At 47.2% G+C, this 143398-nt stretch overlaps 3 protein-coding genes across 4 annotated transcripts; 1 reads left to right on the top strand and 2 right to left on the bottom strand.

Moving 5' to 3' along the window:
- Nucleotides 1–7144: 7144 nt before the first annotated feature.
- On the bottom strand, nt 7145–7489 carry LOC308234840 (gamma-aminobutyric acid receptor-associated protein-like 1; the record flags this gene model as incomplete). Its single annotated transcript, XM_080643257.1, has 1 exon — nt 7145–7489. The coding sequence occupies one exon, from the start codon at nt 7487–7489 to the stop codon at nt 7145–7147; it is 345 nt and encodes a 114-aa protein (XP_080499383.1).
- Nucleotides 7490–31072: 23583 nt separating this feature from the next.
- On the top strand, nt 31073–57259 carry CAT (catalase). The gene is made up of 13 exons (XM_080687689.1): nt 31073–31502; nt 40118–40289; nt 41069–41179; nt 42321–42451; nt 42896–43000; nt 43798–43923; nt 46912–47103; nt 47788–47940; nt 50205–50343; nt 53390–53523; nt 54624–54731; nt 56105–56188; nt 56507–57259. The coding sequence occupies exons 1-13, from the start codon at nt 31437–31439 to the stop codon at nt 56570–56572; spliced, it is 1587 nt and encodes a 528-aa protein (XP_080543815.1). The 5' UTR covers nt 31073–31436; the 3' UTR covers nt 56573–57259.
- A 4513-nt stretch (nt 57260–61772) lies between these two features.
- On the bottom strand, nt 61773–87020 carry ELF5 (E74 like ETS transcription factor 5). 2 transcript variants are annotated; one of them, XM_080640056.1, is made up of 7 exons: nt 86817–87020; nt 80719–80843; nt 71059–71292; nt 67371–67421; nt 65047–65115; nt 63887–64082; nt 61773–63407 (listed from the first exon to the last, which is right to left on the bottom strand). In XM_080640056.1, the coding sequence occupies exons 1-7, from the start codon at nt 87002–87004 to the stop codon at nt 63311–63313; spliced, it is 960 nt and encodes a 319-aa protein (XP_080496182.1). In that variant the 5' UTR covers nt 87005–87020; the 3' UTR covers nt 61773–63310. The 2 variants fall into 2 exon arrangements, with proteins under 2 accessions (XP_080496182.1, XP_080496181.1); XM_080640055.1 differs by having other exon boundaries at nt 86906–87020.
- Between the last annotated feature and the right edge of the window lie 56378 nt (nt 87021–143398).

The raw sequence follows: 143398 nt of genomic DNA, 5'->3' as shown, positions 1-143398 counted from the left end.
GGGGCTGCTTGGCTAGAAAAACTAAGCAGCCCCGTTCGCCTGCCTCCTCAGGCTTTTATTGTAACAACAGCTTGAACTAAAGTTAACTATTAGGTACTATCATTAGGGTAAACATCCTTGAGAAGCCAATGCATCTGTAGTGTCCTTTAAGCAAGGACGTCTAAAGACTAAACATAAAGATTCCAGTAAATATCCGGGGCTCAGACTTGTTTAGAAAAGTCAAGGCAGGGTTTGCTGCCTTCGGCAAGGTCCCCCTAGAGGCCCCTGACCTTTCGGAGATTGCTCCTTACAGACTTTCTGACCAAGTCCCGTGCTTCCCCACAAACAACCATAGACCCACCACTTAAAATATACAAAGCAGGGAGTGAAAGTTTTTTGTTTATTCCCTTAATAGTTGGGCCTTCCAGGATTTTTTCTTGAGCTTGACACACATCTCTCTCTTTTTTTATTTTTACACATTTTGTCTTTCTGCACAAACTCAGACACACACACACACACACACACACACACACACACACATATTACACTCCCCCTCCCCCAAATATGGGTTTATGAATACATATGTTCTGCAAGATATCATGTGAAAATATATAGTGGACATCTTTCCAAGTTAGTAATATATTTTGCTGTATGTACAGTATATCTTGTTAAGGACTGAATAGTATTCCATTGTATGGTGTACCATGATTTCTTTGGTTAGCCTTTTATCAAAGAGCGTGTCTTTCTTCCTTTCTCCTAACTCTCTTCCTTTCTTCCTCTTTCTTCTTTCCTTCCTCTCTTCCCCCTCCCTTCTTTTTCTTTGTGTATTTCAGTATTTCTTTATCTTTCTTTCTTCCTTTGCTTTACAATGCTGTGATAAACCTTCTTGTGTATGAATCTTTTTCTATCCATGCCATTATTTCTATATAATATATTCCCAAACATAGGATTATAGCTCACAGATTATGCACTTAAATGTTTTAAAAGATATATCATCTAATGCCCCCTTCCCCTCGGCAAATGTTATACCAGTTTACAGGCTGCCTCCTCAAACCCTAGTTCCCTTCTAAGGTTCAACCGAGGTTACACTCTCCTGGCTTCTCCATGAAACCTTCCCTAGTGGTCTAGCTCAGTGGTCGGCAAACTCATTAGTCAACAGAGCTGCAAACCGTGGCTCGCGAGCCGCAGTTTGCCGACCACTGGTCTAGCCCATTGTAATGTGTACCCCCTTACCACTTAGTGCTCTTGTCTGTTTCATACCTGCTTGTTGTTAAAACAATGTACTTTGTTAGACATATCTGTGCTGTACTCAGCACGGCCAGGGGTGAACCTGAGCTGGGACGGGGGGGGGGGGGGGGGCAGTGAAGGATTAAAGGAGACAGACAAGAGAATAAAGCTGGGGCGAGGTGGGACACTGCTCTCAGATGGAGAGACAGTGCCCCAGCCTGCAAGCCGAGTCTTTATTTTATGGCCAGATTCCATGAGGCAAAGTAAGGGCGTGGCCAAGATGTTTACAATGTTCTCGCAGGTTTCGAATCTACTCAATTACATGCACCTGAACTCTATCAAGCTTTGTTTTGGCAGCACTTGCTGCACCTCCCGCAGCCTACCTCACTTAGCCAACTGGGACCACAGGTTCCGACCATAAGATCAAGCTTACAACCATAGTCTTTGGCTATAATTGTGCTGGGAGGCCTTTGCCTTCCAAGCTGGGACTTGCACATGGCTTTGCCACGAGAGGACTGTGCCCTCTCATTAGTCAGAGGCTTGAACCTGTCCAAACGCTGTAGCTGCTCTCCACACACATCTAATGAACAAACTTTATGCCCTCACCCCAAGACTCACCTTCTACTTTCTCTGCCGAAGACCTGGATTGGCCATCCCTGGTCCCACCTCTGCAGTAACCATTCCTTGTTATAGTGCAGTATAACTGTTGTTCACCTGTCTGATTTTCCCCCCCATTTCACTGTAGGCACCTTGAAGGCAGAGATTTCATTTCATTTAACTGCATGACCCCATTTCCTATTAGCGACAGGCCCATGGGAAGCATTCAAGTTTTTGTTGAGTGGATGCCTGAATGGCATTGATCATGTATGCCCAACAACGTGATTGAATTATTTCATGGGTGTATGTCTGTCTTCCCTTCAACCACATTGCCTGTTTTCTTTTAAAGACAGGACTCCTATTTTATAGCTCTTCCTCACCTTCTTCCTCTAGTCTAGAGCCTGGTGTGGTGTAAATGCAGAAAGGTACTCAATTAATATTTGTTTCATGAAATGCAGCTGCGTTACACTGAAGTAGGCAGCATTCATGCCTCAGAATCAAAAGTCTCTCTCGCCTTTTAGGGCTACACACAGTTTTGCTGGTTAAGATTGGATGGCAAAGGGTTTGTAAATTCACAATACACTACAATTTAGAATGTCTTCAAAATGAATGATTGAAGATCAAGTAGATTAGCTAGAAAGAACCAAATTGAAGATCAAGTAGATTAGCCAGATTGCAACCAAATGCATCATTTAGGCCAGCAACGGGGAAAAGTCACCCCCAACACTTAGTCCCCAATTGAAAAAGAAATAATGAAATAACCCTTCCCATCACCTTACAACCTCACGCCCCAAATTCTTTTCCAGGGAGCAGGAGAAATACAATCCCTACTCTTTATTCTTGCTTATTGTTAATGTGACATTACATAAAGTGATGACTCAGGTTGTGGCATCCTAAAGACAAGAGTAAATGCCATTGTATGGCATGAATGGGTTGACGTTACAACCTGCTTTCTGAAATTCTTCAGGAGCAATTAATATAATCATACTGATTAGGCAACTCTGTCTTTGCTGTCATTTTTTTTTAATATATTTTATTGATTTTTTACAGAGAGGAAGGAAGAGGGATAGATAGTCAGAAACATCGATGAGAGAGAAACATCGATCAGCTGCCTCCTGCACACCATCTACTGGGGATGTGCCCGCAACCAAGTTACATGCCCTTGACCGGAATCGAACCTGGGACCTTTCAGTCCGCAGGCTGATACTCTATCCACTGAGCCAAACCGGTTTTGGCTGCTGTCATTTTTTTAAAGACTATTTTTTTAGGGCAGTTTTAGGTCCACAGCAAAATTGAGAAGAAGGTACAGAGATTTCCCATATACGTCCTGTCCCCACCCGAAAAAGCCTCCCACATTCTCAACACCCCCACCAGAGTGGTACATGTGTTAGAGTAGATGACCCTGCAATGACACATCCTTATTATCCAGCGTCCATAGTTTGTTAGAGTTTACTCTTGGTGTTGTACATTTTATGGGTTTGGACAAATGTATAATGTCATGTATCTACCATTACAGTATCGGACAAAAGAGTTTCATTGCCCTAAAAGTTCTGTGTTCCATCTATGCATCCCTCTCTCCCTCCAAACCTTGGCAGCCACCGATCTTTTTACTGGTTTCATAGTTTTGCTTTATCCAGAATGTCTTATAGTTGGAATTCATCTGTCATCTAGTTGGAGTTCGCTTTCAAAGTGTTCAAGAGAGGAATAAAACTGGCCCTTTCTCAGACTTGGTCTGGAAGCCAGTGACTTAAGGGTGTCTAGTGGAACTCTTGGGGGTATAATCTTGGGGACCATGTCTCTTAGTTATCTGCAATCTGACTCCTGGTTGTCTCCACTATTTGATAAACTGGGACACCCTGGAAGCCAGAAGCTCCAGGCAAGCTGTGTTGGGATCACTGTACCCTTTTACCCACAGAGGACCTGCCACAGAGGCACTGGCTGATTATCAGTCATTGAAGGGATTCCCCACATCATTATCCTGCTTCTCATTTTCTTGAAAAAGAATATCATCTTCAGAAAGCAAGCCACTCATTATTTGATCAGCTTGGAATGGCCCAAGATCACCTACACTTTTGCAGAAGGAACTATGCCCGTGGTTTTGGCTAGCCACAGCTAAACGTGGCCCAAGAAGAACCTTGCCAAGAGAGCGCTAATATAGTTTGAGATACAAACATCAATATCAGAAAAAAAATATCTGGAAACGAACAGAAAACAGGTGGGGAGGTATTCTGCAAGTTATCCCAGGCAGCCTGTCAATCAGGCTTTAAGGAGACGTTACGTTTCAGAACCAATCATCATCCCGTATTGTACAGCGAGGGGATACCTCCAGCTGGCTGCAGGGGTACAAGCCACTGACCTTTGGCCCATGCCTCTTGGATCAAGTTTAATCTACAGCAGCTAGTACCACAGAGAGCAGCTAAGCTGGGAGACATCTGTTACGGCCATTGCCTCCCAATCTGACTGCAGGTGTAGAATTTCAAACCTTACATGATATCACATCTTGCAATTTGTGGTAAAGAAATAAGAACGAGCACAGATATTTAGCAACAAAAAATCCATTGCAATATTGCTAGTGATTGTAAAAAGACAGAGAAATGTAAATGTTTAACAATAGCTGGTTGCTAAAATAAAGACTAGAATATCCATGTCATGGAATAACATGTAGCTATTTAAAACATGTCTTATCTTGAAATATGTTCATGATATAGTCAATGAAAAAAAAAGATTATAAAACATCTATGTTTTGATTCCATTTTTGTTATAGAAATAGAAAACTTAAAATACTAAAGTGCTGCCCTTGCTGGTGGGCTCAATGGTTAGAGCATTGTCCTGCGTACTGAAGGGTCATGGGTTCGATTCCTAGTCAAGGGCACATACCTGGGTCGCAGGTTTGATCCCAGGCTCTGGTGGGGGCAGGTGTGGGAGGCAGCCAATCTATGTGTCTGTCTCACCTCTCTCTCTGCCTCTCTCTCTCTCTCTCTCTCTCTCTCTCATCTCCTCTCCCCTTCTCTCTTCCCTCTGGCTGTCCCTCCTTTCCACTCTCTCTAAAAAAAAAAAATCAGTGGAAAAATATCCTCCAGTGAGGATTAACCAAACCAAACCAAACCAAAATACTAAAGTGCTAATAGGGCTCAAGGTTGATAAAGTAGATGGGATTACAGATTGAAAGTACCTTTTTTAAAAACTTGTCTGCATTTTCTGATCTTTCTGAAATGAGTTTTATTGCTTTGTTATAATAAAACAATACGCTTTGAAAATAGAAGTACAAGGCCTGGCTCTATGTAGTATCATAGAAATAATGAATGAATCAAAGGTTATGTAATATCTAATTTTCTCCACGTGACAATCTGTGCTTTTGTGATGTGTGATGAAATGTTTTAATAGCATATTTCACATCACATTGTAATTTATCTGTTTACCTGTCTGTCTCCCCTTCAGCCCCAGCTCCTCTGGGATGGGGGTTGCTATTATTCATCTTTATATCCCTAGCACAAGGGTCAGGAACCTAGTAGGTGATGAGTAAACGTTGAATAACTGAGTGAGCACCCCCTGAAGAGTGTTGAAAAATTTCAATTTTAGGTTCAAGGCATGCTGGGCACAACTCACCACCCATCGTTCTCTAGCCCGAATGTAGTCAAAGTACTTATTGGTATGAAAACAAACTTGGACTTGAAAAAAAGCAGTGGTTCCTCAAACCTAGATAATGATCATAAATATTGGGGAATTCTACCCCAAACAACCAAATCAGAATCTCCAGCTGTAAATAACACCATGGCAAAAACCCAATCCACCAAAGGAAGTCCTGGAGGCAAAATTAAAGTAAAAGGTCAAGGACCAAGGCTGAAGGCAGATAATCCCTGTGTCGTGAATGCTACCTCAAAGATGTCATCAAATCTGTGAGTCTTTTAAATATATTTTTTATTGATTTCAGGGAGGATGAGGGGGGGAGGGAGAGAGGGGGAGAGAGAGAGAGAGAGAGAGAGAGAGAGAGAGAGAGAGAGAGAGATGGAAATATCAATGATGAGAGCGAATCATGGATCGGCTGCCTCCTGCACGCCCACAATGGGAATTGAGCCCGAAACCTAGGCATGTGCCCTGACTGGGAATCGAACCACGACCTCCTGGTTCATAGATCAACACTCAACCACTGAGTCATGCCGGCTGGGCTATTCCCTTAACTCTTTTTTTTTTTTTTTTTTTTTTAAATATATTTTATTGATTTTTTACAGAGAGGAAGGGAGAGGGATAGACAGTTAGAAACATCAATGAGAGAGAAACATCGATCAGCGGCCTTCTGCACACTCCCCACTGGGTATGTGCCTGCAACCAAGGTACATGCCCTTGACCGGAATCGAACCCGGGACCCTTGACTCTGCAGGCCAACGCTCTATCCACTGAGCCAAACCAGTTAGGGCTCCCTTAACTCTTGATTTCATATTTGGCAACTTCTAGCAAATCTTTAGAAACACATTAACGCTAACATGATAAAGGACAAAGGTGTGATGATGACATGTCACCCTTCTAGGCCACATGTATATTTAGTAGAGGCCTTCTAGAAATTATTCCCGAAGCCAAAGAATTCGCCATTCTCAGGGTAGATATGTTGGACCCTGCGGGGGAAATGCTTGAGGCATTAATTGCTCAGCTGGCTGAGCTGACAGCTGTTCCCAGTCTCCTTAGCCTCTGTTAACTCCCCTATAAAGGCTGCAAAAGCGAAATACTGCTGTTCCCGCCTTCCTTGCATCGAGGGGCGGCCGAGCAGCACAGTTCTAGCCACTCAGAAGTAGGCGGCTGTCTGTTGGGGGTTTGGGTCTAAAGATTTTGCTTTTTTGATAAAAAGCAACACGTTGATGCTGGTACCCCAAAGCCACGTCCCACCCTCCACCAGGTGCCTTCAACCGGGTACCTAGAGCTGTTTAAGGCGTTTGTGACCATGAGGAAAAGGCCAGAAGAATCAGAGATGCCGACCCAGAAATCACAGAGCAGCTGACCCAACGCCGGCAGCTGCCCCCATACCCAGGTTTGTGTTTTGTTTTTTGTTTTGTTTTTTGTTTTGTTTTTTTCTGCAGCAATGCTATGAAATTATATCCTCTCCATTCCTCGAGCAAAGCTAATCCAACAGCTCTGTCCTGACATGCTTTCTCCCTGGGCCGAGGAAGCAGCAAAAAATATCAATTGAGCAGGTGAAAATATGACGACGGTGTGTACGGTGTAGTGTTTCCAGATGTCTTCACCTGCTGTCTCCTCCGTGGTGGGAGCTGAGGATCTCTTCCCCACATCCCACACATATCCCTCCCCCTCCCCCCGAGTGCAGGTGCTCCCCTCTGCTGGCTGCCACCACTCACTTCCCATACACACTCTCATCACTGTAGGCCACACACAGAAAGTAGTCTTCCCCATGGTGGTCCTCATACAGCTGGCCCATAGTGGGAGGGACAGTGTTGTTGACAAAGAAGAATAAGGCGTCCTCAGGTCTCAGGTGGATCCTCTTCCGGATTAAGAAGTTGAACTGGCCAACAGCGAGCTCAGAGGGCACTCGGGACTTCCTCTTGTCCAGATCAGGCACCCTGGCCTTAGGAGCCTTCTTCACGATCTCAGGGACCCTGTCCGGATATTTCTTCCGGATCTTTTCTCCTTCCTTTTTCCAATACTCAAAGGGATGGTCCTCCTTATACTGGAAGTTCATGATGAACCGCAGGGTTTCTAAGATCCCCGGATGGGGGCCTGCCTCCAGGGCTGATGACTGCGCTGTTCTCGGCTGGCTTCTTGTGTTTGTTTTTTAATATCTGAAAATAATGTTTCTTAAACTGCTGTGAGCCAACTGTCAGCCAAAGCCTTCGTAACTGAATAATGCTGTGGATTTATTCAGTAACATATCCCCGAGGGACAAACAAAAGGAAGGATATACAAGAACATAAGAGGCATATGCGTCACTGTGAAAGCGAAATAAAGATCCGTACCAACCTGTCCTGTTGCCCAGCCTTCACCAGGGGCACGGGGCCCTTTCCGACCTCAGGTTCCTTGTGAATCAGCACCTAATCCCACAGCTTACCCTTAAGGAAATCGACACGTTACAGGGTTGGTAACATGGCATAGAGGGAAACCATTCCCTGGGGTCACGTAAAACGTCAAATGTCCCGTCCTCACTCTTCCCAGGTGGCTGCTGGGAGGGTTCGATTTTGCAGCATCTAGTGCCAGGTAGACCCCCTTTGATCTCGAACCTGGAAGGCTGTGCACCTGAACACCTTGCCTGTCCAAGGACTCACTGTGTTCAAGTCAATACATTCCCCCTTTCTGGTTAATATTGCAGCTCAAGTTCAGAAGGAATCCGTATCAGTCGCTGGACCTTAGCTGCAATAGTCTCACCAGTAAAAGTGAGATGTGATTTGTGTCTCCTCTTTTACCCCGTGATGTCAGTTCTTCGATGATAGCAAATGGTACCATGTGCGGCGGGATTTTCAGAGTGGAAACAATGACACGTTCATAGACACCATAGAATGGGGGTGCTGAAGCCCTTGCAGTCATGTCAACGTCACCATGAGTCACAGAGAGGTTTAACAGTTTCCTCTGGTCACACAGCTTGTTAGAGTCCAGAATAGAGATTAAAATCCAGGACGGAGGGGCAAGGGTGCGGGGGGGGGGGGGGGGGGGGGCCTCTGATTCCTGGGTCTACATTTCAGGTGGCCCCTAATCTACATCGCTGGCCTTGGCCTCTAACAGCCACGGAATTTAGCCAATAAGAAAGAGAGTCTGATGGCATTAAAAGCAAGAATCTTTCAAAATTGACTGCTCAGGACTTCCTGACCTTGTGAAGGAGAGAATGGTTGGCACTGTGGTTTTCTGTGCACACAGAGGTGTGACTGATTGCATCATCTTAGTGTAACCCTTCATGTTGAAAGTTCAAGTACAGAACCACTGAAATACATTTGGTAATTCTCTCTGCTTTTTGCCACTTCTCGGTGAGCAAGAGAGCTACATTAAGGTGCAATACCCTCAATGTTTGAGACATTATTGAATTTGCTTCACGATTCCACCATTCCTCTCATGCTTCAACATATTATGAAGTGAACTGTCGTTCATGGATGACTTGCCTTGGTTTACGGGTTCTCTAACGTGATTACGAGTTTTCTGGGGAGGAAGCCATCTTTTTATAGAGTACAGCCTGACCATCGTTTGGTACCTGGCAAACATTTCAATGTCACCCAGATGGTAGCACATCCTTGCCAGGCTTTCTGCCCCTTCCTAGTGAGGTTGCGTTCTGGCTGGTTCCAGCTCCCACAGGACGCTTGGGCCGGCTTGAAGCAAGCCTTCTTTGCAGAGACCTGCCCCTAGCATTTGCAAGGACCTGCTCCTAAAAGTGTAGGGCCCAGAGCAGGGCAGGGATAAGAGGGGGGCTCACATAACAATTGTCTGACTGTTTAACTATTAAATAAAATGTGTACTGTCTTCCTATCTTGATAAATATACCTTCATAACAACCTAGAAGGCCAAGTTGAAATTCCCATTTTCCCCAGCTCACCCACCCTCCCCTTCTTTTCTTCTTGTGGCCCCTCCTCCACCATCTCACAATGCAATCATGGACATTCTGGCATGTCTGGGCTCTGGACATTCACCCTCAAATAACCACCCCTCGGGGCAAGTGTAGCCTCAGGGGTGTGTACACCAGCAACATGGCCTGTAATCTGGAGGATGGACCCAGGCACAAAGCTCGTGCAGGCTGGACGTGGACTGCGGCCCTCTGGGAAGAGCCTGGTCTAGAGAGAGGGAGGGTGTGGTCGTCCTCAGACCAGCAGCAGCAGCATCACCATCATCCAAGAGCTTGTTGGAATTGCACAATCTCAGGTCTTCCTCTTTACAAGTGCCCTGGGGGATCCCAGTCACACTGCGGTGTGAGTAGCACTGCTTTAGGCTAGGGCTTGGAGTCAAGTTTAAGGGAAACACTACCTTTCACTCTATTTTTCTCTCTGCTCAGTAATGATGCAGACATGCAAACAGTCACGTATTCTTTTTTTAAAATTTATCTTTATTGTTGAAAGTATTACAGATGTCCCCTTTTCTTCCCCATTGATCCCCTCCACCCTGCCCCTGTCCCCACCAAGCCTTCACCACACTATAGTCCATGTCCATAGGTTATGCATAACCTATATAATAAAAGCCTAACATGCTAAGTGTCCAGTCGTCCAGTTGTCCATTCAACCAATCAAAGCCTAATATGCTAATGATATGCTAAGGCCGCTCAACCGCTCGCTGTGACATGCACTGACCACCAGGGGCAGATGCTCCGACTGGTAGGTTAGCTTGCTGCTTGGGTCTGGCTGATCAGGACTGAACAAGATGAGCCGGACATGCCCTGGAGCCCTCCTGAAGTCCCTCCCCGGCTGGCCAACCTCCCGCGTCCCTCCCTGACCCCGATCATGCACTGGTGGGGTCCCTCAGCCTGGCCTGTGCCCTCTCACAATCCAGGATCCCTTAGGGATGTCAGAGAGCAGGTTTTGGCCCGATCCTGCAGGCCAGGCCAAGGGACCCCTCTGGTGCACGAATTCGTGCATCAGGCCTCTAGTATGCATATAAGTTCTTTGGTTAATCTCTTTCCAGCCCCCCCCCCCCCAACTTGCCCCCTTTCCTCTGAGACTCATTAGTATGTTCCATGCTTCCACATCTCTGGATTTATTTTGTTAGTCAGTCTATTTTGTTCATTAGATTCCACATGTAAGTGAGATCATGTGATACTTGTCATTCTCTGACTGGCTTATTTCACTTAACATAATACTCTCTAGGTTCCTCCATGCTGTCTCAAAGGGTAAAATCTCTCTCTTTTTTATAGCTGCATGGTATTCCATTGTGTAAATGTACTACGGCTTTTTTATCCACTCATCTACTGATAGGCACTTGGGCTGTTTCCAGGTTTTTTTTAAAGTATATTTTATATACTTAAAAAAGAGGGAGAGAGAGCCAGAAACATCAATGAGAGAGAAACATCGATCAGTTGCCTCCTGCACACCCACTACTGGGTATGTGCCTGCAACCAAGGTACATGCCCTTGACCGGAATCAAACCTGGGACCCTTGAGTCTGCAGGCCGATGCTCTATCCACTGAGCCAAACCAGTTAGGGCTGTTTCCAGATATTGTAAATAGCACTACTATGAACATAGGGGTGTATATAAGCCCACAAGAAAAAAACAACAACAGTCATTTATTGAATCAGACATTTTCTGAGAATTTGGAGAAAGGCGCAAGGAGGAGTCTGCCCATAACAACATTGAATCAGATTCTTTTGTTCTTCAAAATCCCCTCTGTTATTTCTAGGTCTCTCCCCTTCTCCCCTCCCCACCCCCGCCATACCACTGGACCTCAACAACAACAACTTCAAAAATTATTCCTTTTGCTTTACTAGGCAGAGGTCTCTCTACTGCCCCAGACTGAACTCCAGGACCCCCCCGCCTCCCCGTTCCTTTAGCGAAGAGCTCATTGATGTCTCTGCTTAACCCCAGGCCAGGCTTTCTCTGCCCATCACTGTCTGCAAGGGGGAGGGGGATGCATGATTCATACTAGAATTCATTGATCGAAATTATGCTTCCACTTGGGCAAAAATAGCAAATGTCTGCTGTGAAACTCTTTCTATGAGATAGATGTCATAAAAGCTATTTTTGATCACTGCCTACTGATTTACATAACTTAGTAAAAATTACATGAGAAGGAAGCGAACAAGCTTTAATGAACTATATAATTATTTTTATTAAAAAAATATATATTATTGATTTTTTACAGAGAAGGGAGATGGATAGAGAATTAGAAACATCAGCGAGAGAGAAACATCGATCAGCTGCTTTCTGTACACCCCCCTCTGGGGATGTGCCCGCAACCAAGGTACATGCCCTTGACCGGAATCAAACCTGGGACCCTTCAGTCTGAAGGCCGATGCTCTATCCACTGAGCCAAACCAGTTAGGGCTGAACTATATAATTTTATACATTTTTTTTAAAGCATGGCTTCCAGTGGTCTCTGCAACGTTCTGGCTGCTCAGATCGCTGTGTATACAGCCACTGTGTTCCTTCGTTTTTAGTGCCATGGCTCATCAGGGCAACAGAACATCTTGACTTCAGTTCACTTTGCTGCTTTATGCCAGGTGATGACCCAGCACTTTCCTCTGTTTAAACTATGGTGAAATGTCCTTGGTGCCCTACATCTTGACATCAGTTGGCTTTACCTGATGCGCATGTAACAGGTGTTAAGTCTCCCTGTGAAATCTCTCATCATTAACCTCCCTGTGCAGTTACTTCCTGGTATTATTATGAGATTTTCACAATGTCAAACTAAAGTCTATTTAGCGGTGTTGCCAAGGGTGAGTTGGAAGGTTTTGGTGTTACCATAATCTCTTCTTGCCCTAGCCACCCCAAATTAACATACAAATTATGTTAAAAAGATACTTGCCTTGCCCGGCCGGCGTGGCTCAGTGGTTGAGCATCAACTTATGCACCAGGAGGTCACGGTTTGATTCCCGGTCAGGGCACATGCCCAGGTTGAGGGCTTGATCCCCAGTGGAGGGCGTGCAGGAGGCAGCTGAAGTACGGTCTTATAATTGACAACAACAACAACAACAACAAAGAACTCAAGGTATAAATGTGGGAAAGTTGCTATCTCATGAGATCATGCCAATCCAGTGGCAGTCACACGTTTGACAACGCATTCAGATTAAACCCATTACAAGTTACCAAGATTATAATCAGGAACACAAATGCCTGCACTGAGCTGTCATTGCATTACTTGGCCATCCCAAATACACTTCTATTAATTTTTAAATGTGATCTTGAAAATAAAAATACAAAATGTAAAGGTTCTTGAAGAGAATGTGTCGGCCTCTGAAAACAGGTTCCTCATGATCTATTTGAGACACAGTGAAATTACAAGGCACAGATTTATACTCACGTGTTTTCTAAATGCTCTCTCTTTTACTGTGGGGCCTTGGGAAAAAGGGCCTATGGCCTCTGAGGCAGTTCCTGAATTTTGAAGTTGGGAACGCTGTCTCATGGGGTTGTTGTGAGAATTCCACATGACATTGGATCTGCCACGCCTGGTACACCTGATAGAGTAGCAAGGCATAGGTGGAGCAGAGCACATCCTATCTAATAAAAGAGTAATATGCAAATTGAACATCACTCCAACACACAAGATGGCTGCCCCCATGTGGTCAAAGATGGCTGCCCCCATGTGGCCACAAGATGGCTGCCACAGATGGCCAGCAGGAGAGGGCAGTTGGGAGGGACCAGGCCTACAAGGGAGGGCAGTTGTGGGCGATCAGGTCTGCAGGGGAGGGCAGTTAGGGGTGACCAAGTCTGCAGGGGAGGGCAGTTAGGGGTGACCAGGCCTTCAGGGGAAGGCAGTTAGGGGTGACCAGGCCTTCAGGGGAAGGCAGTTAGGGGTGACCAGGCCTTCAGGGGAAGGCAGTTAGGGGTGACCAGACTGGCAGGGGAGCAGTTAGGGGTGACCAGGTCAGCAGGGGAGAGCAGTTAGGGGTAATCAGGCTGGCAAGGGAGCAGTTAGGCATTAATCAGGCTGGAAGGGGAGTAGTTAGGTGGTGATCAGGCTGGCAGGCAGAAGCGGTTAGGGGCAATCAGGAAGGCAGGCAGGCGAGCAGTTGGGAGCCAGCAGTCCTGGATTGTAAGAGGGATGTCCGACTGCCCGTTTAGAGATTGGGCCTAAACGGGCAGTCGGACACCCCTTGAGGGGTCCCAGATTGGAGAGGGTGCAGGCTGGGCTGAGGGACACCCCCCACCCCGTGCACGAATTTTGTGCACCGGGCCACTAGTGGGACTATAATCAGGGGAATATCAGTCAGATCAGGCATTGCGTTTCTACTCATGTCACCCTGGGCAAGTGACCAATTTGAATTTTGATTTTTCCCCCTCATCTATGATATAGAAATGGTATCAGTATCCTTCCCAACTGGACTTGGAGAGCTTGTGCTTGTCCGTACCCTCAGTGCTATGTATGGCAGACCTCTTTACTCTTTAGTTTTTCCATCTCCCACTTCTCTATTTGCCTCCCCTCCCTCTCTTGCCCCACAAAATACACATTCTAGGTGTTGCCTAAATTCCTTATGAACCCTCAATGCTTTGTGTTGATAGCATTTTTTTTCCCTGGCTCTTCTTTTAAAAATCTTTTTGAGACAACTAGAACATTGACTCCTTAACAATTTTCTTGTGAATTCAGCTACTCTATGTAGTACCTTAAGCTAACGGGTATTGAATCTACTGGACGCCTGAAAGAAGAAATAAACAGTTTAGCCTGTCTTTCTACTCCTAAATATATTTCACAACTTGCCACAGTCTCACACATTTTTAAAATTACTACTAATCCTCCATTACTCCTAGTACAAAGGTTTTGCTAAGATCTTTTAATAACCTGACAAACTGACTTACAGGAATATTACATGATGAAAGGTAAGCTTTCATAAGGCTTTCCTGATACACATAAGAGATTAATGCCATCATTGCACCGTTACCGTTTAAATCCATCCATCAATCAAAGTTATATGTGAAATACTTCTCATGTGTTCAGCTTTCTGTTGGACTTTGGTTTCAAAAAGAGAGAAGGTTTCATGAAAAACAACTTTATGTCACAACTGTACTCTCGCAGTTGGCAAATACACCAGACAAATAGCGTATTGCGTTTGCCAGAGTCGATGGTCATTGATTTCTGCGTGTGTCAGCAGACATTTACTGGTTTGAGGACTTGAAAATATGAAGCTAGGCTTTTTACTTTTATGGGCAGGAAAGTAGAGGATCACCAAAGAGGGTAAATCTGGGAGTCTATAGCTGGGTTCTAGTCATGGCTTTCTAACTAGCTTCCAACCCTAGATACACAGGTATAGTCTCTCAGGACCCTAAATATTTATTCCCCCCTCCCAAGATTTATTAAGGTATACTTGACAAATAAAATCTGTATATATTTAAGGTATACAAATGTTGCAATGAACACAGAGTTGTGGATTTCTCTTGGAGATCCTGATTTCATTTCCTTTGGGAATATACCTAGAAGTAGGGTTGCAAGATCATATATGGTAGTACTATTTTTAATACTTTGAGGATCCTACTGGTTTCCATAATGGCTGTACCAATCTACCTTCCCACCAACAGTGCACAAGGGTTTGTTACCTTTTCTCCACACCCTCACGAACACTTATTGTCTCTTGTCTTTTGTATAATAGCCATCCTAAAAGGTGTACAGTGTTATCTCATTGTGGTTTTGACTTCCATTTCTCTGATGATTAGACACATGCAGAACTTCTTCAAATATCTGTTGGCTATTTGTATCTCTAGGTTGGAAAAATGCTTATTCAGGTCCTTTGCCCATGTTAAAAATCAGGTTATTTGTCCTTTTTTTGCTACTGGGTGGTAGGAGTTCCTTATATATTTTGGATATTAACCCCTTATTTTTATTTATTTTTTAAATCTTTATTGTTGAAAGTATTACATAAGCCCCCCCTTTTCCCAGTTGACCTCTTCCAGCCTAATCCCACACACCTCCCCCCACCCCAGGCCCTCACCACCCCATTGTCTGTGTCCCTGGGTGATGCATATATGCATACAAGTTCATTGGTTGATCTCCCACCCACCCTCCCTCCCCTGTCTTCCCTCTGAGGTTTGACAGTCTGTTCATACTTCTATGTCTCTGTTAACCCCTTATTTTTAAACTGATGACTTGAGGGGGTTGGATGGTTCTTCAAGCCCAGTCTATTGCCCCTTGGGAACAGATTCCTGCCAGTGTGATACATACTGCAATCTGGAAAGCCTCGATGATAAGTTCCTAGGGCAGGGCTCTTGACTGCTTATTAACTGTTAAACCCCCAGTGGCTGCACCTGTAGATGCCCAATAAAAACCTCTTGAATGCTGAACAACTGAGGACTGGCTAGCCAGCAGATTTCCCAATTCAGAGTTAGCTCTCCTGGTAGCTCTTAAGCTACGAATCTAAAAATTCCTGGCCAGCACACATTTGGAGAAACCACAAACGGAACAAAAATCTGCAATGACAGCTTCCATTGATGCCAGGTTGAGAATTCCAAGACTCCAATCCACCATCTACAGGTTGGATTATTTATGATATACCCAAAGAGCGTGACTTTCACCAAAATCCCCATATGTTAAACAAAGATCTTTTCTCAATGGAACAGATGTCTATTGTATTGATGTCGCCCTACCTGATAATAACTGACTTCTCCAGTGGGTCGCTGACTCTCTCTTCCCCTTTCCTCCTGGCCTCAACTGCCACCCCCAGTCCCAGGCAGTGGCAGTTTTCTATGGGTCCAGATATATGATCAAACCCAGGAAAACTTAAGGGAAGGCAGAGATCTGGTTACTGGTGCACACTGTTCTCAAATTGAGAAAGTGCAACCTCGGCTCCTCTCCCAGAGATCCAGTTTAACTGGATGTTCCATAACAAGGCTGCCAATGGGCTGGACCCATCCCAGGAAGGGTGGGGAGAGTTACAAGAGCCATCCCTGCCTTTAGCACAACCCAGCCAGTAAGTAGGAGAGGGGACTGTTTTTCCTAAACTTAACTATGAGAACTCCTACCCCCAGTATTTGCTAATATTGTTTTGTTCACAATTACTTTTCTCTTTTAGAACGGAAAACATTCCTGTCGAGTGTCTTTGAGGTTGGCCACACATTTGACTTCTTTAAGTTCCCAGCTAATGGAACGTTGGGAACCACTGTAATTTTCTCAGGAAGCTTTAGTATGCCTCATCATAACCACATTCTATATTAAGTGATATTTGACAATGTTGAGATTGAAAGTTTCAAAATACATTTAGTTTCTCAATAAAAGAAGTCATGATTAGATGCGTCATAGTTGTTTTCCTTTTTAAAAAATATTTTTATTGATTGCAGAGAGGAAGGGAGAGGGAGAGAGAGAGATAGAAACATCATCAATGATGAGAGAGAATCATTGATCGGCTTCCTCCTGCACGCCCCCTACTGGGGATTGAGCCCACAACCCAGGCATGTACCCTTGACTGGAATCAAACCTGGGACCCTTCATCCGCAGGCCAACGCTCTATGCATTGAGTCAAACCAGCGAGGTCTCATGGCACTTGACTTCCATTAACATTCAGATTGACATATCATTAGCTAACTTCCAAAGTGGCTCAAAGATAACCACTATTTCCTTTAGTAAACATTAAGTTACAAATCAAAGAATTTAAGAATTTTAGTATTAGTAATATTCTTCATTCTCTTGTTTAGACCCTTCGTTTAGTACGTGTGGAAATCGTGTTTTCAGAAGTTAAATAAGCCCGGCCGGTGTGGCTCAGTGGTTGAGCATCGCTCTATGAACCAGGAGGTCGCAGTTTGATTCCAGGTCAGGGCACATGCCTGGGTTAGGGGCTTGATGCCCAGTGTAGAGCATTTAGGAAATGGGTGATCAATGATGTTTCCATCTCTCTCTCTCTTCCTCTCTGAAATCAATTAAAATAAACTGACTACTGGGAATGCCATTGAAAATGTATGATTTGTTGTAAAATTTGGGAGAATCAATACCGACTTTCTTTTATACAGGATTTGTAAGATTTCAGGGCATTTCAAGTTTTCTTATGCCATAGCTGATTCTAAATACTTTTGAATTGATGATATGCTGTGATTCTGTGCTATTAGTTTTATGCTATTTTTAGTATCAGTATTCACAGTTTACAACACCTCCGTTCCTGCCGGGGAGGCCCTGCTCCAGTTCCTATTTTATAGCGTGAGATTGGATCTGAATCTCCACTATGCTTTTGGTTCCTGCTGGCCAGTTCTGCCTCCCCCCCCCCCGCCCCCCCCCCCCCCCCCCCACCGCCCGATGCAAAGGATAACCATCCAAAGCTTTATCAAATTGCCTGATCTAACTTTGACAGAAGGACCCCTGGTGGTGTTTAGTTCTCTGTTAGATCTGGATAATAGCTCCACATGGTTGGATGAATTGCTGCTAAATGATGTTTGATACCCTAATACAGTGGTCAGCAAACCGCGGCTCACGAGCCACATGCGGCTCTTTGGCCCCTTGAGTGTTCTAACGCCACTTCTTCAAAATAGACTCACCCAGGCCGAAAACCGACTTCTGTGCATGGGCCATGAAGTTTCAATCGCACTGTATGTGTGCGCCCACATGTGGTATTTTGTGGAAGAGCCACACTCAAGGGGCCAAAGAGCCGCATGTGGCTCGTGAGCTGCGGTTTGCCGACCATTGCCCTAATATACCTCCAATACCCTAATATAGAATGGTGAAAAGGAAAGAATCTATATATATAAAAGCCTAATATGCAAAGTGTCCCTTCGGGAGTTTGACCGACCCGGAGTTTGATTGCTCACTATGATGTGTGCTGACCACCAGGGGGCGGCACAAAACAAAGGAAGGCCCCTGCCGGCAGCCGGCAGCCACTAGCGACCCTACCCGTGCACGAATTTCATGCACTGGGCCTCTAGTAACTACAATAACAACAACTTAAACTTATTTCGAATAAGGCAACAAAGGAAACATTACACAGAGACCATGGTTCCATAGCACATGTTTCTCAGTGGGCAGGAATAACAAGTTACCTTTTTCTTGCCAGAAGTGTGAGCTCCTGGGTCAGTCACTCTGGCTACCAATGGAGTATTTGCCCCTTGTCCATTGGCAAATGGGGCCATATCTAAAAAGGCATTGATGAGGAAGCTCTTGTGGGGGCTGTAAAAATTTCAAGCCCATTTGATATCATATGGGTTTAGGAGTCTGAGGTTGGCCTTAATGCCCAAGTAATCACAAGCTCTTATTGTTGGCCAGGCATGAGTTTCTCTGGAAATATACCCATCTTTAAAAAAAAAAATGTTTTCAATCATATTTCCATTTGCTTAACTCCAAGGTCAAGTAACCAGGGATTAGTCAGTCTTTAACTCCACAATCCAGCCTGAGAATGTCTTTCTCCTAAAAATAGGATGGGGCTCTGCCCGTTCCTCAGTCCTCAGTTGAACTTGGGTTCTGCCTCCTTGTTCTATCACATGCTGTGAGGAATAAAGGACCTTCAGAGACTAAGCTTTGTCTTCTTTAGACTCAGCTTTCACAGGGACCCATCTCAACTGAAGCTCTCCTATTTCTTACTGAAATTTGACTTAAGGTTGGAAGACAAAAAAAAAAAAAAAAAAAAAGGCAAATAAATGCAAGAAATAAATACAAGAAAACAGGTCAAGAGTCCAGCCCAGAAGAAATAGAGTAGTTTTCTCTCTTTTGATTCCTTCTTTATCCCAGGGAAGAGGGCATTATTAAAAGGAGATTGCCTAACCACGCAGGTGGAGGAAATGGCCTGCGATGAGGCTATGACAAGCCTCTAAAATAGTGAAAGAAACAGGGGCTTTGGTGTCAGGGAGACCTGGCTTAGACCCCTGGGCCTCACCCACTAGCTGGGCCAGTCCCCTCCTAGTCACTGAGCCTCAGGTATATCAACTACCCAGTCCCAGGATTGTTGCAAGGATTAACTGACATGTGGTGTCAGAAAGACCCTTTCAACTTTCATGACAGTGGGCACCAGTTCATGTGTTTGACACTTGGCCCAAGTTGCCCCAGGAAGCATCTGCCTGTTAGAAAAGAGAGTGCACTCAAGGTTGTCAAATATTAGAAATCCCTCCTACCCAGCACTGAGCATTCAAAGCAAAGACAAGGGGTCAAACCTGAGAACGTAATGGGGCCTCTGAGAAGACGCTGACATCGACTTTAGGACCTAAAAGTACCCGTTTTATTATTCATCACTTCCCAAAGCCTCTCTCTCACACCACCGTTTTGAAACCCTGTTTCATACTTATAATACTTCTGCTTTTTGCTTTGTGGAGGGCTGGCATGGCCCTGGCATACTCAGCCCCAGGACGCCTTATGTGCCATGCTAGCTCAGTCAGGTTCAGTGAGCCTAAGAGGGGGCAGTGAAGGATTGAGAAAAGACGGACAAGAGAATGAAAGCTGGGTCTGGGTGGGACGCCGCTCCCGGATGGAGAGACAGCACCACGGACTACAAGCTGTGTCTTCATTTTACAGTCAGATGTCATGAGGCAAAGTAAGGGCGTGGTCAAGATGTTTACAACATTCTTGTGCGTTTCAATCCTACTCAACTACATGCACCTGAACTCTATCAAGCCCACATCACTCAGGCACGTGGGACCACGTGTTCGGACCATAGGTTCAAGCTTACAACTACAGCTGTTGGCTATAATTGTGCTGGGAGGGCTTTGCCCTCCAAGCTGGGACTTGCACATGGCCATGAGAGGACTGTGCCCTCTCATTAGTCCAAGGCTTGAACCTGTCCAAACGCTGTAGCCGCTCTCCACATTGCTTCTTCTTGCTCGGCCAGATTCCATGAACATAACCCGAGAGGCCTGTGAAACAGGCTGCCTTGACTGAGACTAGCCAGCAGCAGCATGTGGACGAAAGGAGGAGGTAGATGGGAGTGGGGGAGAGAAAGAGTGGATGCCTGACTTTTAAGGCTGGTATGAGGAATGGCCGGTGTGCGAGTTTTATGCACAAGAAAGGGGAACTTTGTGATTCAATTTCTAGGAATTTATCCTACAGGAAAACATAAAAAAGTATACAAAGTTGTTCACCCAGCACTGTTTGTAAAAACATTGGAGGCCACCTAACTGGTGGGATTTAGGATGATTTTTTTTTGTTTTGTTAAGTTTATATGATTTTCTCTGTTTTCCAAAGCATTTGAAAAGAGTATATGTGGCTTTTACAAAACCCAGCAAATTAATGTCCATTTTGACTTTTTAAAAGAGAGCTTTTGGTGAGATTAAGAAACTTCTTGGAAGATTTTACTTCTTTCTTTTCAAGAAAGTGACCGGGAAGAATCATTATCTGGAGGTATCCCTACCATTTAGCATTTAGCATAACATGTTGGCAGATTTTAAAGTAAAAAAAAAAAAAAAGTATTCTGCGTGGTATCTTGGTGCACACATATTGGACAATTGCAGCGAGTTATAGGTACAGGCCACAGCGCTCAGGTGATACAGTGCGGGGGTCCCCCACACGAGGGCATTGGTGAGATGGCAAGATCTGGCCTGGAGGTCACCCTGTGGGGAGGCGGGATGGACACAGAACTGTCATGGAGAGTTGACCGAAGAGAGGAAGTTCCACTTCCCAGGGCTGCAGAGCTCCATCGGGGAAATGAAGGGCTGTGAGTCTCCCCAGGGGCCCCCGCAGGGCATTCAAAGTGGAGGACAAAGCTGCCCCGGGGGTTTTTCTTAGGACAGACGTATGTGCCTGATTCCACTGATCTCACCTCCAGGTCTAAAACACAAGACAGTTGTTGTAGTGGCAGCTGTGGCCACTATGATGGTAGGATGACCAGCTGTCTTGGTCTGCCTGGGACTTGCCCGTTTTAGTGGTGCAAGTCCCACATGGAACCCCAGGAACCCCTCAGTCGCAGGCAAAACCAGATGGATGGTGGCTCTCCTTACATGGTGGGCACTCAGCAGTGATCAGGGGAGGTACCAGGATGGGCAGCAAAAGACTGTGGAGGCCATGGCCACCAAACGAGAGAAGATGGCAGTTGCCATAGTGACAGTGATGGGGTCTATTAGAAGAGATGTTAGGATACAGTGATGCCATTGGCAGCATGGACCTGGGCTCCGAGTTATAAGCGGTGCCGACAGCTCCAGCGAGAAGAAGGGGTTTCCAGTTTTCCACTGTTGCAACCAGGAGACCGAAGGCATTGGGATGGAGGTGGGGCCGGTACTGGTGGCTAGGATTCCAGAAAGTGCATTCACAGAGGCCACACCTCTCTTATCATTCTTATCTGCCTCTGTCTCTCCCGTTGTCCTTCCCCACACTTGGAACTGGGGAGCATTAGCTGGTTCTTTCCAGACTTTATCTGGTTTTTCTGGTCTTTTAGGGGCTAGAGTCACCTTTATGTCATATACACATTATCACGTATCTTTCCTGTTGATGGCCCTGTGTAACAAAACAAACAAACAAACAAAAAATCCCTAGCATTTAAAAAAGCCCCTTCCTTCCTTCCTTCCTTCCTTCCTTCCTTCCTTCCTTCCTTCCTTCCTTCCTCCCTCCCTCCCTCCCTCCCTCCCTCCCTCCCTCCCTCCCTCCCTCCCTCTCTCTCTCTCTCTCTCTCTCTCTCTCTCTCTCTCTCTCTCTCTCTCTCTCTCTTTCTTTCTTTCTTTCTTTCTTTCTTTCTTTCTTTCTTTCTTTCTTTCTTTCTTTCTTTCTTTCTTTCTTTCTTTCTTTCTTTCTTTCTTTGGAATGCAATGGAGCATTACTTAGAGAATAATTCACTGAGTTGTTTTGCCAAGGAGGAAAAGTCAGGGGTTGGTAACTGCCCCAAAGTAAACATTGAAAACTAGCACTTGGATAGAAAACAAATCCACAGGCTCTTTGCTGGTTAAAACTAGACCCCTGGCTCACTAGTGGGAAAACAGGTTCCAGTTAGATGTTCTGAGGGCCTGGAATACCTGGGGCACTCGAAGTTCATGGTCTTAACCAACTGCAGTGGCTGAGAACAGGTTACGCAATGTTCCATTTTGCTGTGTCCCAGGCAAGTGGCTCTAAGTGGGAATGTCTCTGAGTAGAAAGGTCTCCTATAGCCAGGCTTTGCTGCCTCCGCCTCTCCATGTTAGCCCCTGCTTCAGCCACTGTTCCCTGGGTGTTGCTGGAGCAAACAGTACTTCCCTCGGCATTTCCAAGTTGAGATCTGGTCTTGATCACCATTTCCTCCCCCTTTTTATTTGGTTAATAACATCATATAGGTTTCAAGTGTAGATTTCTATGATCTGTATATTGCATTGCGTGCCCACTACCCGAAGTCAAACGACCTTCCATCACTATATATTTGCCACCCCCCACATTGATTGCCATTTCTGTTTTCTCCCCTTCCTTCCTTCCTTCCTTCCTCCCTTCCTCCCTTCCTCCCTTCCTCCCTCCCCCTCTCCCTCCCCCTCTCCCCTCTCCCCCCTCCCCCTCCCTCCCCACCATTTTCCCCTGAGCAGCTCTGCAATCTCCATCAGCTCACCACCATCTCCTCGGTTCCTTCTATTCCTTGACAGCCCAGCCCTCAGGGCCAGCGCTGTCCTCACAGCCAGTGCGTGCCTTGGGGCTCTCTCAGGAAGGCACTAGCCTTGCTCCGTAGGTCTTTCTTTCTTTAGATCCACAAGAGTATAACATGCCCGGCCAGCATGGCTCAGTGGTTGAGCATTGGCCTAGGAACCAGGTCAATAATTCGATTCGGGTCAGGGCACATGCCTGGGTTGCAGGCTTGGTCCCCAGGGGTGGGGCTGGGGTGTGCGCGTGCAGGAGGCAACCAATCAATGATTCTCTCTCATCATTGATGTCTCTATCTATCTCTTCCTTTCCCTTCCTCTCTGAAATCAATAAAAAAAAAAAATTTTTTTTTAAAGAGTATAACATACTAGCACATCTGCATTTTTCTATGATTCAGCGTCCCTGGCTCCACATTCACAAATTTCGAATGCTTTGGAGGGAAGGGATGTTTGCTACAACATTGGCCACAGTGACAATGTTTCAATCTCCTTTTCATTCCCTAGATCCGAGGTCGCAAACTGTGGCTTGAGCGCCACATGCGGATCTTTGGCCCCTTGAGTGTGGCTCTTCCACAAAATACCACGGCCTGGGCGAGTCTATTTTGAAGAAGTGGCGTTAGAAGAAGTTTAAGTTTAAAAAATCTGGCTCTCAAAAGAAATTTCAATTGTTGTACTGTTGATATTTGGCTCTGTTGACTAATGAGTTTGCCGACCACTGCCCTAGATGTAGTCATAAACAGGGAGTGGAATGTTTGGGCCATGGGGCATGGTGTTGGGAAAGCTCCCCCCATGTCTGCACTCATACTTTTTCCCCTTTTCTCTCAGTTTCTATCTTTAAAAGTATGCCGTTCTTTTTCTTTTCTTTTTTTAAACACTGGCACGGAACAAATAGAACTTTGACTTTGGTTTCACAATTTATATGGCTGATTTCATAAACTACCATGTTTCACGTTACATAATATTCTGACAGTCTACAAGTAATTTTTTTTTCATCTTTAGGGCATAAGGCTTTCACGTTGGTATGCTTGGAGGGGCAAAGAGTAAAATACTGGGGGGAATATGATGTAAGGGGATATGCACTTTCCTGGTACAAACCACACACCTCCTCCCCTGCCCCCACAGTTTATACTGAGTGGCCAGATTATTATGATCTCTGAATGCATAATAATCTGGCTACTCAATGTGTGTGTATATATATATATACACTCAGTGTGTGTGTGTGTGTGTGTGTGTGTGTGTGTGTGTGTGTGTGTATGTATATATATATTAGAGGCCTGGTGCATGAATTCGTGCATGGGTGGGATCTGGCCAGCCTGGCCAGGGAGAGGGGACATGGGCAGTTGACCGGCCTGCCTGCTGGTCGAACTCCTGGTCGAGGGGACAATTTGCCTATTAGCCTTTTATTATATAGGATATACACTGAGTGGCCAGATTATTATGTGTTCAGAGATTATAATAATCTGTCCACTCAGTGTGTGTTGAATGGCTGGTCCAGGCAGCCTGTGGTGTGAGCCTTCTCCCAACAGTGATGCTCCCCATGGGTTCATTGTGGTGTGAGGGTCTTGGGACAGATTTTTGGCACCTTTTGCTCATCATGGGCTTCTGCTGCCTCAGCCCCTTGCAGCCATCATGATACTTTCCTTTGCTCAAGGTTTACTTTATGATTGATTTTTGCTAGAGACACTTGGATATCAGCAGCTCAGACTGCCTAAGGAATGCGCGTTGTTGTAAGTACTATGCTTTTCTCATGCTTAATTACCTTCAGACATAGACTTGTGTTGTAAGGGTTCATGTCAACAGCACAACAAACAGAATAATTTCTAAACCACATGATCCAACAGCAAGATAGGTCATGTTCTAAACACCATCAAAGGCGGCCATAAAATTGGTACCTATTTTGAACATAATATCCAATATTTACTAAACTAATACCAACTAATTATACAGTCATAAACAAGCCAGAAACAAATATTCCTTACCCCAGAATAATAATATGAAGTAAGCTTACAGTGCTTTCTGTTAGATGGCCTCAGGGTTTTATAAATAGCAATACATTAAACTTTGTTATATATACGAGAATTAAGAAAAGTCATTTGTCTGTATAGCCTGATTGTCTAACAGTTCATATTTTCTTATTTTTAACTTCTGTCTTTGTGTCTTAAAATTGTTCCTACAAAAAAACACACATCACTGGGTTCAAGGCAAAGTTATGACGGAGGTGAAGTTTGAATTCAGTGGCTTCTACCTCCTCAGCTTTCTTTTCCTTGTTCCTGCTACTACTTCACCCCCTTCTGTAGCCTAAACTGGGCCCCATTCAGGCTTTGTCTAAAGAACACCATAGAAAAAGAGTAAACCCATTACTATTCCAAGGAAAATGGAAAGAAAACACCAAATCAAAAAGCACAAGGTGAATATGAACAGATACAATCATATCTAATTTCTTGCTTAAGAAACAAGAATTTGAGAGAAAAGCTCAAAGACTCTACAAAAAGAAGAAAACAAAAATGTTCAAAATTTTGAGCAAAAAGACTAAAAAGGGCCAACCAAACTTGCATTTACAAATGAAGAACCTTCTTAAAACATATTTAAAAAAATTAAACCAGACATTTTGTGCTTAATCAAGGGTTAAACTACCTGCTGTCTGTCGAATTCTTTGGCATATGTAATGCATGTCCTCACAACTAAAGTTGTCAACGTAAACTGGATCACTAAGCTATACTAAATATAAAACACCCAAATATTTTTGCTCTTGTAAAAGACAATTTTCTATATATGCTCTACACAATATGATGTGTCTCTCATTTATTTGCCTCTGAAGGGAGGTTGGCCTGAGAATGGAAAGAACCTTCTACCTAGGTGACAGGTTCAAGTGGGTAACACTTTTGTACCACATGAAATTCAGGTAGAAGAAAATGTTTTGAAAATTTAAAAGAAGCAGGACACAAAATTATATATTTTATATGATTCTGTCTCTCTAACACACACACACACACACACACACACACACACACATTACATACGCACGAGAGAACGTATTGGTTAAGAAAGATACCTATTACTACCAATAGATAATTGTTTATTATATATATTATTCTGTATTTTCCAAGCCTCTACTAGTAAGCAAAATAAAAAAGAAGTTAAGGTACTAACAAATTCCAAATTCTTGCTTCTGTGTTTACTTTTTCTCAAATGCCCAGGTCAAATGGCATCGAACATTCGGCCTGGGGGAGAGAAGACACATGGGTTAACGCCCCCCCGCCCCCCCTCCCCCCCCCCCCCCCCCGCCAGGACAGTTCCAACTACAGCCATTACCAGACCCCAAGGGACATCTGGCCTACCTCCTTCTAAATAATTGTTCTTATTAAATTAGGACTAAGATGTGAAGATGTGGTAAAGATAGGCTCAGCAGAGGGTACATGCCATCACAACATATAAAACTGCTGCACCTTTAAATGCAAATGCCACCTCCTTCTCCTGCCTCCTCAGGCCCCGTCCATAGTGGCTGAATCACACAGCTGTGGTGGCATCCACTGCTCTTTCCTAAGGGCTTCTGGGTGGCAACACGCCTCTTCTCTTTGACATTGTGTTCTTTTTTCCTCCCTCCCCCTGACTTTACCTCACAGGGACATTGGGAAGAGAATAAAATTGAAATATGTAGAGCATTCTCAGCTCCTCCGAGGGTGGGTGGAATCTGAACAGAAATAAGAAATTATCTAGCCCTAACCCAGTGGTCGGCAAACTGTGGCTCGCGAGCCACATGCGGCTCTTTGGCCCCTTGAATGTGGCTCTTACACAAAATACCTCGGCCTGGGCGAGTCTATTTTGAAGAAGTGGCGTTAGAAGAAGTTTAAGTTTAAAAAATCTGGCTCTCCAAAGAAATTTCAATCGTTGTGCTGTTGATATTTGGCTCTGTTGACTAATGAGTTTGCCGATCACTGTCCTAACCGGTTTGGCTCGGTGGATAGAACGTCGACCTGTGGACTGAAAGGTCCCAGGTTCAATTCCAGTCAAGGGCATGTACCTTGGTTGTGGGCACATCCCCAGTAGGGAGTGTGCAGGAGGCAGCTGATCAATGTTTCTCTCTCATCGATGTTTCTAACACTCTATCCCTCTACCTTCCTCTCTGTAAAAAAACCAATAAAATATATTTAAAAAAAAAAAGAAATTATCTAGGTTTCTGTTGCCCCTCATGCTGCTTTATATACCTGTCATCCAATAAGACTTAGTTCATTCTCTCCATTTTTTTTCCTTCCAAATACTGATGAAAGAAAATTTGTCTATAAAGGTTCCTAGTTGACTTCCCAACCTTTTCTCTTAAACATTATTATATGGCCTACTTTGTAAGCTTAGTTTTAGGTTTGGTGATATCAAGATTAATATTATCTTTTGTACCAGTACATTTTACTTTGTTAGGTTCTGAACAATCAGATAACAGAATTTTCTAAATAACAATTCCATTTAACACCAACAAAAATACTTATGTGTTTATATTAATAAAATATAAACATCTGGGACCAAATTTGTTTGCTGGACCAATCATTTGGAATTGCCTTTAGGAGTTAAACAAATATGGTTTAATGCATTTTTAAACTAGGGCTGATTTTTAGAAGTGTTTACACTTAAACTATATGGAAATTATAGTCATAGAGCCAATGAATAGAATTCTATCTATGAAGCCATTATAAATTCATTGTCGTTACTTGTAAGCACATGCCTTATTTTAACATACAAGATATGACATGATGTGAGTGTCTTGCTCTCCATTTCTCATTCGCTGAAAACAATTCCTTAGGAACCCAAACCAGCAGTAATGGAAAGTGAGAAAACAAACAAAACACAGGACAATCCTATCTAATAATCCTATCTAATAAAGAGGGAATATGCTAATTGACCATCACTCTGTCACAAAGATGGCTGCACCCACAGCTGAAGCCAAGTTCCCATAGGGAGCCTTAAGGAGCAATCAGCAGGGACCTGAGGCTATGCCCTCCCCAGCCCCCGTGGGGCTTGACAGGGGATCTCAGGCCGCACCCCCCACCAGGTGGGGCTTGACAGGGAACTTCAGGCCTCACCCTCCACCCAGTGGGGCTTGATGGGGGACCTCAAGGTGTGCTTCCCGTCCTGGTGCTGGGCTAGGGGACCTCAGGCTGCTACCCACGCCCCAGGACCAGGCTGGGGGACCTCAGGCCATGCCCCCCCACCAGGTGGGGCTTGACAGGGGACCTCAGGCAGTGCCCCCCACCCAGCGGGGCTTGACGGGGGACCTCAAGGTGCACCCCCAGTGCTGGGTCAGGGGAACTCAGGCTGTGCCCCCACCCAGCGGGGCTTGACTCGGGACCTGAGGCTGCACCCCCCTCCCAGTTCTGGGCTAGGGGACCTGAGGCTGCACCCTCCTGCCTGGTGGGGCTTGATGGGGAACCTCAGGCCATGCCCCCCACCCAGCGGGGCTTGACAGAGGATCTTAGGCCATGTCCCCCACTTGGCGGGGCTTGACAGAGAACCTCAAGGCACACCCCCTGCCCCGGTCTGGGCTGGGGGACCTCAGGCCATGCCCCCCGTCCTGGCGCCGGGCCAGGGGACCTGAGGCTATGCCCCCTGCCCAGCAGGGCTTGACAAGGGTGGGACTGGCCTGGTCTGGATCTAGCCCAATGGGGGGGAGGGGCTGGCCGGGTCTGGGTCTCACGTGATTTTGAGGTGCATGTGGGTGGTGGGGACTTGACTCTGGGTCCTGTGGTGAGCCCCAGACTCTGACAGGAGGAAGGTTTTCATATACATTGTACTAATTTTCTTTAATCTCTGACACTTCTATTATAGAGAAAGAGCAAATAGCAATATTAAATTATTTCCTCTAATTAATCCCCTTTTAATGTGCACGAATTTCATGCACCAGGTCACTAGTCTATAATAAAAGCAAATATGCTAATTAGACCAGATGTCCTTCCAGACATCCTTCCGGGTGACCTTCCGGATGAAGCTGGGGCTGTGAGAGATGCCCTGGTCCCGGGTACCTGCCAGTGGCTGGAGGGAAGCCCAGATCCCAGAGGGAAGCTGGTGCCGGCAGCTGGGGGAAGGAAAGCCTACTCTTGCACGAATTTCATGCATCGGGCCTCTAGTGTTTATATAAAGAACAAAGGTTAACACATGACTCCAGGTCACTTTTTATGTACTTTGTTGATATTTATTTTAGTTATTAAAGAAAATGATTAGTTTGATTCTTTCATGGACTCTGGAAATGAATGGACAGTGCTAGAATCCTGGTTCTATCTCTTAATAATTGTGTAACCTTGGGCCAGTTATTTATTTACCTTTTCTATGCCTCATTTTCCTAATCTATAAAATGAGGCATAGAGAAGTTAATCCTAACTTGTAGGATTGTTGGAAGGGTTAAGTGAACAAAAGAAGCTTAGAACAGTCCCTGGCATAGAGGACTCAATCAATTCTAGGTGTTCCAGATTACAACAAGGGTCCTGCCCTCATGGAGTCTACACTCTAGTGGCAGTATGGATGGGGTAGGTAGCAAAAGACATCACACAAATGACACAGCTAATAGCATCTTTACAATTGTGTTGAGTATAATGAAGGAAAAATATAGGGCACAAATGAACCTCAGAAGTTAAGCTTTCATGATTTAGATCAGCTGTTTTCAATCAGTGTGCCATGGCACACTGATGTGCCACAAGAATTTTCAAAACATGCAATACCTGACTATTTAGTCAGGATCACTAACCTCTTTTCTCTTAGATTGTCAAATAAAAAAATGACAATGACAACTTCCAACACAACAGCTGTCCGGTGTGAAGGAATCAAAAGTATACCTATTTTTTTTTTGTCAGATTGGCAAAAAATATATATTTTTTGGTGTATCACAGAATTTTAGTAATCAGTTTCTGTGTGCCATGAGATGAAATAGGTTGAAAATTACTGATTTAGAATCTTGATATCACACTTTGGTAATATCAAGAACATCTGAAATTTACACTATTACTTATCCACCCATTATATGTAGTGTCATTAAAAAAATCAAAATTAAAAGTTGAGAACTTTTAATTGAAAGATGATAGCATATTAATATATCAAGGTGTTTAAAGATAAATCTTAGCACCTGAGGGGAGAAAAAATTCATCCAATCCATTTGACTTAAAAGACAAACTAGTCCATGACTTACTAAATATTTTACTTTTCAACTATATTGTTCTTTAAAGACACACAATTTTTCAATAGTCTTAGAAAGGCCGGCTAGTGTAGTGGTTTAGGTTCCTAGGTTTTGAAATCAAAGACCAAGGATCTAGCTCTGACATTTGGTTAGCTTTTAAAAAGCTTTAGGCAAGTTCCTCCACCTCTTAAGCATCAGATTTTTCATATTTAAAATGGGAACAACAAAGTTTACATCACGAGATTATTAAGATCAAGTGATAGTCTGGCAACCATCTAGCAGCCTCTAGCACATAGCAGTCACTGAAAAAAGGGGAGCTGGTACCCCGCCAGCCTGGCTCAGGAGGTTCAATTCCTGGGCAGGGCACATGCTCAGGTTCTGTCTTGATCCCCAGTTGGGGGTGTGCAGGAGGCAGCCAATGATTCTCTCCCATTATTGATGTTTTTCTCTCTCTCTCCCTCTTCCTTCCTCTCCGAAATTAATAAAGATTTTAAAAAAAGGGAACTCCTCATCCAAAAGGGACCCTAAAAGGCTGGCCTTTCTTGCTATGATTTTAGATTAGTAAGACCATCAAGACACCTACCCGGTTTGGCTCAGTGGATAGAGCGTGGGCCCAGGGACTGAAGCGTCCCATCGACGTTTCTCTCTCTTTGTCTCTCCCCCTCCTTTCCACTCTCTCGATAAAAGCCAATAGAAAAATATTCTCGGGTGAGAATTAACAAAAATATAAAGATAAAGACCATGAAGAACTTGTCAATGTTTCACTTTTCTGTTTTTCAAAATGGAACATTTTTCTGTGCATAGTCTGTCTTGAAGAAAAAGTAATGTAACATCCGAAAGTAAGATTACTAGAGAAGCCTAATTGCAGAATCAGTGTTGGCATTTATTCCAAATTCCCAGCAACCCTTCAGTTGCAACTAATACTAACATCAGGGTATGTATGTCCAAACCTCATTTCGCACAGGGGAATTCGCCTCAGGGTTTCTGACTTTTTCACCGCTGAGAGCATATTTACAGAGTTCAAAGCTCCACCCAGCAGGGCCTCCGCAAAACAGACAGGCCACCAGCAACCGTGTCCCTGGGCGGCCTGCAAGATACTGATAACCAGAGGCGAGAGCCAGGTCCGGGAGGCGAGGGTCCGCCCAGGGTTCACTAATCCGGGGGTTTGGCGGCCGGAGGGGCGTGGCTCCCCAGCCTGTCCCAGTCCTCGGATCAAGCCAGACTCTAGAAGCCCCAACTCCTCACCCCGCTGCTCCCGCCCCTATTTGGCTGCCTGACCAATCAGAAGGAGGCTCTTCCGAGGGGGCGGGACGAGGGGCGGAGCTGATTGGCCGAAGCTGAAGTCTCGTACTTCAGCTCGGGGCAGTCGACGCGTTGGCTGCGGAAGGTGGCGTGAGCTGAGGCCTTCTGCAACGTTCTGCAACCCAAGCCTGCCGCCATGGGGGACTCCCGGGACCCAGCCAGCGACCAGATGAAGCATTGGAAGGAGCAGCGGAACACGCAGGTACACCCTGCGCCCTCCAAAAGCGGGGCGACCGCGAGTAACGGCCCCGAATTCCGAGCGCGGCGACGTGCCAGGGCTGACCCCCTGATCGCGGGCTGGGGCTGGGGCTGGGGCTGCTTTTCCGTTCCGACGGAGTTACGTTCGCCTGGAGGAGCGGAGAGGATCCCCGCGGGCCTGCAGGGCTTGTCGCGCGGTTGGCTGGCTCTGAGTTTTGCATTTTTGCCAGCCAGGACAGAGGTCGCAGCTTCAGGGAGAAGTGGAGGCGCGTGGAGGGAGAGGCCGAGAGCTGCAGCTGCGAGGAAGGAAGTGGGGGTGAGGGTGGGGGGGTAGGAGGGGGGACCTTGCTCACAAAATTATATAGGCTTTCGTGTTTGCGGGCTGCCGTGGGCTTAGGGACAGTGTTCTATGATCTGGATGACCCCAGCACCCACCACGGTGACGGAGACTTAGTACACACAGCATCTGAAGGACTAAATCAAAGAATTTTACCTTCATTATTTCATTTGCACCGGGAAAACATCGAGCCTAGCATTTGAGAGGTAGAAGCGACATTAGGGATTAATTCATGCGTGTATTCACACGTATTCTTTGAGAGCCTGCATGTGCTAGGCACTGTGCTGGGAGGAGGCGTACAAATTCCAGTGAAGCCAGAACTCTGACGTGGAGAAGCTCAAAGTCTCATCTGGGAGACAAGACAGATAAACATGATTATTTATTCCATTGTGGGGAGGGCTCTTAGATAGTTGCGTAGGTATCTGTAGGTGTAAAGGGAGAGACCGATTTTGCCTGACAGGCTTCCCAAAGCAGGTGACATCTGAATAAGACCTTCAAAGAGAAGGATTTCAACCAGTGGTGGTGGGTGAGGCATTCCTGGCCTGTACCCAGCATCTTAAAGAGCATCTTTGGGGAGGTTGGATTAGATGAGAGCACATCTGGTCTGAGTCTTCTTTTATCACCTTGGCCCAGAGAGTCTAAGGGGCTTGCCCAGTTCCGGTGGCGGCTGGTTAATGGCAGAGAGAGAGGACTGGAGTTGAGAATGGCAGAGAGAGAGGACTGGAGTTGAGCTTTTCCTCGTTCTTGCCTAGTGCTCTTTTTCAAAACCGGGTTACTCTTCATGAAATGGGGTATGAATGCTAAGTGCACATGGATCGCTTTATAGTACTTCCCAGTTGGCGAGAAGGCTGCCATTCTCCTCTGAGGGCCTGCAAAATCTCTCTTCTCATCCTGGCCTTTATTGTATGCCAGTAGGCTAGTGCAGTTTTTTAAAAAAATTTATCTATATTGTTGGAAGTATTACAGATGTCTCCTTTCCCCCCCATTGACCCCCTCCACCCTGCACCTGTCTTCCCCTTACTTCCCCTGCCCCCCCCCCCGCCTTCACCACACTATTGTCTGTGCCCATGGGTTATGCATATCCTATCTAATAAAGAGGGAATATGCAAATTGATCATCACACCATCACAAAAGGTGGCGGTGCCCATAGCTATAAGATGGCGGCACCTAGTCCCCTCATCCCCGCCAGAGTCCCCCAGTCCTTTCAGCCCAGCTGGGGGGGGGCGGGCAGCAGGCGCACGGTGCGGCCGGACCCTCCCTCAACCGCCCAGGGCCGGCCAAGGCGTAGGCAAGCCTCAGATGGCAGCTGCCCAGCCGCCCAGGGCCGCCCGAGGCTCAGGTAACCAGGGCTGGCCGAGGCTTGTGCTGCTGGCAGTGGCAGCAGCAGAGGTGTGATGGGGGCATTGCCTTCCCCTGATTGCTGGGTCGCCTCCTGCCCCTGAGGGCTCCCAGACTGTGAGGGGGGCGGGCCGGGCTGAGGGACGCCCCCTCCAGTGCATGAATTTTCAAGCACTGGGCCTCTAGTATACATGTAAGTTCTTTAGTTAATCTCTCCCCACCCACCAACCCACCCACCCAGTCCCGATTTCCCTCTGAGATTCATCAGTCTGTTCCATGCTTCTATATCTCTGGGTCTGTTTTTTTGATCAGTTTATTTTGTTCATTAGATTCCACATGTGAATGCGATCATGTGAGTTTTCATCAAAGTGAACCGGAGAGACTGGGAGTCTTACTCATCAAGCACATGCAACTAGTTGTGGCAGAGTCAAACTCAGATCTCGGCTCCTGGGGACAGGACTCTTTCCATACCCAGTGGTTGCTACATCTTGGTTCACACAGAAATGTTCATGAACACTCGGTGCATTGCAAAAAAATATGGGCAATGTAATGAGTTTTACGTAGAACAAAATTTACTCCTTTTTAAAGGACTCCCCTTTATTCTGAGACTAGCTTGCCTCTTTCTTCATTGTTTGGGAGAACCATGAACTGTTTGTTAAATTATTGAGTCCCTGCTGATGAGTTACCCTATGTGGTTGCCCAGGTCTGAAACAGCTGGCCCGCAAAGCACATCCGTACTTGGGGACTCACGTTGGGAATACTGCTGTCTCCTCTGCCTGTGGCATTGTAAGGCACTGTGTAATGGTCCTGATTGGAATGTTTTCCTATTCCTCGCTTTTCACTGCTCTGAGGGAAAACAGCTTATTTTTTTTGAAGTGTCCTCTACCCTATACCCCCCAAGAGGAATTTTGCATATGTCATAAAGCCTGTATAATTTTCCAGTGTTTTATTATAAAAAATTTTCAAACATTCAGAAAAGTTGAAAGAATTGTGCCGTATATCTCCATATATCCACCATCTGGATTCTACACTGAACATTTTGCTATATATGTTTTATTTCATGTATTCTCTCTGTCCATCCCTCCATACATTCATTCTCCCATTTTTGGGGGGTGCATTTCAGAGTAAGTTGCAGATATCAGTAGACTTGACCCCATGAACACCAAGCATACAAATGAACAGAGTTCAATGTTAATGTTTTTAAGGTAATACTTACACAGAGAGAAATATACAAATATTAAGTGGATCACTCTATGATATGCATACCTGTGAACCCTATTCCTTTATCAAGATATAGAAGATGATCACTTTCCACCCTGGAAAGTTCCCTCATGCTGTTTCCCAGGCATTTCCTTCAATCCCTCTGCAGGCAACTACTGTTGATTTTCTTTTTTTAACTTTTGATTTTTGTACTTTTTGTATAATGCTTCATTCAGCAAAAGTGTTTTAAGACTGCCTTAGCTGGTTTGGCTCAGTGGATAGTGTCGGCCTGCGGACTGAAGGGTCCCAGGTCCAATTCCGGTCAAGGGCACATGCCCGGGTTGCGGGCTGGATCCTCAGTGAGGGGGTGTGAAGGAGGCAGCCAATCAATGATTCTCTCTCATCATTGATGTTTCAGTCTCTCTCTCCCTCTCCCTTCCTCTCTGAAATCAATAAAAATATTTTAAAAATAAGTATTTTAAGACTAGAAAAAAATGTTTTCAGATTCATTCATATTGTTGCATATATCAAACTTTATTTATTTATTTTTTTTGCTGAGTAGTATTCTATTGAATAATATACCATTTGTTTTTCCTGGAGCTGGATACCTGTGGTATTTCCAGTGTTTGGCTATTATGAATAAAGCTGCTATGAAAAATCTTATACAAGTCTTTTTGTGCACATATACTTTCATTTCTCTTAGGAAATACCTTGGCGTAGAGTTGCTGAGTCATAGAGTATGTTAATGTTTTAATATATGTCTTTATTGATTTCAGAGAGGGGGAGGGAGAGGGAAAGAGCGAGAGAGAATCATCAATGAGAGAGAATCATTAATCGGCTGCCTCTTGCCCAACGCCTAGTGGGAATGGAGCCCTGACTGGGAATGGAACCATGACCTCCTCGTTCACGAATTGATGCTCAACAACAATGAGACACACCGGCCGGGCCAGTCTTTCAATTTTAGCTATTCTGGTGGGTGTGAAGTGGTATCTCATTGCAGTTTTAATTTGCATTGTTCTGATGGTCAGTGGTGCTGAGAAAAAGTAAACACAGAAACAAGAATTGGGGATTCGTTATTACCTTACCTTCTTTTCCCCAAGTGGTTGTACCATTTTATGCTTCCATCATCAGTGTGAGAGTTCCAGTTGCTCCACGTTCTGTCAGCTTTTGGTGTTGTCAGTCCTTTTTTCTCTCTCACATGATGAGCCAGAGTAGTTTGACGTTGAAGAGGGGAGTGAGTACCCCCAGTTATTGAGGGCTTCAGGCTGAAGGAGGCTACCCCTTTGTCGACACATGACCTTTAAGATTGCCCTGGGCGTCACTGTCTAGCCACAGAAGGTCAAGAGCATGGAGGAGTGTGTGTGGGAGGTTTAGGGGCCAGGCTGGAAGTGGCGTGGGTCACTTCTACTCATATTCCATTGACCTGAACTCTGTCACATGGCCTCACCTAGCCATGAGGGAAGCTGGGAAATGTAGTCTATCTCTGTGTCCAGGTAGTTTACCCTACTATATTATCCAAACCATACGAAACATGTTTGGTGAAAATCTATCCAGCCATTTTCTTGTGATGTGGTGAAAGGCAAAAACTTTCTGACATGAAAGCATGCTTTCTGTTAGAAAGTTCTGACAGTAATGGACAGTATGTTTTTTAAATCCCCCCCTTGCTTGGCAAATGCTTTTGCTTACATGGGCAGCGTTGTATCAGTGCCCTCCTCCTCACTCCCCAGGCTGGTTTCACTTTTACTGAACCGTGCAAGCGTTACGGTTTGGAACCCCTGTCGGAGGGCACCGTGCTGCCTCCTCCTCCTGCAGGACCCAGGTGCAGAATGCCAAGCTGGGTGGATCCTCCTTTGGAACCAGAGTGTCAGCATACGGAAAGCAATTTATTGGGCGTCTTTCCTTGTGGTCAGATTTTGTTGCTGATAAGTGAACTGGGAGTTTTGTAAGCTTTAATAAGTGAGCATTGAACCCAATATGTTCCTAGGTACGACTTGGACCATCTTAAATATCTTTATTTCTCTTTCTCTCAAAATACATCGAGGGGAGGGAGGTGATTCGGCAGGGGTTCCCAGTCTCTTTGGATGGAACTTAAACGGGGACTTCGTTGCTCACTGCTTAGAATGCCATGGGCTGGCTATTCCACTGGGATACTTAGGCTCCATTAGTGGCGTCTGCTCCCTCCGAAATTGGAGACTTTGTATGTCTCAGGCCTTACCTTTCTAACCAGTTAACTGCCATGCGTCCAAAATGGAAACCATCCCACTTAAGTCTATAGATGGTTACTGCGTGTAAAGGGTTAAAAAGTTTCCTTTTTTTTTTTTTACCTGGGAGAGAGGTTGGGTCTTAGCTCATCGTTTCCTGTCGGTGAGTCATAGACAGTGCCTGCAGGGTCTATGTCTTCTTTTTTTTTTTTTTTTTGAGTAACTGCATTGATGTAATGCTGCCAATATTTGGGATGGAGAAAGGGTGACTGATAATTTAATTCACTGTGTACATGCTCTTTCATTTCTCTTGGGAACTACCTAGGAATGGAATTGCTGGTTCGTAGTGTGGGAGAGGGAGAGAGAGAGAGAGAGAGAGAGAGAGAGAGAGAGAGAGAGAGAGAGAGAGAGAGAAAGAGAAAAAGAGACAGGGAAGGAGAGAGAGAGATAGGGGCAGACAGACACATTGTGAGTAATGGAGTAAACATTTCTAAGCTTCTATTTCTGTTTGTCAAAATCTAGAACACTTCATATTTTTTCTCCAGGTAAGAAAAGAGAGGCTGATTGCAAAATATAAAACAAGCAATTTTATTTTTGTTTATTTTCTCTTTATGTTTTGTTCTGTATTTTCTTTCTGAGTATTACGACTAGTGCAGTTTCTATTACAAAAAGTAAAGGAATATTTTACATTTGTGGATCAGTTATCCTTCTTTTTTGATCCTCTTTTTCTTTCTTCCTCTTATTCCCTACTTTTTTTTTTTTAAAGGACCCTGCCAGTTCTCAGTGCTCTCAGACGTATTTTAGAAAGACAGTTTCAAGACAGAGAAAACCTCGTTTGTAATGTCTATTATTCCGTGCATTTTAACGATTTTATTTTCCATAGTGTTATTCTCAATGTTTGCTGGTTATTGAAAACCACAAGTGATGTTTTGATCATTTCTTGTTGGCAACTCACCAAGAACAGAGGAAAAGAGTTCCCCAGGTGATTCCACTGACAGCTGGTGCTGAAACATTAAGGTTTAGGTTTAAACTAACGGTTAAATTGTACCAGTTCACTCCTTTTTCTGATTCATTTTTCCACTTTAAATTTTAAATGGAGTGTACAGTGTCACATGTATTAGCACATGTGTATCTTCAAAAGAGAGTGGTGTGACTGGAGGTAACTGGGACCCTTCAACTTTTGTACAGTTCGGAAGGGTTTGCTGCTGGATGGGTAGGGAGAGAGCCTGGATGGATGCCTACATGTCTGTCATGACTGTCTGGTCAGTTTCTGACAGCCAGTGAAGTGGTAGCATACATGTGCTTATGTGTGCGGCCTGCATTTTGCAGACATTTAGCTCTTTTTTTTTTTTTTTAAATATATTTTATTGATATTTTACAGAGAGGAAGGGAGAGGGATAGAGAGCTAGAAACATCGATGAGAGAGAAACATCGATCAGCTGCCTCCTGCACACCCCCCACTGGGGATGTGCCCGCAACCAAGGTACATGCCCTTGACCGGAATCGAACCCGGGACCCTTCAGTCCGCAGGCCGACGCTCTATCCACTGAGCCAAACCGGTTTCGGCCATTTAGCTCTTTTAATCCATGTATTAACTCTGGGAGGTAGTCATTTTTTTTGTCCATTCTGCAGATGAAAAATTGCAACTCAGAAATAATAAGTAACTAGCTAGTAGCTGCTCATCTGGTAACTGGCAGGGCTGGAAGTTGGACCCAGGCTCTGTGGGGGCGGGACTCAGGATTTCTCCACGGTGCCGTGTTAACCGCTTCCCATTTCACTGTGAACAGAACGCTAGCAGCTAAGGGGATTGTTTTAGTGCACGTGAGGGTCTTCTTTATTAATTTTTCAAATTCCAAGATCTCTCTCTTTTTTAAAAATATATTTTTATTGATTTCAGGGAGGAAGGGAGAGGGAGGGAGAGAGAGAGAAACATCAATGGTGAGAGAGAATCATTGATTGGCTGCCTTCTGCACGCCCCCAAGTGGGGATCGAGCCCTCAACCCAGACATGTGCCCTAACCAGGAATCGAACTGTGACCTCCTGGTTCCTAGGTCTACACCCAACCATTGAGCCACGCCAGCTGGGCCCAAGATCACTTTTATTCAGTGCATTTTCCCAAAGAGCTCACGGTACTTTTATGGTTTAAGTGACTTCCCTGCCATTTTCCCTTCTAGAGAAGAGGCAGGTATTAACTGTATTTTAAAATTCAGGACAGATGTGCACTAAGTTATGTACTCCACCCCAGGTTGTGGAAATTCTGAGCATAGTGCTTTTTTGGGTAAGTGAGGTCGGTACCGTTAACTTTCATCAGTAGACGTTTTTGAGTTGTTCTTCCAGGACAGAGGTGGTGTAGCTTTGCTTCACCCACACATCTCCCCTGCCTTCCCAGTGAGGGGGCCATGGAGCGGCAGTTGTTGGGGTCAGAAGTAGAGTGTGTGACGATGGAACAAGGTGAAGCTGAGAGTTTCCCAGGATCATGTGGGGCTTAGAAAACGCTGCTCCCACCCTAGAGGAGGGACAGCTTCTGATGTCACTGAAATTGGAGAATTGAGTGGATTAAAACATGCCTGATTACGCTAAAATAACCTATCCTACTTCAGAGACATTTGACATCTTTAGAAAATTAATGCCATTATCCATCTTACCAGTAACAGTTTGTTTTCAGTGACAATAAAAGCTGTTGACGTTTTCTATTTGGGGAATGGAAAAGAAATGTTGTCTATAGCTGGCATACACACTGCTGGAGGGAAATGGGCAGGATGGCCCACTGTGACATCTATCATAATAATAAAAAGCCAAGAGGCGTCACGACCAAAATGTCCAAACGACCAGTTGCCATGCGGTGGCATTGACCATCTCAGCCCGAGTTCAGTGGGTGGCGGCAGCGGCAGGAGTGAAGCAGCCTGGGTCCCGGGTGCCTGGCAGCAGCAGGAGTGAAGCAGCCTGGGTCCCGGGCGCCTGGCAGCGGCCGGAGTGAAGCAGCCTGGGTCCCGGGCGCCTGGCAGCGGCCGGAGTGAAGCAGCTCGGGTTCCAGGTACCTGGCAGTGGCAGGAGTGAAGCAGCTCGGGTTCCAGGTGCCTGGCAGTGTAATGAAGCATGTGTGAATGCTGAGTACCACGCTAACTGCCATAGCTTCCCAGAGACCACCTTCTCACTATTTGTTTGGACACTCAGTGTTAAGCACATATGATCCCTTTTTTTGGGATCCTTAGCTTGGGGTGGAGCCTGATGATTCTATTTGCAACAGGAGCTGAGCAGGTTAGCAGGTTATTTATCTTCCTGTTCTTCAGAGCAGATTTTTTAGCAGATTGGGGTTGAAATTTATCAAGGTCTTCTGAGACCTGATTATAAATTCCAGGCAATGGAATTTATACCTTGTATTTTAGTACTTTGGACACAAGAAATGTAAAGAGTTTGGGTAGAAAGTATGAATATTGCAAAATGATGTACCTATGGCAGTGCAAATGACAGTCTTTAAAAATTATTACTATTATTTATTTTGTACTGACTCGCCTGCATTCTTTTCTTTTCATGTTTGCTTAGAAACCTGATGTCCTCACCACTGGGGCCGGTATTCCAATAGGGGACAAACTTAATATTATGACAGCAGGGCCCCGGGGGCCCCTCCTGGTTCAGGATGTGGTTTTCACCGATGAAATGGCTCACTTTGACCGGGAGAGGATTCCTGAGAGAGTCGTGCATGCTAAAGGAGCAGGTGAGAGCTGTGTCCATTTGTTGTCAAAGGATTGTTTCAGAACACAGATGTTCAAAATATCTGTAAAACGTTTACCTGGCTTTTAATTACAGAAACAAAAGATGGAGGTGGTATTGAAAAGAAAGCTGAAACTCAACAGGAAAAAGCGAGCTTGATAGAAAGGGAGAAAAAGTCTTTCTCTTAGCTGCTTGCTTGGGCTCCCAGTTAGGACTTCCTGATTTCTTTATTTCCTCTTCTTCCATCGTCTCTAGTTTTTCGTTTGTTTTTTTGGCATCGCTTTTCCATGGTGACTTTGGTGTGTGGTGCGGTTTGCTGTTTGGCTCTGTGGTGTCCTTCCTAAGTGTTTCTTCTTTCTTTCCCTGCGTTTTCTTCTCCTCTCCTGTTCTTTCCTCTTCTAGGTCCTCCCGTACTCCCAGGCCCTCTCAGGCCCTGTGTCCTTGGGGCCACCTTGGTCAGTTCCTGCCAGCCCCACCCCCGTCTTCCTCCTCTTGGCTCCAGCTGGAAAGCTCTCAGTTTAGCACTGTAACAGGGCTTTGACTTTTGTCATTTTGAGTTTGGACACCTCCCCTTGCCCTGTCATCAGGGATGCCATATTGGTAGGTGGTACAGTAGTTTGCACTCTACAAATGCTTGTTGGTTTAAATTGATTTCATATTGGAAGCTCCCAGAAAGCCAGTTTCAAGGCTAACCCATCAGTTTCTCTTGTCACCCAGATGCCTGGTGAGGGTCTGACAGTCTGAGAGACGGTCTCATGAGAATGTCTGTGTCTTTCTCGTTAGGGGCTTTTGGCTACTTTGAGGTCACGCACGACATTACCAAATACTCCAAGGCGAAGGTGTTCGAGCATATTGGAAAGAGGACTCCCCTTGCAGTTCGATTCTCCACCGTTGGTAAGTCAGTGTGTTTGCGGGACTGGTATTCCTGCACCTTATTTGGGGCATTGGTAACATAATTTCAAGAAAACCTTGTTAAGACAGAAAACAAGCACTTCTCCAAATTATTGCCACGTGTTACAGTAGAAAAAATACCTTGCAACATGTAGGAAGTGACTTACATATCTCTTTGTTGAGGTCTAAGGAGATCACACTTAGGCAGAGGCCACCTCTGCAATGCTGTGCCATTTGGAAAGAACTTGGCCACAAGTGGTTGCCTCAGATGGAAGCATGGAGTTGGTGCTCTTGTTCAGTACCCTCGATGACAGCTGCCCTTTTTTGAGAATTAGCTCCATGCCATCCATGCTTTACGGACATCAGCTGTGATCTAACCTGTAGATTTACTTTGCAGAGAGGGATTATTTGTGCTGCAGAGGTTAAGTGATTTTTCTCGTGTCACGGAGCTAGTAAGAATTAGATCTGTTGTGCTACATCTTAACACACCACGATGTTATGATTCTGTTCAATCTGTTTGTGTACTTTTAAAATTCTTTGGAATGCAAATCTAAATGAAATTAAGAATAGGAGCCTATCTGTCAACTCATTTTCTTAATATGACACTCGTAATTCTGCTAACTTGTGTTCTCTTTGCTCACTACCTTATCTTCATACTTATTCTCTTCCCTTATTTTAATGTAAATTTTAATTTCCTGTTTGAACAAAGCTCTCTCATTATGTCGAATGAACAACCTTTTCAGCTGTTATTACATATACAGGCAAACCTCCGGATATTGTGCTTTCGGTTCCAGACCATCACAATAAAGCAGTTATCACAATAAAGCTGGTCATAATCTTTTTGCTGGTGGAGGGTCTTGCCTTCAATTTGTAAAAATTGAAACATCGCTAATATAAAGTGCAATAAAGCGAAAGCACAATAAAACGAGGTATGCCTGTATTACTCTCAATTAATTCTTTTGTTTAATTTGTAGACCAACTTAGCTGGTGGGTGGTAGAAATAATAACCTAGGCACTTACATACCTAATTTACGTCTAGGAAATGGATTGGAAAGGCTAGATGTCAGCGTTTCTTTATGACTTCAGGCTTCCTGGAGGCAAAGTGCTCTGCTTATGCTTCATTCCCCCCATTTGAATCCTCTAGCTGGAGAATCGGGCTCAGCCGACACCGTTCGTGACCCTCGTGGGTTTGCAGTGAAATTTTACACAGAGGATGGTAATTGGGATCTTGTTGGGAACAACACCCCCATTTTCTTCATCAGGGATGCCATATTGGTAGGTGATAGCGTATTTTGCACTCTGCAAATGCTCGTTGGTTTAAATTGATTTCAAATTCTCTGTATAGATTGGCATTTGAGGGGAAGTCCTCGGAAAGACAGAAAGAAGAGAATTTGGGTCGGAGGGATTGCCTTCTAAGGCACATCTTTCTGTAATGTCTTCGTATAAGATCAAATTACGACAGTTACCATTGGGCTTGGATTTGGCATTTTAGTCTTCACTGACTTATGGGAATAGTCCATGGAAGATTAATAAAAACAGGCACTTTGCCCTAGAAACGGGGAGGATAAATTTCATGTTAGGGTTTGGCAGTTTAAAATTCTAGGATGCTGTTCGGTATTATAATCCATAAACCTAGCAACAGGCATTGTATAATATACAATACCGTAATTCCTGTAAATGTAATTTGTGTGTTTTCTCTCTCTCTCTTTTTCCATTTAGTTTCCGTCCTTCATCCACAGCCAAAAGAGAAACCCTCAAACGCACCTGAAGGACCCGGACATGGTCTGGGACTTCTGGAGCCTGCGGCCCGAGTCTCTGCATCAGGTGGGAACACTGCTGTTTTCGTAGGTGACAGTATGTACTGGGATGGAACTGGGATCATGCCTCAGAATGTGTTTCTCCAGTTTTGACTGTTTCATTGGAATTGGTTTCTGACTTTCTTTTTGGGAGGCTTACTCAGATTTCTTGATCTTGAATAATTTTTTAATGGCCCATCTTATTAATCTTGCCCTGATCATAGACCTTAAGTGATGCTAGAAACATTATCAATTGATATTTAGCAATAGTAAGGATTAAAGTCTCTAGTATGAAGTATTATGGAAATGAGGGGAAAGTAGTGCTAAACAAATTTACTATTAAAATAAATTTTGAATAACAAGTTAGTCTAGTTTTCAGATTTATTTTAATTTTTTTAAAATATATTTTATTGATTTTTTACAGAGAGGAAGGGAGAGGGAGAAAGTTAGAAACATCGATGAGAGAGAAACATCAATCAGCTGCTTCCTGCACACCCCCTACTGGGGATGTGCCCGCAACCAAGGTACATACATGCCCTTGACTGGAATCGAACCTGGGACCCTTGAGTCTGCAGGCCAATGCTCTATCCACTGAGCCAAACTGGTTAGGGCTAGTTTTTCTTTATAGAGGTTAATGATTTATCATTCTGCTTTAAAATTCTTCTTTTTTTAAAAAATAAATGATGATAATGGTAACCTTTCTTGTGGGTACTTGGTTAGTATGTTTTATGCTAGGGACTTTCTGGACATGTAGGAGTGTCTTAAAAACCCAGGATGTTTTGATTTAAATGGAAAAATATTAGGTGTTATTTTTCTGTTCCTTAGGTCTCCTTCTTGTTCAGTGATCGGGGGATTCCAGATGGACACAGGCACATGAATGGATATGGGTCGCATACTTTCAAGCTGGTTAATGCGAATGGAGAGGCATTTTATTGCAAATTCCATTATAAGGTACGTGTTTTCCTTTGGGGCAAGGGATAAAAGGCTCCCACCACCCACATCTCCTTAATTCTGCGGGTTAGGGAAAGATGCAAAAGATCAAGGCCTCTCCAACCTTCCCCTACTTCCACCCACAAGGATGGGAAGTACTGATCTATTTGATTAGTACCGTGAATCTTTTGTTATCTGCCACCTGTTCACCTGCTCAGTCAGAAGAGCTGTGTGTAGTCTCCTTTTGGTCTCTTCTTTTCATGTGGCTAGAGGGGAAGACCACACAGCTGCTGTCTATTGTCATGCTTTCTTCTCCTTCTGGACCCTGGGAACTCTGCCATACATATTTGGGAAAATGTTTCTTTTGTGCTGGCTTTCTGGTGTGGGCAGGTGCACATTGAAATTCTTTTCTCCCTAGGAAGGGAAGATCTAAGGTTTTTATTTGGGCTCAAAAGTAATAAGATAATACAGGCCTCCAGACTAGGCCAATGGAGATTTCTATCTGGTTAGCCTAGTTCTCTAGAGTTCTGTGTTGGAGTTTTAGAGTCAAGCCTTCACAAACAGTGAAGTATCATGCTTTGCCTTTCCTAGCCCTTAGTCATTGTTGGGAATGTAGATATATATTGGGGTCCAGGAGGGCACTACGGCAGAAGTGGGGCATTCTGTCGGCAATACCTATCTCGCCGTTACTTTCCAAATCTGATGCTATCTTTCCAAATACATTTCTCCTAACATTTTAATTCATCCATCCATGTATTTAGCATTTATTGAGGGTATATGGTGGACGAGGAAAATAAGTAAAATCTATTACAAACGTCAGAAAACAAAAATTCTATTTTTTAAATTTACTTTTGTACAATCAGATCAAATCAGTTACCTTTGGGGGGGCTTTTGAGAACCTTTTAATTAACTGAAATGTTTTAAAGGGATCTCTCTTAATCTTGGCATTTGTTAGAATAAGCAGTATCCCATGAGAACTCTGGAAGGTTATTGGAAAACCTCTGGTTGTCTAAGAACTTGTTTCCAAATACTCCTGCTAAAATAAGAAGAGACAGAAGTGGACTCATGACAAATGGAATCTCCCTTTTAATGATCTCACAAAGACCTGTTTTCTTCTGTCCTGTCTTAATATTTATTTACCTGAACAACTTACTAGTATGTAGGTATATCAAACAGAAAAACCGTCACTTCTCTTTATACTTATGACTCCGATCTGTAATCTTTTGGCAAGGAATACGTTGGCTTGTGACTGGCTTGTAATTGGCCATGGGCTTGTCATTGCCAAAACAAGTGTTAGAGTAGGACTAGGTGATTGTATCTGGGACGGCTAGCATGATTGGTGGCTTTGCAGTTAGACCAATCCGAACTCAGGTCTTCCTTCTTCTAGATAACTGTGACTTGGGCATATTATTAAAAGTTCTCTGAGCTCCAGTTTTGTGTCTATAAAATTGGGATAATAATACCTGCTGTCCATGGTCCTGGAGAGATTGGCTTGCTTGTGGGTCTGTTCAGCGGAGGGCCTGAGGTAGCCCGAGATCTACATAGATTCATGTCTCGATGATTCTGACCTAAGAGAACTCGTTTCTAAGCCCAACAGATTTAATTAAAATCGGGAAGGTATTGCAATATTGTTGCACAATTTAATGTATTAGCTCTCTGGGTGATCTGCAGATGGCAACCTCCATTTTTTTAAATATATATATATATATTTTTTTTTTAATTGATTTTTTTACAGAGAGGAAGGGAGAGGGATAGAGAGTTAGAAACATTGATGAGAGAGAAACATCAATCAGCTGCCTCCTGCACACTCCCTACTGGGTATGTGCCCGCAACCAAGGTACATGCCCTTGACCGGAATCGAACCTGGGACCCTTGAGTCTGCAGGCCGACGCTCTATCCACTGAGCCAAACCGGTTAGGGCGGCAACCTCCATTTTTTAAATCCTGGCTTTATTTTTAATAGTAAGAAGGGTTCAAATCTTGCCACTGGCTAGAGAGTTGGGATTTCTGTGGTCATAATGTATTAGTGTTTCGAAGTTGAGTTTTGCTAAGAAAGTCTTTCCATGGAGCTTGGCGTGATGGGGATCTTTTAGAATAAGATACAGGTGGGAAATTTATTGAAGATCAGTATGGTATGAGATAATAGGAGCACTTGTGAAAGTGACTTAACTTCTTTGGATCTTAATAGCTTGTTTGGAAAGTCAGAATACTAATTCTACCAACTCATACTCAGAGAACTGTTTCCGAGTGGCTGTACTGAATGAAGTCCTTCCAGCTCTGTGAACTATGATTCTATAGTTTCTTTTTTAAAAGGGAAGAGTATGGGGGTGGAGGAATGCTAGCTGAGTACAATCTCATAATTGACTTGAGCTGTTAAAAAACACAAAATTAAAAAATTTCTTCATGCAAAAAAAGGAAAATTCTTTAATTTTATTATCTGTGCATTTAAAAATACATTTTGATTTTCTTTTTCTGACTTGAAAAGTAGCATGAGTATAAAAATTCAAATAGCAACCACTCTGGAAAACCGTTTTGAAGTTCCTCAAGAAATTAAATGTAGAATTACCCAGCAACTCCATTTTGAGATATATACTAAAAAAGTCCACTGAATTGGACACTTTAAAATGATAAATTTTATGCCAAGTTTTTTGGGGAGCTTGTCTGAAGACATGAATATAGCACTCTTTATATGGGGGGAAAATTAAAAATAAACTGTATGTCAACAATTTTAAAAATTCAAATAGTATGGAATGAAAAAGGGAAGGATATGACTAATTTTAATATGAAGTGCAGAGATGGATTCCCTAGACGTTTAAAAGAATCATATTAATTAAGTAGAATTCCCTGCTGAAAAATTCATATTTGTGTCAGATTTGAACAGTGGGATTACAGTTAGAAGGGAAAGCCAGTCTCCGAGTAGTGTTACTCAGAATCCTGCAATGAATTCCTAACTAGAGTTCGCTAACTGCGCCAGGAAGTTTCAGTTTGAACTTGTTCTTTCATTCTGTAGACTGACCAGGGCATCAAAAACCTTTCGGTCGAAGATGCAGCAAGACTCTCCCACGAAGATCCTGACTATGGGCTCCGGGATCTCTTTAATGCCATCGCCACAGGCAACTACCCTTCCTGGACTTTTTACATCCAGGTCATGACCTTCAGTCAGGCAGAAAGTTCTCCATTTAATCCATTCGATGTTACCAAGGTAAGTCAGTTAACAATTAAGCTGTTTTCTTCTTTAAGTCTCTTTGTACCTAATTTTAACAAATTTCCAGTCAAATACTCATTGTGGCAGGGAAGTCGTGTACAAACCGCAGTGGGACCACTTTGTGGTTTCCCAGCCTGTGAAGGAGTCTCACCAGCATCTCGCTTCCAGTTCCCGATTGTAAGCTCATCGAGTTTGCCTGGCTTGATATATTGTGTTTTTTTAATTTTTTTTTTTTAATGTTTATTGATGTTTGGAGAGAGAAACATTGATGTGAGAGAGAAATATCGATTGGTTGCCTCCCATAGGTGCCCCAGCCAGGGATCCAACCTGCAACCTAGGTATGTGCCCTGACCTGTAATTGGACCCACAACCTTTTGGTTTACGGGGTGATGCTCCAACTAATTAGCCACCTGGTCAGGGCTTGATGTATTACTATTAGCAGGGAGCAAATTTTGAAAAGCTGATGTACTTTTGCCCAGGGAAAGTGTCAATATTTACTGTTCACTGTTGTGAAAGATTTAACCAATGCACTTATCTTAAGTTCTTATCATCTTACTGGATTAAACATTATTTTTACTTACTATCATTGGCTTATTCTATTTGAAAGCTGGCATTTTTTGTGGGTACTTTAATTTGCTTCAGTTGGTTGTCTGGTAATTGTGAATATCACATTATTTCTAGATTTGGCCTCACAGGGACTACCCTCTTATCCCAGTTGGTAAAATGGTCTTAAATCGGAACCCAGTCAATTACTTTGCTGAGGTTGAGCAGTTGGCCTTCGACCCGAGCAACATGCCGCCTGGCATTGAGCCCAGCCCTGACAAGATGCTTCAGGTAAACCTGTGGATTGGGAGGTACTGAGGCAGGAGTACCTACAAGTATATGCGTGCGCATGGGTACACACACACACACACTCAAACACACACTATAATTTGGTGTGATCTTTTGTATGAAGAATTAACTAGAACATCACTTAAACTTTAATTAACCTGGGTCCTTAGTTTCTGTGGGACTGAATGGAACATTTTGAGATGGGCGTTACAGTATAAACTACATTTCATGGTAAAGTCTCTCAGTATGTTAACACTGACATTTAGTCCCTTAATCGTAAAGAAGTTATATTAGAAAATGCCACAGGTATTTGTAGAGTATAGAAAGCACTCTTTGTTCAGTCTGTAACTGACAGTAGGGAGTATTTTTTAGTTGATTATAACACCTTGGTCTAATTTTATTCATTTCTTCTTCCATGGTGATGCTTGACGAGACCTGGACATGGTTTTTCCATCTGTAAAAAGACCCGGACATGGTTTTTCAAACTAAATTTATTGTTGTCAGTGGTGAAAGGCATTTAACCATGCGTCTTGGTAATGTCCCTGGCACTCGGTCCTTTTTCTTCACTCTTCAATATGCTCTTTTGAGTGTACAAAGAGTGAAACTCTTCTGTGGACTAGACATTAGTAGGAGAATAATTGGATTAACAGTTACTGAGTAAATCAGTCTTTTTGGATTTTGGACTATGATCATGAAACAGAAGTTAAAGATTGCCCCAGGTCAGACTGCAGTGACTGCCGGCTGCTGCTGGACGCGTTGTGGTTCCAGTTCAGGTGTCACTCTTATTATAAAATGTATTTTTATTGATTTCAGAGAGGAAGGGAGAGGGAGAGATAGAAACATCAATGATGAGAGAGAATCATTGATTGGTTGCCTCCTGCGCGTCCCCTACTGGGGATGGAGCCTGCAACCTGGGCATGTGCCCTGACTAGGAATTGAACCTTGACCTCCTGGTTCATAGGTTAATGCTCAACCACTGAGCCACATGGGCTGAGCAGGCATCACTCTTTGGAGGCACACTAAGTGTTCCCTGTTTTATCTAATAACTAGAGGCCCAGTGCATGAAATTCGTGCACGGGGGGTGGTGTGTGTCCCTCAGCCCAGCCTGCACTCCCTCCAATCTGGGACCCCTTGAGGGATGTCCGACTGCCCGTTTAGGCCTGGTCTCAGTGGGCCTAAACAGGCAGTCGGACATCCCTCTCACAATCCAGGACTGCTGGCTCCCAACCACTCGCCTGCCTGCCTGCCTGCCTGCCCCTAACCGTTTCTGCCTGCCAGCCTGATCACCCCCTAACAACTCCCCTGCCAGCCTGATTGACATCTAACTGCTCCCCTGCCGGCCTGGTCCCCCCCAACTGCCCTCCCCTGCAGGCCTGGTCCCCCCCCAACTGCCCTCCCCTGCTGGCCTGGTCCCTCCCAACTGCCCTCCCCTGCTGACCTGGTCCCTCCCATCTGCTCTCTCTGCAGGCCTGGTCCCCCCCAACTGCCCTCCCCTGCAGGCCTGGTCCCCCCCAACTGCCCTCCCCTGCTGACCTGTTTTCCCTCAACTGCCCTCCCCTGCAGGCCTGGTCCTCCCCAGCTGCTCTCCCCTGCAGGCCTGGTTCCCCCCAACTGCCCTCCCTGCAGGCCTGGTCCCTCCCAACTGCCCTCCCCAGCCGGCCCGGTCACCCCTAACTGCCCTCCCCTGCCAGCCTGGTCACCCCTAATAGCTCTCCCCTGCAAGCCTGGTTCCCCCCCCATCTGCCCTCCCCTGCAGGCCTGGTTTCTCCCAACTGCCCTCCCCTGCAGGCCTGGTCCCCCCCAACTGCCCTCCCCTGCAGGCCTGGTCCCCCTTAACTGCCCTCCCCTGCTGGCCTGGTCACCCCTAACTGCCCTCCCCTGCCGGCCTGGTTGCCCCTAACTGCCCTCCCCTGCAGGCCTGGTCCCCCCCAACTGCCCTCCCCTGCAGGCCTGGTCCCTCCCAACTGCCCTCCCCTGCTGGCCATCTTGTGGCGGCCATCTTGTGTCCACATGGTGGCAGGATCTTTGACCACATGGGGGTGGCCATCTTGTGTGTTGGAGTGATGGTCAATTTGCATATTACTCTTTTATTAGATAGGATAACGTTTTTTCACTTTGACATTGGGAACATCTGAGACTTTTATAGAAAATACGTTTCTCATTAGTTTTAGTTACATTATTAACTAATGTACATTGAATACCTACCTATGTGTACAGTTGCTTCTTTTCGTTACTGCTCACAATGTCCGTTTCATTTATACCTGCAGGGCCGCCTTTTTTCCTATCCTGACACTCACCGCCACCGCCTGGGACCCAACTACCTTCAGATCCCTGTGAACTGTCCCTTCCGTGCTCGAGTGGCCAACTACCAGCGTGACGGCCCCATGTGCGTGGTCGACAACCAGGGTAGGCCTGAGACTCCCGGCTCCCTGGGCGGGCGGAGGGCACTGCTGAGCAGAGGGTGGACAGCCGTTTCCAGTCTGGCCCCGAGGGACCGCCGGCTCTGGGAAGGGGCTCACAGAGGCACTCCTGCCAACCACATAATTTTTTCCCAGCAGTGGAGGGTTAAACTGCCCGAGGACTCTCCATACTGTTACCTGTTTTATCTGTTTTATTGAGAGTTCCACCTCTGGTCTTCCTTGCTATCCCTCCTATAGTGGGAGGCAGGGAGGAAGGACTTTCCCAGGGACTGTCTTAGAGTCCTGTCTGACACAGGGGTTAGGTTTTAGACTCCTCCGAAGTGGCCAGTTCCTTACATGACCCTGGATTTCATGTCTTACACTTCTGCCAGGCCTGTGGAGGAGAAGTCTAGCTAGAATTTGGAGGGGATGGGGGAAGCTAGAAAATAGGGGACACAGAGAAAAATCAAGGGGTTCTCCCCCACTGTTTCTTGTTAAGTGAATATAGTTGAATTCATGTAAATCAACTGGTGAGATGAGACTCGGCTGCATTTTGTGTTTTGGAGCTCGTTTATCACATTTATGGTTTTTTCCTTTACGTTACATTTTTGGGTGGCATGTACAAACAGCTTCACTTTCTAATTATTGTTCTAATTAGAGAATGCTTAGTGAATGTGTTTTTCCTTTTAATGTTCCACAGTTTAGTATAGATCGTATTTCCTTTTTTATTTTCCTGTTTAGGACACATACGTGTTTTAGTAATAGGCTGCTTACATTGATCTTTTCAGAAATTTTACTATTCAGTTATATCTATAGCCCTAGATGTCTATATTCAAACAAAGGTAATTTTTATAAGATAAAGATTTTACATGTGCCCTAAAGGAAATTTGGAAACTGTAAGATAAAAGAAAAGGGAGAAGAAAAAGCCACTTGTAGTCCCAACCCCCACAGGCCACAACTGTTATATTTTGTTACATTTCTTGCCAGTCTTTTATGAATTTTTTATACACTTACGATTGTTTTGCATATATAATTTTGGGCCTTGCACTTGTTACTATTATCACTAAACCTTTTCCATTATTTAACAAGTTTATATGCTCACTAACTGATTACATTGGGTGGTTACCCTATTTCTGCTTTCTGAGGTTTATAGAGGTATGGAGCGTATTATTGCGCAAAGTAATTGATACTTCTTATGTCTGTCTTCTGCATCTTTTTTCTAAAGTGATTTTTTATTTCATTCGTATCCCTTGGTCCTTTGTTATTGAGACTGGCTATTAGTGGAAATTGTTCACTTGTGAAGAGTCAGAGAAGTTCATGCATGTTTTGGAACTTCATTAATAAGTAATTGCTTCTTTCTCTCTCTCTTTTTTTTGTTAACCCCCACCTGAGGATATTTTTCCATTGATTTTTAGGGAGAGTAGAGGAGAGAGGGAAAGAGAGAGACATCGATGTGAGAGAGACACATTAACTGGTTGCCTTCTGCATGAGCCCCGACCAGGGCCCGGGCCAGGGAGGAGCCTGCAACCTAGGTACGTGCCCTTGACCGGAATTGAACCTGGGACCCTTTGGTCCGCAGGCTGACGCTCTTTCCACTGAGCCAAACCAGCTAGGGCAGTAATTGCTTCTTGTTTACCATTCTAGTGGTAAACATGTGTAAAGCTATTTGTGCATGTATTCGGTACAACCTTTGCCTCCTTGTTTTGGGCTGTGCTCTTAAAGTTCAGTGAGAGTGCTTAATTGTTCCCAGGAGTCAATGACTTGAAGACAACTCCCAGTCTGAGGAAAGGCCTATTTGGAAATAGAACTTAAACATTACTCAATTAGGCACATTTAGAAGAACGAGCACTTAATGCAGGAAACCACTGTGGGGGCTGGCTATTGGGGCACTTCGCTTTCCATGGAGATGTGGTTGACAGAATGCATTTCTGGAGCTAATGATTGGGCTCCATACTCGTATGCTGTCCTCTCTCTTTCTGCATGCAAGTGGGACCTTGATCAATTTGATAGGAGGCACCCCTTAATTATCCACTCTGGGTAGTCCATGTATTCTGGCAATGTGCTGGGTAAATCCCAGCCCCAGTCTGGTTTCTCAAGCCACTTAGCATGTTTCTTGTTTACCATTCTAGTGGTAAAGGGGCTTACTCCTTTAGGCAGTTGTGTGTGCAGATAATTCAGGCTCCTGCTAATATCAGGTAAAGCAGAGTGGAGTTAGGAAAATAAATATGCCAAGATGGGGGAAAAAGCTTCATATTTTTTTTCACAAGTCACAAAAAATTTTGATTATATTTTTCACTTTTTTTCCCTGTAAGTCCAGATAAATGATGCTGATATACTAGAAATATATCAAAGTTTTAAAAATTCCTATTTTATTTATCTTTGGAGAGAAGTCAGAGTGAAGTAGAATTGAATAAAGTCATAATAATACGGGAGAGATACACCGAGGATCTAAAAACCGTAACGAAAAGCAAAGCAGGGCTGTGTCATGGGAATATAGTGCATGCTGGAATGGAAGAGACAAAAGACCCAGAGTTCTAGTCCCAGATCTACCACTAATTACTGCTTAAGGTCTCAGGGCTGTCACTGAAGGAGCGGAGCTGGAACGTGGAGCTGCTCCCAAGAATTCTGTGACTCAGTGTTTGAATCGCACCTGAGCCCGCATGAAATCCTCAAGTTTGGAACAGGTCCTGGGTCTCATTTTCTATGGGATGGGGTGGTCAAATCAAACCCGAAGAAATGGCAAGCATCAGATTTCACAGATTCGATCATTGACATGTTCAAGGGGAATTTGAGATCTCTTCATGAAGACCCAGAGTGAGGCAGCCCATGCGAGCATTTGGAAGATGGCGGTATTCTCTAAGAATATGAGTGTTGCCTGTGGGTAAATATGGTACATTAAAAATAACATGTGCATAACAAGTAAATGTATGTGTATATATGTATGTATGTGTATACATATACATACATAATTGAATGTATTTCATATTGCATTGTTTGTAGACTCCCTTCATTTTTTTTCCCCCGAAGTGAATCTGTGTGGTTTGCCTTTAAAGGTGGTGCTCCCAACTACTACCCCAACAGCTTCAGCGCCCCAGAACAGCAGCCGAAGTACGCCCTGGAGAGCAGCACATGCGTCTCCGGGGACGTGCGGCGCTTCAACACTGCCAACGATGATAACGTCTCTCAGGTAACGGCTTCTTCGTGTGCTACGGAGTGGCCGATTCCCCCTCTCAACGTGTCTAACAGGTCTCCAGTTGAATTCAGGGAAGACATCTCGAATCATAAACCAGTCCCTTTACAGGGTGGAGTGCGAGAGTTGTTAACTCTGCTCTCCCGGTACGAGGGATGCCTCATTTCAGTTCTCCCAAATGTTACTGAAGGGATACGGTGCGGGCCAATGGGGAAGAAGTGATTCCATGGAAATCTAAGAAATGGGCAAGTTAAGCTTAAGTGCAGCCAAATCTCAGAATCCGGGCAGGACTGACAGGTTGAAGGGACTAGAGCTGGATTCAAAGTAGCTCTGGGAGCCTCAGTAGCAGGAGTGGGGGTGTGGGGCGTCCCGTTCACACGACTCTTCCTCGCCCTCCGTTTCTGCTTTCGAATGCTCTCTCCTCGTTGCCTCATTCATGGCTCTGTTGTAACACTGCTGTGGTCTGGCATGACCGTGGTTGATTTCAGAAATGAGCAGAGGCTGCTAGAGCTCATGCCTGATACTTAGCTCCTGTTTTTAATTTTAATCTATTGCTATTAATTTTAGCGGTAAACCCAGTAACCTAAGGAAAACATCACTTAACATCTATCTTCTCCAAGAAATCTTGATTTTTGAATAACTGAGGATGTAAATGAATTAGGTTTCTTTCCTCTGGTTCTGAGTGAATTGAACAAAGGTTGTGCTAACTGGATATTTGATGATCATTTGCACATTCTGGACTTCTCAGTATTAAGAGTGTGGGGGGATTTTTAACTGTAGGCTATATTGCCTTATATTTATAAGCGATTTATTAGCAGTGACTACAAAAGACATTATTGAATAGCAGTTATGAGCTGTTATCAACAACTGAATTCCTCCTATTTTGCTTAAAATAAAACAAAACAAAAAGTGAAGAATTCAACACAAATGACAGTTTTAACTGTAAATTTAAAATTTTTCTTAAATTCTAAAAACTTCCATTCTTCCACAAATGGGAAGTCTCACCTTTTCATCTCAAAAGTGGCATCCCGGGTGAGTTTTGCGTGTGATGAAGTGGCGATTGCACTTCCCCCACTCTGTGTTTGTTCACTGCGCAGGTGCGGACGTTCTATACTAGCGTACTGAACGAGGAGCAGAGGAAGCGCCTGTGTGAGAACATCGCGGGCCACCTGAAGGACGCCCAGCTGTTCATCCAGAAGAAAGCGGTGAGTGAGACCTTGGCAGCTGCAGGGCGGCCTCTGCTGGCTGGAGGAGAGAGTGCAGCTGTGAGAGAACCCCGGAAAGGAACAGTGTCCTTTCTACTTTACTTGAGCTAAGTGGACTTAAGAAAACGGGAACTGTTGCCCCGACACTGCCATTTGAGAGGTTTCCTATGCAATTTAGGGAACTGGAGCTTTGGGGCAGTCACTTTTACAAAGAGCTAAATAAATGAGGGTAGTTATCCTCAAAACAAGGCCTCTAGCTCTCATTCCAATAAGCTTTTGTGAGTGAAAAGGGAAAAAAATCAAGGGAATTAGAATGAGAGAGGGGCTTCCCCGGGATGTGTCCAAACTCTGAATGTCACCTGTCATGCGTCACACATATCTAGAGGCAGGCCACTTAGTCCCGAGTGGCAGACTGAGTGGGAAGGTAGGGGAGGGTTGGGCGGGGATGGTGGTGGTAAGAGATCAACCGAAGGACTTGTATGCATGCATATAAGCACAACCAACAGAAGCAAGACACTGGGGGCGGGGGTACGAGGGCAAGTGCCAGTGGGTAGGGGAGGCTGGGGGGAGGTCAGTGGGGAAAAAAAAAGAGCCATATGGAATACCTTAAATATACCTTAAACAATAAAATAAATAATAATAATAATAATAATAATAATAATAATAAAATTAATAAATAAAGTCATACCGGAAAAAAAAAGAAAATGGGAACTGATTACTTTCTCTCCAGTGGATATGGCACCTCTCCAGCGGAGAGCCAGACAGTTGCTCCGTGAGGTAGCTGGGGCAGGTTGGATCTTACCTTCCTGACGAGAACGATTAAGGCGCAGCGTGTAAGGAGCGAACTCTTCTCATGTGTTCTTCACATGTGTTCTTCTCACATGTGCCGAAGCTGTAAGGCTTCCTGTGGATTTACGATGCCCCATCTCTGCCTGCTGCCTGCTGGGGCCCAGCCCAGCGGGGAGTTCCTGCTTGAAGCGTGTGGGATTGCCCAGCATGTGGCAATGACTGTATATTTTAAATTCAGGCGGTGTCTGGGCCGTTTCTTAATACAAATCACTGTGACTTGCGTCCTCTGAGGTCAGCTCTCTACACGCCGTCAGTGCAGTTTGCCTGTGCATTTTCTCACCAGAGTGTGTGAGGGAGGTGCGTTACCTGACGCACCTTGTGGGCGCTGGGCATGCACAGAAGAAAGGCTTATCTCAGGTTGCTCAGTGCCCGTCAGTGTTGGCACTGGACCCCATTCTTACTCTGTGTTGTTGACCACTGTGCGGTTCCACTTCCCGAGGAAGCATCTTTTCCCGCTGGAGTGAACACCATGAAACAGACACTGTCCTAGGAGGGACTAAGGCAATGTCTCCATTTATTTTCAGGTCAAGAACTTCAGCGATGTCCATCCTGACTATGGGGCCCGCATCCAGGCTCTGTTGGACAAGTACAACGCCGAGAAGCCTAAGGTGAGCCCAGAGCGGGCCGGCTGAGGCAGAGCGTGCGTGCCCTGGGTTAGACGAGGCATCGTGTGGTTTCCTTCTAGGGTGGTTCTCCTCAGGCACAACTATTAGATTGCTTAAAGCAGCTGTTCAGAAACTCATTTGAGATCTAAAGAACTCACTTGCAAAACACGTTTTAGCTCTGGACAGTATAAGGGGGTTGAAGGTGAATGAGTTCTGAATTGTTATTATTTTCATTTGAGCACAAATTAAAGCTCAGATAAACGCCAGGTTGCTGCTGCCCAATGAGTTAATTAATCTGCTGGTCTTGTTCTTTTAAAACAGAATGCGATTCACACCTTTATGCAGCATGGGTCTCACCTGGCTGCAAGGGAGAAAGCCAACCTGTGAGGGTCGGGGCCCTGTTTTGGTGCCAAGTTACTCTCCGCCTATGAAGCAAAGTATGGAATTCACACCCATAATCCACTCACCCACTCACCGCTGGATAGAAGATTCTGCTGGGCTAGATGTGCAAATGCAAGTCTTTTAGATGGTAACCCAGTTTCCATAGCAAATAATGTAATAATGGCTTTTAATGAAAACGAAGGGGACAATGAAGATTAGGGCTTAAGAATCATTTAAAAGAAACGTGTTTGCTTTTGACAATTGGTTGGGTTCTTCACTTGAAATGATCAGAATGAAAGTTTCTAGCAGAAATATAACTAAATGATCAGAATGAAAGTTTCTAGCAGAAATATAACTTCGTTTGGTAAGAAAAAAATCTTGGTGAAATTAGTATGTTTACATTATCATCTCATGGCCTATTATATAAAAATATGGTTGCTATATATGAAGAAAAGATAAAGATAATCCACTCAGAATTTTTAATTTTTCTGAGTTCCTTATAGGAAAAACACCTTGGTGTCTTTTGAAGATAACCTCAACACTGTCATGGCTAAATGCTTATTTCTGCTTGGAACTGATCAGATTTATAAAAACAACAACTTGGAATTACATTTATGCTAATATAACATTGATTTTACAACAGACCGATTTATAATTATTACATTTTTACAATAAAATAATCCATACATAAGACTAGAAGAATGGTATTTGATTTCTTTTGGCTCCATATATAACTTGGGATGTCCCACAGAACTCTTAACCTGATTATCATCTGTTAACAGATGCTTACCTTTAAAACTGAAAACACCAATATCATGAGGATACTATGTTATTTGCCTTAAGACCCTGTGGACCAGAACTTTAATTATATTGTAAAAATAGCAAACGGCCCAACTTTGAAAATTACCTGGATCTCTTGTTCATTAGCTTACTTCCTCATCTGCTTATGAGTTTTTTAAATCAGGGCTCAGAACCTCAAGTTCTTTTCTTAAAATCCATGTTTGCTCACAAGTCAAGTGGAATACTTTAAAATAAATTCTGAATACTAAGTGAAAACCTATTTCCTTAAATACGCATTCCCTTCATCTCAGATCTTCAAAACCGGTTTGTACCACTCTTAGGAGTGCCCTGAAACCTTCAGCTTCAGGAAACCATGAGACCACTAGCAATACAAATTCTCAGTCTTTTAGCTCAAACTTCTTTATTCTCCTGTAAGACTCTGCTGCCTAAATTCCTCCGATGTTTGAGTATGCTTGGAAACTTGTATTTTTACACATACCGTAGAAAGTAAATGTATCCATTTGTACCCAATGGTGAGCACTTTCAATATAGTAGCTTTGCTATAGTTATATCTCTTGGTAGTATGAAATATAATATATAAGATAAACTGATAAAAATTAATATAATTTGACAATGAGAAGGAGGTTATTCACTTAAATACTGATTATAAACAAAGACAGAAATTTTGAGATAATTTTCTGCTTTGTTCTATTCTGTAGTGTAAAAATAAGTCCATAGTTAAAATCACATGTACCTACCATGTTTCTTGTATGTAAAAGTCTGACACATGGAAGTGCCTCCCATTTTATTCTGGAGACCTCATTTGTGATTTTCAAAGATATTTGACAAGGTGAACTTCCCCAGGTAGGTTTTACTTCGTAGGAAGCACTCTCTAATTATATCTCTTTAAAAAATATATATATATTTTTTATTGATTTTTACAGAGAAGAAGAGAGAGGGACAGAGAGTCAGAAACATCGATCAGCCGCCTCCTGCACACCTCCTACTGGGGATGTGCCTGCAGCCAAGGTACATGCCCTTGACTGGAATCGAACCTGGGACCCTTCAGTCCACAGGCCGACGCTCTGTTCACTGAGCCAAACCAGTTAGGGCTATCTTCCTTTTAAAAAATATATATATTTTATTGATTTTTTACAGAGAGGAAGGGAGAGGGATAGAGAGCTAGAAACATCAGTGAGAGAGAAACATCGATCAGCTGCCTCCTGCACACCCACTACTGGGGATGTGCTCGCAACCAAGGTACATGCCCTTGACCAGAATCGAACCTGGGACCCTTCCGTCCGCAGGCCGACGCTCTATCCACTGAGCCAAACGGGTTAGGGCTAATTATATCCCTTTTAAGTGACATTAAGATACATGCTACCCATGGTGATGGCTAGCCAGCAACGATGGCAAAGTGCAAGAATGCAAGAAAAGGAAACCTACAGTTTTTCCTTTCTCGGGAAATTGGGATGACAATTGCACAGGTGTGTTTCAAGCCTTTATTTTTATCATGCTCATCGACATTGGCCAAAGCAAGTCATGTGGCTAAGCCCAAAGTCAAAGGGTGAGGAAGTGTACTCTACCCATGGCGCTGATGGTGCGCGCGCGCGCGCGCGTGTGTGTGTGTGTGTGTGTGTGTGTGTGTGTGTGTGTGCCTGTGTGTGTGTGCATGTGCGTGTGTGTGCATGTGTGTGAACATATCTGAAGAATTTAGCACAGACTTCCCCTCCCATCAGTTTCCCACACTACCGAAAACTTCACTGGTCATCACCCTCTCCATGCCATTACCTTCCCTTCTTACTCTGTTTAGGTTTATGTTTAAAGTCATAGTTACTGCAGACCCAGCCTGGTAAGACACGCCTCTTCCTGGCTGATGACTGTGGCTGGAGCAAAACGCAGCCCTGCTGCCTGGGCTTTACACACGTGACCACCAACCTCAAGTGGGCCCTCGGCACTGTGTGCAAGTCAGTCTCTCCGTCCTCAGCAAGCCCTCCACTGTCCCCCACCCCTCTCGGCTCCTTATCGCACCAAGGACAGAATAACTCCCCAATCTGTTCCTCCACCCGAATCCCCAGCTTGCCAGCACCGACTGCCACATGCTCTTCTTTCCTTCCTGTTGACAGAGGTGAGCTGTGCTCCCACCCAAGGTGAGACCACACAGCACCGTCCTCTGCTTCCTGCCTCCTCGGGAGTTATCCCTGCCCTCTCTCGCATCGCCAGTTCTTCCCTTCTTTCTGTATCAGCCCTCTTGGTGTGCAGACCTGCTGTTACAAGTCTCCTCAGATCTGCTCTTCATCTCCCAGGCCTCTCCTGTCATTGCCCCCTTTATCCTGCCCCCCTTTATTGAAAAATACCTGAAAAGAGTTGCCTTTACTTTGCTATCTCCACCATCTTCTCTCCTAGTAACATGGGAAGTTTGCTATGGAAAGCTCTGTGGTGATCCTTTTTACGAAGGGGTTATGTATTCTCTCATTTGACTGTTCGCTAAGCGAATTTTGCATTTTCTGTTGTTTTTAGTTATTTATTTGGTACTGCTTGCTTAACGTGTGCTATTTTAAACAGTCCTTTGTATTTTCTGTTCTTGGATGAATTGTCTTATGAAACTATTTACATAAACCCCTCATTTTAAAGGGCAGCATGGGCTGAATGATGGACCCCAAAGGCCATGTCCATGTCCCAACATCCGGAACCTGTGAAGGCGACCTTCTTTGGAAAAATGGTCTTTGCATGTCATGAAGCTAAGGGTCTCAAGATGAGGTGGGCCCTGAATCCAATGATAAGCGTCCTTCTCAGAGAGCAAAGGGGAGACAGAGGGGCAGGCCTTATAGAGAGGGAGGCTGAGATTGGAGCTTTAGCCACAAGCTACGGAGCATCTGGAGCCCCCAGGAGCTGGAATAGGCCAGGAGGGCTCATCCCTAGAGCCCGTGGCGGGAGCCTAGCTCTGCTAACACCAGACTTCCAGCTTCCAGAACTGTGAGGAAATAAACTTTTAGGTTTTTAAAAGAATTTTTAAAGATTTTTAAAATTGATTTTTGAGAGAGGAAGGGAGAAGGAGGAGAGAGTGAAACATCGATGTGAAAGCAAAACATTGATTGGCTGCCTCCTGCATGTCCCCTACTGGGCATTGAGCCCACAACCCGGGCGGGCATGTACCCTGACCAGGAATCGAACCAGCAACCCCTTCAGTGCACCAGACGATGCCCAACCAACTAAGCCACACCGGCCAGGGCAATTTCTGTTGTTTTAAGCCACCAAATTTGGTGATTTGTCTTGGGCAGCCTTAGGAAACTAACACAAAAAGGATGCTGGTTTAATGGTTTTATAAAGTGACAACTTCTTGAGTAGCAGAGGGATTCATTGTTTTAATTCTCTGATGCCTGATGCCCCCTCTGGGGGTAGGACAGCATCTCCTAGGTTCTGCGTTGCTCCCCAGTCCTGTTCAGTGCTGCCTGCTCTGCCGCCACCCCAGGCCCTGCCGTCCCTGAGCTGCTTGGTTCTGCCAAGCTCTTTGCCCGAAAGCTCCCATTGCCCCTCTTGTTACCTAAGTTCCAATTTCCTGGACACGCTTAACCGGACTGTGGGCTCTGAGCCAGTGCATTAATATGGTACCTACCTTTTCAGATGGCCGGGGCACGGGTCCCAAATTAAACATGTACAAGCGTTCTGGGTGCGTGAAACAAACACTAACAAACCAGCCACAGTAAAAAAACAACAACAAAAAAAAAACCAGCCGCAAGGCTGGGAGGCGGAGGGAGGCGGTGCCTGGAGGCTCTGCCCAAAGGGACAGTTCCACTTAGCTCCAGACACAGAAACCAGTGCTGCCAGGTCTGATTTTTTTTAAGAAATGGGAAAACTGGATTTTTCTGTAAATCTCCTGATTGGTAATCCAGAAAACTAATTCATAGGAAGACACAGAACAAAAATCTGAACAACAAGCAAAAGAGTTTTTGTGTATGTGTGCATAGATTTAGGCCTCACTGGCCCATGCGTTTCTTTCTTTTTTTTATCCTCACCTGAGGATATTTTTCCTTTGATTTTTAGGGAGAGTGGAAGAGAGAGGGAAAGAAAGAGAGAAATATCGATGTGAGAGAAACACATGGATTGGTTGCCTCCTGCACACGCCCTGACCAGGACCCGGGCTGGGGAGAAGCCTGCAACTGAGGTACGTGCCCTTGACAGGAATCAAACCCGGAACCCTTTGGTCCACAGGCCAACGTTCTATCCACTGAGCCATACTGCCTAGGGCTGTTTTTTGAGGGGACCTCTGTCTTATGGAGTTAGGATTACTCCATGTATTTCTTGCCTATCTTGGGGCACTTTAAAGATCCCCATCTCCTAGGCTAGGAAACGGAAGGGTCATCAAAGGTTTAGCCTGCCTGTGCTTTGCTGGGTATGTCCTGCTGAAGTTAACAAACAGACAATTCAACATGTTAAATATTTTATTCACATTGTTTACAAACTATATCCACCTGGGAAACACATGAGTCCAAAAATAGATTATTTTACAGTAATTCACATTTTTTTAAAAACATTCCTTTTTATTTTTTTAAGCCTCACCTGAGGACGAGAGAGAGAGAGAGAGAGAGAGAGAGAGAGAGAGAGAGAGAGAGAGAGAGAGAGAAAGAAAGAAACATCCATTGGTTGCCTCCCATATGTGCCCCGACCGGGAATTGAACCTGAAACCCTGGTATGTACCCTGACTTGGAATTGAACTGGTGACCTTTAGGTGCACAGGACAACACTCAACTAAATGAGCCACTCTGGCTGGGCTCAAACAAGTTACTTTGGAAGTTAAACTCTAAGCATGGGGTCCTCAGCGCAGGACCGTGGTGCAGTGGCTCGCCATGTGAAGCTTCCTGCTCTGGTGAAGTAGAAGTCCTGGCTGTCCACCTAGTTGGAGGTCACGCATGGCTCACCCACCAGTGACCGATGAGACTGTCAGTGCAGACTGTAACCTGTGAACATGTAGGCGCCATTTTTGTCAAGGAAATAGGTTTTGGAGCTTGAGTACACATCAGGTAGGAAGGCAAAACAAAAGAGACTCACAATTTCATTGGCCATTACTGAGCTGTCAGGACATTTCCATTGGGCACGGACAGAATCAACGAATTACGATTTCATCGCGTTGACAGCTTGAGTCGTAGAAATAGCTGTGATTTGGGAATTGATGCAAGTGCCTTCGCCTGTCTGATGACACCCCCTCCTAAACTCACCCCCCCACTCCCCAGCAGGAGGAGAGGGGGAATAAACTCAGCAAGAATGAAGAATGTGTGAATGTGTCTAATGGTAAGTGTGTGACTCAGTAAGGATGGCCGTGGGAGTGCTGGTGAGTGGCCACAAAGATGTGCTGGTTGAGAAACATCCTGTGAACCCACGCTCAGCCCAGTGGTGTGCCAGCTGGATGGCTTAGCCCTTTGACTAATTAAGAAGCTTTTCTATGGAATTTTATTTTAACGAAGTAAAACCTACAGTATGTTTGTCTTAGCACATGTCACCCCTTCCTGTGACATTAAATACGAACGAATCACTTCTTCCCTTCGCGAGTTGCCGCAGCTAAGTGTGTGGAAACTTTGGAGCTTTGGGGATGGGAGACCGGGTGAGTAAAGGCAGAGCTGGGTCCTTTTCCCTGAGCTGCACCCGTGGCCCTGGCTGCTGAGGTTCTGCACCTCTCCAACAGGGAAGCAATGTTTGCTCAAAGTACCAGGAAAGATCACCCTCCCGCCCCTCGGGTAAAAAAAAAAGCAGCGGAATTTCTTAAGGGTTGCTGCCATCACCCGCGAGTAGACAACAACAACTCTGAATGCAAATGTAAGCTGAGATGTGGAGAAACTTTATCAGCACAGTTTGCACGTTTAAAAAACAAACAAACCGAAAACCGAAAACCAAGACTTTCAAATGTCTATGGCGATCTGATCGTTTTAAAACAGAAATCCATTCACAGGAGCCAGACGAGGGAGCCGGTCATAGCTTGTCTTCCTGCCACCCGTGTGCATTTTTTCCAAATTTGTACACTAACCTTCGGTCGACCCGTTCCAGAATTCCTGTTTTATAGTAGTACCTGAGAAAGACAGCAGACGAGAAACGGGGGGAGGGCTTGCACCCCAGGCCAGCCAGCACCGGAACATAAACACTCTCTCCCCATTCTTCTCGGGTGACGAGGCGGGGCTTTGTTACTCTGGTATTTTCACACCCTGTTCTCAGCTTACACTTAAACCTTCCCAGACACCCTGAAGACGGAACCTCCCCACATTCCGCTCCCAACGTGTTCTGTGTGTGTGTGTGTGTGTGTGTGTGTGTGCGTGCGTGTGTGGTGGCCGGATTCACAGTGATCCCCGGGAACACTGCCAAGAATGAAAAGGACGGCGTGTCCATTTACAAACCGTAATCCCACCTGGAACTAAGACACCGAGTGTTGTCTCATGACCTTTCGATTATCAAGAAAAAAAAAAAAAAAGCTGCAAAAACACTTGACCGTCCTAGGGCTGGCCACTTTATGTAACCGCCGGGGGCTCGTGGCATTCCATGCCATTCACTCACCTCAGAGCTCTGCTCAGCTTTTCGTACGTCATCCTGTCGTTTTTCTTCCTTTGTCCCCACATCTTCGCCAGGGCTTCTGATTTAACCACCCGAAAAATACCTTGCTCCCTATCTTCCCACTCCAGGATGCCGCAGTTTTCTTCAGGAGACAGAAGCAGGTCACGCACAAATTCCCAGAGGTGAGAACTTTGGAGGCCTTTGGATGGAAAGGAAGTTACTTAATTTTTTATTTTATTTTTTTAATTTTAAGGGGAGAGTTGTGGCACTTCTCATGAACCCATGAGAACACGAGAATTGCTGCTTTGTGGGGTTAGGAGGGAACCTCGCTGAGCTGGGAAACGTCTGTCTCAAAACAGACATTTGGGGACGCATTGACGAGCAGTACCATGGCCTTTCCCCTGCTCTGTGGCACCACGGGGTCATTCTTAGGGAATTCATGAAATGACTGTCAACTAATCTTTTCATCCTTTCTGACAGGCAGTGGGCTGTATTAAGCTCCCACAGCCACAGCTGTCTGGGTGGACCAATCCTACAATGACATTTTTCACAAAAAGCTGGTATTTCCCTTGCTTCGCTGTCTTGTGGCTTCGGCTGGTTCCGGAGTCCAGCTGCCTGGGATTGGGGCGTGGACTGCCCCCTTCCTAGCTCTGTCATCGCAATCTCTCTCGTCACCTGCAGAATGGGATAATAAGAGTGCCTACTTCATAGTGGAGGTCAGAGGGTTAGGATTTAATACAGATCAAGTGGCCGGACCCAAGCTCAGCAGGCAGGTGGCACCAGGTAGGTCTGTCTCAGTTCTGGGAAAGGCTAACAGGACTGCCAACTCCTGGTGTTTTTTCTGCTGCTGTCCCTGAGTACTTCGGGGCAAAGACCACAGCCCCCCCCCCCCACCCCCCATGGACCAGGACAAATAAACCTTTCCTCTTCATGGTTAGAAATTGTCTCTACTTCCTCATTTCCCAAGTGAAAAATAAATAAATGTGAATTTGACAGCATTCATCAAAATCATTGTCAATGTCTTTACCGACTTTTAAGTAGGCGATAACTGGTCCCGCGTAAACAGGCAGTTTCAAAGCTTATGAGGCTTATGAGACTGGGTGACCTTGTCTCGTGAATGGTTCTAAGACGTTAGAAATGGAAAGGGGTGTCTCTGCACTTACTCGTTCGACTATGACTGTGACAGTCTTGACTTTTGATGGCGCTTGTTTTCAGGCAACTGGGATCAGCATCTGGAACAGAATGAGCCACAGCTGTAGGAAGGAATGTAGAGGCCACACGCAGACTTCAAGTCACACCCAAGTGGGCAAATGGATTGAACACCCTCTTTGGGAGGAGACACCACGCTAGGCGCTTTGGGGGTGATTAGTAGGTGGCGGGGGGGGGGGGGGGGGGAGGCGGTGCAAAGATGCCGAAGACTCAGTATTTGAATTTCAGGAGAGTTTCCACTCAACACTGGGGACCTGCTCTGGGCCAGGTCTGGGCTCTGTGCAGGGGATACAAGAGCGAATGAGACAGACTTGGTCCCTGATCATGTGGGATTGAAGGACCAGTGGCCAAGGGAAAACGTAGATGGAACAAACAAATGGCCCCTGTTGTTTTTAAGTGTTGTGAAGGAAACCAGATGTTGGATAGAGAACGAAGATGGAGGAAAGGAGGTAATTTAGACGGGGTGGCCTGGGAGGGTCTCGTGAAAAGGAGACATTTGCTCTGAGAGATAAGGATGAGAAGGAGCCGCGTGGAGGAGGGATAGAGTGCTCGGGCTGCCGGCCGGTCACGTAGGTCCTTCTTTGCAGAACTCGCTATTTTATTCTAAGAGTAAAGCGAAGACTTTGGAGTTCGACAAGATTCACATTTTAAGAAGATCCCTCTGCTGGTGAATGGAGAACAGACGGGAAGGAACACAGGTAAAAGCACAGAGACTGGTGCCTAGCTCAGGGCCTGGAACATAGTAGGTGTTCAAGAGATGTTTATGGAATGAATGAATGAAAGAAAAGAGAAAGAAAGAGATGGATGAGGAAGCAAAGCAATTCAGAGCTTCAGATTTACACACCCAGGTCATCTGTCACCTTCTAACTGTCACCTCACTCTACTAAGCGTTCGTTTCTACCCCTGTAAAAAAGCTAAGGTACTAGCACTTGCCTTACAGGGTTATAGGAAAGATGACCCGAGACAATGTCTATGAAGATTCTAGCACAGGGTTTGGCTCACAGCAAGCACTCAATAAGAGCTGGCTGCTATTGTTAGTATTATTGTGCTGACTCTCGTTGTGGCTAGTTATATATTCAAGTATGCGGTGAGGAAGGCAGGCTGACAAATAGACACCCCTTTATAAGTGGAGACCCTGACCCCAAGAAAGGAGTGGTCAGGTCAAACTCACTGCTGCTGAGAAAAGACAGCAAGGGCCTGCCCTGGGCTCCAGCCTTGGGCCTCAGACTCAGGAATGGCCCCTGGGCCTCGGTGGGCTCAATTCTTCTAGGGTCTGTGCCTGGATTGGGCTGGCTGTGTCTGGATTGGGCTGGGGCTTGCACCTCTACCCCGATGGCTGCAAATGGGTGAGAAGGGATTCCACCAGAGCCAGGGAGCTCTGTGGGAGCTTTGTTCACGGGGAATGCAGAGCTGCTCTTGTGAGGGCTCCGTGTTCCGTGGGGCACGGGGCACCTGCCTGAGCTACAGCACGTGGTGCGTGCACCTGGCTGCCTGCACTCAAACTGAATAAAAAATCCTTCATCAACCAGATCATCTGAATCCTCAGGTGACTGCTTGGGACTTTAAGGAAGGAAAAAATAAACCATAAGAAACGATCTGTCCATCCGCCCCTCAGCTTGCACCTCTCTGGAGTCACCATGCGTCCTGTCTTTTTGCGGATGAATGAGCTGAAGTCCGGGAGGGGAGGGGCCTGCCCAGAGCCCAGATCCTGGTCCCCAGGCCAGAGCCTTTGCATGGGCTCAGCAACTAACAGCAATCACCACTGTCACCATCATTATCATCATCTTAAAAAAATCAAAGCTACAAAATTCTCTTTCCTGAACCTGCATCTGCAAGAGAGGGCTAATTTTCAGAATGAACCAGGCCATTCGAGGTCCTCCATCACCTTATCATTATACACTCGGCCTGCTAAGTGAGCTCGGATTCCTTGTAGACGCGCTCTACCACAGCCTCTACTCATTAGGTTAGTCATTAGGATGGCTGTTGCTCGCGGACACCAGTTTTGGAGCATCTATGCCGCTGGCGCAGGCCAGTCGCTCTGGATGCACTGTTTCTGGATCTTACGCACCATGTTTAGACAGGGAAACTGAGTCTGGGGTAGGCTAGGAAATCACAGGCCCCAGCCCCAGGCTCTGTCCACCACCTTTTTTCCTGTCATCTCCTAGCCTGGCGTTGTTTCAGGCCGTCACCCTCTCAGGGTGGTCCCGCAAAAGCGATCAAACCCCTGCCCAACAGCAGCCGCAGCAGAGCCTTGGGCAGCTGGGCCTGGGCTACTCACAGTCTTTGATGGCGGCCTTGGTCTCTTCAGCATCATTAAAGAAGGAGTAACCTGGGAAGGAAAAAGCAAAACACAGCTCATATCATGCAACCCTGGTTTCCCCTGGCCAGGCCCCGAGAGACGCTAGGAAGAAGGGGAGGGATTGTCTCCTGGGTGGGGTAGTTTCATTTCAGCAGGGATCTTGGAGACCACCTGGATTTTATAGGGCTACATGAAGCCCCCCCGAGAGGTGAAGCCCCCCCCCCTTGTCTGTAAAGGCCACCTGCCGAGAGCCCCAGGGCCAGGTGTCCCAGCAGCCTCTAAGATTTTCCCAGTGGGCACTGGGGCGCGAGTCCTGGCTTGGGGCCAGAAGGCCTGGGCTCTGAGCTGGGCTGAGCCACTGACCCCTGTGGGGCCTTGCCCAGTCACAGTCTCGGGCTCGTGGTCCTCACTGGCAACACGTGGCAAAGCCACCACAACGCCCGCTGGGCTCTAAGAGTCTGTGGTCTATGGCTTGGTTCTAATTCCCCGGGGGTTGGAACGCGTGTTGGGTGCTGGTCAAAGGGGGGAAATGGACATAGGAGGCCACGAAAAGAGCACAATCTGTTGTGCAGATTGAATGAGGATTTGGGAGGCTGCTGGGCCTCAGTTTGCTTGTCTGAAAAATGGGTGGGTTGGGGGTGAATTAGGAGTTTCAGATCACGTTTTCATGAAGCTGCACAGGCCAAAGGACTCCTGCTTTCTGGCTGGGGGACCGATGTGAGGACTACCTTCCATTTACGAAGGCGACTGGCACCGGGAGGGCGCATTGGTGACTGTATTGCTAGTGCCGCTCTCTGATTGGTTCTGGTCAGCCACGCGCCTCAGCTCACTCTGCCCAACGGCTGCCGAGACCAGAGGGGGACTGCTAAGCTGCTCTTCTCCTCCACCCTCCACCCTGCCACCTGCTGACCTCGCCTGCCAGTGACCCGTGTCCCATGTTTCCGGGCCCTTAAGTCCTCCTGAACCGACGGAGCCAGGCAGCCCATTGGGCCCCGGAGCTCCCTTTGGCTCCTTTCCCTTTGGAGAGCATTTGTTTTGTGTCCTTGTCTGCCAAAGCCCTAATCTACGGGGTAAGGTAAGGCCTAAACCAGGTAACAAGTGGCTCTCCCTATAATTTATTGTTCAAAATGGAGACACTTTTAAGAGTGAAACATAGCATAATAGTAAGTTTTCCAGGAAAACAGGTGAAAACAATGTACCCTGGGCAGACTAGGATGTGGTAAAGGTCGGTCACGGTGCATCATATATTTCTTTAAAAAAAAAAAAAATATATATATATATATATATATATATATATATATATATATATATTATTGATTTTTTCAGAGAGGAAGAGAGAGGGATAGAGAGCTAGAAACATTGATGAGCAAGAAACATCCATCTGCTGCCTCCTGCACACCCCCTACCGGGTATGTGCCCACAACCAAGGTACATGCCCTTGACCGGAATAGAACTTGGGACCCTTTAGTCCGCAGGCCGATGCTCCATCCACTGAGCCAAACCAGCTAGGGCGCATCATATATTTCAATACACAGTAATGCTCCCGTTTGAGGAGCATCGAAGGAGGAATCTGAGAGGGGAGCAGGGCGGCGGGGCCGAGGGCTTTGCTGCCCAGCATGGTAACTGCCCTGGCCCAGCGTGCCTGAATCCCACCGTTCCAGGTGGCCCCGTGGCTCCAGACACCTCTTAGAATGAGAAGAGGCAACTTACGGCCTGTTTCTAAAAGGGTTGGTTTTTAGCTTATTCTGCTCAGACACTGAGGTGATGGGACCAGGTTTGTGTGTGTTTGTTTTTATGTAACAAGTGCCAGGGCAGGGAGGTGCCCGAGCTGGGAGACCCCGGCAGGGAGGTGCCCGAGCTGGGAGACCCCGGCAGGGAGGTGCCCGAGCTGGGAGACCCCGGCAGGGAGGTGCCCGAGCTGGGAGACCCCGGCACAGGGGCTGCTGGGGCCTGGAGATGAACTTGATCAACCTGACGTTTGGCTATGGCTGGCAATGCCGGCCGCGCTCTCCTCTAGGATGGCATACCCTCTCCCTGGGCCTGGGATCCTCGTGCCAGGCCGCCCCTCAGGCAGGTTCCTCCCTGAGCTGCTGTGACCTGCGGACGTGCCCCTTTGCAGGGAGGGCTTACTCGAAGCGCAGCCTCTGCTCCCGGCTCCTGGCAGGTCCCTGTCACGGGCGATAGTGAAGCAGAGACTGGACAACGGTGGACGGCGGGTCTGCGTGTCCCTTCCGTGCTCCTGGTGGGCGGTGCCTCTCAGGGCAGAAGCTTAGCCGTGCCCACGGGCCACCATTCTTAGCTCTTCTGCCCTCAGACACACGTGAGGGGAGACGATCACGGGGGAGGGCAAAGAGCCCCAGACCCAGGTCTCTGTGGGTTTCTGTTCAAGCAGGAATCCTGCCACGGCATTCCCACCAAGCAGGGGGCTGCGAGGCTGCTTGGTCACCGCCAGTGACGGGAGCTTCCTGCCTTCGTATCGTCTGAAGCAGCTTTTCCAAAAGGAGGTGCTAACTTTCTTTCCTCACACTGAGCTGAGATGTGTTTCCTTTATTTGTAAAACTGTCTGCCTCTTGGTTATATTCACACGGACAAGGACAGCTGTCATTCACCCGCTGGCGTCCCTGTCTGCTGGGCTAGGGAACGTTTCCCCGACTCCTGTCTAGGAGCCTGTGGAGGTGTGTACCATCCATCATACGGACGAGGCCGGGGACATTCAGAGAGTCCGATGGCTCGAGGGGTTGGAACCGGGGCTGGGACCAGGTTTGAGACCTTTCTGATCTCAAAGCCCCGGCTTTGTGCTGACTTTCCAGGAATCAGCCCCTTTTGCTGCGTGACCTTGGAGAAGCCGCATAACCGCGCGGGACCTCCGCTCCTTTATCTGCGACACGGGGACACAGAATTATATGTTCCCCAAACACCCGTCCGCTGGCGGAGCAGGTTGGAGCGGTGAATCGTGCGCCTGGAGCCACCGTCGGGCTGTTTGGTCCTGGACCATTAGGAATGGGTTCAAATAAAACAACCGTCCGACTCCTCCGGAATGGGAAGGAAAAGGGTCTAGTTAGTTTTCTTCTCTTTCTGTGTAATGAAAGGTCAAGCAGAAACCTCTCTGTGTCCACCCTTTATAGCTGCCAACCTTTTTTTAAATATAAATATATTTTTATTGATTTCAGAGAGGAAGGGAGAGGGAAGGCAATAGAAACATCAATGATGAGAGAGAATCATTGACCGGCTGCCTCCTGCACGCCCCCTACGGGGGATCAAGCCCGCAACCTGGGCATGTGACCTGTGACCAGAACCATGACCTCCTGGCTCATAGGTCGCCATTCATAGGTTGAGCCACGCCAGCCAGGCTATAGCTGCCAATCTTTATGAACATAATACATTATCTTGTTGTATAGCCGGGTGGTCCCCGAATGCTATTTTCTTTTTCTTTTAAAAAATGTACCCAACTGGCTTTCCTGCATCCTGCTCCCTTTTACCTACAACCTCCGATCCTAGCATTCCAGAGCTTCCAGTTTCCGAGAGGCTCTGGTTAACGGGATTTGGCCGAACAGAAAGTGCCAGTGAGGGAAGCTTTGCGGTGGGAGTCCCACGGCAGGGAGGGACCCAACGGGTCCCGCGGTCCCAGCCTCGGCCCCTCCCGCGGCCCCGCCCTCGGGACACCGACCTTGGGAGCGGATGTTCTGGAGGATGAAGTACAGGTACTCGCCGCAGAGGCCCGCCGCCTCCACGAACTCCTCCTGGGTCATGCTGCACAGCTGCAGGCCGCTGACGTTGAAGTGGCAGAAGGAGATGCAGTTGGTGTCCAGCTTGTACTGGTCGCAGCAGAACTGGAGCCATTCCCAGACGTGGCGCTTCGTCCAGTACTCGGGGTGGACGGATGTCCAGTAGGCGTCACAGGCTGCACCAGAGGAAAGAGAGAAGTGAGGGACGATGCCCCGGGGAGAACCTTGGGAAGGTCCCCGAAGGCGGCCCCGGTTACATTAGCATCCTCATCCCTTGCCCACGAGTTGAAAGGGACTCCGGCCATGGGATTGGGGAGGGGGGTCTGCTGGGGCCCAGGCCACCTCCTATTCCGCAGTAAAAACCAGAGGGGACTGGACCCTATGGCTGGACATTAGGGCAGAAGAGGGAGTGACGGGGGCATGGTGACTTGGGAGTGTCCAGGCCTAGTTTGGTGCCTGGAAAGTGGGGAGTTAGAGGGGAAGGGAAGAACGAGGCCCTTCCGTGATCCTGTGTCAGACGACATGGTGTCAAGATCACGGGCTTTGGAGCCTGACAGGCCCGGTTCAAATCCTGGTTCTGTTGCTTTCCACTGGGGCCAGGTCCATAGACGTTCAAGCCTCGGCGTCCTCATCGGTAAAGTGAGGATTATGAGCCCGGCACCCAGGGCTGTTTGCAGTGGGGTTAACATTTACAGGCTGTGTGGCACATTGAACGATCCCCCCGTTCCATAGTTACTAAATGCCTCCTGCGTGCCGGGCACCCCTGGAAGCTGATTGGATTCTCTCTGCCCTTATGGACAGTTGCCAACACTCGCTCCCGGTGTGTGCACTGCCTCTGGCCACCTGGAGGCAGGGGCCGAGGGCTGGTGAGACGTCGCCCAGAGACCAGCAGACTGTGGGTCTCCATAACAGACTTCTCTGGAGGAAAGCGGGGGGTGGGGAGGGGGGAACTGGTTGCAGTGTTGTTTTTGTGGCTTTAGGGTATTTTAAAGAAATCCTATCCCCAAACCAGTGCCCCTTCCCTCCTTCAGAGGATCCCCTGTACACAGCCTGACAGAGGCGGGTACCATCCTCTGTGGGAGGCTGGCAAAGGGCTGTGCCTGGCCTGGGGTACAATGCCAGGAGAAACAGAAAGGGTGGCGGACACGGATACGGAAGAGGTGAGGTCGCAGGTGCCAGGTCAGGCTCTTGGACATAAATAATGCTCACAATCGCCGCAGTACTCATTCATGCGTCCCTTCATTCCCTAAACGAGCCTCGGCTTCCTCACTGGTAAGGTGGGGATAATGGCAGCACCTGCATCGTAGAGCTGTTCTGTGGGTTAGATGAGTGAATCTATAGGAAAGCACTTGGAACGGAGCCTGGGAGGTTTTCATGCCTCTACTAAGATGAGCATTGGACACCTGCTGTAGCAAAGCAAGACCTTGTGGGGGAAGGAGTCACGGCAAAGAAGATTTGGTCCCTGTCCCCTGGGAGGTCACAGATGAGGAAGCTGAGGGTTGCGGAGGATTTGCCTGCGACCCCACAGCCAGTGTGTGGCGGAGCTGGGGTTTGAACCCCTGTCTGAACTTGAAAGCCATTACTCTTCCCATTCCATCACCCTGGTCCTCAGAGGCTCCGCGCAGAGAAGAGATGAAACAGGGAGAGACGGGGGAGGCAGTCGGAGAGCCAGAGAGAATAAGAAGGCCCGGGGAGAGAGGCGGGGAGCAGAGGACAACACCGCTGATGGCCCCGGCATGGGGATGACAGAAAGGGTCGCTCACGAGTTAGTCTGCAGAGCTAATGGCATGAAGCTGTCTGATCCCCCCTTTAAGTGCTGCGTCGGCTGCCACTGTCCCCAGGGGAGCCCTGGAGCCTCTGACCCGAGGCAGGGGATGGGTTCTCTGCCCGGTGAGGTGTACCGCTCCCCGACACCCCCATGCCAGCTTCTCAAGTTCCTCAAATCCCCCCAAAGAGGGAGGATTGGGCATTTCAGAAGACGGAAATGGAAGCTTCCCTTAGAGCTCCGAGTCCTTCCAGAAATTGATTTTCCTCCCCTAGAGTGGATCGAGGGGCAGTCAAACTTAACAATAAATTTGTTCTAATTTATTTATAATTTTTCATGTGAACTCGATGTGCACGTGGCTCAAAGGCTCGATACCGTGCCAGGTGGCCGAGGCCAATGTCACTGCCGCTATGCTGCGGTGGGGAGAGCGAGGGGCCTGGTGGCACCGCCTCTCTGGCCCCCTGGCCAGTTTGGGGGGGGGCGCCTGGTGGCCAGCAGGGTCTCCTGGGACAATGGTGCGGCCACTCCCGAGTCTCTGTGTGCTTTCTGTCTGCTGATTTCTGACTTGAGCAAACCTAAGGAGGGCCCTTTGCTTCCCTGGTGTTCTGACGAGAGAGCTTTACGAGCCCGACGTTCTTGCAGCCTGGTCCCCAGCTGAGAGCGGACAGAGGTGGCCGGGCGGTGCCCTGCAGGTGGAGGACACAGCTTGCTGCTTCTTTTCGTGGAAAGGGTTCTCCGAGCCTCCACCCCCTCCCCTCTCCGCCTCCACCCCCTCACTATTTTCTTTGGCGCTTGGAGAGGGCCATGTTGTTTCTGGAAGCCAAGCTAGAGGGTTCGGAGAAACGCCGGGGTGGGGTGGGTGGGCACCGACACCCGGGAGGTGTTGCTGGCAGGGCTCCCTCCTCAGCTCTCCCCTGCATCTCGCCACAGAGCAGGCTTTGTGTGCCGCTGGGCCCTGGAGGGAAGCCAGGACCGGGACAGCCCGGAGCTGCGAGGAAAATGCCTCTTCTCGGGGACATGGGGCGCTTCTGGGCTGCGGCGTGCCTCGCGGTCCTGTCCTGGCAATGCCGAGGCTGCAGCCGTGAGGCTGGCAGGGGTGACGAGGGCCCGTTGCTCCCTCGTTGCCTCCTGCTCAGCACCTTTCCACACGCACTTCCCTTGCCAAGGACGAGGTCCCCATGTGCCTTCTTCTACTTCCTGCTCCTCCTCAAGACCACGGCGCACCCCCTCTCAGCCAGGCTTCCCTCCCTCACAGCCCCTCAGGTGCCCTTCTCATTTGATACAACCCCCCTCGCTCTCTCTCCAGACCATGGGGAGCCCCAGGAGGCGGGGCCCCCTCTGCTTGGCTCACCCAGGATCAGAGTGTGGGGGCCCGGCTTCGCCCACCGGGGGTGCTCAGTGAGGGTAACTGACGGGCCGTACGACCGGTGATGATTACCTCCACTTTGCGGTGAGGACATGAGGTTCTGGGAGGTTGGATGGCTTTGAATAAAGCCGCACAGCTGGTCAGGAAGGGCGTTGGGCCCCACGCGAACTCTCATCTCCTGGGTGTGGGAATTTTGCCTCCTATCACTTTGGCTGAGGATACACACCTTGAAGTCTAACTAAAAAGGACTGGGATGACGGCAGGAATTACATATATAATCTAGGTTTGAAAAATCAGAAAAAAGGCGGAGAGACTGGTGATGACAATATTTGCAACCCCAGGGAAGGACCTGAAGCAGACACTTTGCCCTTTGGTTACTTGGAAGAGATAAATTCAGGGCAAAAAAAAAAAAAAAGGGTAATACACTCACAGAACATGTTATCTTTAGTAAATAGTAAGTTGTATCGTTTGAAAATATAAAGTGTTTTCCTTAATGCATCTGCCATTCATAAATATAATCTAAACTGTTTGGGGAGGCTGAGGTCTGAGGCCCTTTGCATACATCTACCGGTTGGAGACGAATGGCCTCCCCTGCCCGGCAGACTTCATCCAGACGTCCACAGGCCACTGCTCAGCAGCAGGCTGGCCAGCTCCTTTGAAGTCAGAGGTGGGTCAGGACACTTGTTTAAGGGCCAGCTGCGTTGGGAAGAAGAACTCGGACGTCAAAGGGACAATTCTGGAAGAATTCCGACCAGGAAGGCAATAGCCTGGGATGCACATGCATTTAGAAGGAGGACTCGAGCTTTCCGAGCGGGGCGGGCACGCTCAGATGCCCACAGGGCCAGCAGGTAATGTCCATGCCTGAAGGGGCCCCACGTGGGGATGTTGAGACTTGCCATGCGCAAAGGTGGGCCCTGTGTGGCCAGGTCCAGACTGTTATGTGAGATGGCATGGTCTTTTTTAAGTGCTGGCAAGTTATTTAATTTTTACAAAGCACTCCGAAGGCCGATTGAGACTCTGTCACAGGCTGGGCCCCTGGAAGTCACTGTGTGATGGAGACCTTCACCTGTTTCGGGACAGCGGTCTCCTTGGAGATCATTGTTTAGAGTGGGCGTGCTAAGAGTTTAAACTTTTGTAAGTTGAATAGCATTTTCTTCAAATTGGAAGTTATTTGGCAAAAAAGCAGCGTTGCTTTGCTGGGCGTTGAGGTGAAGGGACGAGTCGACTTCCCCTCTGTAGCACCACAAGGCAGTGTGAAAACCCTGCTCTAGAACGTGGCTCCTGCTGTTCAAATTCCCCCTAAAGGTTGAAAATGTACGTGGTCTAACACTTAGCGGTCCTGCCTTCTTGGGATTTGTCTGCAAAATAGGAATAACAGGACCTCCTTCTTCTGCTCTTGAAAGGATTAAATGAATCAAAACACAGAAAGCACTTAGAACAGGGGCAGGCATGCAGTAAGTGCTCATTAAATACCACCCACTTATACTTGTTAATATTGGGGCTACCCATACCACTATTCTAATTGCATTTCCTCAAATACTTCTGACATGTTCTCTCTCTCTCTCTCTCTCTCTCTCTCTCTCTCTCTCTCTCTCTCTCCCTCCCCCACCCCCGCCCTATAGGCCAGCACCTCTGTTCCCTTCCAGAACTTTGGGTTCATTTTCTTTATGAAATAAGGACATTATATTATTAACCATGCTAATTTGTCCTTGTCCTGCTAACATGAGTAAGGTAGCCAGTGCTGTTCAATACATGGGACACAGGTGAGTCTGTGTGACTTTGTAAATGCTTCTGACACGGGTGGAAAGGCAAGGGCTGAACCCCCAGGTGGACAGCAGGTGATGGGGGAGAGGGAGTGGGCCGTATGATAATGCCTGTGCCTCTTCAGCGGAAATGCCAGAGCGGGGGCCAACTAACCCCCCACCTCCATCTTTAGTTATGCAAGTCCCCTCGCCCGCTCCTCCACCGGGATTGCTGCCCTATGCCCTTCCTATACGGACATTTTGGAACCAACGCTGTTCATTTTCTTGGAGCCTCACTTGAAACAAAAATCTGGGGGGAGATTTTGACTCTTTAAAAATCACAACAAAATAGATATGCAGCAGAATGCCAAATCTGTGTATTGCAAAGTAGTGTGAGTTTAGAGATATACGGTCCCTGGATCCTCTGCCGGAGAACTTGACCTTTCCCCTCTGCTGATGGGGGAGCATGGACGGGAAAGTTTGTGAAGCCGGGTGAACCTGCAAACTCTGGTTCCCACTGTCCACTCTAGGCTTATGCCAGCTGACCCGGAGAGAAAGGGACCATTGGGAGGTGCGGGACGGTGTGGAGTCAGTGAGCTTGGGCTGTGGAGAGGGCCCTTCCTGGTGTGCAGTCCTGGCTCTTCAACTTATTAGCTGTGCAATCCTAACGAAGTTTCCTAACCTCTCTGGACACCAGCTTCCTTCATCTGTGAAGAGGAATGATAATAACGCCCACCTCTTAGGAAGTTTGCTGGGAAAAGGAAAAGACACGAGGAATAGCAAGAACTTAGCTCTGTTCATCTGGATGATAGAAAGCTTTTGATATGTCGCCTGTGATTCATTGTTATTTTGGGACATTTGTTCTCAGGGAAATGAGGCCTTCCCTAGGGGGGCCTCAGTCTCGCTGAGGTACAACAGAACAAAGTGCACCCAGGGACCGGCGACGGGGAGACAGACCGCCGGGGTCAGAGGAGGCCGAGTTAGACGGCTGGATCACAATTAACATGATTTATGAGCAAAGGGAGCTGGGGAAGTTTCTTGCCCCGGGCAGCCGGGGAGTGAACGGGGCAGCTCGGGCACCATCAATTGCGGCTTTGTCACGGAAAGGAAGGACTTTCTGAGGCGAAACCTGAAATGACAAATTGCTTCCAGGTTTCCTCCCGGAGCGGGTCTAGCCCCATCCAATGGCCCTCTTGGCTTTCCTCCTAAGCCTGTGGAGCGATTTAGACGAGGAGACGGGAAAAAAACACCCGGGCAGTGTCAGGAACTGGATGGAGGAAAGAGGAGAAGGCATGGCTGGGTATCAGCAAAGGGCTGTGGTCCGAGGTGTGTGTGGAATTAGGAGGGGACAGGGAACGCCACGCCCTGAGTGGTCCTGGGGCCGCGGCTACCCAGAGGCTCAGACCTGTGTAGGATCGGGGAGCAGTGGCGAACGTGAGGCCTTCCCCTGGGCGTGTCCAGTCATTTTGTATTTATTTATCTGCTTTTGACTTAGAAACCATTACTCTTTCTTTCGCATGTGCTCTCAAACTTCTATACCCAGCACATGAATCTTGCTTAGAAAAGCCCACGTGGAACCCAAATGCCTTCCTCCCTGATCACCTGGATGCTGATAGCAAAGATCAGTGGGTTTTGCACCTTTCTTCGAAGTTCTTTCTTCCGATAAAATCTCCCATTGGGTAACAGTAGCTCACACGTTTGTGGAGTGCTCCGTATGTGCCAATTACTGCTACACTCTGAGTTTTCTCATGCTGTCCTCAGCACAGTGCTGCGAGGTCCGAGATCATGCCACCCTTTTGCAAAGCAAATGGGGAAAGTAAGGCACAGAAGGGTGAGGTCCCTTCTCCAGGTCACACATGAGTCAGAGGCAGAGCTAAGGTCATAGAGGTCTCCTGCCGCTCCTGCAGCCACGCCCTGATACCCACTGCGCCGTACTGTCTTCGGAATGAAAGCCTGGCAGCCTTGCTGGAGGGTGGGGATGGAGAGGAAGGAGCTGGAGGCTGGTCTTCTCTGCTGTCACTCCAGGTTGCCAAGGGATCTCCCAGGAACCCCCAGAGCTGCCCAACCTAGAAACCTCTGCTGCAGAGAATTATCCAGATTCCAAAGCAAAGGGCGCACCACATGTGGGTGTGGCCACCTTGGCAATCAGGCGAGAGAGAGTGTGTGTGCACGTGTGCCTGTGTGTGTATGTAGGTTGAGGATGGAGCTCTAGCATGTAGGGGTGAGGCCAGGAGACTTCATAACTCGTTAGATGCTTGGCCACTGGAACTTGACTGGAGACGTGATCTTTTGAACATTATCATAGGCTTGTAAAATATTTGCAGCATCCCTTTGATAAAATTTTCCAGTATTTGTAATTCTTTTCTTCTAAGAGCTGAAGGGAGGGCCAGGGTGAGTTCATGAATTTCTAAGTATTTTGCAACCTGACTGTCCTGTCCCAGCCCGCAGTGCGGCCACGCCAGAAGTCCTGCTTCAAAGAGCAGGTCATTACCTTTGCGGTTAGCGCCGACCCCGCTGCCCTCTGCTAAAGCTGCATGAGGAGGCTGTGGGAACAGCTGGCTCCCCCGCTAGGTTGAGCGTCCCTCCCTGCCCTCTCATGGACACCACTGGTCTGCTGGGCACTCCATTTCTTTCTCCCTTTGGCCTCAAAGCGTCTAGGCCAGCCCCGTGGGCAAACTACGGCCCACGGGCCGGATCCGGCTGTTCTATCCAGTTCTCTTGCTCTCCCCTCCGCTCCTTTACTTTGAATTTATATTAGTTCACACAAACACTCCATCCATGCTTTTGTTCTGGCCCTCCGGTCCAGTTTAAGAACCCATTGTGGCCCTCGAGTCAAAAAGTTTGCCCACCCCTGGTCCAGGCTGTCAAAGATTCCGCATTGGAAAGGCTGAGACCTGTGTTGCTTTTGCTCAACAGGAAAAATGAAGCGAGGAGAGAGAAAGCTGCTTTTCCCCTGAGCCGGGAGCTGTCGGCTGTTTTGGCTGCGGTGAGCGCCTACCCAGTGCCAGGTGCTGTGCTGGGGGGGATCTGCCGTCCCCGTCCTCCCAGCTCGAGGAGGCAGGTGCTGTTCCAGCTGGAATAGCGGCGTTACAGAAAACCTGCCCAAGGCCACCGGCTGGTGAGTGGCAGAATCTAACAGGAAGCCGCCCCTGGGACAGCTCTGAATTCAAGATGAACTTTCCGTGAGGCAGGAGATGACCTCTGAGCACGTAAAGTCTGCAGAGCCGTGTCCAGAGGTGGAGCCTCTCGGTGGGGGCTTGTGCAGACACTCACATCCATGCGTCATCTCTCTGGGTGAGAACACGACGGAAGCACCCCAGGCCCCTCCTCCCGCCGATGGGGCTCGCCCAGCGCCAGGCGCTCACTGGGACCACCAGCCTCGGCCTGTGGGAGGTCAGAGCCATCCCACTGGGATCCGCAGCCGGCTGCTCCCTCAGGAAACATCAGGAAGCTGGATCGCTCCTGGGGGCTGTTTCTTTTCCACTGGCCTCCTGCCTTGGCGGCCTCCTTTCTGTTCTCTCGATGGGTGACGGAGGATGAAGGCTACATCTGAGATCCTGCCTGATGCGGGAATCAGAGAAGCTTCTGGAAGGGATCCTAGAAATGACCCGGTCTAACCCCTCATTGCATGATGGGAATGCAGAGGCCTCAGACAGGAGAGAGCTGAGCCAGTATCTAAGACTGCTGGGTTTTAGCAGCACTGGCAATCCTATTGGTGATCACTTAGGCTAACCCTTTTTTTTTTTTTTTTTTAAATTGCAGTAAAATATTCATAATGTAAAACCTACCGTTTTTTGAGTGTACAGCTTAATGGCATTAAATACATCCACACTGGTGTGCAACCATCACCACTCTCCATCTCTGGAACCTTTTCATCCTCCCTAACGGAAACAAACCCTTCATTTTTAAACAACCACGTGTGCTTGTCATGTGCCCGACCGTGTCCCATACACTTCACTCTCTGTGAGACAGGCATCATTACAACTCCATTTTACAGATGAGAAAACTGAGGCCTGGCTCTAACGACTATAGAAGCTGCTGCTGAGACAATCTGTAATCGCGGAACAGGCAGGAAGAGGGGCCTCCGGGATGACAGGCCTGCGGTATGCGGGGGTGAGAGAAGGACAGGACCCGGCCTACCATCGTGCCCCATGTGGGGAGGGGACAGCGCCCTGAAAGCCTTCATTTCCTCCTTCAAATTCAGCCTCTTAACCACGTATTGAGGGGAGAAAATCAAACACATTTCTCAGCGTCTTTCTGGGAAACCAGGTGCTTCTTAGGCCCAAAGGAGAATGGCGATATGAATGAATCAGGTTCAAATGCAATTACCTGGACCCTGCAGATGAGGGTGCAAGATGTCATGGGTGCACTTGTGCGCCTGGGGCGGGGGGTTGGGAGTGGGTGCAGGGCTGAATTAGGTAGGAAAGTGCCTCCAGGCTGTCTGTGCAGCCCTGGCGTCTGGCCTGGTATTATCATCTGCATTTTACTTGTTAGCAAAAGGAGGCTCTGAGAGGTGAGCAGAGCCCCCAAGGCCACAGAACTGGGCAGGTTGGGTGAGGTTCCAGTGCTTTCCTTCCTTCCACTCCTGCCTCCTCTGGCCCCCTGCCCCAGACATTGGTGGGAGGGGGCATTTCCAGGCCCCTAGCATGGTCTTGTCACCAGCCCAGGCCAGCACCACCTCCGGCCCCAGCCCATCCCAGCTCAGATGGGCCTCCCCAGGTGTACCTACCTGTCTGGTGCTCGAAGGCAGGATAATACTCCTCATTGCTGAACAGGTCAGTCCAGGACATCAGGGGGTCGCAGAAGGACGCGTTGGGCAGGAAGGTGCTGTGCGTCACTGAGTCCAACATCACCCTGCAACGGCGGGAGAGGCTGTGAGGAGGTGTGACCGCTGGAAGCCACTGCAGGACCTCAGCGGGCCATGGTGGCTTAGCAATGACAGCAAAGACTCACAACTGGCAGCCTCCTGGGAGCCAGGCCCCCCCCTATGTGCTTTCCACAATTGATCCTTGTCACATCCCATGAGGTTGGTACATCTATCCCCATTTCTAGATGAGGAAACTGAGGCAGAAGGATTGAGACAATTGCCCATAGATCAGCCATGGGCAAACTACGGCCCGCGGGCTGGATCTGGCCCGTTTGGCTGTTCTATCTGGCCCGCGGAGCCAAAAGAGCGGAGGGTTCTCTTGCTCTCCCCTCCACTCCTTCACCAGCAGCAGTGTTAACATGGCAACGTTGGGAAACACGGCCGCAGCGCCTTCTTCTGAGTGGGCGGATTTATATCTGCCCATTCAGTAAAAGGAACAACCTCTCAATCTTCCAGAGGCTCCTTGTAATGCCCATGGACGCGTCTCCCGACATCACCCTGGGAATGTGTAGACACGTTATCGTGGTGATGTAGGGAGACACGCCCCTGGAGAGCACAGTATCAGAGCACAGTTTGAAATGAATAAAACTATTGAAATAATAAAAAAAAAGACCGTACCCTTTTATGTAATGATGTTTACTTTGAATTTATATTAGTTCACACAAACACTCCATCCATGCTTTTGTTCCGGCCCTCCAGTCCAGTTTAAGAACCCATTGTGGCCCTCGAGTCAAAAAGTTTGCCCACCCCTGCACTAGATCATGGCCCATAAGTGGCCAAACTGGGATTTGAGGATGGGAGCTCTTATTAGCCAATACTGCCTCTTTTGTTACTTTTCCTGTTCACTCACATCTGACCTCTGACCTCTGGCTTATAATGTCTAACAATGTGCTTCTGAAAACAGGGCCAGAGTTGCTACCAGTGAGCATACCCCCACACCCTTATCTACAGTTCTGAAATCCCAGAACTCTGAGACCAAAAGTGTGTGTGTGTGTGTGTGTGTGTCTTTGGTGCAAACGTGTCTGAGCAAAAAACCAAAAACCAGTTCTGAATTGATCTTATGTACTTTTATATACTGTTAGATAAACGTTACATCTATATGTATATAAACTATACACTGTACATATACAGACTATGTATAAAAACTATACACTATAGACACGTGTAAATGATGTATGTGCTATATAGTTTTGTAACCCTAGTTACAGTTTGTTATTCTGCCTGATGAATATTCATGTGGTGTGCTGCATGAGCATGATGGGGTAAGCTGAGCCAGAAGAAACGCCTGGGGAGGGTGGTCTGTATTGTGCTGCGTGCACACCGTCACCTTCCGGTGCCTGAAGCAGAGTGAGTTCCACAGCACACCCAGCCCCGGGGGAGAGTGAGCACCAGTGACTGTAACACACGGTCGCTTTGGACTCCGTGCTGAGTGCGTCAGGACTTCCATCCATTCCTCACGGGCTCCTCTGAACATGAGCTCTGAGACAGAGTCTGTGTCACGGACGAGGAGGGGACTCTCTGACATGCCAGCTAACGTGCCCACACCACCCAGCTAGCAGGGCGTGGAGTCTGAGTGACAACTCGGGTTTGTGTATGTGACGTCAAGACCTGGCGGCTATGCTCTCGTCCCTGTTCCCACTGGCGGAGGGGACACTGGATAGACGGTGTCTGGTCGAGGCTGGGGTGGGGGCAGAAGAGATGGGCCTGGGGCCCCCCACTTTCGTGCACTCTTGCCCATCAGTCTCATCTCTCGAGTTTCTCTTTGCTGCTTCGCATGTCCCCACAATTCAGACAAAAAAAAAAAAAAAAGAATTCGTACTTGGTGGATTAAAAATATATGCTGGCCCCACTTCTCTTTTCTTCTTATGGAAATAATGTTGATGAGATATGGGGGTTCCACCCCCATTTTGCAAGGGGACCCTGCAGCTCAGGACCACACAGCTGGTAAGTGTCACAGCAGACACTGGGCTCTGGGTCTCAGGGGGTTTTAAGATGGGCAGGAGCTTATCAATCATCTAGTCCATGTTTCCTGACGCCAGTCATGTGTCTCCCATCACCATAATTTACTTAATCCATTCAACAAAATGGCCCCCTTTTTTTGTTTGAACATAAATACGTTTATTTAAAAGGAAAACTTGATATCACCATTATCCACGAAAAGTCAGTATTTCCGAACATACGTAAAAATGAAGACATGAGCATTTAATAAAAATTGTTCATCCATGCACCACTGAGTCAGAGGTTAGGAAGTACAACTTGCAGGCCCAATCCAGCTCACCTCCTGCTTTTGAATGGCCTGCAGCTAGAAATGATTTGACATTTTTAAATGGTTACGTATTAAAGGGCTAGGTAGGTACCTACACGATAGCCTGGATTTTGCCTGTTGGCCCACCGATCCTACCATAGGAACTCTCTGCCTCTTCACGTGAGAGTGTGGCTACCTTGGACCAGATTCACCTCCTGTAGGTACCGTGAGTCCTGAGTCAGTGCATCGCTCCCCTCGCTCCGTCCTCCAGACCGGAGAAAGCTAAGGCCCAGGGAGCTTGTGTCGCTTGCTCCAGGTCACAGGGCCAGTTGGTGGCAATGTGACGTTGCATGTAGAGAGTTCTTAAGTTTTCTGATTCTCGGCTCTTGGCCCATCAGCTTCCCTTTCTAAAAACACAGTCATGTCGCCCTCAGGTATATCCCACGCATTCTTATGTACCAAGTAGGACCTCAGTACTGAGAGGGGCAGGGATTGTGTGACTCCAGAACCAAAGACCCCAATTCTTTGGGGGCATTGGCAAATCTATGATGATGAGAATGAGGATGATGATGATCATCATCATCCTCATCCTCATCATCAAATGTTCAGAACCATGCTCCTGACATAGATAAGCAACCAAGTTCAAAGTCTCACATGCAGGTCCCTTTCTGTGCCGTCCACGAAGAGTCGCCAGGCCCCACGGGGAACCTCCTTCCCGCGGCCCACAGAGGGTTAACGCTGCAGGCGGATTATCGTGTTCATGGATCTCCCCCAGGGAGCCATATCAAACAGAGGTCAAGGCTGCCTGCATTTGGACTCTGATTTTCCCACGGATTGGCTGGTTTTATACCCTGAACAGGAGGCAGGCTGAAAAGGGATAGGGGTAGGAGGTTATGAGAAAAGAAAGAGCCCCTGGACCCCGAAGCCCCTTCCATTTTCTGGAATCCACATCGGGGAGTTCCCCTAAGTGAGGGCTCAAGGGAAAAAGGCTCAGAAACCGAGGAAGAGGATGGCACACCTCTGACCTGACTTCATGGTGGGTTTGGGGAATGGCCAGGTGGGCTCGGAGAAAGGACAGGTGGGCTCGGAGAAGGGACAGGTGGGCTCGGAGAAGGGACAGGTGGGCTCGGAGAAAGGACAGGTGGGCTCGGAGAAGGGACAGGTGGGCTCGGAGAAGGGACAGGTGGGCTCGGAGAAAGGACAGGTGGGCTCGGAGAAAGGACAGGTGGGCTCGGAGAAAGGCCAGGTGGGCTTGGAGAAAGGACAGGTGGGCTCTGAGAAGGGACAGGTGGGCTCAGAGAAAGGACAGGTGGGCTCGGAGAAAGGACAGGTGGGCTCGGAGAAGGGACAGATGGGCTTGGAGAAAGGACAGGTGGGCTCGGAGAAGGGCCAGGTGGGCTCGGAGAAAGGACAGGTGGGCTCGGAGAAGGGACAGGTGGGCTCGGAGAAGGGACAGGTGGGCTCGGAGAAAGGCCAGGTGGGATTGGAGAAGGGACAGGTGGGCTCGGAGACTGGCCAGGTGGGCTCGGAGAAGGGACAGGTGGGCTCGGAGAAAGGCCAGGTGGGCTCGGAGAAAGGCCAGGTGGGCTCGGAGAAGGGACAGGTGGGCTCGGAGAAGGGACAGGTGGGCTCGGAGAAAGGACAGGTGGGCTCGGAGAAAGGCCAGGTGGGCTCGGAGAAGGGACAGGTGGGCTCGGAGAAGGGACAGGTGGGCTCGGAGAAAGGACAGGTGGGCTCGGAGAAAGGACAGGTGGGCTCGGAGAAAGGACAGGTGGGCTCGGAGAAGGGACAGGTGGGCTCGGAGAAGGGACAGGTGGGCTCGGAGAAAGGCCAGGTGGGATTGGAGAAGGGACAGGTGGGCTCGGAGACTGGCCAGGTGGGCTCGGAGAAGGGACAGGTGGGCTCGGAGAAAGGCCAGGTGGGCTCGGAGAAAGGACAGGTGGGCTCGGAGAAGGGACAGGTGGGCTCGGAGAAGGGACAGGTGGGCTCGGAGAAGGGACAGGTGGGCTCGGAGAAGGGACAGGTGCGCTACACTTAGAAGAACATAGAAAACCATCCCTAGGTCTGCAAAGTTAGTTAGAAACCCTCCAGCTACAAAACACGACAGTAGGAGTGAGCGCTCCATCTACACCTGACAAACAGCTCTCAAAAGTCGATCATTAAATTCAGTTGAGTCATATAAAAATTAGGAATATGTTTGATCAACAGGATATTTACCTCCTTTAAGGATCCCCGCCGCCCCCCAGCCTACACTAGTCCACTCACTTGCTCTGTAATTTCCCTAGTTTTGGACACAGGGCTGTATCTGATTCCCTTTGGTAATTCCTTCTATGGCCAGTTACATCCTTTAAGTTTCCATAAAGGGCTCCCTCATGTGAACACTGTGCTGTTTTTCTTCTGTAATCATTTCTTACTTTTTGCCTTTTATAAAAGCAGCAGACGTTGTTTGTTTTAGGAGAGGGTTTTATTAACTCTGGGCTCTCCACAAAAGACCTTGGCCCCTTAGCCAGAGTGCTCCAGGTGTGAGTTCAGGAATAATGGCTGCTTTGTATCCAGTAGCTCAGCTTCCTGGGCCCTCTAGGGTCCTTGCAGTAATTGAGCATTTAGCTCTTAAGATTTCTTTTTTTTTAAAGAATTTTTTTATCCTCATTTGAGTATGTTTATTGATTTTACTTAGAGAGAGGAAGGGAGGGAGAGAGAGAGAAACATCGACGTGAGAGAGAAACATTGATCAGTTGCCTCTCATGCACACCCTGACTAGGGATAGAACCCACCACCTAGGCATGTACCCTGATGGGGAATTGGACCCACAACATTTTGGAGCCCCATTTCTCAGCGAGGACACTGAGGCCCAGTGACAGGTAGGCCCCAGCCTGAAGGTAGCCCATACATCCCCAACAGGAGGTGACATTGACCCCAGAGGGGAAATATTTGGTCCTTGGGGGGAGGGTGTCAAAAAAATCTTAGATGTTATTATGTTTCATGAGCCTCCAAAGGCCACAGCATACTGAAGACTTACAGCATTTCTATGGTCTCAACATTTCATGGAGGGGGGAGACGATTAAGAAAAATTATCTCAAAAAGCTCCTTAGTGGGGGCAATAATGAAAACAAAACAAAACAAAACAGGTTGAGCAGCATTGGGTTAGACTTAGAGTCAGCAGCATGACAAGAAGGGGTCTGCAGGGAGGGACCTGGGCCGGCTGTTCCGGCCACACGTGTTTGTTCTCCGAGAGGCTGGCTGCCGTGTGATCTCGGCGAGAGCACTGGGCTGGGAGTCACGATTATGCCTCTTGCACCTCTCCCAGCCTCAGTTCCTCATCGGCTACATGAACACACTGAGGAGGCAGACTCCATGCTGGGCCCTGGCTCACGGTTTCTTCAGGCACCCCCCAGGTGCATAGATGTGGGTTTTATTTCAGTCAAGCAAGCTCATCAGACTACTACCAACAGAGGCTAAATGTTTCTCTCTGAATGGCCCCCTGCTCTCCTCTTCTCCCTTTCCCCCTGTGCCCACTGCTTCCAGCAGTGCACCCTGGGTGTTCTCGGCCTGGGTGGCCCCTCACTCACTGCCCATCAGCAGACCCACAGCTGTTAGAGTCCGTCTCCCCCACATCTTGTCCCCATGCTAGCTGCCTCATAAGTAGAGAAGATTCAAACACAATCCACACAAGCGGTGGGTTCCCTGCCAGGCGTGAGGAAGGCTGGCGAGGTACCTTTCAAAGTGAGACCTTGAAGGCATGGAGGCTGAAGTCCCCGCTGACTCCAGGGGCTTCCTCGCCCTTCTGAGAGCCGGCTCACTCACCACGTGCGCCCAGGGAGGGTCCGCGGAGGCAGCGGGACAGGCCTGTGGGCTCCTCGCCCTGCACGAGCCAGAGGCAGCAGCGGCAGGTGTGGTGCCCATGGCCTGCGCAACCAGCACCTCTGCCCAGCCTTCCGGAGCGAGAGGGGACGGAGCAAACCACCCAGCCCTGGCCAGTTTGTCAGAGGAGGAAAATTCCTGCCTGACCCTGGCAGAGATCCTCAACTTCACTCTGGGCATGTGACCAAAAATTTTACCCAATTAAGCATCGACGCATTGGCTGTTTATGCACCGAAACATCACCGGGCAGAACCAGGCCGTCGGGATCTAACCCACGGGAAAGGGGGCCACGAAGGGCCTTCGCTGATCCCATCCTCTGAGCAGTCTCATTGGGAAGCAAAATTGTTTTCCTCCTTCAACGCTTCAGTGACACCCAAGTGCCCACCAGGTCCCCGGCCCTGCGGGCCCAGCAGGGTCCATGTCCCACTCTTCGGACGCCCCTAAGAAGGGACCCATGAAGGGAGACCCAATGGACTGTGTCGACACTTTCTATAAAGGATCGTGGGTGGGGTGCTTGAGTGTTTGTTCTTCTGGGAGAAACCAGAGCAGCTGAGAACGGCCTTGCTGACGTCTTGCCAAGCGAGCCCTCATTTTTCTCCAGCTTGCTCAGGGAGTTCGCCAGCGGGTGTGTTTTTGGTTGTTTTTCTGAAGGTGCAGCAGAGACCCATAGAAGGTCTGCCGTATGGTTTACTAGGGGCTCCCATGCGAAGCTCGTCGGTTTTGGATTAAACCCGTGGGGGGTTCAATCTTACCTCTGTCCCCACAAGCAAAGAACCGTGGGACCCATGTCTTAGGACTCAGCCAGCCCAAATGATTTTTGTTTCATAGGAGGTGTGGTGCACAAAAACCCACGACCCTCTCTGAGCTCATCTCTAAAATGGGGATTTTAACCTGGGATCCTCAGGCTTTTCTGAGGATTTAATTAAATTAGTTAAATATGCAGAGGACACAACACATATATTCATTTCTGGCGGGGGCGGGGGGGGAGTGGGGATCAGTCGTCATCAATGCACCTAAAAGGTTGTTATACAGGGGACTTGTGAGAAAGGAAGACAGCCAAACTGTGCAAACTCCTGTGGAGAACACCTTGAGTCACGAAAAACATTGTCGCTGTGAACACGAGGACACAGAGTTAAGCCTTCATACAGCACCGCAAACCGCCCCTCTCCGCGGGGCCTCTAGACTTACACGCGAAGCTGTCTCCCTAAAACACGTTAACTGCCTTGGCCTCAGTTTCCTCATCTGTAAAACAAAGAGGTTGTGCCTAAGGGTCTCTGACCTCCTCTCCGGTTTGTAAAATTCGTAGCACAATCGAAGGTGGGTCCGCAGCCTTCAGTTAAGAGAAGGGAGCATGTGCCACCAGTGGCTGCCAGCAGGGGGCGAACGAACACGAACCCTCACACACCGCAGAGTCTGAAAAGGTCTGAGAATACAGTGGAAAAACCCTGACCACAGCTTTTCTGGAAAGATTCTCTATACACGAAGGTGGCATGAGAGGGCAAAATGGGTTTCTTTTAAGCTCTTACTTACATATAAATTCCTGAAGAAAAAAAATGCCCCTAATTGTAATAAGGCAGCTTATTTTCTCTGTATCAAGAGGGAACGATGAGCTGGCCAATGGGGAAAGGAGGAGTTTGGCCAGGGGAAGGTGGGCTCTCCTTGAAGCTGAATATTTTTGGGGGGTGTAAAACCCAGCCTTCCTTCCTAAAAATAGCTAGGAAGCGCAGGGCAGTGAGTGCCTGTCTGCATTCTCTTGGTTCCCCTTGGTGTAGTCAAGTGATCCTGGGGGCGTGGGGGCTGTGGAAGAGGGGGTGGGTGGCTCCACAGCCTGAGGGGACAGAAGTGTCTCCCCCCAACCCCGAAACAAGCAGTTAAATCCCAGTCACACAGCTCTCGGGAGGCACTGTGACTGATGGCACCGGCAGGGGGGCTGGCAACCTGGATCTGGAGACCCACCAACCGCCCCGGGGCCCCCAGCCCCAGCCTCTAAGCCCTGACACCCCTTACAATTCATCCAAAAAAGCAAAGAAAAGGTGCTTACGTGAGGACAGCGCTGACTAGGTCCCAAGAGGAGGCTTTCAAGGCAAGAGAAGGCAGGTGCTCCCAGCACCAGCGCCCGGTGGAAATAAAGGCACCTGTAGCCTTGTGATATAAGTAACACCTACAGACAGGTCCGTTTGGTTTTTCAGGTTTACGCACAGCCCCTTTGATGACGGTGACATACAGTGTGACACGGCTCCTTGGAGGGGGGGGGGTGGGAGATGGTTCTCATGTGCAGAAAGTTTACCTTTATCCTGCTTTTGTGCCCAGCTCACCACCCTCCCTCGTGGCCCAGGGGACTCAGTAAACAAGCCCAGAATTCTTGCCTCTGTGCTCTGCCCAGTCCTGCGTTGGCTGGCGATTCTCACTCGTGCAAGTGCAAGCCGTAGGGGGAGCTCTTAGAGGCAGCCAGCCTCCCTCCTGGTTTGGTGGAGTCTTGCGCTTTTGAGGAGTAGCTCATTCTCCTTGCCCCGCTGTGTGGCCAGGGGGAAGGCAGGATGGGGCAGTGGTTAAGAACACAGGCTTTGCAGCTAGATGGCTTTGGGTTCAAAGTCTAGGTCCATCATTTTCTAGCTGGGTCACCGTGGATAACGTAATCAGCCTGTCTGAGCTTCATCAATCTGGTGCAAAGAATAGTACTACCCACTGGGCACAGGAGGTCATGCAGGTGAAGCCCCGAATGAGGGTCACAGGAGGTCATGCAGGTGAAGCCCCGAATAAGCCCTTTGTTAGCGATTATGATCATAGCCTTTTCCTAGATGGAGGACAGGAGCCAGAAACCCCTTCTCTACCACGTCCTCCAATCTGTGCCTTCGGACCAGGCCAGGGGAACCAGCTTGCAGAACCGTTGCTGGGTCTTCCTTCTACTTTTCCACTCATCAACAGGGCGTTGGACACATTAACTTGTTCAACTTCTAACATCTCTGGATGTGACGAGCCACGTGATGGATTTCTCCCTCCCTCCACTCCCCACCCCCACGCCCTGCCTGACCGATGGAGAACCGAAGAGATTTAGGGAGCCAGTCAGGTGTCATGAGGTGGGACCTGGCTTGGATGCCAGCTCTCAGGTGTCTAGGTAAGGACTACCTGATTTTTGGGAGTTCCCTGAGAGAGTAGACACCCCACCTAATTTAGGCTGAGAAATAGTGTCCCTGGTCAGCTACGGGACAGCATTTATGACCCTCTGCCTTTCTGCTCTGGGCTTCCAGCTCTCGGGGCAGCCAAGACATGTGTCCAACTTGTGGACTCCACGCTTTAGAGTAAAAGCAGGGACTGGTTTGTTAGGTTTTCTTTGGAACACTGGGCACTGGGACAAACATACCAATACAAAAACACGTACAGTCTGGAGAAACAAAAGGTAGTTCATCCGAGAACTCAAGTGTCATCATGGAAAAATAGTTGAAGGAAGATAGCAGCCTAGGCTGCTGACTTGCTGTGTAACTTCAGCCAAGTCACGTAGCTTCTCTGGGCTTCATTTTCCCCAGTGGTAAAAGGAGGAGGTTGGATACGAATAATGATTTTCAAACTGTGCTCCAAGGAACCCCCAGGGGTTCCCCAGAGCCCTCAACAGGGCTTGTGGGGGGGGGGGTTGGGAGGGTTAGAGGATGGGTGTGGAGTGGGATAGGCTCTAGGCCTCTCCTCCTGCTTCAATAAGAGCATCTCATCTTTTATACAAATCTTCAGGATGAGATTTCACTTGAACAAAAGAATTTGTACTTAAAAGAATTTGCAATGAACTAGATTAGATAGCCTTTGAGAAAGAACTAGATTAGCTGGAAAATTCTGTGATCTGCCTCTTCCTCCTCTGTGTCTGGGGGACCCTGATGGTCCTACAATCACGTTCACTGTTGTTGGACATTTTCCCATCTTGTCACTGGCTTCTGAAATGCTCCTCATGTTTGTACTGTGTATGCATGCAAGCATTCTTCTCAGTAGAGAGATGTGGAAGGGAAACGTATTATTCCGTTGTTTTTAGAAAAGAGTCTTCTGGAGAAATTATACTTTTTTCTACACTGTCTTGGCTGAAAAGTTTCAGAGTGAACACTTTTCTGGCATTGAATGTGTATGACAACAAACTGTCTGTCTCATGGGTCTGAATGTATAATACGGCATCTCTGAGTCTGGGAAATTACAGGCCTGTGGACAGTGAATAAAAGGGGTGATTAAGATAAAACCAAAATAAAAGAGGAATTTGACTCTAATTAAGTCTAACTCTCACACCGAACCTGAATTTGATTGGAGTGGAGATCTTGGACGACACCAAACACTAAGCTTGTAAAAACTGTATTATGAATGTCAATCAAAGACAAGAGACAGTGGTTGGGGATGGGGAGGAGGTGGGCAGAAGAAATGGAGCATTTTAGAATTTCCAGCGGACCCGCCTTCTGGTGTCTCAGCCACACGGTAATGACAGGTAACACTAGGCTTATGAGAGCTACTGGCGTCCAAGACCAGTTTCCGGGGGGAGACTTCTTAAGTTCAAATCCCTGCCTTGCCATTTGCTGACTGGGAAGTTCATTTAACATCCTTGCATTCCAGTTCCCTCTTCTATAACATGAAGAAAAGGAATCCATCTCCTCTAGGGTTGTTGGGTGAATTAAATGAGTTCACACCTGGCATGTGTTGAGAACTCTTACGTTCTTTATTATCCCGTGCTGGCCTGTGACACGTTACAGTGACTAAACAACGAGGCCATTAGTCTCTGCTGGTTCTAATGCCTGGGTAGCCTATGCAAGCAACCTGAGATCCAAGCCAGCATCGATTGTAAATGCACTTGTATCCGGAAAAAAGGGAATTTAAAAACAACCAATCACAATGAACTAGGCTTTCCAAAATTAGGCAATGACTTAAAGCTACAGCCAATCCAGCAGCTTCCTTGCATTGCTTTTGTGTCTGCTCTATAAAAGTCTTTCCCCTACCAGAGGCCAAGCCGGCTGGAACTCAGGCCTGCCCAATGTTAAAACCCCACCATAGACACCGGCGCTGGATCCGGTTGGCCCCTCTCCTTTGCTCTGGCCTCAGAAAGGATCCTTCCCTCTCTGTTGCTTCAAGATCAGTGGCCATCACAGGCACAGTCTGCCTTTCAGTGCAGAGTGGGAATTCTGGCCCTTCCTTGTCTCCCTGGTTCTAGTATGGTTCTTGGGACAAAGAAGACACTCCATCCATGCATGTACTGCTGAGTGAACGAAAAGACAAGTCACCTGAGAAGTCCCACGATACCTATCCAATTCTTACCCTATTTAATAAAAGGGTAATATGCAAATTAACCATCACTCCATCACAAAGATGGCGGCACCCAGAGCTACAAGATGGCAGCGCTCAGTCCTTTCAGCCCCGCCGGAGTCCCCCAGTCCTGGGGGGTGGCTGCTGAGAGCAGGCAGTGTGAGTGGCCTGGTGGAATGCTTGCTTCATCACCACGGCGACAAGGCAAGTGTTCCACACCCGGCTGTGGATGGGCCTCTGGGTCACGGAGAGCCTCTGGGCAGCGGGCGCGGAGCGGCCAGGCCCCACAGAGAGCTACTGGGGCACAGATTCCTGCACAGGGCTACTAGTTTCTGAACTAGTAGCATGCTTTTCCTAAAACCCTGCCCCCTTTAAGCTAAGCCAATTTTTTTTTAGTCATTTCTTCTCTCCTCCAATCTGCCATTTTCACCACCACCCCAGCAGGCAGCAGAGGCTGAGGACAAAAGTGAGTTAAAAGAAATACATTTAGGTAAAAACTTCATAGATGATGGCATTAGCAGGAGAGATTTGCAGGGTGGTGGTGAGACATATGAGCTTGAATTAGGCCTCCTGTTTCCATTATCCTGATACTATTAGAATTACAGTTGTTGCAGAAATTACATTTTTCTACGCTCTATTCCTCCAGATGTTTAAGAATAAAAAGCATTCCTGTCAGTGCATATGTATGACAGCAGACTCCTGGCACCTGCCACCTGGGAGACACTAGATGCGGCTTCAGCTTTTCAGGGCCTCGTTCCCTCATCTGGAAGGACTTACTGTGATTTCTGGTGCATTGTAATTTCTCACCAAATGGCAATTATTGTAGAAGGACAAAAATTATAGGTGAGCTGACATTGGACTTACTAGGTGAGCTTAAATATTTGAACCTCAGAGAGAAATGCAGATATTGACTGAGACGCCACCTTTCAGCATTACCACAGGAAGTAGGATGATGTTGTCCTTCTACAATAAATAATCATAACTGCTACTCTCTATCCATCATTTAATAGGTACCAAGTACTGTTTAGGCATGCTATGTGTTTTAAGTCATTAATCCTTATATCACTTCTCTGAGGTAGGTGCCATTATTATTATCTAACATTTACCAATGGGAAAACAGGCACAGGGAGTTTAAGTAACTTGCCCAAAGTCGCACAGCTTACAGAACTCAGAGCAGGATTTGAGCCTGGACAGCTGGCATTAGAGTCCACAGCCTCACCATTAGGCTGTCATGTGGTACCTCTGAAGGAATCAGAATCTAAGTTGAAGAGATATCAATTTTCTTAGGCATCTCAGGTTGCTGGCAAGGATAAGTTATAAACCTATTGTCCCCTAAACCACCTAGCACGGACGGAAGCACAAATAAATACTCAAGCAATTCTTGTTGGCTGATGGTATGTTTGCTTTATTTCCTGTTTGGGTATATTTTCCCAGTCTCCTATATCCAACTCATCATTTAGCTGTTCATGCTGTCTGTTCTCCTGACCAGGAACCCTAATTCAGTATACAGCAACAGTGAGGTGGCTCCCCTGATAATTCCTCCTTGGCTATGAGCCTCATGGAAGTAATGGAACTTTGTGTGATTTCCAACACTAAGATATCATGGTGGGTCAGCATGGCAAAGTCAATGGTTGGCAGAAGCATAATGAAAATGAGGATAAGAATACTGATTTTGTTGTTACTAGGTTAAATTACCATAACATTTATGAAACAGCAGATACAATGACAAGACTATTTCTAGACTCCCTTCTTCCTGTAAGGATTCTGGAAGTTAACGTAATCAAAGCTTTTGTGTTTTGGGTCAGCTTGAATAAATCTGAAGCAATATGGCTGTATAAAGGCACAGATCTGAGAGGCTCGAATGGAGGGGTTTTGAAGACAGAATTTTCTTTAGTTGTTTTCCTGCTAAACTTCAGTTGCTTCGCAGGCATGAGGGTTTGCTTCCAGAGAGAGTTGCAGGGGGTGAGGAATAGATGACATTGACTCATGCAATCAGTGCTAATGGTACTGCCATTGCAATATTGGGTATTGAATATCTCAGTCCCTCCAGCCATGGCTAATTAGCTTGGTTAATCTGGAAATCACACTAATGAAGGTTAGGCTATTAGTAGATAATTAATCAGTAGATAATTAAAGACAAGCTTCTTATAGGTGAGCTGACATTGGACTTGCTAGGTGAGCTTAACTATTCGAACCTCAGTTTTCTCACCTATCAATGGGATTGATCACACATGTATTTTGATAATGTGTATGGCCGCATTGACTTCCATGTCTCCAGACTGAATTCCTGCCTTCTGCCAGCTAAATACATACAAATAAATATATATGATAGGCCAGTATTGCCAGGTATATAAAAAAAGACTAAGACCTAGTTATGGCCTTTAAGTAATAGATATTTTAAAAGAGAATTCATGAGGAAACATTCAGAGGTAGTATATGATTCCAAGCCAAATTTTGAATTAGGGGCTATAGGATTTCATAACAAGGAGGTCAGTAAGGGCTGGAACCGCCAGAGAAAACTTCCTGTGAAATATGGCACTTGAGCTGGGCCATGAAGAATTGGAATGACTTCCTAAAATGGTTGGTTATTATGTGCCAAGCACAACAACTGTCGGGATAAGGGCTGTTATTATCCCCATTTTACAGAAGGGGAAACGGAGGTTAAAAGAATTTCAACAATTCGCCTAAGGGCACACAGCTAACAAAGAGCTGAGTCGGGATTCCATCCTGGGATTGACTCAAAGGCCACCCCACTGCCCACTATGCCCTGTGATGTCTGGGATGGCCAGAAGGAGATGCTCTTTCAAACCAGGGGAAACCTGGGGGTGTGTGGGAGGAGAGAAAGAGAGTGGGGTAGCCCAAGACTGCTCATGGAAGGTTGGCAAGAGTCTTACATGTGTCACCCATGGCAGCCCTGGAGTTTTGAATCGTGGTGCCCTGGGTATCAGTCCCTATGAATAAGGAAGGTCTCTGGCCAGTTGTTGGGGACCTCGAGTTTGAAGAGGCCTCAGATCTTGTCTGCTCTTCAGGGCCACGTGTGCAGGGCGGCAAGGTGAGACATGGTGAGAAACATTGATTTTGCTCTCTCTCTTTGCCTATATAGTTTTCCAGGATCATACTGTTATTTCTTATGGAGGTTGTGGCTTCTTCCACCAACTGTAAAATAATATTGTTACCATTGTTTGTCTGCCTTCAGTTTAATCTGCCATCAAAAAGTATAAAGATCTGACGTACTCACTGAAAAGCCCTGAGTTTGGCTCTGTGCAGGAACTAATTTAGAGAAACACTCTTGGTTGTAAACACAGAATGGTCTAAGAATCTAGGCCTTGTGCTTTGTACAAAACTCCAGTCTGTCACTATTATGAAGTTTTCTGCTTTACCACGTTATTCCAGAGGTTGTCATCACGTCCTAACAGAAACCTAACAGAAATCCTGGTACTTATAAATCAAAGGGCAGAGCCCTCAAACTCGGGGAGCTGCCCATCCTCACTAAAAGGTCACATTCACACAGACTCACCTGTGCCTTAAACTTGCGAATGTGGAGGGGGCGGGGAGGCGGTTCCAACTAGGAAATTTCACTCCCCAAGGTGACATTATTGCTGAGCTATTGGAGTTAAAGTGAAGATAACTATCTTCTTTGGCCCTGGACATCACTCTCTCCTGCGTCCCTTTTCATAAAATTGTGTTTTAATTCCTTTTTAATGTGGGAAGGGAGATGGAGGAAGTCAGTTTCATTCTATGTTGACAACTATCTCTTTGGTTCCACAGAACAGTGAGATATGGGACTTAGCTGAATGTCCTCAGGTGAGGCAGTAACCACGATGCGCTAAGAGCAAAAGCCAGATGAGACAGTAGCTAAAGCAAAACCGGTGTTCGAAAGAGCACTGGGTTTTGAGTCTGATAGATGTGGGTTCAAATGTCTATCACTTGGTAGCCATCTAATTATCTCCTTGAGTCACAGTTTCTTCACCTAAAAACCTGGGTAAATAAATTGTAACTTCATAGAGTTGTGGTGAGGATTAAATGAGATGATCCTATATAATAAAAGCCTAATATGCTAAGTGTCTGGTTGACCAGTCAGTCGTTCAACCAATCAAAGCATAATATGCTAATGACATGCTAAGGCTGCTCAACTGCTTGCTATGATGTGCACTGACCACCAGGGGCCAGATGCTCTGACCGTTAGGTTAGCTTGCTGCTGGGGTCCGGCTGATCGGGACTGAATGAGATGGGCCGGTCATGCCCTGGAGCCCTCCCGCGGTTCCTCCCTGGCTGGCCAACCTCCCGCGTCCCTCCCTGGCCCCAGTGGTGGACCGGTGGGCTCCCTCGGCCTGGCCTGTGCCCTCTCGCAATCCGGGACTCCTCAGGGGATGTCGGAGAGCCGGTGCTTAACATAGTGCTTATCTCTATATATAAAAGGCTAATATGCAAAGTGTCCCCTCGGGAGTTCAATGGGAGACTGAGAGTTCAATGGCTCGCTATGATGTGCACTGACCACCAGGGGGTGGCATGGAACGAAGAAAGGCCCCGGCCAGCAGCTGGAAGGCCACAATGGGCCCTGATCGCCGGCCAGGCCTCGGAACCCTCCCTGTGCACAAGTTTTGTGCACCAGGCCTCTAGTGTAATATAAAAAGTACTTAGCTCAAAAAAAAAAAAAAAGTACTTAGCTCAATGCCTGGCACATATTAAATTCTTGAGAAATAATGGTTATTCTTCTTTTGATTATTTTTATTATTAAACTCATTCAAGTCTCACTTTTCTAATCAGCAAAATGAGAATAATATTAGCTGCTCACTAGATTAATGGAAATAATACAGGCGTTTGCACTCGGCACATAGTAGACATTCATCTACCCATTTGTTAATTTTCAATCTATTATCTGGTACTTATCAAAAGTTTATCAACCTTGGGAGTTAGGAGAAGGACCAACAGACCTTAATTATCTTAAATGGAGCAATGCTTTTGTGACATGCTCATTCCGTCATCCACACCTTTATTCTGAGCTCCAATATGTCCTTCTGGGAGCCAAGAAGATCCAGGAACCTCAACAGCACACTTTGTAGCGTGGCCGGCAGACCTGCCACATGACCACAGAGATCTCAACTGGCCCACTTTGCATCTTTCTACAGAGCTCCACGAGTGGGGCTTTGGTGAGTTCACCTCTCTGTAGCACCCATGGGAGCGTGGGTGTCACCCGCCTCTGTGGGAAGGAAACAGCTGCTGGATCTTTCTGGTTTCCAGGTGGTATCCATCCTGGGCTGCAGCTGTCACTTTGGGCAAAGTTCAGGCAGTACCTCTGTGTTGAGGCAGAGGACAGGTTTTCCACAAGGCCTCCTGAAGGAGGAAATAATCAATTGGGGTCAAGTGTTCCAGTAGAGCAAGCGGTAAGTTGCACAATCGGCCAGCAGATACGGGCTGTGCCGAGAGAGGGCTGGTCCGGGTATCGAATGCTGCCAGTAGACGGGGGGCCCGGACAGAGAGGACCAGTCTGGCTCTGTGCCTGTTCCCCAGTCTCTGGGCAGTTGCTCACCGCTCTCTGTAGGGGAACCAACTGAGCCTTGACCACTAATATTTAATGAAGTTTAAATCAGAACTGGTGACTACAGGGGAGACCTTCAGTGTCTGGGCCCCAAGGAGTTCATTCCTCCTGCCTTCAGGTGAGTGGCATTGATGTCAAGTCAGGCCAAACAATACTCAGGAGGGGCACTGCCCTTGTAGGATCTCTTACAGCTGACAAACTGCTTTATGGCCATGGACATTTAAGACAAGCCAAGATAGGTTTGGAGTGAGATTCAAAAATTTGGCTGACAATTAATGGCTAACGTGGGCACCTGTAATTGGAATTTCCATAGACTCCAGCTAAGTACAAATATGAAAAGTCCATTTTTAAAAATATATATTTAAATGTATTTTTATTGATTTCAAAGAGGGAGGGAGAGAGATAGAAGCATCCATGATGAGAGAGAATCATTGATCGGCTGCTTCCTGCACGCCTCACACTGGGGATCGAGCCCACAACCCGGGCATGTGCCCTGACAGGGAGTCGAACTGTGACCTCCTGGTTCATAGGTCAATGCCCAACCACCGAGCCATGCTGGCCTAGCAAGGAAAAGTCTATATTTAAAAAAAAGAGAATTATGACAAATCCAAGGGATAGAGGAGAAACAGGGATAATTTCAAGTCCAGTTGCATGAACCTGAGCAAACACACGCACGCACTGGCCAACAATGCTCCCACAAAGACTTCCATCCGTCATGCACAGAACTCCTAGACACACTCTCAGCCTCTCTCCTTCCCGTAGACTCTCCTCCCTGCAGACCCACTGCACATAGCACAGATCCCCCGCCCCCCACTGTCCTGTACAGCCATCAGATAAACAGTCCCCTTAGGAAACTGATTAATAAAACTATTTTATCTATAATTACACTTGACTGATAATAATGTCCTCAGAGCCTGCATGGTTAGATTGACTCAGATTGTAATGTCCAGATTAGACCTGAACTCCCTTTGAACTCTGGCCACGCTGCTGGTCTCTCTAGCTCAGAGATCACTAATGGCTCCAGCTGGATTCGCCTCATGGAACCGGGCGGATAAGGAGAATTCCAGCTCCCTGTGGCTCTCTGTTCTGCCCGACGCTGTACAGATGGTATCTGTGGAAACACTGACTAATCCTAGGAGGGAGGCCCAAGTCAAATGACCTCCTCCCGGGAGCCCACCGCTGCGTACCTTGGTGGGTCTATTTTCACACCAATGTCAAGCTCACATTCCAAGGAGGAAGTGGCTGTGGATGAATGCTGTCTCGCAGGCGGATACTTGAAAAGACACAGTGTTTAATTCCTGGGTCTTGGGCTCTTGGGGACAGGCTCCAGGGAGCCATAATTAACTCTTTAAAGTGTTCCCGGTGTCCTGCAGGTAGTAAAATGCCCGGTTCTTTATGATGTAATGCTGAATGGAGGCAGCAAGGAGGCCTTTTAGGCTAATTACACGTTGGAATGAGGTTAATGACATGCCGGGGATTCTTTGCAGGATTCCTCTGACATTGACAAGTCACTTGGTCACACACTGGGGCTAAAGGCAGCGATGGCTTTAAAAGACGGCGGAGGGTGGGGGGTCGGGGTTGGGGGTGGGGGCTGAAAACTGAGCTGGACGAGCCCGACATCATTCCCTAAATCTCATCTCTTCCTTGGGACTAGATCCCCGATTTCCAGGAATTAAGAGGTCTACATTTTTAAATCCTCACCTGAGGATATATTTACTGATTTTTAGAGAGAAAGGGGAATGAGGCGGGGGAGGTGGGGGGATGTGAGAGAGAAACACCGATTGGTTGCCTCCCACACGCGCCCTGACTGGGCATCGAAGCCGCAACCTTTTGGTATACGGGATGACTCTCTAACCAACTGAGCTACTCGGCTGGGGCAAAAGGTACAAATTTTAAACAGAGATTCCATGGCACGGGTCTGGAGGCGTGGGTCTCAACACGCTCCCGTGCATTTTATCTCCTTTAGTCAAGGACCAGAGAAAAGGCCTGCTCCCTAAAGGGATGCTGTTGAAAGGAGCAGAAGGCATGGCCGCACAAACACCACAAGCCAGATGTGGATTCAAACGAACAACCGGTTTACGGGGAAATGTCCAATACGCAGGAGTGAGTCCTGGTAGCAGCCGCTGGAAGGAGGGGAACATTGCTGTGACCCCATTCTGCAGGTGATCACCCTGGCGTTCCCCAGTCACACAGGCAGGCCCAGCAACGTCTCCTCTCCCCTCCTTTGTCCAGGGCCAGGCCTGCGCTTGGCCCCCTGCCCACTGTCCCATGGACTGCAGCCTGGACTCCGGGGCGCCACGGGCTGCTTTACTGACTCCCCAACAGCACGGAGAGGAGCTTCAAGGTAACCTGGGCACTTGAAAGAAGGTACCCTTTTCCTCCGTGGTGGAAGGATTGGGGCAAGGCCAGCGCTGCCCACTGGATGCCAGTGTTTGCTCCCCCACCAGGTGCCCTTTTCCCTCTGCGCACGCAGATGCTCAGCACCTACCTCCGCTCACGGGTGCCTCCCGCCTGGGCTGGGCGCGGGTCCTCTGCCGTGGTCATCGCTGTGCTCAGAGAAGGTCCCGGCTGAGGGGATCCCCCCTCCTCAGCGAGAAGGACACCGCATGGCTGCCTCCAGGCCGGGGACCCCTCCTCTGGGTGTCCCAGCCCCGAGGAGGCTCCCAGATGCAGCCGGGTCCCAGGTTGGCAGCCGGCAGGTGGGGCGCCCACCTCCACAGTGCCCACGTGGTGGCAGAAGGCTAGGCGAGCCTCTTGTTCTGGTGGGAGCTACCAGAGGTAGCGGCGGGGACCCGGGGAGACACCTGCTCGCTCCCCGATTGCTGCCGAGGGCTGAGAGCCAGCTGCCAGGCACCGCCGCCACCGGGCCGTGTTCTCCCGCGGAGGCCGGTGTGGTGTCTGGAGAAGCCACGGAGAAATGTGTCAGACAGAGCTTGTCAGCACCTCAGCACCCTGCCAAGCAGCAATTAGCAGCGCCTGGTGCCACCGGGAGAGCGAGGGTAATCGCTGCTCCCTCACTTTATAGAAGGGTAAGTGGAGGCCCCGGGAGGTCAGGGACCCACCTTAGCCAGTCAGAGGCTAGCCTGGGCCCTGGAGAGGCTGACTCAGAGGTTACCCTGGAGCTTGGGTGAAGCCAGGCCTGTGGGGACACCCCAGGCAGCTCTTCCCCAAGGAGACTGTGGGCCCCAACAGTTGGGGAGCCTTCCGTCTTCCTCGGGGCTCCCTTCTCTCTCTCAGCTCGGTCTCCCCGTCACCCTGTCTGACTGCCTTCTACGCTGGCCCGGATGGCCTTTGTCTAGAGCACAGCCCTCCTCTGGGGGGCGGGGGGGGGGGGGGACGCCTGTCTCCTGAGACCCCGTGGGAAGAGAAACATCTCCCAGCGGCTCAGAAACATCTCCCAGCTGCCTGCATTTCCGTGCGAGAGTCTCAGAGCATGCCAGCCTAGCAGGAGTCCTCCAGGAAAGAAACCTGTTTGGTTCTGCTTACCCAGCACTGCCCACATATGGGAGCCCCTTTCCCAGTAACAACCATTAGCATAGCACGCAGCTCCAGTTCCACCGGGCACGCCCTGGGAAATCCTGGGGAGACGGCCGGTTCCCCAGGAGAGGGGACTGGGCCTCTTTCTCAGGGGGGTTCCCTGCGCCACCCGCTCGGGCAGGCTCAGTACGTTGGGCAGAATTGAGCGGCACCATCATTTCCCTAGTTCCTCGGGCAGGAAAGCCTGAAGTCGCCTTTCATACTCATTCCTCAGAGCCCTTGCCCCAAGCCAGCCACCACGTCCTGTGGACCCCTCCCCTCCTGTGACGCTTCTCTCATATCTCTTCCTCTCTTCTTACCCCTTCACAGGAGAGGTCTTTCCCTGCCACCCTTTCCCAAATCGCACTTCCTGGCAATGGCCTGGGTGGCTCAGTCCCGGGGGCGCCCTTTGCACCAACCATGGTACCCGCAGTTGACTGCTGCAGTTATGCAATATGGCCACCTCCCTTCCTTCACGCTAGTTTTCTTTATCTAGCACTTTCCACTACTTACCGTTGTACTTATTTACATATTTCTTTGCTTGTGGACTATCTCCAGGACATCAACTAAGGGCCGTGCAGGTTGCTCACTGCACAAGGAACCTGGGCCAGATGTTACCTTGTTCCTTTTGGTGTCGTTCCCAAATCCACAGCCGGATGGCGAATCCAGGGTGCAGCATGAGGGACGAGGAGGAAATCTAGCCAGAGTCTGCCTTCCAAGCTGCGTTTCCTGGAAGGGCCCACACTTCCCATGAAGATGCCATTACCCAGGAAGCGCTAGGCAGCCTTGGGCAAACTACGGCCCGCGGGCCGGATCTGGCTGCTCTATCCGGTTCTCTTGCTCTCCCCTCCGCTCCTTTACTTTGAATTTATATTAGTTCACACAAACACTCCATCCATGCTTTTGTTCCGGCCCTCCGGTCCAGTTTAAGAACCCATTGTGGCCCTCGAGTCAAAAAGTTTGCCCACCCCTGCCTAGGGGGAGGTCTGCCTGAACAACTATGCACCTGTGGGCTGTGTCCACCCAGCGGACACAAAGGCACCCTGTGGGCCAGCCCCTCTTCTATAGAGTGTAAGCTCCATGAGTTGGGTCCGGGAAGGCCTCTTGGAGAGGGTGACATTTGAGCTTGACATCACCGGAATGACCTTGGTATTAGCTAAATTGATTTGACCTCTGTTCCCCGAAGACAGCCCATGCATTCCTAAGTGTCCCCAATCTTTAGATCATACTCTCTTTTAAGTCTGAATTTTTGTCTCCGTTTTTCTCCACTTATATACATTCTATTTTCCCGTCAGTGTTTCCCTGGGGTCTGATTTCCTGCATCAGCCTTCTCAGGACCATCAGCTTCTTCACTGACATCTACGCTCCTCCAACATGTTGACCCATCATGTGCTCAGCCCTTAGCCCTGGCTCCCTGGCATTGCCTTGTAACTTCTTAATGTACCTTTCCTGAATCCACACCGAGACTGTAAACCCTTGTACACATTATGAGCTCAATAGATGTTTGTTGATGATAAAGATATATCCTCTAACACAGGCTAGATGAGGACTGGAAAGTGGCTTTTTTAAAAAAAAAAAAACATTTTATTGATTTTTTACAGAGAGGAAGGGAGAGGGATAGAGAGTTAGAAACATCGATGAGAGAGAAACATCGATCAGCTGAGCTGCCTCCTGCACACTCCCTACTGGGTATGTGCCCGCAACCAAGGTACATGCCCTTGACCGGAATCGAATCTGGGACCCTTGAGTCCGCAGGCCGACGCTCTATCCACTGAGCCAAACCGGTTAGGGCTGGAAAATGGCTTTTATTTCACATGCCAAATTAAACTGATGACTGTGGCTGCCTGAAGAATTGTGTTTAGGATTCTGAGGTTATGTATGAAGAGGGCCACGATCTCTTAGCAATGTCTCCTGTGTGTATGTGGGTATGGGGGTGAGGAGTGGGGGGCAGGCAGAGCACAGGCACATCTATGTGCTATTCCTGAGCTAGATCTTGCAGAGGTTCAATGTTATGAACTCAAACGAGATTGAGTAGCGTGTAGGACTGAAGGAATTCTTAGGTGGTAAATTTCACCTTTCGGTGCCCAACCTCTGCTGTGGTTCCCACCATATTCCCCGTGCCAGAAGGGAGAAGGGCGAGTGATCGGAAAGAGCCTCTCATAAAATGTCATCTCTGGTTCTACATTGCCTTGGGGTGGCTGCGGAACAGAAACTGCGGAGAAGGAGACCAGGAGGAGTGGGGCTTCTCCAAACCAAGAAAATCCGACTCCCTGCTTCTGTTCTACAATATTGGGCTGCAGTAAGATTTTAGCTCCCTAGCTTTAGAAGGACAACTCTTGGAGTATGGCTAAAAAAAGAAGGAAATAGCATCTGAAAACTGTGGTAACAAAAAAAAAAAAAAAAAAAAAAAAAAAAAAAAAAAGAAAAGAAAAGAAAAAAGTCACCTATAGTTTCTCATCCTGAACACACCATCTGCTCTGGGTAGTTTGCTTGTTCCTTCAGCAAATACTTGGTGTCTATCATGAACCGGGCACTGGGCTCTGGGCTACACTAACACACAAAGGAGTGAGTATCTAAAAGGAAAACAAAACATTTGTTTTGGTTGATGATAAAGTGGAATGGGCCCAAAGGTAGCCCCCCAAAAGATATGTCTATGCCGAAAGCCCCCAAAGCTGTGCCTGTTACAGCATGTGGCTGGCAGTGAATACGATGTGATATGATTAGGTTAGGGGGCTCGAGAGGCAGAGCTTCCCCTGGATTATCTGGGTGGGTGGGCCCTAAACGCAGCCACAGGTGTCCTGACAAGGCAGAGGCAGGGGCCGTTAGAGACAGACTCACAGAGGCAGACACACAGAGGAGAAGGCCATGTGGTCAGCGTGGACTCAGCCAAGCAAGGCTGGAAACCACCCAAAGCGGGAAGAGGCGAGGAAGGGAGCGTGGCCCCGCTGACAGCCTTGATTTCAGACTTCGGGCCTCCAGACCGTGAGAGAATACATTTCTGATGTAAGCCATCCAGTTTGCGGTAATTTGTTCTGGCAGCTCTAGGAATCAAATATACAAAGTAATATGTATTTTGTGTGTGTGTGTGTGTGTAGAAAATGCAGACAAACCCCCAAAAGAGGACAAGTCATAGTAAGACCGCAGTGAAGTAATTCTATAGTTCACACACACACACACACACACACACACACACACACACTGGGATTGTTCTGAACACCTTTCCATGTCTTGTTCTTCAGCATGATGCCCATGGCCTCCATCCTATTCCGCCTTATGCATGTGCTATAATTTATTTAACTAACTTCCGTGTGTTTGATGTTGGGTGGTTTCTGGTTTCCCACTGCTACACGCACCACTGCAGAGCTTTTTGATGGTGGCAGCTGGGGCCGGGGCAGGCTAGGCACCTCCCCATGCCTGGAGTAGAGCGAGCCTCCCGGAGCCCAGCGAGGGAACCTGAGACTGGCAGGAGTCTCAGGCCAAGCCTATTCACACAAGGGAGCAGCTCCCACACCCACAGCAACCATTTTGCGTTCAGAGGGAGACAGGTGATGGGGCACGTGTAGATGTAAGGCTGCGCAGTGGTGTTGCGTCAGCCCCGCCCATGGGGTGCAAAGGTTAACAGGGCCATTTTCTGCATGAAATACACCCCTCCTCCAAGGGGCAGTGGGTGAGATGAATTTGTAGCTTTCACCAAAGGTCCTGCAGGAAAGAATAGGCGTTACGTTTGCAATCAGGAAAAAGGCATTTTGTGTTCTCTTTGATGTAGTCACTGTCATGTGCGTTGTTGTGTTCCCATGCTTCCATTTCAGGGGAGCGTGGCCTCAGTTGGAGGCAGGACCAACATGTGGACTTGACCTTGAGAAGAAACCGTCGGAGAGTAAAATTCTGACACACGCCACAATCGTGAAACACGAAGATGAACCTTGAACGCGTTAGTCTGAGGCAAATAAGTCAGCCACAGAAGGACCACTAAGGTATGATTCTACTGACAGGAGGTACCTAGAGCAGTCGAATTCATAGAGAGAGAAAGCGGAATGGTGGTTGCCAGGAGTGGCAGGGGGAGCTGGAAAGAGGAGTTCTTATATTAAATAAGAACTTAATGAATGAACGCACAGGATTAGCTTGCGAAGGTGAAAATGTCTGGAGATGGATGTGGTGAGAGTTACACAACATCGTGAATATGCTCAATGCCGCTGAACTGTACATCTAAAAATGGTTAAAATGATAAATTTTATGTAAAAAAAAAAAAAAAGAGCTCTTCTAGGAATCCTGGTCAAGATGGTGGAAAAAAACAGAGTCATAGGGCAGTGTAGACAGGAGGAATAGAGCAACCGCTCACACTGCATGTAAGGGCCTGTGCTGAGCCCTGTAATACCCATGTCCTGAATTGTCACACAGCTCTAGGAGGTAGGTGACGATTTTCCCCGTGTTACAGAGGCGGGAACTGAGATCTAATGAGGTCTGGTAGCTCCCCAAGGCAGCCTTAGAGCAGATTTAGAATTCAAACCCAGGTCCGGAGTGTCTGGAATCTGCTCTCATTACATTCATGGAGACTCGGCCACTGTAACAGGATCTACTTTGCATCTTCATCCCCATAACAACCTCGTCCATTTGTTATTATCATCCCATTTTATAGAAAACCAAACGAAGACTTGGAAATTAAGAGTCTTGCCTAACTGTGCCCAGCGAATGAGTAGCAGAGGCCGGATTTGAACCCAGGTCTGCCTGGACTTGGAGCCCAGGTGAGGTTTGTCTATGGCTTCCTGGCTTTGACCAAGCTGCAGGACGGAGCTTCTCCTACAGTCTCCTTTCCGTCTACCTCTCTGCTGCAGCAGGAGGGGGCCGAGTGCTTGCTGCTGTTCTCATATGTTCAAGTTTAGGATTTTAAGATGGCCCCTGGCTCGTCGGTTCTCTTCTCCAACTTCTTAGAAGTTGTGCGAGTCCTAGCTTGCTGCCTTCATTACGTTTCTAAGAACTCCTGACACCAAGACAGCCTTCCCTCGGAGACACTGCGATACAAAGATTTATGGACCCATCTGTCTTGTCTACCAGGTTCGGAGCTTTGGGAGGGTGTGGGCTCTGTCTGATTTATCTGTTTCCTCAGTGTCTGGCACTGCGCTCACTCATCGGAGGGACTCATTAAATATTTGTTGAGCGAATGAAGCCAGAGTGGCCAATGAAAAGCTTCCTTTTCTTATTAACTCTTCAATTATCAGCCGTATCTGGTTCAAAGTGAAATAATCCATGGAGAATAGTGGTCAGCATTTGCCCCTACTTTGGTGTTCACCTGAGAGATAGTGATGGAGCTCACTAAATGAGTTAGGAAAACAGGAATAAATATGATAAATCCCTGCTTTTCAGGAGCTCACAGTCTAGAAGGGTGGAACAAAATCACACACAAATCCCTGGCCTGGTGGACACAAGGTAAGCAGTGAAGAGCAGTTATCTGGAAAAGGACAAGAATGGAGACGGAGTGAAGATCCCAGGCGCTAGCATCCGGTCTGCTTGGGGTGTGTGACAGATTATGTCAATCCTGTTAGGCTTCGTTTCCTCGTGTCAGAAAAACGGCGGGTGTCATGGGCTGAATTATGTCCCCCCAAAAGATGTTGAAAGTCCTGACCCCCAGGACCTGTGTATGTAGCCTTATTTGATCAAGTTAAGATGAGGCGTGTGAAGGTGGGTCTTCATCCAATGTGTCTTTATAAAAGGGAACGTTTGGACATAGAGACAGACTCCTACAGCATGAAGACAATGTGAAGACAGAGGAAAAATGCTAGCTACGAACCAAGGAGTACCGGGGTCTCCCGGGGGTGGAGGAGAGGCACGGGACAGATGCTCCCTCTGAGCCTTCAGATGGACTCATCCCATCAACATCAAGATCTTAGATTCCTAGCCCCAGAGCTGAGATAACACATTTCTGTGGTTTAAGTCACCTTGTTTGTGGTACTTTGTTATGGCAACCCTCCCAACTAAGACAGGGGGGCAACAAGTGCTTATCTCATGCAGATATGAAGATTAGATGAGATGATATAAGCCAGTGGTTGGCAAACTGCAGCTTGCGAGCCACATGCGGCTCTTTGGCCCCTTGAGTTTTTAGCAAAGGCCAGCTTAGGAGTACCCTAATTAAGTTAATAACAATGTACCTACCTATATACTTTAAGTGTAAAAAATTTGGCTCTTAAAAGAAATTTCAATCGTTGTACTGTTGATATTTGGCTCTGTTGACTAATGAGTTTGCCGACCACTGATATAAGCAAAGTGCTTAGCAAAGTTCTTGCTACATAGTAGTAACCAGTGGGTACTGTGGGGGATTTCTGGTGTGTGTGTGTGTGTGTGTGTGTGTGTGTGTGTGTGTGTGTGTGTGTATTTTTGCCCATCCAGCATTCCTTTTCTCTTCTTTTGGTAATAGCCACTCAGTTTTCCTTTGGTAAAGTCACCCCTTCTGTTCTAATCACAGCTCTGCCCTGTCCCAGCATGGCCACTCACAGGTGTCCAGCTCCTGGTCCTTGCAATGATGCCAGGAGGGGACACAGGCCCCAAACAGGGTGATCAGAGTTCTCAGGAGGGATGGGGATGGTCCTGAGGAAGGGAGGGCCTCTGTTCCTCTTGGAGGAAGAACAGAAAGGACAATGAACCTGGAGCTTCTTGGGGCCATTTTTCTTGACCTGGTGGAGAAAAACGTCTTCAGGATCAGGGAAGGAGGCTAGTTTGAAAACAGAAGCAAATCTGAGTTGGAAAGTGAGAGAGCGAGAGGGAGGGAGAGAGAGAGAGAGAGAGAGAGAGAGAGAGAGAGAGAGAGAGAGAGAGAGAGAGAGATCTGAAGATACTGAGTGTTTGAGCCCCAGGAAATAGCACTCCTGAATCCAGGGCCCATGGACCATGGGAACCAGCACAGTTCTTACACTGATTTGTGTTGGACTTGATCACATGCATCTAGCAGAGGCCTGCTGGGTTGTTTCCTTTGATGCCTGCCTTTCCTCAAGGACACGCCGCTCTGGCTGAGAGCAGTCCCGCGGCGGTGGTGGTTGTGTGCAGATGGAGGTGTGCACCACAGCCCCGTGGATCACAGATGGCTGGGGGACTCCCCCTGCAATGTCCCACCAGGGCTGGCTTCTCTCTGTGACTCTCCCTCACGCTTTCATCATGCTGTGACAGATACCCGGGTCCTTCTCTTTTGGGCAAAATCCTCTGTGGGGAATAAGGCTAGTCCTGTAAGCATTTCAGAGGTTTTAAAGAAGTCAGAACTCTTACTCCTCACATTAAATGGAGAATTCCAGGGGTCCTTGTTGGGAGACCCTTTGGGATGGCTGTGGAGAGGCATCCCCTTTCTTTTGAAGCACCAAAAAGCTAGCTCTTTTTGTTTTGTTTTGTTGGCATTTCTGCCGAATCTTGATTTCAAGTCCTTTGGACGCGGCCATCTCCCTGATGATGGAGCTGCTTTTCCCACCCAGAGGGATCCCGAAAAGCTCTCGGGTTCAGATTTCACTCTGTTGACCTTCACCCAACTATGTGCCAATACTCCTATGCAGAAGACAGATGACCCCTGCACGTCTCTTGCTAATAATTTACTACATATTAAGCCTTCTCATGTAAAGGGGACTGGGGAATGTACATGGTCATGAGAAGAACTGGACAGTTTCAAAAATTTATTACTCAGTAACTAGATTGTGTGGGAACAGATAGTGCATACTACACTGTAGAGTTAGATTTATATTTATCCATTTCCTGCCAGGAGGCCGGAGGAAATGATGAGTACATTGTGGCTGCATTTCAACCATCAAAGATGCTATACTACCCCACCTAGGGAATCTATCCAGCCACCTTGTAGTAACTGTGTATGGTGTCAGATGGGCACTAGACTTACTAGTGTGATCACTTTGCAAGTTCTGATTATTATGTTGCAAACCTGAAAGTCATATAATATCATACGTCAACTCTAATGAAAAAATAAAATTTAAAAAAGTACATAAAAAAGATGCTGTGCTCCCAGGCCTCTGGGAAGAAACAGATGAGGGAAAAGAGGACATTTCTTAGAAAACAGCCCGTGTTTCCATAGTTGGTGTGCGTATGCTATCAATGAGGTATTGGTTTTTTGATGGGTGGACGTATTAGAAACTTGGAGAAGCAAAGTACCAAACGCAGAGAGCCTAGCGCTGGTGTTGTGCAGGGCTTCTCCAACTGGAACGTGCAAGCCGGTAACTTGTGGGCCATGTTTTCCAGAGATGGCTCAATGAGATATCCAAGCTCACATGCTCGTCTTACGATGTAACTTAGGCATTTCCCACCCCTTGAGTCTGGGCGGGACCGTGGCTGAAGGAGAAATGACACCACGGGACTTTTGGGAATGTTTGCTTTTGGAAATCAGCCAACAGGCTGTGGAAAGACGCAACATCAGGATCTTCGTTGGAGCAATGGAAAAGCATTTCCTTCTCCTGGATGTGTCAGCTTGGTGCTGCGGAGGGTCCGTCACATGGCAGGAGACGGTTCGAGAGTGAGACCCACACAGAGAGAGATCAAATCCTCGGAACTATTGGAGCCGCTGGATCCAGCAATGCCTGAATCTCTGTGAGCTTTCAGTTCGATGAACAGTAACTCTTCCTTCCTTTTCTTGTTTCAGTTGGATTTCTCTCACCTGCATCGGAAGAGTCATGGCCCATATAGTGGACAATACTGTTGGCAGCACAGAATCTATAAACCTTGTCTTTGAAAACTGTTCATGGCTATAAAAACATCCAGCATATGGCTCCTCCTTCTCCCATAAGAATATGCTAGAGGAGCCTGATCCCTCAATTACTATTTTCTAAAATATATTTTATTGGTTTTTTACAGAGAGGAAGGGAGAGAGAGTTAGAAACATCGATGAGAGAGAAACATTGATCAGCTGCCTCCTGCACACTCCCTACTGGGTATGTGCCCGCCACCGAGGTACATGCCCTTGACCGGAATCGAACCTGGGACCCTTGAGTCCACAGGCTGACGCTCTATCCACTGAGCCAAACCGGTTAGGGCCCTCAATTACTATTAATGAGCACATCCCAAAGGCCAGCCCTTTGATGCTCTAGGCACCCTCATCGGATGTTCAACCCTCTTTCCCCCATGACCTCTGACATTTCCCAGGCTGCCCTGACTCGGGGAGAAACACGGTGCACCTGTTTTCAGTATGCCTTGCTGTGAACTGGCTGAACTCGGGGGAACTCCTTGGAGCTCAGGAGCGACTCATCTTCCACAGAGCCCCACGCTTGCCTGGGACCATCACAAGAGGTGTGTGAGACACTGTAAAACACACATGAATAAATAAGTCAGGACTCAGTGCCAATGTGGAGCGATTAGAGCATCTTGTGAAAGCTGAACCTCTGGAAAGAGGTCCTCTGATATAATCCTCCAAACTGCGAGGGCAGAGGAGTAGCCGCCTTTGATCCGTGCACCTGGGTCACGCCTGGCCCTTGGGTTCTTGGCTGGAGCAAAATTCGTGTTTCCATGGCGGCCAGCCCCAGGCTCTTTCCTATCACCCCAGGGATGCCTACTTGAGCATTCCTTCAGAGATGTGGTTCTGTGCTGATCATTCTTAGTATTTTTAGCCATGGCCCCTGGGTCTTCACAGCAGGGAGGAGTTGCCAGAAGGATCGCATTCTTCCTTGGGGACAGTTCACTGGAAGCGGTGTGTTCTTCCCTACGTGCTGGTCCTCTCGGAACCTGGGTCTCCCTCTACCGCTGTCAAATGCCACCTTACCTGGGGATGCGTCCCCGACTTGACCCCTGCCCTCAGGCCTTGACATTTTACAGCCTTGGATCTGTTGGAACTCATTATACACACTTTTTACTTAACGAATTTTTGGCACGGTGCTCCTTAAGGATTGGGTGGGATGCTCGGATGTAGAAGTAGCTTCTTCAACTCCCACTTTTGAAATAGCCTCCAAACCCTGCCCCGTGGGACGTGTTGGAATCCTAAGGGATCCAGCGAATGCAGGCTCAGTAACTTGCCTTCCCTTGTCTCCGGAGAGCAGGGCAGCTAACTTCTGGGGAGAAGGTGCTAGCACTGGAAACCTGCCCCATCCCTCTGCAGCTGTGTGATCTCAGGCATGCAGCTTAACTTGCCACCCTCACTTTTCTTATCTGTATTATGGAGATAATGATGAGCCCTCTGGCTGAGCATTGCTGTGATAATTAAATAAAGGGATCCAGGCAGTGCCTTGAGTGCAGTGCTCGGCACATAAGAACTCAGCAACAGCTGTTGTTAATAGTACCTAAACTGATGAAAATGCATTTAACATTTAATAGGGGACAGGGCACAGCTTTAGGTTGCAGCCTCTGAGCCTCACTTGGAATGGACATCTTGGTGTATTGAGGCAGCGTCCAGACCTTGCTGTGACCAGTTGCACCTTTTGTTCATCATTTTCTTTATTCACTCAACAATAGCCACTGTCTGTCCACTCTGTGTCCACTGTACGTAAGCAACGGCTCCCACGGTCATGTTATGGGAATCAGGATCAAGGCCAGGGAAACAGTTTGCAGTTTTGGCTGAACGATGGATTAGCGTTCTAGATACTTACTTCCTCACTAGAATTGATTCTGCCGTGTCCCAACTCTGCAGACAAGAGATGTTTGCTTTACCTTAGGGGAAAGCCAAGCCTGAAAATAATACCTTTGTTGCTGCTATTTCTTAGACCGAGGCAACTTAAAGGAAGCTTAAGGGTGCAGTGTATGGGTTGAGACAATGCTCTCTGGCTGGTAAGAAAGGAAACCACAAGGATTAGGAGGTATATTGCTCATTTTTTTTTTTTTTTTTTTTGAAAAAACAGGGACAAGCAAGGGACTTGACTCTTTATGAACTGGGCTGAAGTTTGGGATCCAGAATCCACAGTCTGTGGCTCGTGGTAGTACATGGATTCATTCCTATGTGGATTCATAGATCCCAGGTGACTCTCACATGCAGCCAGGATTGCAAACCACCCACTGAGGGCGGGCTGAAGAGGATAAAGCTTTCCCATTGGTCCCATCTCCGTGTGATCAGAGGGTTTTTAAGGTGATCATGAGATACAGGAAGCTAGAGAAAATCTTAAGTTGCTTCTGTGGAGAAATAAAACCAAAAATTAATGGAGGGAGTGTGTCCTGGGTAGGGTTTGTAAGCCAACACAGAAGCTGACATCGGGCCTATTGGGTTGTGTGGTGTCTGATAGTCCTCTGGCGGGTGTGCAGGCCCTCAGCTATGAGACTGGAGTGAGCAGATAAAGGCAATGACCCAGGGGTGGTGAGAGAGATCAGGTCCAGCCAGATGACTGGAGGTGCTAAGCAAGGCACGCCCAATCGTTGGCTCTTCCAGAGCCAGGGGAGACCAGAGATGTGGGTTTTGATGAAATCCATCAACAATAGCATGAAAACATTCAAGAAGAGGACGCAGGCCTCAGTGTCCATTATTCCATCTTAAGTCGCCAAAAACAAATGGGACAGGAAACTGGGGAATGAGCTGCATGAACGAAGTGGCATCGTCGCTGAACTTGCCAACCTGGTGAGGAACACAGATAACACGCGGCCACTGAGACCAGACGTGTGACTATACCGGACAGAGAGTCAAATCTCGTGGGATGATATCGCTGCCCGTGGCCAGGTGGTCGTTCCAGTCTGCCCCATAAAGGGCCTCCAGCTCTGACACCTGCCGATGATGGACAAAAGCTGAGTATCCTTTTCATACAAGGAAGCTGCTCTCAATAAATGCCCCCACACGCTCTGAAAAGAAATTTGTATGCATATTCATGTACATTTATTATTTATTGGTTCTGCGGGGATTATGTTCACACCATAGAACCCTTAGCTTGACTCTGCATGGAGGAGCATTGTTTATACACAACACTTTGTCTGACCATAGAGTACAATTCTGTAAACAGAACTTTGCCCCTTAAATTTTGTTTGCCCCTTGACCTTTAGTGGATTCTTATACATCTGCACGGGGCTCATTAGATAGCATAGCATTTATTTCTGATAACCTAGTCAAACTGAACTGCAGAGTGTTTTGTAAACTAGGGAGATAGTCAAAATATTTTAGAAACGGTTCTTGTATAAGCGCTGATGGGATCAGAACGTACCCTGGAAGTCTGGCGGTCCCTAGCTGGAATGGGAAGCAGGGAAGCAGGACACAATGAGGGGACAGTGTACATTTTTGTCAACCGGATTTTAACAGCCAGCAAGCCATTAGAAGATGCTCCTGAAATCATCAGAGTTGCCATTATGTGTACACAGCCTGTTTGCAGGGCACACTGCTAGCTCTTCCTTCATTGACCACATATTGTAAACTTCCTTTACAAAACGTTTTCCTCTGGCTCCCAGCCTTTCCCTACTTATTCCCCGCCCATCCCCCCCCCCCCACCCCAGAAGTCTCCCTTCTCTTTGCTTAGTCAGTGACAGTCTTTTATTCAAGAAAAGAGCGAGCAAGAACATTGGGGATCCTCTTCTATTTCACCAATGCAACCCGGAGGCAAATGGCCGTTCCTCAGGGGCTGGGCCAGCGTTTACTCCACTAACAGCTCCTTAACCCCTTCACTCCTGCCCTGGAAGCTCTACCCCTTTCTTCAGGCCAGTCCCCTAGACTTCTAGTCTCCAGACTGAGGCTGAGCAATGGACCCCGTAGAAATGCAGGGATAGTGACAAACGTTTGCATTCCAGGACATCAGGAGACCAGATTTTAGTCCTGCCTCTTGCCTTACTGGGTGGGTAATTTTAGGCCAGTGGTTGGCAAACTCATTAGTCAACAGAGCCAAATATCAACAGTACAGCGATTGAAATTTCTTTGGAGAGCCAAATTTTTTAAACTTAAACTTCTTCTAACACCACTTATTCAAATAGACTCGCCCAGGCCGTGGTATTTTGTGGAAGAGCCACACTCAAGGGGCCAAAGAGCCGCATGTGGCTTGCGAGCGCAGTTTGCCGACCACGGTTTTAGGCAAAGAGAGAAAAATCACACACTAATGTTGAGCACCTGTGAAAGAATCACTTAGCCCCTCAGCTTCATCAGCTGCACAAGGAAGGGTCTGTACCAGCTGCTCTCTGTAGCTCTCCCAGCTCAGACGTCTCTGGTCCCACCTGCTCTGATGTCTCCAGGTTGTGGAGGTGGAAGTCTTGTCCGTGCTTCGGCCCCATGTCCACTGCTCGGGCTGCTGGTCAGCTCTTTCCTCACCTGCGTGGCTGGTACCCTTGGGCCTCACCCATGGGAATCCAGCCTTTGTCCGCTCTCCCTTGGCTTGGGCCAAAGGGTCTCTGGGTAGAGCCTCCAGCCCTAGACCTTAGCTCAGAGGGCTTCCCACAGGAAACCATGGCCGTGACTTCCTCTTTCCTCCTCCATGTCCACCCCTGCACTTCTCTTTCTTGCTCACTCCCACTCACGCTCTGGCTCATCCTTTCTCCATTCTCTCTCCTTCTCCCGTCTCCTTTCCTTCCCACACTCTCAGTCCTGGACCTCACCAGCTCACCTGCTTCAGTTCCAAGGACACTGAGCTGCCAATGCCCCATCACTGCAGGCAGACTGCACTTTCTTACTCTGGCTCCCTGGAAGCATAGCGAACCCCTGCTTGCCTCAGTCTCCTCATTTACAGATGTGATGTTGGTTCCCACCTCACAGGGTTGTTGGGACAATGCAGTGAGATTATACGTGTAAAGTGCTATAGCAGTGCCTGGCAAAGGGGAATTGCTCAATGTTAGCTAGGGTGTGTTTTTTTTCCCCCTGCAGCAAGTTGACTTGGCTCATTGAATACATGTGGGTGTGATAAATTGAGTTATTAATGTGCCCTTAAAACTTTGCGTCATCTTCCCTTCAAGCATTTAAAATATATGAGCAATTTACTCTGCAAGCCTTCTTATTCCATTCAGCTATCTTCCCTATTCCTCTCTGCAAACACACACATGCTTCAGCTTGACTGAGCTGTTTGGACTTTCAAAACTCATTGAGCTTTCTCATCTTTCCTTGCCTTTGCATTTGGCCTGTGTGCCCTTTCCCCGGTCTATCTTCTTTGGCTTTGGTGGTGGGACAGGTGGACCTCTTATTGAGAGATGCTTCAGGAATTAGCTCACATGCCACCTCCTCCAGGAAGACTTCCCTGACTGCTGCCACTCCCCAAGGCAGAGATAAGTGCCTTTTAAATAGTTTCTAGATATCATTGTTACAAGGCTCATACCATGGCGGTATCATTATTTCTGTTTACTTGTCTCTCTTTCTAAACTGGCAAGTCCTTGAAGACAGGCTCTATGCTTTATCCATCTTCTTGTCCTCAGCATCCAGCCCATTTTTTTTTGTGTGTGTGTGTGTGGTATATAATGTGTACTTAGTAAATATCAAATGAATGAAGAGAATGGGAAAACACCTCCTAAAACACACTACAGAAGTCGCAAAGTCATTGACCTAAAGGGCCTTCGTTTTACTATTTCGGTTCCTATTTCTTTTTAGACATATGCTTCTACTGTGGGCACAGTGGTGACAAGTTTGATGTTTACAAAATCCATAGCTGCTAAAAGGATCGGATTAGGAGGGGTGCGGAAGAGGCTGTTTGAGATAAGACCACAAAGCAGAAGTGACCCCTGAACTCTGATAGTGATAGGATCCGAAAAAGCCCAACACACAGGACTGGATGCTCAAGAATGGGCTCGTTTAGAGTGTGGGAAAATAGCTCTAAGTCGCACAGGATATTCCTACACAGCCCAGCTGACGTCCAGCGGGGATGCCCCGCGTTACGGAAAGGTTAAGTTAGACTTGGCATACTCTGTTTAAGAAAACAAAGTGTTGAGCCCTGGCCAGTTCCCTCAGTGGTTAGAGCGTCAGCCCAAGGACCCAAGGGTGGAGGGTTTGCTCTCCGGCAACCAATCGATGTGTCGCTCTCACATTGATAGTACTCCCTCCTTCTCTTTCCCTCTCTCCCCCTCCTCCCTCCCTTCCACTCTCTCTAAAAAGCCAATGGAAAAAAATATGCTCCCAGGAGGATAAAGGGCTGAAACCTATTGGGTTTTCAGCCGCATGGAAACAGCGTGGGACCCTTCAGTCCTTAAGATGCTACGTGGACATTTCAGGACAGAAACGGTGTGGCTGGTCTGCAGACATTCCTGCAAATCTCATAACGACGTTTGGATGCAGAGGGGTCTTGTCAATAAACAACAGAATGGTAAAGAAACGCCGTCTTAGGACATTGCTTTTCAAACTCTTCTCCTTGGAACACCAGGGGTTCCTCAGCATCCTCTCCAACATTGATTCTGACATGGGGTGCGTGGGACCTACATTCTCTCCACTTACCATCTTCAGCCCCCGATGTTCTGTGCCGTAGGCTGGGCGTCGGTCTAGGGTTTTATTTGAAGAAGAGTCCTCAGTTAAAAAATGTGGTGACGGTTTTCTTATGGCAGGTAAACGGGTATCCAGATATATGCTCTTAGGAGGAGGCAGCAATGAAGAGCATCGTCTGAGGGAGTTCAAGTCCCAGCTTCGCCACGCTGTACCTCAGTTTACCTATTTCTAAAATCGGGATCATCGTAGTCCCTGTCTCACCGGCTGCTGTGAGAATTAAATTAGTTGAATTAGGTAAGGTCATTAGGAAAGTGCGCAGCTTGTAACAAACCCATGCCTCCTACCTCAACTATTTACTATTTAAGGAGCCCCTTGATCAAACACGCCCTGAAGCGGGGAGGGGGGAGCTTTAAAAGCCAGTGCGACCCGAGCTCTGAAGAGGAAGTGGGTGTTTGCCAGGTAGAGGGGAGCAGGGCATTTCAGTGGGAAGAGCAGGGAAGGACGGGAATGACGATTGCTGGCTTGTGCTCGGGACCTAGCACAGAGGAGAGGCAGAACGAACGACAAACCTGTTCTAATTAAGTAGGGCCTCAGGCCAGCCAGTGTGGTCAGGATGGAAAGGTGGGAGGAAGGTGACGGGGAGCCACTGGAGCTGAGAATGGGGAGTGGCTGGAGGTCTGGGCCCCCCAGAACGTCAGTCCTGGCCATCTCTTTCCATCTGGCTTTTACGTAGATACGTGCTGTGCAGGATCCAGACGTTAGAAGGGAAGACAAGGATGAAGCCAGCGGTTGCTTTAGAGGTAAACTCCCGGGGAAGGGTGTGAGGCAAGTGGGAGGGAGCGGTGGAAGAAGATTCCAGTTTCCTGGTTTGGCAACTGGGTGGATGGGATGCTGTCCATCAAGATAGGGACGCCAGGAGGAGGAGCAGGGCTGGGTGGGGAAGGGAGCGAGTTCACTTCTGGGGCAGCTGAATTTGAGGTGCCTCGGGGAGGTGGAGGTGGAGGTGGAGATACCCATTAGGCACTGGGACGCTGCATCTAGAGTCCGGAAGGCAAGGCCAGGCTAGAGACACTGATTCGGGGTCACCTGCCGACCAGTCCTAACGCGCACCAAACTTTGGGCGTGGTTCCGTTCACCCAGGAAATGAGCCTAGGTGACAGGTGAACAGATTGGAACCCCGGGGAGCGTCGACAGGCGGGGGCAGGTTGAGGTAGGAGGCAGCACCAGAGGCCAGGAGGGGCTGCAGGGAACCGAGGGGCTTGGCTGGAGCAGGTGGGGTGCAGAGCAGCCTGCAGAGGGGCCCTTCCCGGGACATGTCCACCCTGATAATTTATCCCCAAAATATGATCGCTCTCAAAGGGCGCGAAGGGATTTACGGTCTTGGAATCACTGTGCTCCAGAGTTGGAAAGAATCGCAGAGATTTTATGGCCCAGTGGTGTTTTCAAAGAAGTGTTTAAGGCAGACGATCTTAAAATAAAAAGAAGAGAAAGGAAAGAAACCTTGTGCCAAATCCCAATAGATGAGCGAGTGATAACGCAAAGCTGCAGCTGCCAGCTTCTCCCTAATGTCCTGGCGCAGCCCAGGCGCCCACGCCTCCCGCAGATATTGACGGGTCACCGTGTGTTGGGCAGGCCCTGCGCTCGGTCTGACGGGTCACCGTGTGTTCGGCAGGCCCTGCGCTCGGTCTGGATACAGCTGTGGGCCAAACAGTTTCTGCCCCTGGGGCTCACTGGTTCTCAGTCTTGGCTGCACCTTCACATCACCCAGGGAGCTCTGAAAAATTCCTAATGCCCAGGCCGTGCCCCACACCAGTGCAATCTGATCCCCCTACGCTGGGACTAAGAAAGCGCTCCAGGTGACTTCCCTGAGCGGCCACATCGCAGAACTGGCTCAGGTGAGGCCGTCCAGGGCACGGAGGCATTTCCACTGACCCCCAGGGGCAGAGCCTTGAGCCAGTCCACGCCGCTTGAGTCAGCGCCAGGGCAGGGCTTAAGGTGGCCGAGGTGGCCAGTGCAGGGCTGGGCCTGGGGCCCTGCATTCTGTCCCGACTCCCGGGCCGGGGTTCCCTCTTCTCGTGCTCACACCTGTGTGGCCTCAGCCGGCTCGGTGCTGGGTGGCCCTTAACCCCGTTGGTCACCCAGCTTTGATGTAAAGTAAAAAATCAAGTGAAAGATCTGCATTGTTCTCATTTTTTTTTCCACCTGGGCTGTCTTCTTTCTCTGTGAAAAACCAGTTGAATTCTTTCTCTAAATGGGGTATTCTTCATTGAGAGGACGCACAATGGGCCTCTTTCACCAGCAATCCAGTCTCTAGTAACAGAGACCGTGGGCCTGCCAGCAATCTCCCTGTGAAATTGGCACGCACCCGGCTTCTGAAAATGAACCGTGGGCACTGACGCCTGGGGCAGTGGGGGCCCCACGGCATGTGTGGGGCTCCCCGAGAGCCAGGGTTTGCTTTGCTGCTGGCAGGGAGAGGGCTGCTGACAGGGCTCCGAGCTCGCATTGGGGGTCCCCTGGACTGGCTCTCCACAAAGGGCAGCCAAGCCCTTTCTCCATGTGGCTCACCACAAACCTAAGTCTGGCCACCACTGTGTAAGCTCGCACTAGCTCCTGTGTGACTCTGGTTTAGTGGCATAACCTCTCTGGGCCTTCGCTTCAGGCTGAACATTGGGAACGTAGGGTTATTGTGAGGATTAGAAGACACGATGAATGCAAAATGTGGGGCAGCCACACTTATGAGCCAGGTGCTAACTCAAGGCCCCTTTCTATACAATTAATACTTGAACCCATAGAACTAAATCAGCAAACTGGCTGTTGTAGATTGCTATCCTTTGTGTCTACATGAGGATACTGAAGCCCAGAGAAGCAGAGAAACGTGTATGTGTGTGTCTGATGTTACCCAGTCATCAAAGTAGCTGGACTTTGAACTCGGGCCTCCCACACGGGGAGGTCAATAGTGGGTTAGCTGTTACTGTATTACCAGAGGTCGTGTAGAATTCAGATGGGAGGAAGAAACGATGGCAGGGCGCATGGGGAAGACTTCTCTTATTACCTTAGAGGTTGTGTTCATAACCGTGATATTTAAGCCGGAAGCTGAGGAGTTTCCTACTGAGAACAGGGGAAAAGAAACCCATTTTTGCTGGGACCAACCAGGTACTAAGCACCACGCAAAACCTCCAGTTCTGCATCATTTTATCCACAGGAATAAATTTACAAAGGTGGTGTTGTGGAATTTTATCCCTGTTTTGGGAATGAGGATTCAGAAGCTCAGAGAAGTTAAGCAACATGTCCAAAGTCACAGAGCGTTTAAGCTGCACTTGGAACCACCGTTTGGTTGGCCTAAGAAGGAGCTACCGTTTTGCTTGGCCTTACTGAATGGACTCTGAGAATTGAGGTCACCTATGTGTTTTCAGTTCACTCGCTTCTTTTTTTTAAAAAAACTTATATTTTTCTTGATTTTTTTTTTTTTTTTTTTTTTTTTTTTAAGAGAGAGAGGAAGGGAGAGGGATAGAGATGGAAGCATTGATGGGAAGGAAACATCGACTGCATGCTCCCTACTGGGGACTGAGCCTGCAACCTGGACATGTGCCCTGACCGGGAATTGAACCAGTGGACTCTTGGTTCATGGGTTGATGCTTAACCACTGAGCCACACCAGCTGGGCCACTCACTTCTTTATGGATCCCCTTCCAATTTCCTAGGCCCTGCAACCGTCAGAAAGGGTGGTTTCCTAGGCTGTTTCCTTGACAGCCACATTGGGAGGAAAGCAGCACAGATACTAATATTAATAACTAGAGGCCCGGTGCATGGGTTCGTGCACTGGTGGGGTCCCTCAGCCTGGCCTGCACCCTCTTGCAATCCAGGATCCCTTGGGGGATGTTGGATTGCTGGTTTTGGCCTGATCCCCACAGGCCAGGCTGAGGGACCCCACTGGTGCACAAATCCATGAACCGGGCCTCTAATATGCATATAAGATCTTTGGTTAATCTCTTCCCGCCCTCCCTCCTCCCCCCTTCCCTTGAGATTCATCAGCCTGTTCCATGTTTCCATGCCTGTGTGTTGAGCATCTGCCCCCTGGTGGTCAGTGTGGGTCATAGCTACTGGTTGAACGGTTGCTTAGGCTCTTATATATATAGATAATCAAATAATTATGACTAACATTGAACACTGTGTCCTACATGCTCAGTATGTTCTGGACACTTTTGCAAGAACTCAATAGACCTTATCTCATTGGTCCTCACAGCACTCCTGTATGGCTGGGATTTTCACTCTCCCCGTTTTTGCCAATGGGAAACTGGCACAGATCAGCTCTGAAACTTGCATCAGGTCACACCGCTTGCCACTGTAGAGCTCGGATTTGAACCATGTGGTCAAACCCGGGAGCCACTTGGCAGAACTTGCTGGAAGCAGATGTTGGGGTCTTTGTGTCTCCTGACCTGGCTTCTGATTGGCAGCTGCCACAGAAGTGTTCCATGGGGGAATCGATCACTGGGACTCATTCTTTCACTTCCTTTTGAGGGAACAGTGGTTCCCGGGGTGTGGACTTGCCCAATGAACTTGAGAGGGCTCTTGCTCTTTTCAGCCTGTAGGTTTCCATGGACTTGGTTCCTGTTCTACTTGGCCCTGACCTGCTCACTCAGCTGGGATCTCAAGCCTACCAGGTCCTTCTCTCCCCTTCTTTAACGAGGGGAGCTCCCCTTGGAGGAGGTGACGCTCCTATGCTTTCTCACCTTGTTCTCAGGCCACACCCTCCTCTGTGGGCTGCCTCTGTGTCCCCAAACCTTGGATCCAGAGCTGGACCCAAATCCTGTGGTTGGGTGGCTGGGTCAACGAGAGCCACCAGCCCAGCTCTGGCCCTGGGGAATGTGGCTACAGTGGGCACAGCATCCCAGCCCAGGGCTTGGCTCTATTTCATGGCAACAACTCCGCACCGGGATTTACATTGCTGGGAAGGGAGATGGCTTTTTCCTTAAAGGGATTTAATTCAGTCCCCTCACTTTCAAGGGGGTGCAAATATAGTAGCAGTCTTCCTGCCCTTTATATTCTCTGCTTTAAAAAACTACAACAACCAAACTCTGCCTTAATCATGTTACGAGCAGCAGTGATTTATTGAGAATGTACTATGTGCCAAACACTTGACATCTCCTTTTAATCCTCTTAAGATTTTGGAGGGAAAGGCCTTGTTGATCCTGTTTTTACGGCTGAACAAACTGAATGAGGAGAGATTAATTTGCTCAAAGGCACACAGTGAGAAGTGGCCAGGATTTGAGGAGTGGAGCCCAGGTCAGCCTGACACCAAAGCTCTTAGCCACTGGCCATGCAACTTTCCACCTGTCTCCTCGCCCGTCTTCCCCTTCTTCCGGAAGTCCCGAGTGTCTCGTGGATGGGCGAGCACTTGGGCAGTTTGGATGATACGGAGAGTGATTCTAGCTGCTAGTTTCTGCCTGCCCACGTGGTGTGCCTGTGATTTCTTAAACCTGGGACCAGGGGGACCGTGTACGGTGCGTTTGGGGCAGAGTGTAAACAAGTCACTTGTCTTTCTCTCTCAGGCCGGCAAGAACGGCCCTGTCATGTGTGAGTGTGCGTGTGCGCTCGCCTGTTCCACCCTTACTTGTTCCTCCTGACAGATAGCTGGTCCTGTGCCCGAGTTTGATTCACTTCTAGTGAAAAACAACCCCGACCTGAAGATAAGAATTCACTCAAGCAAGATTGGAGGGTGAGATACTGTGAAGCTTGCAATGAGTTCATTTTAACTGGTAACTTATTCCACCCAAGAGTTCTCCTGGGTGAGGGGTGAGTCAGGGTCTGGGCAGGCGTGCAGGGGAAGCTGGGAAAGCAGCCGAGCTCTCCAGGAGATGCTTGGCAGCCCAGGCCTTGGGCCAGAGGCAGAGGCTGGGGGCACAGCGCTGGTGCAGGCCTGTAGGGGTCATTCATTCTGTCGTAGGCATTCCCTGTTTGTGGTAGTCCATCTTTTTGGCATATCTCCTTAGGTTTGTTCCTGCGTTCCAAGCCTTGATTCCCCAGTGGAGGACCCACATGCCAGCTTTCTCAGCCCCCTCTTACAGCTGAGTGGGGAGTCATGTCTTAGGCTCCTTCACTGAGACACCCACAAAGCAGACTTTGATCTTGAAAGGGTAATAGGAGCAAGGTGACACTGCAAAGGAGCTATTGTCAAGGGCAGTAGGGGTGGGGGTCCTGGCGGAGTCAGCGTGTGGCACAGTCTTGGTGGTGGCAGGGGCCTCTCGGCAGAGGCGCCTCTGCATCTCTCCCTGTGGCGAGCTTGATCCGTACTCTTGTTCCTCTTGTGGCAGAGCTTCCATGTCTGACTCAGACCCTCCAGGAGATCTGAACTACTCAATATCCTATAGATTTGTCGAGGTTTGCTTAGTGGCCCACATATGGTCTATCTGCGTATGTTCCATGCATGCTTGCATGTGTATTCTGCTGTTGCTGGGTAGTGTTCTATAAATGTTGATTAGCTTCTTTACGTTGATGGTGGTGTTGAGTTCCTCCATGTTTCTGTTGATATTCTTTAGCTGTTGTATGAATTGTTGAGAGAGGAGTGTTGCAGTTTCCAACGATAATGTTGGATTTGTCTGTTTCTCCTTTCAAGTTTTATTGGCAAAATATTTTGCAGCTCCGTTTGATGAATGCTCCTTTAGGATTACTATGTCTTTCTTGTGAATCAGTTCTTTTAAAATTATGTAATATCCTCTGCTTCTGGTAATTTTATTTTCTCTGAAATTTACTTTATCATATAATTTATACCTTGCTTTTCTTTTGATTAAAGTTTGCATCACGTAGCTTTTCCTGTTCGTTTTTACTTCCAACTTACCTATATCATTATATTTGAAGTCAGACAGCATATAGTTGAGCCATGTTTTTAAATCCACTCTGACAATCTTTCTCATTTAATCTTTATGTTTAGACCATTTACATTTAATGTAATTATTGGTATTACAGCCTTAAGTATATTATTTTATTTTTTATTTTCTATTTGGTCTCTGTTTTTTGTTTCTCTATTTTATTTTATCTGTCTTCCTGTGGATTACTTGAATATTTTTTAGAATTACATATAACTTATCTGTCATGTTTTCAACTGTATCTTTTTGATAGCTCTTTTATGGTTGATCTAAAATGACATTATATACACATAACTTATCACAGTCTAGTGCTATTGACATTTACCAATTCAAGTATAGAAGCTTATTTTCCTTTTAAGTCCCATCACCTTCTGCCATTTATAATACAATTGCCTTAAATATTTCCTCTAAATACATTTAGAACTACATCAGACAACGTTATAACTTTTGCTTCAACCATCAAGCACAATTTAGAAAACTGAAGAGAAGGACTGTTCTTTTATGCTAAATTTTACTCTCACCATGTTCTTTCTTTCTTCCTAATGTCCCAAGATTCCTTCTTTTGTCATTTTCTTCTGTTTAGAGAACTGTTAGCTATTATTTTAGGATAGGCCCCCTGGTGACAAATTCCCTTAGTTTCCTGCATCTGAGAATGTCTTTGACATAATATTTCTTTCATTCCTGAAGAATATTTCTGCTGGATTCCGAGATGACAGTTCTTTTCTTCCAGCATGTGAATAATGCTGTGCCACTCCTTATGGCCTCCACAGTTTCTAATGAGAAATCCACTGTAATTAAATTTTTCCCCACAGAAGTTTGACTATGATGTATCCTGCAATGGATTTCTTTGGTCTTATTCTGTTTTGGGCTTGCTGCTAAGCCTCTTGAATCTGAGGTTTAAGTCTTTTGCCAAATTTGGGAAGTTTTCAGCTATTATTTAATTGAATGCTTTTCCAACCCTGCCCTCTTTCTCCTCTCATGGCAGTCTGGTGACATGAATGTTAAATCTTTTGTCTGACAGGCCCCAGAGGCTCTGTTGATTTTTTTCATTTCAGTGTGTTGTTCACACAGAGTTATTTCTATCATTCTATCTTCAAGTCTATGGATTTTTTTCTTTGTTTCCTCCATCCCACTGTTGAGCCCATCCGTTCAGTTTGTTTTTCTAAAATATCAGTTATTATATTTTTCAGTTCTTTAATTCCATTTGGTTCTCTTTTATATCACCTATTTATTTGCTGCGATGTTCTATTTCTTTGATGAAACTTTGGTTTTTACTTGTTTCAAACATGTTCACCACTGCACGTTGAAACATTTGTGTGATATCTTCTTGGAAATCCTTGTTAGATGCTTCTGTTTCTGTCCTTTTGATGTTGGCCTCAAACATTTTGATGTTTGTCTCTTGCACATTCCAGCTGAAATGAATTCTGGTTCTTTGTGGAGAATTTAGAAAATACAGATGGGTAAAACAGAAAGCATCTCAGACCAGAATAACTATTGCTAATATTTATATACCTTATGTATATATAATAGAAATGTAATTATGCTCTACTTTTTGCTTAGTAACCTGCTTTTCACATAGCCAGGTATCTTTATATCTATCCATTCCAATAAGTATAGTTTAGATCATAACTTTGAAATGGTTACATAATATTCCATCGCAAGCATAGTTGCTTGCATATCTGTTCCCTACTGTTGATTATTTCCAAGTTTGTTTTTTTTTCCATTGTAAACAATTCTGCATGGAACATCTTTGTAGATAATCATTGTGCGCTTATCTGGTAATCTTGAGATAACCCCCTAGAAATGAAACTGCTGGGCTATAGGGGATGCACATTAAAAAAAAAAGAGGAATTTTTGATACATATCTTCACAGAGCCTTCCCATCCTGCCTCTAGTCCTAGTGTCATTGCTTGGCTCTCACTCTGCTCCAGAGTTTCCTCGTTCCCAGAGGCTGACCCCCTTCAGGCTGCCCTCTCCTTCTCTCTGTCCTCTAGTGCCAGTTTGTGGCAGGATGACATGTGACAAATTAACTTATGGGTTGTGATACCCTCCACTTTCCACGTGCTCACATCTTGAGGACCTTTTCCATTCCAGGCATGATGGAACTTCCAAACTGATGTGGCACAGTTTTAACTTCAAGTGCTGAGGGTTCGGATGGAAGATTTGAGAAGCATATGTGATCAGCCATTTCCTTCCCTCACTACTAACCTCTGGTCCTCAGGGAAGAAGGGAGGTAGAGATGGTGTAACTGGGTAAGGCATGAGTGTGAATGGCCCTATCTCATGTCTCCCTCCATCTTGCAAGACGAGTCTTGGCAGGGGGCATGATAGAATCTGCCTGGAAGTCAAGAGGACCAGTGACGAGCACCCCAGTGTATAGTCTGGGGACCCATTAAGGAACAGGTAAGTTCTCTATTTATCAGAGACGGGCTGCCATGAAGTAGAAATGTATAGTATAGTAGGCCTACTGGGGAGAAAAGGGTGTAAGGACAGAATTCCAATTTTCCCCAGGCCTAAGAGTATTGAGGATTAGGCATTGAATGTCCCTGTGGCATCAAGTTGGTGTACAGAGGAGAAGAGAGAGGAGAGAAGGAGAGGAAGAAGAGAGTATAGAAGAGAGAGAAATGAGAGCTGGGAGGCCTACACGTGCCCCTGACCGAATGTGTGTGGACCCCATGGCAGAGGCTGGAATGTTAGTCATGCTTCCAGACATCTGAAGAGGACATGGTTGCATTTCAGAAAATTTGTGTACATGGGACACAGGTAAGGACCAGCTGAGATGAGTTACATTTGGAGCCAAAGGCCAGCATGGGACCAAGATATTTGCAGATAGTGAGGTAACTGTACACAGGGTGACGTTCACACACACACACACACACACACACACACACACACACACTTGTTTAAGAACACTAATTTTGACTTAGTTTACTTGAGAGTAATTAATTATTCTATTTAACTGGAATAGGGATCCCAGGTAGAAAATATACTTATTTGAGAAAGAGCGAGGTGGGAAAAGAATTTTGAGTTCTTGGTGATTGACAATTCTTAGCAACTCAACTTATTTCTTTAAACTATGGCAAAAGAAAATGTTTTTCAGATTTGAGCCTCAACATATCTCCAAACAAAAGCTCCATTTATTTATTTCTATGTTGTATGTGCACAGTAGTTATCAAACTTTTTAAAGTCCCATTCTGTTCAAACAAAAATTTTTATGGATGGCCAATATTATATAAAGCAAGTTAAAATCAGCTGGTGGGGCGGTGTGGGGGATGATTTTCATCACACATCTGAGGTTCATCAGGGGGCTCTAAGGACCCTGAGGAATCAACAGACACAGAGATGCTGTGTATGGCTGTGCAGTGTGTACACTGCAAAAACCTGGTGGCCAAGGATGTATGACGAGGCAGGTTAGCGCTACAAAGGCCATTGGTACAGAGACTGTACATTGGTACAGAGACTGTAAATCCAGTCCGTGTTCCATTCCTCAAGACGTGGGCTCTGGCACGGGCTGTACGTACCTGGGGAGAGGAATGCATTTTCTTTGCACAGAATACAGTCTGCTTGTAAGCCATGTGTCCACAGAGCAGCATGCACCCACAGAAGGTTTCTTTTCAAATTCATCCACCCAGATGGGGCACCTCTTGCACACAGGCCACATACAGGCACATGGTGGTCCTGCATGAGCATGCTTTGAAAACCACAATAAGTGTTTACTGGTACATAGACTTGGACTTTGTAATTTTGAGTCTCCAGTTTGCTGGTAAATTTTAAAACAAGTTCAGTACATTTCCTTATCGCAGACGTAGAACATTACCGCGAGCATGTGGGCGAGGGGACCACAGCCTATTGGAAGAGCCGTGTCTGGCACGGTCATTACACTGTGGAGAAATGTGTCAGGCAAGATTTTCTCTGGGAAGAATCCCTGGCTGTGATTTTTAGGGTAAGTATAAAAATCAGAACTAGGAGACCAACAGATCACTTTAATGAAACATCCTTATTTTATAATCAGGGAATGGGGGTCCTGAGAAATTATGACTCATGCTCAAGGCCACAAGATTCTAGGTGGTGGAGCTGGGACGCAAATCTAAAGCTTCCTGGCTGTGGTCCCAGGACTCCTTAGTTGGGGTCTTACTCACTGGCCTCCTCTTCTGAAGACAGATATTTACCTCTTGGAGATGCTCTGGGCATGATCCCACTTCGAGGGAGAAGAATGCCTCCTACCCCAAGGGGAGCCTACCGAGGTGCTATCGTGTGGTGTCGATGAAATGGGTGGTCTCTGTACCAATGGCCTTTGTAGCGCTAAGCTGCCTCATCATTCATCCCGGGTGCTGCACCAGGGCCATTTCAAACAACAATAATAACAACAAACTAATGATGGCGAGCACCATCATCATCTTGCTTGTCCGGGCAGAGGACCTTTGATCTGGGGATCTCTAAGCATGTTGCCAACATAATCCAGCAGCTAGTGTCATTATATCCTTTTTACAGACAGAGAAAATAAGGCACACGATGTTTAAGCGAGAGGCTCAAGGTCACACGGGGCATCATTAGTGGAGACATGTGAGGAACTCAGGTTAACTCTGAAATAAAATCTCTAGGCACTTAACAGGCTTTGGTTGGCAAAGGCTGATCTTTATGAGGACTGTATATGTTTATAAACCATGCCATAAAAGCGAATACTGATCATTAGGTTTTATTTAAAGGGTGTCTTTCACAATCTTAAATGCTGTGAGCATGCGGCAGACGCTGCCCTGCTCCCAGCAGCCAGCTCCACACGGAGTCCTCTGTGATCCTCAGGTGGGTCCCCAGTGGACCAGGAAGGGGAACCTTCTCTAGCAAGATTCAAAGCTGGCATTATACAGCGGAAGGACCATTGGTCAGAGTCTCTGGGGACCTCAATTTGTTTTCTCCCCCCTCCCCCAGCTTTAATGAGGTATAACTGACAAATAAAATTGTATTTATTTAGAGTGTTCAATGTGATGATTTGACATACTTTGCGAAATAGTTACCACAATCCTGTTAATTAGCTCATCCATCACCTCACAGTTACCTTTGTGTGTGTGTGTGGTTTGAACGCTGAAGGTCTACTGTCTTAGCAGATTTCAAGTGCGCAACACAATATTAACTGTCCATTAGATCCCCAGAGATTATTCATTTTAATACCTGAAGCTTATAATCCTTGGACCAGCCTCTGTCCATCTCCCTGCTCCCCAGCCCCTGGTAACCATCATTCTACTTTTGGTTTCTGAGTTTGACTTAAAAAAAAAAAAATTCCACTTATAAGTGAGGTTATACAGTATTTTTCTCTGTCTGGCTAGTTTCTCATAGCATAATGTCCTCCAGGTTTATCTATATTGTTGCAAATGGCAGAATTTCCTTTTTTCTTATGGTTGAATAAGATTAAAAAATAAGATTGTTTTCTAAATTTCTCTTTGCGATAGTTCATTGTTAGTGTATAGAAATGCAATAGAGTTTTATAAATTGACTAGAGGCCTGGTGCACGAATTCGTGCATGGGTGGGGCCGATTGGGCCGGCTGGCTGGGGTGAGGGACCATGGGAGGTTGGCCAGCTGCGGGAGGTTGGCTGTGGGAGTGCACTGACCACCAGGGGGCAGCTCCTGCATTGAGTGTCTGCTCCCTGGTGGTCAGTGCGCGTCATAGAGATCAGTTGACCTGTCGTTCGGTCATTCGGTTTTTTGGTCGCGTAGGCTTTTATATATATAGATTTTGTATCCTGCAACTTAACTGAATTTGTTTATTAGTTCTCTTTTTTTGGTGGAGTCTTAATGGTTTTTCTATATGTAAGATTATGCCATATGCAAACAGATATAACTTTACTTCTTCCTTTCTGATTGAGTAACTTTTATTTCTTTTTCTTGCCTGATTCCGCTGGCTAGGACTTCTAGTACTATGTTGATAGAGGTGGCAAAAGTGGACATACTTGTCTTGTTCCTGATCTTAGAGGAAAAGTTTTTAGCTGTTAACCATTGAGTATGTTATTACCTGTGGGCTTGTCATATATTGCCTTTATTATGTTGAATTACATTCCCTTTATACTTAATTTGTTGAGAGTTCTTACTATGAAAGAATGTTGAATTTTGTCAATTGCTTTTTCTGCATCTGTTGATGATCACACAATTTAAAAAAATTTTGTTGTGTTTTATTAAAATATATTTTTATTGATTTCAGAGAGGGAAGGAGAGGGAGAGAGAGATAGAAATATCAATGATGAGAGAGAACCATTGATCAGCTGCCTCCTGCATGCCCCCTACTGGGGATTGAGCCCGCAACCCAGGCATGTGCCCTTGGCCGGAATCGAACCTGGGACCCTTCAGTTCGCAGGCCAACACTCTATCCACTGAGCCAAACCAGCTAGGGCAATCATACAATTTTTATTCTTCATTGTTTTAATATGATGTATCACATTTATTAATTTGCATATGTTGAATTGTCCTTGCATCCCAAGGATAAATCAAACTTGATAATGATGTATGATTCTTTCAATGTGCTGTTGAATTCTGGAAGCCAGTGTTTTCTTGAGGATTTTTGCATTTAAATTCATCAGGGATATTGGAATGTAATTGTCTTTTCTCATAGCATTCTTATCTGGCTTTGGTATCAGGGTCATGCTGGCCTCGTAAAATGAGATTGCACGTGGTCCCTCCAGTTGTAATTTTTGGAAGGTTTTAAGAGGAACGGGTAGTAATTGTTCTTGAAATGATAGAATTCATCAGTAAATATGTCAGGTTATAGCCATCATATACATTTCATTGTTCAGCAGGTATTTGTGAAGAAACTGCTATGAGGATTCCATTTGGTCCTTACAACAACCCTGGTGGATGGGAAGTAAAGGGTGCTAGTAAGAGATGACTGCACACCTGGGGGCCTGCAAGAGTGAGAAGTTCTTCCCCCCCGCCCTCCCCAGGCAGCATTGGACCCCATGTGAACATTGGGGTCATGGGATAGGGGCTGCCACATGGGAACTGTAACCATAGCTCAGGGGACACAGCTACTGCCACAACCTTGGCCCAGTAGGGAGGGAGTGGGGGAAATAAATCACCCGCCTCTTTCTCCTTCTGTCTCCCAGGCTCCTCCTAGCACCTCCCATTGGCTGAGTGTAACTAGAGGGCAGAGGGCAAAGGAGGCTGGTAATGCAGTACATAGTGGTCAATCTGTTGAGGCCCAAAGCAGGGCCTGGTCCACAGGAGAGTTTGCAGAGCTGGGAAGCAGAGAAGAATCAATACCAAGCAAGAGGCTCTTCACTCTCAGAGCCTGGGGACCAAGAATTAAAGTCCCCTCCGGGGATTCACTCAAACACATGCCCCTGGCCTCTCTTTCTCTCCTACAGCAGCAGTAAAAGACCCAGGGACCAAGGGTTGGGTGGGCAGAGGAATGCTCACACTGTAACAGGGAGTAGAGGGGAAACCTGATTTCTTTGACCTGTATTTCCCAGAAGATGAGGGGCAGGCACAGACCAGCCCTTTCTCCCAAGACAAATATATCTTTCCATTCATGGGAAGGGTAGGGTGGACAGACATTTTCAGATGTCCATTACAGGTGGGGCACGGAGTTTGCCTTTGTGTATGCAGGTTGCGTCTGAATCCTTTGTTGATTAACTTAAGAAAATCACCAGCTACAGAGACAGCTGCCTTTGGAGGAAGCAGGCAAGTTGAGCTCTAGGAAAGCTGGTGACTCTAACACAATTTGACTGGGAAGCCTTCCCTCCTCTTTCACTCCTGTAAGACCCAACCCAACACCACAGGCCAAGCACCACACATCTCTCCCATTAGGAGGAAAACAAATGTCTGATGAAGTTATTCACTCCAGGTGTTAGGAACTTAATGTGTTACCCCTCCCAGGAGAATCCGTGGTTTCCAGCATGGCCAGAGAGTGGGTGGTGCTGAGCCAAAAGGAGTGAATCACTAATAGTGGAATCCCAGGCATTTGGGAAGGTCATATTTCTGGGGTGGGTTCCTTCCTGACATTGTTCATCTTATACAAAGACGGCAGCCACATATTGTCCTCCAAGAGGAGATGGTCCCTGTGGGTGTAGTGACGGTGGAGCTGAAGCCAGGGTCTGATTTTCAAAACCAAATCCATCCCTTTGAGTGAGAGGTCACTTAAACATCCACACGGCCTGCCCCAGAGTAGAGGAGAGCCCTGCCCTCCTCTCTGAAACTGGGTTCCTGTCACCCTGAACCCCGTGCTGTTGTTACGCAACGACCCTGTTGGCAGTAGTGTTTGGGCCCCTTGTTTTCAGAGCCAGGCCATTTCCAAGAAGGAGCTGTGGCCTTTGAGTAGGACTGGGCCACTGAATAGGGACCCTGGTGCCAAGGGAAGGAGCCAAGAAAAGGCAGAGAAGAGGAAAGTCCTGATTTTTACACGAAGATGAGACAGCTGCCCCTGTGTCAGCCAGATGGCACCCCTGTATCCTGCAGCAACCCTGGGGTCAGACTGGGGCTGGAGAGGGCTGGGAGCAGGACAGAAGGGCAAAGTCTCCAGCATCCCAGCGGGAGGGTGTGAGAAAAGCCACCCCATCAGGAGCAGGAGGCTTGGGAGAGAATGCCCCTTGGCATTCAAGTCCAGCACCCCACGGATTTCTAAAAGCCAGGCTCATGGGAAAGGCTTTTCCTATTATATTCAGCAACATCAACAACAATAATCACTACTCCCATTTATTGAGCACTTACTCCAAAGCCTTTACCTATTTACGTAAGTTCTTACAAAGGGCTTATTCATTCACCCAACACATATTTATTGGAGTCAGGCACAAATCTAAGCACTTATGGCAGATCAAGGGACGGTAGGACAGAATCCCCGTCCTCTTGGCAAGAACCTCATGTTCAATTAGCAATGCACAACTCTAGGCTATTTCAGTAATCGGGGTGCCCTGACATTGGGCAGCTTGGCAACCCCTCTCTGTGGAGCTCCCATTCTAGTGGAGGTAATAGAATACCAGTGAGGGAGGTGTTACTACCCTCTGGTTACCGTTTGAGACATAGAGGGGTTAAGCAACTTGCTGAGTTTTTCAGCCAAAAATGACCGAGCCATGATTTATCCCAAAGTCAGCCTGACCTAAAGCTCTTGCAGTATACCCATGTCATGTACATGCCCTTCTCTCCCTGGTGGGTACAAGAACGGGGCAAACACTTCGTAAAGCATGCGATTGTCTAACCACTCTGCTGTGCAATGTGAAACGAATACAAAATAATATTGAATGTAAAGGGTAACTGAAAAATTAAAATAAATTAATTAAAGAAAAATACAAAATATAGAGTATTTCCTTAAGATGGTTTGTCATAAGCTCCCTGCAGGAAATGAAGGGCTGAAATACTAGTGAGGGAAGAGAAAGCTACTTGGATGCTGGAGACTGGTGCGGGGGCTGGGGGCGGGGTGGGGGCGGGGAATATCAGAGAGAAGCTTGGTTTGCTCCAGGCAAATTTCACCTTCCTCTCCATGTTGCCTTAGACCAGTGGTCGGCAAAGCCGCTCGCGAGCCGAAGTTTGCCACTCTGTTGACTAATGAGTTTGCCGACCACTGCTGTAAGGCATTACCCTTACCCAGAAGTTTTGACTTCAGGTTAAAGACATTAGTACATTATTAAAATGTTTTTTAAGTGTTTTTCCCTAAGGCAGTGGTCGGCAAACTCATTAGTCAACAGAGCGGCAAACAGAGCGACCACTGCCTTAGACTGAGGTTACCTACGCAGCCTCCCTTTTTTGGAAAAATAATTTTCATGACAGTTTGGGCAAGAGATGGCAAATGCCTGGCACAGTTACCGCCACCCCCCTTGTCCCCACACTTTCGCACAGACACCCCTTTTCCTGCTTGGTGGGATTGAAGCCTCAGATCCTCCTCAAGACAGCATTCCGGGCAGCCGCTGCCAATCAGAGCTGACATTGGAGATAAAGCCCGTTCCCTCTGCTGGTTCAGAGATTTCGCTATGACTCCTGTATAGTTGCTTATGCCCGAGACATCCCATTTTATTGCTGAGACCTCCACAGAACTTGGGAACCAGAGCACAGGTCTGTGTTGATTCACGGAATGTCCCCTGGATCGATGGCTTTCAGTGTGGACTACCCTGGACTGACTCATGGTATCTATTTGTCTCCTCCACTGACCAAGCTGGTTCTCAGGGCTCTGCCGAGATCTCTCATTGCTCCATATTCTATTACTAATGAGGCGTTGCTCCTTAATTACTAGGTGTTGGATACCAGCATTAATTTCCTTTATTTCAGTGGGTTTAGCAAAGAACTCATGAGTAGTTCTGTGCTTCACAGGAACTGCCTGATTTTTCATTTCCAGGAGTGCAAAGGTCATGTGGCTGGCAATCAGGGCAAATGAAAGATAGCTGGGCATTGGAGAGACAGGAGACTAGGCAAAGTGATGCTACAACATCAGCGGATGTGAAACCCATCTTCATCATTGTAGCACTCAGAGTCTTTGATACAAGGACTCTCTGCTGCCTTATTTAAAGGGGAAATCAACCAGGATGTGGGAGTAGCAGGTGCTGTGGGTAACTCCATATTCTAATGGATGAAAATGAGCAAAATTATGATATTAAATTGCTAATAGCTCTCCTATAAAAAGTCATTCCAACCTAGATGAGTCTAAATTTTCTACCCGAGGCTGTTCCACCTCCTGAGCCCTTAATGATTCAGAGTTTCAAGGCCCCAGGGTTCCAATTCTGAGAAGTGAAGAGTGGAGAATGTTTGCTGCAATGTGTTGGCTGGCTACAAAATCAATCAAGAAATTGTCTGTTTGGATTAAATCCAAGAGTTAAAAACAAAACAAAAACGAATGGTTTCTTTCTCATGAAAGCCGAAAAGTTAAGGAAGGTAGAGGCTCGTTGGATGCTAATTAATGAAAGGGCTCTTTCTCTCCGCCTTGGAGAAACCGTCGGAGGGCAAACTGAATGTCACTCTTGGCGATTACTGTTGGCCACGTTCAGCACAAAGGGCCCGAGGCTGCGGTGGTCATTATCATCGATGCTCTCTGTGATCCTGAGTGGCCACTGCACCTCTCTGAGCCTCAGTTTCCCCCTCTATAAAATGGGCAGAGATGTCAGGCAAGATAAAGTATGAACCTAAGTGTATCATGGTTTCCCTAAAAGTCTTTAGAAAGACATTGAACATGCTTTTTAGTCAATCACATGTTTAAATTTGTTTTTAATGTTTTAAAATATGTTTTATTGGATCTTCCATGATGGACTAACTATATTCATTGTATACATTTTAGAGAATACAAAAAAGTAGAAATAAGAAAAGTCACACAAACTTCTTCCACCCATACACAGCTTCTCTTAAATTTTAGTTTATCTCTTTCTGGCCATATTTTTGTGTATTTTTATCGCAGTAAAATATACATAACATAAAACTTACCATTTTTTAAAAATATATATATATTTTTTATTGATTTCAGAGAGGAAGGAAGAGGGAGAGAGGGATAGAAACATCCATGATGAGAGAGAATCATGGATCAGCTGCCTCCTGCAAGTCCCCCACTGGGGATCAAGCCCACAACCCAGGCATGTGCCCTTGACCGGAATCAAACCTGGGACCTTTCAGTTCGCAGGCGGACACTCTATCCACTGTGCCAAACCAGCTAGGGCAAAACTTACCATTTTAACTGTTACTAAGTATACACAGTTCGGTGGCATTAAGTACATCACATTGTTGTGTAACCATTACCACCATCCATCTCCAGAACTTTTTCATCCCCAAATGAAACTCTGCACCCACTAACCAATAACTCTCCGTTACCCCCGTCCCCAGCCCCTGATGGCCACTATTGTCATTTTTGTCTCTATAAATTGGACAATTCTAGATGCCTCAGATAAATAGGATCATTTCCAGTAATTTTAAGAATAGGTCTTCTTCAAAGATATGAATTGAACATCATGAATATGGAATTCAGTGTCCTAATTTCTTAACATTTTTAATATTAGAAACACCTTTTTGAATGAATTGCTTCACTCTTGATACAAAAATATTTTTTAATGGCTGAACATTACCAAATGGAGTGAATTGCCTCACCCATCATTATTCTCCCACAATTTCCCATCGTTGGCCATTTGAAAGAATGTTGTGGAAACATGGTTTTGAGTCGAACTTTTATCATGGTGAGGATCACCTTCTTCGTGCAGATTCAAGAAATTCATCACTGGCTTGAGCAGAAGGAGAATTGTTTTCAGCTCACGGTCTCTAGCACCAAAAGGCTGGGGAAAGTTTTGCAGGCGGGGCCGTTCGCAGCCGGTGTGGGCTTTCTCCAGGGGCTTCGGGATGCTGATCTCTTCATCAGGGGTGACTAGCGTTTTCCTGGAAGCAGCGTTTGCAGAGCAAACCTTGTTTCCCCTTCAGATTGTGTGTTGACTTGGAGTGACCTGGGTGTTTGCTGACGAAGGTTATGAAGTGCCTAAAGCCGCCCCCCAAGCCACGCCTTGGCTCCTCCACCAGGGCACTAGGGAGCTTTGAAACCTCTCCCAGCTGAGTTTTTGTGATTCCAGGGCTCTGCCACCACACAGCCCACCACTTAGACCCAGCAACTTCAGCTTTCTCACTCAGCCTGGCTCATCCAGACCTCCCAGATGTCAGGGAGGCGTGGACCCGTGCTCCCCCTTCCCAGGAAAGCCCATGTCGCAATGAGCACTGCTGTGCGTCCCCCACCCCAACCCCGGTGCTTTCTTGGTAGCACCATCTGCTGACACTGCTCCTTCCCGTGCCCTCAGCTGCTCTCCAAGAAGACGTCACGGAGGCCAGAGATCCCAATCAGCCCCGTTCTCCCTGCGGCACTGTGTGCTCTGGCCCTGCCAGAAAGCCGGCCTATTTTTACCTATCATTCTGATACTATCTCGGGGTGTAATTGGAATCAAGCTCTCCGTGTGGAAACTCTTAGTCAGAACACAAAGAATTGAAGAGCGCTCGGAGGCTGAACTCCGGGAGGACTCTTGCCGGAGGCCACTTGGCAGGGACGGCTCTGGTTTCTTGGAGCGACAGTATGGCGCACAGGTGGATGTTTCCCTCGGGAGAGATTTCCTGGTGTTCCAGTAGCTATGGGCCATGGTGAACACGGCACCTTATGCCTTCTCTGCATTATTTGATGGCTATGTGGGTGGGCTGTCCTGTGGTTTCATTCCAATGGCAGAGCACTCACCGTATGTTGGTCCTTCTTGTCCCCATGGGAGCCCTGGTCTGCATCGCACTGTTTCCCTGGAGATGTTGTCTGGCATCCTTCAAACTCCATCAGGGCCCTCTGACTGAGGACACGAAGATTTCAACCAGATTCTAAGCCCACGGTCTTACCCTGGAGAGCCACCTGGGTGTGAAAAGTTTTATGAGTGTTACCCACACCAGTAACATCTGCTCAGAGGTGTTCTCCAAGGACATTTATTTCAATGATTCATGAGGTTTCTTTTCTGAGTTTTTTCCCTGCACTGTATATATGCAATGATTTTAAAAATCAGATCCAGTGTATTCCCCCTCTTAATTGTATTTCTCATGTGAGGTTGATTCCAGTACAATAGCAAAGAAATGGATGCACATTTACTGGACAACGTCGTGATTTCATGGATGAAAGGGGACACAGTGATTTCTGCGAATCCACATTGGATCCGTCTTTTCCCTTCTCAGGTGAGATGTCAGTTCTGACAGCGCTCAGTAGAAAAAAATCAAGTCGTGACTTTTTTTTTTTTTTACATTTAACTATGATGGAACTAGAGCATGCACAGAAGTTGGCAGAAAAACAAATAGAGTTCTATCTTCGAGCTTCTCCTCCCTGCACAGTGTCTGATCCCCAATCCACTCCCTGGCTGCAGATTCTTTTGAAGCATATCTTAGGCATCATGTCATGTCACACCTAAGTATTGCATTATTATCTCGAAGAGGTAAGCATTACCTTTAAAGTAGATATACTAGTATCTACTTTGTAAATGAAGAAAAATTTGAGACATTTCACAGAGGACTCAGGAAGGGATGGAACTCTATTTCTTTCATTAAAACATGTAGGAGACAGCTAATCTATGCTTATTGTTTCTAACCTAGGTGCCTTTGTAATTTGTTAGATAAAATTAAAGAGGGGCTTTATGAAGGACATTGTTATAATTTTTAGTCACGTGTTGAAATCAAGAATTTAATTCTACAGAACACAATTATTATCACGATTCAGAATTACACACACGAAATGTATTTTCCCAGCGGTAAGCTCAGATCCAGTCAATTTAATTTTCCATTTGCCCAGCTGGGTGGTTAACCATGTTAGTTTGGTCCAGATGGGTGGTCTCCAAGATTTTTTGACTGCACATTTCTTTTCATCAAGAACGAAGTGTGTACTCATAATATGAACTACTTGTTTTTAAATTGACTATAAACTCTATTATGGTGGTAAATGAAGTTTACTATAAAACATAAAATAGAAACTAAAGGATGAAATGATAAGCAAAAACAAATAGGAGTTCTCACATTTTCTTCCTGCTCTCAATGCAAGTACCCAAATTTGAAAACCACTGGGGAAAGCAGTGAGAGGCAACATACACCACACAGAGGCATCATCGCAAAGCTGGACTATCTGTGTTCAGATCCTGCTTCACCACGCCTTAGCTGTGTGATCTCAGGCACAACACTTAACCTCTCTAAATCTGTCTTCCTATCCGTCATATGAGGGCGTTAATACCTCACAGGGTTTTGTAAGGCTTAATCCTTATGCAGTGCCTGGTACATGGTAAGCATTTGATTCACTGTAGTTAATGATAATTAGGATCATAATAATGACAACAGTAGAGGGCTGGACTGGATCTAAGTTTTTACTGATTTTTGAAAAATTTATCTTTATTGTTGAGAGTATTACGGATGTCCTCCCCTTCCCCGCCCCCCACTGATCCCCTTCACCCACTATTGTCTGTGTGCATGGATTGGTTATGCATACACGTATATAAGTTCTTTGTAGGTTTTCATTGATTTTTATAGAGTACACAGCATGATGCACGCATTGGCACTTATTCAAGGGTTGTGGTGCTGGTGATGCTGTGATGATAGGTACAGGGCTGGTCATGCTGAGTGTGATCAATAGCCCAGTGTACATATCGTCACTCACTCAGTTTTATTTGTGCTGATGACAGAGGTGACAGTGTGATGACGGTTACAGGGATGGTCACATGGGGGTGGATGAATATGTCCAAAAGAGGAAGTCAGTCCCTACCGGAACTACATCATCAAACTCGCACCTGCCTTTCCTAAGAACCCTTCCCTTAGCCACCCGACAAATATGCTGACTGACTTGTTTGGCTGTGTCTCCCTTCCTGGCCTCTGATTCTTGCTGATCTGTTTTGCTGCTGGGCCCTCCTGCTGTGTTCCTGTGTCTCTGTCTCTCTCTGCGGTGCTGGCCTGAACACAGGCCTCGTAGATGGAGCGGAGCTCTGTGCACTGCAGGGCCATTCATCAGCCAGTGGCTATTCGGTGCTCACGTGGAGGAGCCAGACTCTCAAGCCCTTAGGACTATGGGTAGAGTGCTGGACCGTGTGGCCCTCTGCGGCCTCATGCAAGTTGTGGCTCATGTCTTTTCTGTGGAGAGAGAGAGCAGACATTGTAGGGAGCAAACTCGTATACTTGGGCAAACTTAGGGCAAATGCCCAAACCTGGTCAGGCGGGAGCGCCTGGAATGCACTTGTCCAGGGAATCTGCCACTCAGCTCTGCAGCTTTGTGACAGTCCTTGTTTGGGCGACCATCGAACTTCCACTGCCCAGGGATCGCAGAGGCCTCCTGGGAGGGGCTGAATCCCCAATGATCGGGGATCCCAAGAAAGCTTTCCCCTTTCCAAGATCAGGACAAAGGAAGGTCAGTGCTGTGCCCAGTGGTGCCAAAGGGTAAGGCTGAATTAAAATAAAAGTGTGCCTTCAGCTCTTTGTCTGGGGACTTGCGTTTTCCCATTAACTCTGTCTGCTGGGCTTTAGGGAAGTGTACCCCGCCTTCTCCAGAATGTATATTTTGAAGAAATGCAAGAGTCTGGGGTTAATGCATCAGCGGAAGCACCCAAACTCGTTTGTTCTAGATATTGATTCAGGAATTTATCTCTTTAGCAAATTCCAACCCAGTAGCACCTCATGTCCTCTTATTTTTTATTTTCACTTTTCTATAGACCACTTTGTGTCCACCCAGGGTGTTCTGAAAATGAGCTGTGGCACCTAACAATATATACTTATTTCTTCAAAGCAATTTTCCAACTGGGGTGTTACCCAAGCCCCAAAATTACCTGGTTCCAATTCTAGGGGATGGAGTAGCCATTCTGTAGAATGAGATGACATGTTCTTAGAATACTAACTGTACATGAATTATTCTTAAACACAGAAATATTATTCTATGGATTTGAAATAGTTTATTAGTTCTATACTTAACTCTAAATATTCTTGGGGCTAAAACATACCTATCTAATAATAATCAAACAATCATGCGATTCCAAATAATTTGGATTTGCTTTCCGGAACTTGTTTTTTTTTTTTTTTTTTTTTTTTTTTTGGGGGGGGTTCCTCAACTGGCTGAGAGACCCCAAGCAAGGGAAGAGGAAGAAATTTCTTTTTGTGACTCTGATGGAATGGACTATATCCTTTTTAAAAAATAAAATATTTTTATTGATTTCAGAGAGGAAGGGAGAGGGAGAGAGGAATAGAAACATCAAGGATGAGAGAGAATCATTGATCAGCTGCCTCCTGCACACCCCCTACTGGGATCGAGTCTGTAACCGGGCATGTGCCCTTGACTGGAATCAAACCCGGGACCTTTCAGTCCACAGACTGATGCTTTATCCACTGAACCAAACGAGCTAGGGCGGAGTACACCCTTTTGATGGTCACACAAACAAGGACTGTCACAGAGCTTTTTTTTAAAAAAATTAAGTCAGCACATAGAAATAGAGATTATGTGTTTCTTTTTAAAAATATTTTTTCATTGATTTTAGAGAGGAAGGGAGAGGGAGAGAGAGAGAGAAACATCAATGATGAAAGAGAATCATTGATCGGCTGCCTCCTGAACTCCCCCACTGGGGATCAAGCCCACAACCTGGGCATGTGCCCTGACCGGGAATTGAACCATGACCTATCTATCAACCATGGCTTATAGGTTGACGCTCAACCACTGAGCCACACCGGCTGGGCACAGAGTTTATTTTTTAAACGGAGGTAAGAACGAGTGCCAGGCTGCTGCCTGGCTGGTGAGCTGGAGCTTCCACCATCACTTCGCGGCATTGTTTTGGCTAAACATGCTCACCCCTGGCAACAGGACCTGAGATGTTTCGGTTGGTTGGTTTGCCTCTTTGTAGTTATTGTAAGTCTTTTAGTCCCAGGAACTGCTTTTAACAATGTTGAAAAGAAAAAAGAAATATCCGTTCAAGACAAAAATGAGTTAAAAACATGTGCCAGTGTGGAGTGTGTCGATGGCAGGCGTGCGTGCCAAGACTGACCAGTTGTGGGAACCTTTCCGTATTCACGCCGCAAACGAGTGCAGGTCGTTAAAGTTGTTGCTCTGTATTGGACATGCGGTGTGTGCCAGGCACCCTGCGTTATCTCAGTGAATCTTCACAACAACCCGGTGATGGAGGCTCTTAACCTCCTCTTTGCAGACGAGTAAACAGAGAGGGAGGTGCCTTGCCCGGGGTCCTGCAGGCAGCCAGCAGCTTGTAGGTGTGGAAGGAGGACTCAGAGCGGGTCTGCGAGACTCAGCAGCTCACGGGCGGCCCCTGGCAGGCTTACTGCCTTTCCTCTGCAGGATCATGAAGTATTTTTAGCGCCTAATTGCCCCTGCCCCGAGCTGGGCGCTGTAAAGGGGAGTTACACAGGCGCACGGGCACTGTGACTCTGTGGAGACCCACTGACTCAGCACAGGGTCACAGCGAGGAGGAGGTGCAGAGAGTCCCCAGGACCCTACTGTTGGGGGGACCTGGATGCTAAAGTGCTTCAGGGATGGGGGGCTGGTGGGCATGGATGTAGAGGAAGGAAGGGGCTCCTCTGGACCAAGCAGAACCCTCCATCACCATGGAAACCGTTCCCCTCTACACATTCTCTTCCAGCCAGGCTGTTCGATTTCTCTTCCGGTTCAAGCCTGCTGTTCTTTAGGTTTCAGAAGCTGATTTTGTTTTCCTTTCACATGAAAGAGCAAGGTAGACATTCAAAAACATGTGAGAAATATAGAAATAGAAAAATAAATCACTCAAACACTGCTGGCCATTTCTCATCCTCTGTTACGTTCAATGTATTGTTATTTGTTTTACCAAACAAATACATGGTCGTAGCTTAAGACATTCAAATAGTACTTCCTATAGGCTTAGAATGGCCACCAGTAGCCTGGACTCCCTTTCTTCCCAGCCCTGTACTCTTCATTCTTTCAGGTGCTGTTCTGGATTGCACCTCCATGTTTCTAAAAACAAACAAAAAAAACTTAAATGGCTTTATTTATTTAATTTGTTTATTTTATTGAGTTTGTTGAGTTTTGCTAAAAATGAGGACTTAGATCCCTTCAAGTGCCCTCTTCCCTCTGTGCCCACTCTCACCACTAAACACGTAACCCTCCCTCCCCATCCTCCAGGTAGTAGTGGCACCATTTTTGGGTAAGTCTGGGACCAGCGTTTACATAATAACTATACAAAAGTGCTCACAGCTGAGCCCCATAATGTGCCAGGAGTATATATTCTTTCTTTCACAACTCCTCCTCCTCCTCCTCCCTCACTCCCGTCTCACCTCGGCATTCACAACTATCTCATTTCCCCTTCATTTCGTTTTCTAAATATCTCTCCTCAACTTTTTTTAAAAAATAGGTTTTATTGATTTTGGAGAGAGGAAGGGAGAGGGATAGAGAGATAGAAATATGATTGACTGCCTCCTATATGATCCACAGAGGATCGAGCGAGCCCACAACCCAGGCATGTGCCCTAACCTGGAATCAAACCAGTGACCTCCTGGTTCATGGGTTGATGTTCAACCACTGAGCCACATCGGCTGAGCTTCTCCCATCTCTTTTCTTCCACTCTTCTCTCAGTACAGTCCTCCCATCAGATAGTCCAGCAGCTGTATCGTCTCCCCTGTTGCCATCTCTCCCAGAATCCTCCGCCTGATCAGTGGCCCTTCCTGCCAGCTGCTCCACGGTCTTCCTGGGTTTTCCAATCTCCCCTCCGGCTCCCCAGCAATCCCAGTTGCCCAGTTTCTGTGCTGGATCAACTGCACCCCGTATCCCATGTCTTTCTGTCCCTTGCTTTGATTGAACTCACCATCTATGAACTTCCTAAGAAAGAGCAAGAGGTAAATTCTTAGAGTCCTGGACTGAGTTTTGAAGTCACCAGCCTAGAAGCATCATTGTGTCTTTATTTGTACACCAGGACTCCCCTGGCACTTCCCAACCATAGAGAACCCCCCTTCTGCCCGTCTCCCCAGTTCGTGGTGAACCCATCCCCTAGGACAACAGTACTGCATGTCCTCAGCTGGCACGAGGCCACTGCCCATGCCCGGTAAGTGCCAATCAACAGCGCTGTCTTAATAATACCTTAGCCTCAACACCCAAGGTTTGTGCTGCATTAATCACCTAATAAAGAAACCTTCACAGGTTTCTAATTACCAGCCTAGTCTTCACACTAGGCCCATTTCAAGAGGTGCCATTTTATACGCTGGAGTGCGTATAGTCATTCAACAAACATTTGTTGTCTACCGTATACAAGACACCATGGTAGGGCTTTACCATGGTTTTTCTGATTCAGTCTTTTTTTTTTTTTTTTTAATATATTTTATTGATATTTCACAGAGAGGAAGGGAGAGGGATAGAGAGCCAGAAACATCGATGAGAGAGAAACATCGATCAGCTGCCTCCTGCACACCTCCCACTGAGGATGTGCCCGCAACCAAGGTACATGCCCTTGACCGGAATCGAACCCGGGACCTTTCAGTCTGCAGGCTGACGCTCTATCCACTGAGCCTAACCGGTTTTGGCTGATTCAGTCTTTACGGCAATCCTGTGAAGTGGGCATTAT

Source organism: Plecotus auritus, assembly GCF_963455305.1.
Source record: "Plecotus auritus genome assembly, chromosome: 9".
Classification (NCBI taxonomy): domain Eukaryota; kingdom Metazoa; phylum Chordata; class Mammalia; order Chiroptera; family Vespertilionidae; genus Plecotus; species Plecotus auritus.
Note: the sequence above shows the minus strand (reverse complement) of the source record. Positions and strands in the feature narration are given on the sequence as shown.

Excerpts from the sequence above, each read along its gene's own strand:
- CAT (XM_080687689.1), top strand. The coding sequence starts at position 31,437 with ATGGGGGACTCCCGGGACCCAGCCAGCGACCAGATGAAGCATTGGAAG. Across the intron at positions 43,924-46,911 it reads ATTGCAAATTCCATTATAAG|ACTGACCAGGGCATCAAAAA; the intron begins GTACGTGTTTTC and ends TTCATTCTGTAG. Across the intron at positions 56,189-56,506 it reads ACAACGCCGAGAAGCCTAAG|AATGCGATTCACACCTTTAT; the intron begins GTGAGCCCAGAG and ends CTTTTAAAACAG.
- ELF5 (XM_080640056.1), bottom strand. The coding sequence starts at position 87,004 with ATGGGCACCACACCTGCCGCTGCTGCCTCTGGCTCGTGCAGGGCGAGG. Across the intron at positions 65,116-67,370 it reads CAAGGCCGCCATCAAAGACT|ATGCTGATCCCAGTTGCCTG; the intron begins GTGAGTAGCCCA and ends ATTCTGTTCCAG. Across the intron at positions 64,083-65,046 it reads TCACAGTCATAGTCGAACGA|GCCTCCAAAGTTCTCACCTC; the intron begins GTAAGTGCAGAG and ends TTCCATCCAAAG.